This window comes from Impatiens glandulifera, chromosome 7, assembly GCF_907164915.1.
Source record: "Impatiens glandulifera chromosome 7, dImpGla2.1, whole genome shotgun sequence".
NCBI classification, from domain to species: Eukaryota; Viridiplantae; Streptophyta; class Magnoliopsida; order Ericales; family Balsaminaceae; genus Impatiens; species Impatiens glandulifera.
The window spans coordinates 42,371,113-42,492,587 of NC_061868.1; the positions used below are offsets into that span (position 1 = coordinate 42,371,113).

The 121,475-nt window shown below is 30.7% G+C and overlaps 12 protein-coding genes and 2 non-coding genes across 16 annotated transcripts; 9 read left to right on the top strand and 5 right to left on the bottom strand.

Moving 5' to 3' along the window:
* The first annotated feature begins 22,697 nt into the window (after positions 1-22,697).
* Positions 22,698-23,481, top strand: LOC124909951 (aspartic proteinase CDR1-like). Its single transcript, XM_047450577.1, has 2 exons — positions 22,698-23,091; positions 23,159-23,481. The coding sequence occupies exons 1-2, from the start codon at positions 22,698-22,700 to the stop codon at positions 23,479-23,481; spliced, it is 717 nt and encodes a 238-aa protein (XP_047306533.1).
* A 16,314-nt stretch (positions 23,482-39,795) lies between these two features.
* Positions 39,796-40,614, top strand: LOC124909952 (aspartic proteinase CDR1-like). Its single transcript, XM_047450578.1, has one exon. The coding sequence runs from the start codon at positions 39,796-39,798 to the stop codon at positions 40,612-40,614; it is 819 nt and encodes a 272-aa protein (XP_047306534.1).
* Positions 40,615-42,583: 1,969 nt separating this feature from the next.
* On the top strand, positions 42,584-65,429 carry LOC124945126 (sterol 3-beta-glucosyltransferase UGT80B1). Of its 3 annotated transcripts, XM_047485505.1 has the most exons (19): positions 42,584-42,825; positions 45,765-45,990; positions 50,876-51,111; positions 51,932-51,996; positions 53,121-53,240; positions 53,432-53,503; positions 56,072-56,162; positions 56,282-56,424; positions 56,708-56,778; positions 57,410-57,491; positions 58,000-58,101; positions 58,231-58,286; positions 61,888-61,922; positions 62,543-62,756; positions 63,780-63,995; positions 64,187-64,246; positions 64,570-64,609; positions 64,681-64,902; positions 65,015-65,429. In XM_047485505.1, exons 5-19 carry the CDS (start codon positions 53,154-53,156, stop codon positions 65,063-65,065), a joined length of 1,542 nt encoding a protein of 513 aa, XP_047341461.1. In that variant the 5' UTR covers positions 42,584-42,825; positions 45,765-45,990; positions 50,876-51,111; positions 51,932-51,996; positions 53,121-53,153; the 3' UTR covers positions 65,066-65,429. The 3 variants fall into 3 exon arrangements, with proteins under 3 accessions (XP_047341461.1, XP_047341462.1, XP_047341460.1); XM_047485506.1 differs by lacking the exon at positions 51,932-51,996 and having other exon boundaries at positions 53,101-53,240; XM_047485504.1 differs by lacking the exon at positions 51,932-51,996.
* On the bottom strand, positions 45,767-51,899 carry LOC124909953 (GATA transcription factor 27-like). Its single transcript, XM_047450579.1, has 3 exons — positions 51,860-51,899; positions 50,803-51,084; positions 45,767-45,987 (listed from the first exon to the last, which is right to left on the bottom strand). Exons 1-3 carry the CDS (start codon positions 51,897-51,899, stop codon positions 45,767-45,769), a joined length of 543 nt encoding a protein of 180 aa, XP_047306535.1.
* A 1,918-nt stretch (positions 65,430-67,347) lies between the features above and the next one.
* LOC124910310 (basic blue protein-like) lies at positions 67,348-68,495 on the top strand. Its single transcript, XM_047450937.1, has 2 exons — positions 67,348-67,622; positions 68,111-68,495. The coding sequence occupies exons 1-2, from the start codon at positions 67,445-67,447 to the stop codon at positions 68,308-68,310; spliced, it is 378 nt and encodes a 125-aa protein (XP_047306893.1). The 5' UTR covers positions 67,348-67,444; the 3' UTR covers positions 68,311-68,495.
* Positions 68,496-70,284: 1,789 nt separating this feature from the next.
* On the top strand, positions 70,285-72,185 carry LOC124909954 (basic blue protein-like). Its single transcript, XM_047450581.1, has 2 exons — positions 70,285-70,513; positions 71,950-72,185. Exons 1-2 carry the CDS (start codon positions 70,312-70,314, stop codon positions 72,147-72,149), a joined length of 402 nt encoding a protein of 133 aa, XP_047306537.1. The 5' UTR covers positions 70,285-70,311; the 3' UTR covers positions 72,150-72,185.
* Positions 72,186-73,859: 1,674 nt separating this feature from the next.
* LOC124944688 lies at positions 73,860-80,955 on the top strand. Its single transcript, XM_047485015.1, has 11 exons — positions 73,860-74,124; positions 74,320-74,548; positions 74,624-74,771; positions 74,954-75,061; positions 76,827-76,984; positions 77,287-77,449; positions 78,201-78,330; positions 78,687-79,384; positions 79,870-79,982; positions 80,077-80,332; positions 80,426-80,955. Exons 1-11 carry the CDS (start codon positions 73,932-73,934, stop codon positions 80,717-80,719), a joined length of 2,490 nt encoding a protein of 829 aa, XP_047340971.1. The 5' UTR covers positions 73,860-73,931; the 3' UTR covers positions 80,720-80,955.
* Positions 80,956-82,568: 1,613 nt separating this feature from the next.
* On the bottom strand, positions 82,569-83,526 carry LOC124945699 (elongation of fatty acids protein 3-like). The gene has a single exon (XM_047486178.1). The coding sequence runs from the start codon at positions 83,493-83,495 to the stop codon at positions 82,683-82,685; it is 813 nt and encodes a 270-aa protein (XP_047342134.1). The 5' UTR covers positions 83,496-83,526; the 3' UTR covers positions 82,569-82,682.
* A 1,226-nt stretch (positions 83,527-84,752) lies between these two features.
* LOC124945176 lies at positions 84,753-88,276 on the bottom strand. The gene is made up of 5 exons (XM_047485564.1): positions 87,759-88,276; positions 87,061-87,170; positions 86,611-86,979; positions 85,655-86,405; positions 84,753-85,259 (listed from the first exon to the last, which is right to left on the bottom strand). The coding sequence occupies exons 1-5, from the start codon at positions 87,997-87,999 to the stop codon at positions 85,150-85,152; spliced, it is 1,581 nt and encodes a 526-aa protein (XP_047341520.1). The 5' UTR covers positions 88,000-88,276; the 3' UTR covers positions 84,753-85,149.
* A 6,150-nt stretch (positions 88,277-94,426) lies between these two features.
* LOC124944437 (uncharacterized protein At1g10890) lies at positions 94,427-98,004 on the top strand. Its single transcript, XM_047484690.1, has 5 exons — positions 94,427-94,608; positions 94,759-94,935; positions 95,661-95,879; positions 97,290-97,509; positions 97,601-98,004. The coding sequence occupies exons 2-5, from the start codon at positions 94,802-94,804 to the stop codon at positions 97,865-97,867; spliced, it is 840 nt and encodes a 279-aa protein (XP_047340646.1). The 5' UTR covers positions 94,427-94,608; positions 94,759-94,801; the 3' UTR covers positions 97,868-98,004.
* An 853-nt stretch (positions 98,005-98,857) lies between these two features.
* Positions 98,858-98,941, bottom strand: TRNAM-CAU. Its single transcript is given in 2 exon segments — positions 98,858-98,893; positions 98,904-98,941. It is a non-coding gene; the product is annotated as a tRNA-Met (tRNA).
* A 1,632-nt stretch (positions 98,942-100,573) lies between these two features.
* LOC124945847 (transmembrane 9 superfamily member 1-like) lies at positions 100,574-105,466 on the top strand. Its single transcript, XM_047486358.1, has 12 exons — positions 100,574-100,802; positions 101,676-101,868; positions 101,951-102,055; positions 102,409-102,426; positions 102,510-102,607; positions 102,692-102,844; positions 102,968-103,102; positions 103,227-103,393; positions 103,764-103,858; positions 103,964-104,337; positions 104,694-104,967; positions 105,134-105,466. Exons 1-12 carry the CDS (start codon positions 100,713-100,715, stop codon positions 105,199-105,201), a joined length of 1,770 nt encoding a protein of 589 aa, XP_047342314.1. The 5' UTR covers positions 100,574-100,712; the 3' UTR covers positions 105,202-105,466.
* Positions 105,467-106,518: 1,052 nt separating this feature from the next.
* On the bottom strand, positions 106,519-106,602 carry TRNAM-CAU. Its single transcript is given in 2 exon segments — positions 106,519-106,554; positions 106,565-106,602. It is a non-coding gene; the product is annotated as a tRNA-Met (tRNA).
* Positions 106,603-106,728: 126 nt separating this feature from the next.
* Positions 106,729-112,086, top strand: LOC124945846 (transmembrane 9 superfamily member 1). The gene is made up of 12 exons (XM_047486357.1): positions 106,729-106,927; positions 108,393-108,585; positions 108,667-108,771; positions 109,038-109,055; positions 109,140-109,237; positions 109,322-109,474; positions 109,587-109,721; positions 109,851-110,017; positions 110,353-110,447; positions 110,556-110,929; positions 111,248-111,521; positions 111,731-112,086. The coding sequence occupies exons 1-12, from the start codon at positions 106,841-106,843 to the stop codon at positions 111,796-111,798; spliced, it is 1,767 nt and encodes a 588-aa protein (XP_047342313.1). The 5' UTR covers positions 106,729-106,840; the 3' UTR covers positions 111,799-112,086.
* The last annotated feature ends 9,389 nt before the right edge of the window (positions 112,087-121,475 follow it).

Genomic DNA, 121,475 nt, shown 5'->3' on the forward strand with positions numbered 1-121,475 from the left:
GACGGTTTGGTCACGAGGAACAAAGCCAGATTAGTGGCTCAATGTTACAAACAGGAAGAAGGCATTGATTTTGAAGAGTCATTTGCTCCTGTAGCCAGAATTGAAGCCATTAGGATTTTTCTTGCATTTGCTGCTTTCAAAAACTTCAAGGTTTTTCAAATGGATGTTAAAAGTGCATTTCTGAACGGTGACCTACGTGAAGAAGTGTACGTTGAACAGCCACCCGGTTTTAAAAATGCTGCATTTCCAAATCATGTATACCGGCTGAACAAAGCTTTATACGGTCTAAAGCAAGCACCTAGAGCCTGGTATGATACACTAACCGCATTTTTATTAGAGCATGATTTCACCATTGGTTCGGTGGATAAGATACTGTTCAAATTTGAAAAGAAGGAACAAATCATACTCGTTCAGATTTATGTAGATGACATTATTTTCGGTTCTACTGACCCCAAGCTTTGTGACAAATTCTCAAAAATGATGACTGACAAGTTTGAAATGAGTATGATGGGAGAATTAAGTTTCTTCCTAGGTCTTCAGGTTAAACAACTTAAAGAAGGAACATTCATTAGTCAACCTAAATATACCAAGGAGCTGCTAAAGAAATTCGGTATGGACACCTGCTCCTCGGCGGCTACTCCAATGAGCTCATCAGTTAAGCTGGACAGGGATGACGAGGGCCAATCGGTAGACCAGATTGCATACCGGGGCATGATCGGTTCCCTACTGTACTTGACAGCAAGTAGACCAGACATCCTGTTTGCTGTTGGTGTTTGTGGGAGATTTCAAGCAAATCCAAAGCAATCCCATTACACAGCCGCAAAGAGGATACTGAAGTATCTGAAAGGCACTCCCGATGTCGGTCTGTGGTACCCAAAGGACTCATCCTTTAATCTAACAAGCTACTCAGACGCAGATTATGCAGGGTGCAAGATCGACAGGAAAAGCACCAGTGGAACATGTCAGTTCCTAGGTGATCGACTGGTGTCATGGCACAGCAAGAAACAGACATCGGTGGTTACATCAACCGCGGAGGCTGAATACTTGGCGGCCGGAAGTTGCTGTTCTCAACTCCTCTAGATCCAACAGCAGCTGAAGGACTTCGGTATCGTAGCCGAAGAGTCCCCGATTTTCTGTGACAACACGAGTGCCATAGCGATCACCTACAATCCGGTTCTCCACTCCAGAACCAAGCACATCGACATCAGGCATCACTTCATCCGGGAGCATGTCACGCTGAAGCATATACGGCTGGAATACGTATCGACCGATCAACAAGTAGCCGATATCTTCACAAAGCCGCTGCAGGAAGCTAAGTTTTCTCAATTCAGGCTTACTCTCGGCTTAACCGACATTAGCCAAATCCTTCCAAAGGATGCTTAAAGGGAAACCGGTTCAGAAAGACAAACCGGTAACTCTTCCTAAGCTGTCGAACTTCGAATCTTCGGGGTGTCTGTGGAAGAACCGCCCAGCTCATCAGATAGAGTAAACCGACCGGCTACTTGGTGCATGCACCAAATAACCGCATCGGGATGAACATCTGATACCTGACCGGTTCGGAAGCAGGCTACCCTAGATTATTTGAATTTTAAACAGAAGAGGAATAGTTATCAGAGGTTAAGGATATCTGCTCTGCAACATTACCCTTTCCAAGTAAAACAGGTCGCGCCTAAAAAGACGTGAAGATCTTTTGATATCTTTCACAGTTCAGGCCTATGACCGACACCTAGAACTATAAACCTGCCTATTTCATGCAAAATTTCTTATCCTACGGTTAATACATATCATCTCATTTAATGCCCGGATAATAGGATAGCCCCAAAACCAGTATTTAAAGGAAGCACTCACTCACTAAAACACTCACAAAACAAAACACCCTCTCCATCACTAAGGCAAAAATGTCTCAGTTCACAAACATTCTTCAGGTTGATTTTGAATCGTGTTCCAACACCGATCATTACGACATCTATAGAATGATAAAATCCTTGGAGGATACCGGCCTCCAATACTTCCTTGATGATAAACTCACCATTTATCCTGGGTCCGTTCTGGAGTTTTTCCAAAATGCCAGAGTATTCAGAGGTACACCACACTTTGACACCCACATTCAATCTAAAGTGGGGGGTATTCTCTTTGACTTCACCGAGCAAGACTTCGCCCGGTGCTTCAGCTTGCCCAAACAAGGGCTAACAGACCTCGACCCCCCGGCCAACTTAAAGGCCGAGGTCTCACACAACCTAGCCCGGTCGGATGAGTCGGTGGATGACCACGGCAGCAAGGCCAACTTGAGAGCTGAATATCAGCTACTCAACGACGTGTTAGGAAGGGGCATCTTAGGAAAAGATGTCACTAACACTTACTGCGTGGCGGCTTTCAACATGATGGCGGCCATTGTCACCGGTGCGCCGGTGAACTGGTCTAGGGTGCTGTTTGACGTCCTTATTTGGATAATCGGCACCCGGTCAGTGGCCCTCATCCCCCAAGTAAGCCGACTTCTTGAGGAGCTTGGCGTCCCGACCTGTCCCGGCGAAGGTCTAAACCATGCTCAGGTGCTCACAAGGGAAGGAACTGATTCATTCTATGAACAGTTTGAGAGAGAATGGAGGAGGAGGAACTTCAACCTCCCTCAAGAATTCAATCCCCGCGCCCGCTAAGTTACTCCTTCCTGCATTCCGGTCGTTTTGCAGCATGTACCGGATGTATTCCTAATCAACTCAAGTTTGATCATATCGGCTTCATCCACGTCTATTTCGGCTTTATTTGTTTTCTTCATCGTTCATGTATGCCATGTTTCGGCATTGTCTCTACTGTTTTCAGTTTCTATCTAATTAATATCGGTTATGTGTTGGGTGCATTTAATGAGATAATCCCAATCAATAAGATAACTCCCAACCACCTGCACATTTAATATACAACCGAACTGGTTACTTCACAACTAACATTTACCTAGGGCCTTGCAATTTGCCACTTCCCCATGCGCCTTGAAAAGGTAAAGATTCCTTTCCTTAATAAAACAAAACTGACCATCAATGCTTAGATTTTCCCTCCAAAACCGATCCTATATAAGGAGCCTTCCTCTCCTCATTTTATCACATCCGAAAGTACAAAAATCACCTCTCTTCTTCTTGAATCCCGTTTCTCTCTCTCTATACCGAAACCATGCCGAGCAGAACTCTGGGAAACTTTCTATGCATCGATTTCGAATCTTGCACGGACATAAGGGATTGCACTACTAAGGAGAAATTCATGTATGACTCTCTTGCAGAAACCGGTCTTCAACCGTTTCTTGAAGAAGCCGGTCCTATTCTTCTAGACGATGTCAAGGCCTTCTTTCGAAGCGCCTGCATCAGGGAGAAGTATATCGTCTCTACTGTCAGAGACCACACGTTCTGGATCGACGAGGATGAATTTGCCTCACTCTTCGGTCTACCCGCTGAAGGTTTCTCTGACTTTCCGACTATTCAGGACCGTGCGGGATTTGAAACCGCGCAATATCTATCGGCCAACCCCTCTCCGGTAGAAAATTTTGGGCCAAAAACCCGACTTGCTAGTCACGGTCAGCTATTGCTAGAAATCGTGACCCGGTCAATTCTGTGTCAGTCACCTAATCAACGGTATTCCAAGAATACCTACAATCTCATGACCAACATTCTTTGCAAATCGGCCATCAACTGGTCATCGGTCATATGGGAGAACTTAAAGAATATGGTGGTGACCAAGAAAGGTCTCGGGTATGCACCGCATATCAGCAAGTTGATTCTTGGGTACCGACCAGAGTTCGGACCGGGCACACCGGCTTCTTCTTCAAACATCCTCGACAGTGATTCGGCAAGAGAACGACTCTGGCGAATGTCTTTTGAATAGGCTATACTCTACATTGTTTCTGTATGCCTATATCTGTACCGAATCTTATAATCGGTTTCCTTTCTTTGCTATCTTTTGAATTTTAATATCATTTCCGTTTAAATGACCGTGTCTTCTCAATTCTTTGAACGTTTATCTAAGTAACCGGTTCACATCTTCAACCTATAACCGCGTTCCTTTTCCAGTCACATGAAATCTGACTAATTTGCTAAACACTCTAAAGTTGAACTTAGAAATCGCTCATTCAATAGGCTTCTAGAGGAAGAGTGCGTCATCAATGACAAACGCAAGGGATTTTGGAGGGAAATCTCCCGCTCAAACTTGCCGCCCACCTTTTCTTGTTTACCGCCCATAGTTTGGCGACTTTTCACTTTGGAGGGAAAATTCCCGCCCATTAATGATGGGACGGTTGGGCTTCCAAACCGCGTCTATAAAAGGGACCCTCGGTCATTTTCTTTCATTCTCACGCGAATAAACTTTCTCTCTCTAAGCTGTCTAACTCTTTTGAAGCGGTCATCTGAAGCGGCTATCTCTCTCACTTTCTCAAACTCTTTAACATGGGTCGTGATTCGGCATTGTTCAAACTCTACTCTCAAGTGGATTTCGAGGAAATTCGGCTGAATGGGACGACCGAGGCGAAAGTAGTCATTGACCGGCTGATTAAAACCGGTCTGGGATATTTCCTAGGCGGTCCTCACGTCATTTACAAAGATGCGGTCGAAGAATTCTTCAACACCGCAACCGTCGCTTACGACAAGATCATCGCGACGGTTTGTGGTTCCCAAATCGAGATCACCGAAGCATTGGTGGCCGAAAGCTTGCATCTCCCAACAACTGGCCAGGATGCAACGGCAGAAATAGAACAGGACACCTTTGAGGCGGCTTGCCACATTTTATCGGCAACCATTGAGCCGATCACAACATCCGGGAGTAAACAAATGCTGAGGCCGGAGTATATCCCGGCATGTGACATTTTCGCTAGGGCGATACTGGCGAGGGGAGGAAACTTCAGCAACCTCACCAAAGACAAAATCAAGATGTTGATCGGTCTGATGGAAGGAAAAGAGGTTAACTGGGCAAGATCAGTGTTCGGCAACCTCATGGACATGGTGAAACCGGATTCAACCCGGTCGTGGGGATACGCTGTGCCCCTCGGTAAGATCTTCCTCCACTTGAATCTCAACGTCGGTCCCGGTGTTGCGGTAGCAAAACGTTGCCTCATTAGATCGAGGCAATTCCTTACAAGAACGCAGTCGGCCTCCAGTTCCACAGGTGGCCGAAAGAAGAGAGCCGCAAAGAAAGATGCCCCGGCAAAAGCAAAGACCGGAGGAAAGGGGAAAGAAAAGATAACCTTCGTAGACCCACCACAACAAACAGAAGATGAGGAGTGGGCCTCTGGGGAAACCGACACGGAAAGGACCAATGATAGAACGGTCAATGACGATGATCAGTCGGCTCGAAGTCCAAACGATGCTGAACCATACACCAATCCTGAGGCCACCGAGGGTGAAGATGGGGTTGATAAAGTAGCCAATGATGAAGGCTACAACACGGAGAAGGAGGAGGCCGAAGAAGCAGAGGCCGATAGATTAGCCCAGAAAATCTTTCAGGGCATTGACAAGCGAGGCGAAGACGTTGTACAGCTATACTTGGAGTGGCATGAGCACCGGTTCAGTACAACATATAAAGAAATCTTACCGGGCTTCACGCAAAAGGAATGCATCGACAGATTGGAGGTAGTAGAGGACCTGATGTTGCGCCTCACAAAATCCAACACAATTCAAGAGATACAGAGCCGAACCTGTCTCCTGATACCGAGGATCCAACTTCGGAAACTAAGAAAGCGCATCCGGAAAATTAAGGAAGAGTACATCGAGGGGGGATCGGTGGACACCGTAGCGCCGCGGGTGTTAACAAAGCTTGCAAAAGGGAAAATGGAAATACTTCAAGAAATAGAGCGGCTGGAAGCGATATGCAGCCGGATGCAGGTACCGGTATATACTGCTTCTGTAATAGATAAGTTTCCAGTTAACTGTCCAACACCTCCAAGGGAGGTTGAGGCACCGATATTGGAGGAGGTTGAGGTACCGACCTTGGAGGTTGAGGTACCGACCTTAAAGGATGCAGCACAATTAGAACCTCCAAATGAAAATGTTGCACCGATAAACCCCGGTGAAAGTGCCGATCCAGATCCCACCGAGCACTCGCCCCCCCCCCCCCCCCCCCCCACCACCACCGGAAGTCACCGCTTCGGACCCTCCTAAAGAATGGGCTGCTAAAGAATGGGTTGAGGACCGACTTCAGAAGCTTGAAGCATCCATATCGGAACGGATCGATGACCGCGTACAAGAACACGACGTGTCCAAGCTTCAACCGTTCAAGGATAGATGCAACAACATAATTGATTCGGCCATGAAGTTCACCGACGTGACAAAGCAGCTGCTGGATCAACATCAAGCTCGTCTCTCAGAACTCGGCGCCGGACTGTGGGAAGAGGCCGGTGAGCGCGAAAAATGTGTTCAGCGAACCGCAACTCTGGAGGATGTGACCTCCAACTTAAAGAAGGATTTCGAACGGGTCGACACGACAATTAACCGGGTCTCAGTACTCGAAAAGACAAACGAAAGTCTCGTGGCCGAAGTAAAGGCACTTACCGAACAGATGGCCGAAATTCTAAAGGCTAAGGAGAACGCGGACGCCGCGGCTATAGAGGCGGATGCTCAAGTGGCTAAAAGGGTCCAGGATGCGCTGGACGCCGAAACTAGCAAAGATAAAGAGGCGCCGCGATCGTCTCAACTGACCGAAGCGGAAGTAGAAGCCGCACGAATTCAAAGAGGAGAGGCCCTGTTCCCAGGGTTTGCTGAGAAAGTAGCCGCTCGAGCTGCAGAGGATGCTGAACGGTTTGAAAGGGAGGAACGGAGGCTGAAAGCTTTTGCAAAGGAAAATGAGAAGAAGAAGAAGGCGGCCGCCTCTGTTTCAGCACCGAAAAAGAGAAAGAGGGAGGCCCCTAAGAAAGTTTGGATAGCCGAGATGCTCCAAAAGGTCTCTGAACCGGTCATTACGGGTACATCGCAGTAGGCCGACCAAATCGAGGATGAAGTCGAAGAACAACTGCGGTCCCGATCTAACAGGCGACGATCCTCCGAACAGACCGGGCAACAGCAACCAAAGAAAAAGAAGAGCGCCTATGACTTCACGGACTCTGAATAGGGACTATCCTTCTTTTTCTTATTGGCCTTAGTATTTCTATATATCTTGTCTTTTCCGGTCATCTACATATAAATATATAAAGTTATTTTTGAATCCGGCCTTATTTTGCATTTCTACTTAGTTTTGATAATTTTAAATAAAATAATCAAAAAGGGAGAAATTGTTAGATAAAAGATAAAGACTCTTCCAAAACTTTTCTTCCAAAAATTTTCGAAAAATTCTCCCAAGTCAAAAATCCGGCCAAACAAAACAACCGGCCTACGGTTGCAAACTTACATGATTTTGATAATTTTAAATAAAATAATCAAAAAGGGAGAAATTGTTAGATAAAAGATAAAGACTCTTCCAAAACTTTTCTTCCAAAATTTTTCGAAAAATTCTCCCAAGTCAAAAATCCGGCCAAACAAAACAACCGGCCTACGGTTGCAAACTTACATGATTTTGATAATTTTAAATAAAATAATCAAAAAGGGAGAAATTGTTAGATAAATTTAGACCGGTTCAAATAAACCTAACTTAAACAAACTTCCCATGTAGGAACAAGGAAACGGACCGGATGAACAAGAGAACCGACTGAAGAAACCTAACCGGTCAAGCTACCAAACCGATCAAGAGTATTCGGAACGTGACCGCACAAAGGAAGGATCGGCCAAAGCTCAAAACCGGAACCATCAAACAGCCGATCATCCACAAGACAAGAATAACCGGAAGAAGTTCGGTTACATCACTACCAAAGACATTCGGCCAAGTCAAATGACCGACCAGTACAAAAAGACATTTCGGGTATCTGTTGAGAATGATACCAAAGGAACAGACTGAATACTTCCATATCCATGCAAGTCTGAGGAAAGACTGTAGGCTGCAGAAAACAGTACTACCGGATCCTTCCACTTCGGGATAAGCCAGAAAGGAAATCTTCAAAGTACAGACAACTGTCCAAACTGACAGTGCCTATATCAAGTAAAAGACAAACCCGGCAGATCTGTCTTACAAACTGGAAGAACAGACCGGCAGGTCTGAGACGACCGCAGGTCTGAACCTCTGAAACAATGAATCACTGCACTTCTGATCAGCCAATCAAATTCAAGGCAGTGAAATATGACCGTTGGCATATTTCACCTATAAAAGGAGGCAGTTGCAAAAGAGTAAATGCGGGACATACATTGGGATAACGAGCGCTAAGAGCATTTACTGCAAGTGATAAGAGTGTGCTGTTTTAGAAAGCCTAAGTGTTGAAAGTTAAAGTGTGTTTTACAATTTCGGTGTAAATTGTAAGAGTGTTATCGAGCAGGAAATAAGTCTCGATCGGCTTGTACTTGTATTCCTTAGTGAATATCCCTCTCGTGGTTTCGAGAGGAAGGGGTGACGTAGGAGTTTTATCTCCGAACATCCATAAAATCTGTTGTGTTATTTACTTTCTGCCGGCTTCATTATATAACCGACTAACTTAACCATACCGCTCCAAACCGACTTTACACTAACCATACCGAATATCCAGACTACCGAAACCGACTCACCATTTCCAAATCTCCATCATCCGAAACCGACCGTGCCTATCATACAAGCGTGCCGCTTCAACCTGAAAGCAAACCTCTTCCGCGCTTGAACCTAGTTCAAGGGTTTGTGACAGGTTGTGTAGTATTGAAACCCCGGTGTTAATCTCTAACCGGATTAACCACCACCCTACGAGTGAGAACCGCTAACCGGTCCAACCCCCGGTCCACCAGCGACGACCTAGATCCTAACAAGCACCCTTTCTCCCAACATCCAAAAAAATATCAACGCCAACAACCAAGCCAAATCCAACACCCTTCCTCTAAACACCCAAGACAACACACAAACCACCCTCACACCAACGGCCCAATCCCATAAGAACTCCATTCCACTCAAAACAGAAACCAAAACCACAGCCCCAACCCCTCCAATGGCAAAAGCCTTAGCCAACCCAATTCCTCCACTCAAAACCCCAACCCCTCCAATGGCACTAGCCAAAGCCAACCCAATTCCTCCACTCAAAACCCCAACCCCTCCAATGGCAAAAGCCTTAGCCAACCCAATTCCTCCACTCAAAACCCCAACCCCTCCAATGGCACTAGCCAAAGCCAACCCCATTCCTCCACTCAAAACCCCAACCCCTCCAATGGCACTAGCCAAAGCCAACTCAATTCCTCCACTCAAAACCCCAACCCCTCCAATGGCAAAAGCCTTAGCCAACCCAATTCCTCCACTCAAAACCCCAACCCCTCCAATGGCACTAGCCAAAGCCAGCCCAATTCCTCCACTCAAAACCCCAACCCCTCCAATGCCACAAGCCAAAGCCAACCCAATTCCTCCACTCAAAACCCCAACCCCTCCAATGGCACAAGCCAAAGCCAACCCCATTCCTCCACTCAAAACCCCAGCCCCTCCAATGGCACAAGCCAAACCCAAAGCCAACCCCATTACTCCCAAAACAGAAACCAACACGAACACCAGCACTCCAACCACCCCAGCCTTGCCTCCTACCCAAATTATCCCAAAAAAGAGGAAGCATGACCGTCAAAGGCCTTAAATGTCTGCAGAAAAGCCCCCCGAAATTTGAAAACGGATTGGTTAACTGATGTCATCAAAACCGAAACCAACAACAACTCCCCTTCTTTGGCGATAGTAAAAAATGAACCGGAAGAATGCATCTCCAGTCTACCACCGCCACTTCAAATTGCCTCTTCTTTGGAGATAGTAAAGAATGAATCGGAAGAAGGCATCTCCAGTCTACTACCGCCACTTCAAACTGCCTCTTCTCGTCCAAACATGCAAATGAAAGAATGGCTTAAAGCATTGGAATTGCCTCCAGCTTTGAAAACCCCATATTTCAATAAAATGTTTAGGGATGTAAAACAAATGACAAACATTTAGAAGATTTTTGTGGGTTTCATATTTGATACAGGACTTGATCCAAGGTAATGTTTCCTGCAAATGCTTAATTATTCATAAAAAATATGATTTGTACACCATTCTGAAACATGTTTTGCTGTTTTCATGCAGTGAAATGTTATTTATTGCGGATAACCTATGTCTACACGTGACGCGCGGGGACATGCTTACAATGGCTTATCAAACCTGGGTAGACAGTATGATTATTGACGTTTGGTCATACATGTTGCACGACCTTTCTATGAAAAATGTAAAATGTCGTTACAATAAGATTTTCTACACAACCGTGCTCACCGTAAGTTGTACTAGCACTGTTATTTATCAATTATGTTATTCTTGTGAGACTAAAGACTGCTGTAAACAGATTTTTCGTGAAGGTGGGATAACTACCCGAGACAAATTCAATCAAAGGTTCTGTCGAGAAGGTCGGGCTTTCCAAATTTTGAAAAGGGACCTCTTCGAAGTGGACCTCGTAAGTACATCTTTGGCTGTGGTACCTTATAATAGCATGTACAACTCAGTTCAAATCTAATTTTTTTTAATTCTATCCATAGTTGTTTTTCCCAATCATTGATGACAGACATTTCTACTTGGTTTGCTATAACTTCATACAAAGGCAATTTCAAGTAATTGACAACAGGCAGTCACCTATGCAATCGCCCTTCGAAAGAAGATATAAGAATGCACAAATCTTGATATGACACTACAATTAAAATTTCAAATAGTTCAATTTTGGAATTCTAGTAGCACTAAAATACATTACATCATCTTGTTTGTAATGATGTATTAGGATGACTACGTTCAACAATATATGAACGACGTAGACCCCGTTCTTGCTGAAAAGTATGGCGGTTTGGAAAAGATATGTTTGAAATTGTCATGGCAGGATTCCAAGAATTACACTAACTGCGGTATTTTTTGCATGAGACACATGGAGACGTATGAAGGTGAGGTGAAGGGTTGGAAATCTGGCTTTGGCGTTAAAAAAAATGTAAGGAACCAAATAAAGACATTGAGGATGGAATATTGTTGGCGTGTCATTGGCTCGGAGCTCAACAATGCCAGGAGCAAGGTCTACAATTCCTGCCGTAAATGGATAAGTCCATGAATTAGGAAATGTATACATATTTTGTAATTAAATTTTACAAAGAATTTTAGTTGACATGAGTACAATAATGAAGATGCAGACAGATTGGGTAATTAAACTATTCATATAATTTTAATGATTTATTGTTACATTAAAGAATATGTTGTGTAATTTAAATTCTCAAAAAATGTTACTTCACATCTTGACAATAATGAACATGTATACATGCAGATTGTTTTTTATGAAATTTGATTTTCAAATACTTGTTCATTTATGTGTTAAATGAATAAATTAAGTGAAAGAAACATGAGGCGCATAAATATTCGCTTCAAATCCTTTTTCTTCATTTAATAAACTTTTATAAAATTTATATGTGAAGACTCGAATTTCATTAAAGAAATATGAAGAGAATAAATATTCGACTCAAATACTGATTTTCTATGAAGCGAATACATATTCTCCTCAAATAATTGTTCATGTAAAACCCCCACCCCAACCATGAGAAGAAATATGAGGAGAATAAATATTCGCCCCAGATACTTGGTGAGGTTGAAGCGAATACATATTCGCCTCAGTTTTATGTTTCATATTTTCAATTTGTAACTAAAAGGATACTTAATATTAGTTGACTGGGGGCGAATAAATATTCGATTGATTTAGGTGTTTTTAATTTTTTAGAAATGAATTAGTGTGGTCATTCATTTGGTATTGCATAAAACTTCGCATGCATACATTCGACCTTCTTCTTGGTTTCAAATCCAACATACATACAATACTATATACATATCAGATTTCACATGAAACTGGAATTCGATAGTTGAGATGACAAAAGAACAGTGAACGGAGTATTGGCGTCCATGCTGAAACTTTCGTCCCATTGTTGAGGAGTTGAGAACTGTGGAGTGGTCGTTGGCATTGCATTTGATGGCTGGAAAGGTATATGAAATTATTGAAAATTATGTTAATAAATTAATAATAATAACCCAATTATTAGTAAAGAAGTTAAGTCAGCATATTCATACCGGAATCTGTGATTGGCTAGTTATTCTTGTTGATTTTCTTTTTCTAGAGTTCTTCTCTAGTCCACATTTCCTTCTCTTACCAGACCTTGTTGGCTTCTTAGTTTTCATTCCTTTCGCTTGAACAGGGGCACCCTCGGCAGAACGTGATACACCGGTTGGTGGAGTTTGCATATTTATACTCTCCTGTAATTTTTTATCCACAAACGTGCACTAGCTCAGCATGATTTCTTTGACATGCTTGTAAGTGTCATCTCTTTCGGCTGCCTTGGTAAATAAATGCATGGACAAGCCACACAAATCTCTGTATCTTATGTTATGAAGCTCACTCGGATCAACATTAGTACTGTCCACGATTGGATCAGTTCCAAATATTCCATCTTTGGCTGTTCTTGTCCACCTCTTCAATGTCAACGTTGGAGGAATCTTCAACACGTCAATCGTTGTGAAAATCTTTAGGATGTGAGCACACAAAATCCCTCCAAATTCAAATTTACAGCAGCTACACTCGATATTCTTATCATCATTCTTATGAACTGTAACTGTATGAGAGCATCTCCTAGTGTGGGGTGTTACCTTGTATTTTCTGTGTGTGTCGACATCCTCTAACATTTCTACACCACAATCATGCGACATAAACCATTGTTGTTCAAAGCACTTAAAGACCTCTGGGGTGTAAACTTTGCAGGCATCCTTTAAGATCAAAACTGGATAGTTAAGACTTGGTTGGCTGATAATTGATTTGAAATCAGCCTTTAACACATCATATCTTCTTTCATCGATTAGTCTTTCAAAGTGTTTGAAAAATTCTAAAAACTTGTGTTTGTAGGAGCAGTACCTTTTCAACAAACTGTTCATACTCTCACTTCTCTGTGTTGTCGTCATATCAGCACAAAACATTTGTCGTCCATAGACTAATGCCCACTTTCGCCTGATGCTAAACATGCGTTTCAACTAGTCGTTGTTTTCAAGCCCGTAGTTTCTCAACATTTGATTCCAAGCTTCAACAAACTCTATCTCTTCTTCAAAATCATATATACACGAAGAAAAATCCTTAGAAAATTCTCTGAAATTATGGAACACCGAGCTAAGATGTATGGCTGCATTTTGAAATATGTGTCAAATACAGAGACGATGATTTGTTTCGGGCCATGTAGACGCCAAGGCCTTAGCCATGGCCGCGTCTTGATCTGTAAGAATGGTTTTTGGTTTTTTCCCACGCATAGCTTTGGTGAAACTCTCAAACAACCAATCAAAAGTCATTGCAGTTTCATCGTATAATAGAGCTGCTCCAAAAATAATTGATTGTTTGTGATGATTGACACCTACAAAAAGCGCAACTGGACGACCTTCATTATTCTTCTTGTATGTGGTGTCAAAACTGACCACGTCTCCAAAGTATGAATAATCGGACCGCATGTTGGAATCACACCAAAAAATATTCGTTATCAAATCGTCCGCATCAAGTTGAAAAGCATTATAAAAACCAGGATCATTGGATTGTTTTTTCTGCAAATACTCTAATACACCCCCTGTTTCCCCAAAATTACACTCTCTGGTTCTTTTCGTGCGCAGGTAATTTTTGTAATCCTCAGGAAGAAAACCTAGATTCTCCCTTCCACCGATTTGTTTAGACATTAGAGCATGTGATGACTTAGGAGGAATTCCCACGTTAGTGGCCATCTCGATATGTAAGCCTGCAACTGCCGAAATATTCCTATGGCATCTATACAGGTGAGTTTTCTTTGGACTTGCAAGAGGATGATTATGATCACTAATAAAATTTACCACTTGGAACTTTCCATTGTCTGCCCTCTTTATCCTCAATTTCGCTTCACAACAGAACCTCGTCACAGAACGTCTACGTCTCACATAGACATCACGTTTGTCCTTTCCCCGTTCACCCTGTGCACTACAACAAAAAACTCTATCCAGTATTTTACCCTCGTTGTCTACATGTTTTGAACTGCGCCTTATACCAAATCCTATTAGTTTAGCGTATGATAAGTAGAATACGTAGCCTTCTTCTTCACTCTCAAATTCCCTACCTAAAAGTGGAATTAAGTTGGCTTCGATGTCCTCCAAAGGTTGGCCGTTTCCATCGAAATTCAATTGACGACGACAAGTAGCGGATTCGCTGTTCAATTTGAACACGTGGAAAATAAAGGTTCAACTAACCAGAACTTGTAGATTATTGTAAAATGTAAACAATATAAGCGAAGAGAGCTTCACTTAAACATTAATAACATATTATCAAAAAAGCTATTAGTGAAGAGATCTTCGCTTAAATATGAACGGAAAAAATTAGAGAAGTTAAACCATGTTACCTTAAATCATTAATATCATTCTCGTTCATATCATTCTCGCTCATATGTGTTCCTTCCTGATAATCAACCAGAACAGAACATTTCATGTCGAGTATTCAAAAAACATAAAAAAGGTTGGGATGAAAAGTAAGGAAGGTATAGATGACATTCAAAAACATACCATTTTTTAATTTAGGAAGATGGATTGATATTATAATGAAGTCTCCGGCGAAGGAGAGGTCGATGGTAGACAATGGAGTATCACTCCGGCGAAGAAATGGTCGTACAGGTGAGAGAGAGAACAGTACAAACTTTGTCTAGCTTAGCAGCATGGCTTGCTGCATGCAGCATTTAATGAAAAGGTGGCAGGTGTTATGTGGCGGTGAGGTGACTTGTTAAAAAAATTATTTCATTTTAATAATTAAATGACTAAAATTATTATGAATTAATATTAATAAATCAATCAATCAATCACTAAGAGAAGATTTCTTCACATTATTATTTTTACAATTATTTTAGAAAGATTATTTTGACAGTTGTTTTAAAACATATTAATTATTTATCACATTAAGGGCGATAGATTGCTATGTATTAATAAATGAATAAAAATTTATACTTTAAGTTATACATTATTTCTTCATGTTTCAAGATTTAGTTATATATAAGGCTGGTGTTTTAAGAAAACACAATTCGAAGAACAAAAAAGATAAATCTGAAATCAAATATGACATTAACAAATTCAAGAATGCAAAATATTCAAATATTCAGTAACAAATTCAACCAACACATGTCTATTACAACAACAAAGGCTGAAAATCACAAGCAGCAATGGATTTTAGCAAGCTTGTGTGAGGAACACCAAACACATCCAAATATGTCTTCAAAGGATTCTCTGCCTCAAATACCCAAACAAGTTCATTCACATCGTGCCGAGACTTGTCGTATACAACTATAGTTTTGTCGTCCTCGGGCTCGACAAATGGATTCTCCATTTCTTTAGTTGTACCTCCTCCAGCAATTACAAACCCCATAAGATCCAGTTTGTAAGCCGGGATGAATTCCCCTGCAAATATGAAGGTGTAACTGTCGAACAGTTTCGGCAGCTGAAAGAAAATACAAAACATTTTTAGTAATCATGGAGAATTGAATATCATATGGAGGAGGAGTAGGAATAAGACAAAACTTACATTGTTCAAATACCGCATTCTGCCAGCTCTTGGACCGCCCACAGTCCCATGATTATCTCGTTTCACCTCGTATGGTTCCTCGTCCACGTAACAGTTAAATCTGATTGATGATTTTATCCCTGTACAGAAGCAAAAGGTGTTTTTAGTTTCATATATGTGAAAATGAATATTGAGTTAACAGTAAAGGGTTAATAATAACAGAGTCTCACAATCAATGGTAAGGACCCAACTCCCGTTCAATATTCCCTTCAATACTTTGATAGTGCGAACGCATCCACCATTAGAATCAGTGGATGTTATGACGTGGGTCACATCGTCTCGCCACCTCATTGTCACTGTGGCACCACATGTACTAGCATATTGTTGCATCAAGTGCTGTTTAAGAACAATCATAAATATTTCAGATAAACAGGATGAAAACTTAAATAATATGGAAAAAAAAGGGAGAAATGTCAAGAATAATACTATCTCTTCACTTGTTAATTGATTTGAGCATAAAATCCAGTCTTTGCCAAAGTTTTGGACGGATGCTGTGGCGATTGCCTACACGTGCATGAAAAACAAAACGGTCTTTGTTACTATGTACTAGGGTTTCATGGAAATAATATCCCAAAACCTAACACTAGGTAAGTTTTCCTAAATACGATGGATTTACATTGAAGGTGAAATTTTGAGAGTAGGGTTTCCTAAAGATTAACGAGACAACAACATCACATAACAGAATCTAGTTTAGTAGTTCCATAATCCTAAATATGAAAAGTTACTATTCAGGAATACGTACCATTGTGGAGTCGTGAAGATGTTGATTCTGGTTTGGTCGACGGGGAGTCGGTTGCGAATCGCCGTGAAAGGAGGCAGGAAGAGAGAGAGATGAATCGGGCAGAAATGATTATAAAATAATCATATTAGGGGGTATATATATTCAGGTAACCGGGGCGAACATGTCTTCTTTCGAAAAGCGACTATTCAATCCATTTTACATGGAACATGGTCTAGGCAAACAAATATTCTCTACCAGCCAAAAAATTTAAATAAAAAAAATAAAAAATATGAATGAATTAATTCTAGCGAATATTATATCGCTGCATGTCATTTTAAATTAATTGAATTAACATTTATTAATAAACGGAAATAAAAAAAACAAATAATAAAATAGCCAGTAATTGAGGCGAAGATTTGTTCGGTTGCTGCATGTCATCTTCAATTAATTGAATTAATATTTAATAAACGGAAATATAAAATCCATGTCATTTTGGTCTTTACATGCACGGGTAAGTGTATTCACATGGAAGGCAAACGGTCTTCTCATTGGTGTGTTGGGGGGTTTACATGAGGTTTTTATTAAAATTAATTGAAGCAAATATATCTTCGCTTCTAAGGGTCTCCAGGAAAAAAAAATTAAATAACAAAATTAAATAAAATTCCTAAAAAAAATGAATGAATTAATTGAAGCGAATATTATATCGCTGCATGTGATTTTTAATAAATTAAATTAATATTTAATAAACGGAAATATAAAATCCCGGTAATTTTGGTCTTTACATAGCCGTGTAAGTGTATTCTCATGAAAGGCAAACGGTCTTCTCATGGCTGGGTATGGGGGGTTTACATGAGGGTCAGGGCAACGGGCGTGGAAATCTTCGCTCCCATCGCATCTCACCCTTCCCTCTGACACGTTGCCCGGAGCGAAGATATCTTATCTGAGTGCTATATGAATATTATATTATTTCCTGGCGTTAACAGGCGCTGCCGTTAACGACGTCTTGTGTGAACCCGGGATGAAACCCGGATTCCGGATTCTCCCTCCCTCCGTCTCCTACTCAGATTGTTTTATTATTAAAATAATAATGCTGCAATCTGATTGATCCGCCACAGGGGAACACGACAATCGGTAGCAGAAGATCTGGACTGGAACATTATAACCATCCAACTATTTGTGATTATTAAATTTAATTTAAAATTGTATATATATATATATAAATTTTTAATCATTGTTAATTAAACATATATAAAATATATAATGAAAAATATAAAATTAATTAATTATATAAATAATAAATATATTGAAAGTATATAAATATTTTTTTAATAATTTATTTGGAAATTTGAATTAAAGAATAAAGTAAAATTATTTTTAAAATTTAATATATAATTATATTAAATTAATTAAAAAATTAAAATAATGAAATAATAGATAAAAGATATAATGAATAAAAGAAATTAATTAAAGAAAAATTTTTAATTAAGAAAGAGAGTAAGAAATGAGAATTAAAATACTTGTTGACTTGGATAATATGTGTGGATAATATGTGGATGATTCTATTGAGCTCAAAATTTTAAGCATCATTAATTATATATATATATATATATATATATATATATATATATATATATATATAAAAAGATGGATATCAAAAATATAATGAACTGCCCAGGTGAAAATGAATCATGTTCAGAAATTTAGAGTTTAGAAGATATTGTCGGTAAGAACCATGCAGAGGATGACGACGAATATAATACGGTGTCTTTGAAGTAGGGATGGCAATGAGGCGGTTCAGGGCGGGGAATGCATTTACCATCCCCGCACCATTTTTGTTTCGGAGATTTTTTTAATACCATCCCCGCCCCGTTCGGTTTTATTCAATTTCGGGGAATCCCCGCGGAGCACCGTTAATAAAATATTATTTTAAAAAATAATAAAATTGTAAAATAAAATTATATAAACGAATTTTTTTAATATAATATATATTAAAATATATTGAAAGTTTATATTTTTATAAAGAAATTAACTTAAAACTCTTATAAAATATAGTGAATAAATAAATATAATGGTGATTTAATATATTTAATTATATTTATAGTGTTCGGGGTAGAAACGGGGTGAGATCGGGGCGGGGGATACAAATATCATCCCCGCTCCATCCTCGTTCAGTTTTGGGGAAAAACCGTCCCAAACAGGGCAATTCGGTCCGTTTTTCACGAGGCGGTTTCAAATTATCATCCCTACTTTGAAGCATATTACGTGAAAGGAAGCATTTATGGCGTCGAACCCTCTTCACAACTTTATGATACAATACAAAATTACATCACCTGAGTTATTGGATGCAATCAAAGTTAGATATGAGTTCCAAATAGACTTGAACTTTAAAGAAAACTAGACAAGTATTGAATCATATTTCAATAAAATGTATTATATGTTTTCATTTTCTATAATTATTAATTTATAATCTTTTTGGGATCGAAAATTATAAAAGGATCTTTCGAAAAATATTATTTTAATATTTTATCAAGTTTTTCAATTTTTACATTGACCTAAGTCATATCGGACAAATTTATTATTTTAGAGAATTTATTAATTTACCATATATTATTTTAAAGAGTTTCTATACTATGTACTGTATGATAATATATATTTAAAATAATAAAAATAAAAAAAAATAATAAATTAAAAAGTTAAATAAGTCTAAACTAAATTAAGAACGAAGAATAAATGACCCAATTTTTTATACTATATTCATTTTAGATTTTTTTTTTTCATAATTTTACGTCTAAATAAATTAGTTATATTAAGTGTAAATGAGTTTTATTTATTTATTATATGATGCTTGAAATTTAAATTGCATAATTTTTATTTTTAATTCAATAAAATATATGATATTTAATAATTATTTAACAAAAATGTATCATATTTATGTAAAAAAATGTTTATTAGAAAACAAATTCAGATAATTAAAATTATTAAAGTCCTGACTTCAAACTTTTGAAAAAATCAAATTAGAGCACAACAGTTATTTTTAAACTATCTTCTTTTATTGTTAAATATATATATATATATATATATATATATATATATATATATATATAAAAGCTTAAACTGTTCAAATTTGTTAAGAATAAAAAAAATTTAAATATAAAATAATAAAATTAATAATAGTACAAATAAATTAATGTTCCGAATGATCTCATTTTATAAGTAAAATTTAATTTAAAATTAACATAAATATTACTGTAATATTTAGTAAATTAAATTTTACTTTAATCTTAATTCTATAGTTTATAAATTTCAAAGATATTTTTTAATTTAATATATTATCTCTACTTTAAATAATGACCATCATATCTTTATACCATACAATAATCATAATATTTTATTTCATGTTCCAAATTTCAAATTCTCATAATACAACAACTTCAAAATCGATAATATTATATCATATTTTTCAAAAATAATATTGATAATGGTTAAATAAGAATATAGTTTAATTTTTCATTTAAAAACAACTAATATTCTAACAAAATAAAATTTTAATTTATTAATCTCGATTCTCGTGACTAACAATCTCTCTTCGAACCATAAAATTAGGACTCACGCATACTATTATATCTTCTTTCAAAGATAATATTAATAATGGTTAAATAAAAATATAGTGAAATCATTTAAAAACAACTAATATTCTACCAAATTAAATTTCTAATTTACTAATATTGTGACCTCGTTTTGAACATTCTCTAATTAATCTCTTATTAGGCTTTACTTAGAACATTTTATATCGATGTTACCTTTTTGGCATTTCCCAACCGTCCTCTCATATTACTAATTTCGTGACTAACACTAAATAAAATATATTTAAAATCTTAATTTAAAAATAACTAATATTCCACCAAAATAAACTTTTACTTAATAATATTATTACTTGACTTTAAGTATTAGAACCGTTACTGTTGTTCCTTTACTATCAGTAACAGTTTTCGAAAACCGTTACTAATACCTGTGAAGTTTCTGTGACGGTTTTAAGTCGGCTAGAACTGTTACTGTTGTTCCTTTACTATCAATAACGGTTTTCGAAAGCCGTTACTGATACCTGTGAAGTTTCTGTAACGTATTTTTTAGTAACGATTGGTAACGGTTTTATTTGCCGTTACAATTATGTTTCAGTAACGGCATTCGATGCTTTCAGTAACAGTTTTCGCCCTTACTGATACTTCTTTTTCTACTAGTGGCCATCACATCAAGTATCCACATGCACCATTAATTTCGTTTTATTATTTATAACTTGGCATTAAATATGACTCAAACTCTGGTCTCAAATATGATAGGTGAACATTTTATCCATCAAACCACTTATGATTATTAAATTTAATTTATAATTGTATGTATATATATATATAAAAATATTTAAACATATATAAAATATATAATGAAAAAAGAAATTAGTTAATTATATAAATAATAAATATACAGAAGTTATAAAAATAATTTTTTAATAATTTATTTTAGAAATTTAAATTAAATAATAAAGTAAAATTATTTTTAAAATATAATATATATTTATATTAAATTAATAAAACAATAATGAAAAAATAGATAAAAGATATAATGAATAAAAAAATTAATTATATATATGTGTGTATATATATAATAAGGAAAAAAAATTAATTAAGAAAAAAAGAATAGTATTCAGGTGAAAATAAATCATGTTTAAAGATTTAGAGTTTAGAAGATATTGTGGGTACTTTATTGAGAATAATGCAGAGGATGACAACGAATATGATACGGTGTCTTTGAAGTTTATTATGCGAAAGGAAGTACTTATGGCGTCGAATACTCTTCACAACTTTATGATACAATACAAAAATACAACATTTGAGTTATTTGATGCAATAAAAAAGTTAGGTATGAGCTCCAAATAGACTTGAACTTTAAAGGAAACTAGACAATTATTGAATCATATTTCAATAGAGTGTAATATATATTTTTCATTTTCTATGAATTATTAATTTATGATTTTCTTGGAATCGAAAATTATAAAAAGATTTCCCGAAAAAATATTATCTTAATATTTTATCAAGTTTTTCAATTTTTTATATTGGCCTAAGTTGGGACCGTACAAATTTATTATTTTAAAGAGTTTATTAATTTACCGAATATTAATTTACAGAGTTTCTAATATATATATATATATATATATATATATATATATATATATATATATATATGAGGAGTGATAAAGAGAGGGAATTTAGTGAGAAAATGACTTCATTGGTTGGAAAATGTAAAAGTGGGAGGAAAGAGAGAAAAAAGAGAAATTATGTCAAGTCATTCCCTCACTAAATTCTCTCGCCTAATCATTTCTCATATATATATATATATATATATATATTTAAAATAATAATAATAAATATAAAAGTTAAATAAGTCTAAACTAAATTAAGAATGAAGAATAAAAAAGTTAATTTTTAATACTATATTCATTTTAGATTTTTTTTTATTTATAATTTTACGTCTAAATAAATTAGTTATATATATATATATTAAGTCTAAATGAGTATTTTTATTTATTATATGATGGTTGAAATTTAAATTACACAATTTTTATTTTTAATTCAATGAAATAGATGACATTTAATAATTATTTAACAAAAATATATCATATTAAAGTATGTGAAAAAATGTTTATTTGAAAACAAATTCAGATAATTAAAAATTATTAATGTCCTAATTTCAAACTTTTGAAAAATTCAAATTACAGTACAACAATTATTTTTAAATTATCTTCTATTTATTGTTACAAAAATATAAAAACAAAAAATTTATAAACTTAAACGGTTCAAATTTGTTAAGAATAACAAATTTTTAAATATAAAATAATAAAATTAATAATATTACAAATAAATTAATGTTTCAAATGATCTCAAAGTTAAATATAATTTAAAATTAATATAAATATTACTGTAATATTTAGTAAATCAAATTTTATTTTAACCTTAATTCTATCTTCTATAAATTTGAAAGATATTTTCTTAATTCAATATATCATCTCTACCTTAAAAAATGACCATCATATCTTTATACCATACAATAATCCTAATCTTTTATTTCATAATCCAAATTTCAAATTCTCATAGTACAACAACTTCAAAACCGATAGTTTTTACTACTAATCTCATCCATCGAGATTCACTAAAATTGACATCGTACAATGGACATGTCAACGGAACTTACCTTATGGAAAGAACCATTAGTCGTTCTAGTTCTCGCTTGTCTCATTTGAAATCCATCATGAAACTCCACGACAACCATTCGACGAAAACTACTAGCATGGAAACGACAATGGTGGCTTCTCCTGGTTTATCGTACCTCATGGAGGTTTACGTCGGCACACCGCCAGTCAAACAAATGATGTACGCGGACATGGGGTCCAGCGTGTCATGGATTCAGTGCCTTCCATGTGAGAATTGTTTCCATCAAGATCTACCCATATTTAATCCTTATGCGTCAGCATCATCTCAAATATTGCTAGATTCTGAGCATGAGTGTATGTTATTAGAAGACAAACGTGATTTAACTAAATCAAATGGAGTATGTAACTATGCTTTCGGTGGCAATTCATATACCCGTGGGGTACTATTTAAGGAAACTTATACACTTGGGCCCAGTTCCATCACTCACGTTGCTCTAGGGTGCGGGCATAACAATGTAGGACTATTTGAGCAACAGTGCACCGGTATAATTGGGCTTGGAGATAGTCCTCTCTCATTCATTGGTCAGACTGATTATTTTCTTCATGGAAGGTTTACATACTGCCTACTGCCTAGTATCTGATCAATTCGGTTCAAACCCAGATGCAAGGACTAGTAAGATTAGCTTTGGACATAGTCCGGAAGGGACTATTTCCACCAGGTTGTGGAAGATGCAAGACAATCCAAACTATTATATCTTATTGAAATCAATCATCATTGGAGATACAGTAATTCCAATGGGAGGACTATCCGCTAACTTCATGTTGGACACAGGCTCTACTCTAAGCTATTTGCCCACCAAAGCGTATCAAATATTGGTGTATGCATTAAGAAACATGATTGGTAAAAAACCATTAAATGTTCGTAATGAATAAACTTTATGAATGATTGGTAAAAAATCATTAAGCGTATCAAACAGAATATCCAAATTAATATAAATAAAAAAAGGAGACAATTTTTTTAAATGTATGAATTTGGCCTAAACTTTATGAAGGATTATTTAGAATTTGTTTAAAGAATTGAGATTCATCGAAAAATGCAATCGAAAAGAAGTTATATTGTCTTTTCTAATTAATATATTCAATAGGTATATATGTAAACGTAAATATCAAGATAAATAAGAAAATTGATGAGTGTTCAAAAAGATCAATAAGTTCATCGACCGTTTTGATTGGTTTTAGAAGAGATTTTTGTATCGCCGTAATAATAACGTGGTATAGTAAACACATTTGTGGACCGCGATTACTGAACGTTCAACTGTTCATTTCGAATCAAATAGTCCAAAAAAAATCGAAATATAGACCACTACTCGTCTCAACCGAAATCACAGTTTCTATCAAATTTTATATTTAATTATATATAAAAATAATAGTCTAAAATAATAATATATAACTAATATTATTTTAAATTAAACTCTTAAATTTAAAATAAATTCTTAATTTTATAAATTTACAAGGGTCAACAATTTTATAAGAACTTTTAACTTTCAAATAAAAAAAAATGTATAATTAAAAAGTAAATTAATGGTTAAATAAAGAATGTATGATTAAAAAGGGAAGACAAATATTTGTTTACATATATACGAAGTAAACAAAAGTAATTGTTTATAGATAAGATTTAAATTAAATTTAATTTAATTTAGGTTCATATTTTATTTTTATTTTTAATTATTATGAAATAATAATTTAATAATACTAATTATTTTAATAAGTTATTTATTTAATTTTATTTAATATTTATAAATATTGTTTTAAAATTATTTAAATCACTTCTTAATAATGAATAAATCCAAATTGATGAGAGTTAATTAGACCTCTTTTATTATTATTATAGTAATTCATTTTATTACCGTAATTTTTTATTCATGCTTTTCATACCAATATTGATGGTATCTGTAATATATAATAATATATATTAATATAGAATAATATTAAGATTTAATTATATTTTAATTTTTATAATTTTAATTTTTTAATTAAATTAACATCGGGGTTAGAAAATAAAATAAATTTTTATTTAATTTTTAATTCATTACTTATATAATAGAAATAGAAAGAAATATTGTTTTGTTTAATATTTGATCATTACTCATTTTTTGTTTGGTTAATGAGTTTCTATTATTTTCTAATTTCTAATTATTAATTTATTTATTTTTGTGTTGAAAGATTGTTGTTTTTGAAGGAATAAGTCACTTTTATATTCAACCACTGAGACTAAACAATTTTAAAAAAAATTAATAATTAATGTTAATATAAGAAAATATATAGAAGAAGAAATATAAATTTAAAATAATTAATGATAAATGATCATATATATATATATATATATTAAAATAATTAATAAATACTATATATGAATAATAAGAATTTTTATTAAAAAAATAGAAGTATAGAGTGATTAATTAATGAAAAAGAAGGAAATAAAAAATATATTAATAATTAATTAATAAATATATAAATAAAAAATAAATACTTATGTTAGTAAATAGAAGTTAAATAAGTTTATTTTTGATAGAAGATATAAATGATCATTACTACTAGTATATACGTTTAAATGAGTTAATTGTACAAGTATATGCGTCTAAATCTATGTGAATTTTTCCAATTTTAAATGTATGTATTGGGATTAAATTTTATGAATTTTATTTAGAATTTAGTTTAATATTTAGTTTAAAGAATTGAGATGAAAAATTATTTTTAGAACTTAAGTATCAATTTAAGGAAATTAAATATTTATTCATGAAATTCTTAAGCTGTATAACATTATTTCTTCTTATTCTTATACTTACTCATAGTTATCTAAAATAATTTTCGTGAAGAAATTTAAAACAATAAAAACAGATGAAGAACCTTTCACATTTTTGTGATTTTTTTTGTTAATGTTTTAATGGTAATATAATAGATACACGTGATTTTGTTGTAATTCATAACTCATTATTAATATGACTCAAAGCTTTCTTTGTTTCTCTCAAAAAAAATTCTATTTAAAAATATATTAGGCATTAACTTTTATAAGGTATTTAGAAAAATTGATTGACCATTTAAGTAATTCGTGTAAGTAGGCAAAAAGATACACGCGATTTGGTTGTAATTCACAACTCATGATTGATATGATTCAAAGCTTTCTTTGTTCCTCTCAAACAAAGTTCTATTTAAAAAATATATTGGGCATTAACTTTTATAAGGTATTTAAAAAAATTGATTGATCATTTAAGTAATTTATTTAAGTATGCAAAAACATCTTTCCAGCCAATTGGTTACTGTCACATTTTGGTGAACTTTTTTTTTGTTACGGTTTAAATGGTAATAATATAGTCATTCTTAACTCAGGATTGAGTCATATCAAAGTTTTCTCTGTATCTCTCGAAAATGTCTATTTTAAAATATATTGTGTATAAACTTTTTTAGGGTATTTATACAAATTGATTGATCGTTTTGTCTAATTCACGTAAGAAGGCCTAAAACATCTGTTCAACCAAATTCTTTAGTTAATGTCACATTTTTTATGAATTTTTTTTATTATAGTTTAAATGGTAATATAATAATTATTTGTGATTTTGTTGTCATTCTCAATTCGAAACTTTCTCTGTATCTCTCAGAAATATCTATCTAATAATATATATATTAGGCATAATTTTTTATAGGGTATTTAGACAAATTGATTGATCGTTTAAATAATTCATGTGGTTTACCATCACATTTTTTGAAACTTTTTTTGTAATGGTTTAAATGGTAATATAATAAAATAGTTAGTTTAAATAAATTTGTTGTATTTTTGTTCTCTATATTAGTATTCCTAACTTGGTGACTGGCTCAAAAATAATGTCAAAAAATCTGCATACTATAAAACTTTTAGTATAATTGGACGTTTGAATAGAAACATTTTGAAAGTAGCGCGATTTTCAGCATTTCGCTGTTATTATTCCATTGACAAAAACTAAAAAAAAATTCAAAGAGCATTATGGTTATATGAACAATCATGCTATACACTCTTGATCCAAGAGCATCTAAAAAAATGCTGAAAATTGAAACTAAAATTTAAGAGACTACTGTTTGATTGATAACAATTCTAGGAGATTATTCAGATGATGGATATTAGAAAACAAAATATTAACAAATGATTCTTGAAAAAAAATTCAGCAACTGAAAAGATAAAACTTTTAAGACAAAGATGTCAATAGCCATTCAAGTTGCACTTCTTTAAAACGTGATTTAAGAGTATTGAATATGAGAAAATCACTCTTACTTTTGATTTCAAATCGCTCTAAGTTTCGTTGTTTTTGTACTTTAACTTTTATTCTCATTCGGCTTGTTTTTTTTTTCTGAAGTTTGAATCCTACATTTTTAGGATCTTTTTATTTAACGACGTTATGTCATTTTAAAAAAAACAAAGAAAATAAACTTTTAAACCAAGAATCAGGTGATTTTACTCGAACTTATCAAATTACTCAATTTTCAATTGGTATCATAGCCAATCAATTTAGTCTCTCTTGTGAGTTTGTGACATGATTACTTCTTAGCAGTTAGTATATATATTTTTACATTTAACCTAATTAAATGTAATAACAGTCTAACACAAACTAACATACTAATTACTGACATGACATTCTATAGGCTAACAGTTAACCAAATAACTAGTTAAGAAATTCACAAATCAATCCGAGTAATGACCCTCAAAAACTGACTCGTATATCAAAATGATACGTGAGAGGCTGTGTAAAAAATGGTACTGATTTGACTGAAGAGTGAACAACAGAAGAAGACGAATGAACTTCAGACGACAACAATATGAGTGACGACAACAATATGAGTGTTCAAGATCAATAAGTTCATCGACCACTTTCATTGATTTTCTGTAAGAGATTTTTTTGTATCGTCGTAATAATAACGTAGTGGGATTAACTTTCGATTTGGATTAAATTCGGATTAAGTTTAATACGGATTTGATTTGAATAATCTAATTAATTTAAAATTATTGAATAATTTTAAGTTGACATTTACAAATATATAAATATTTTTAGTATGGATTGTTCAAACTATATTCAATCCAATCCATATTCTATCCGTATTATTTAGTAAAATTATTTGGATTACGGATTGAATAAATTTAATTTGAATTTAATACGGATCGGACAAACCAGATTATTTTACCCGTTTTTTCACCTTAAAAGAGACACTTATGAAGCAATGGAAGGAAAATGAACATAATAAAATGTACATGATCTCTATTTTCTGAAATTCAAGAAATGATCAAATCTGAATGAAATTCTAAAAAATGGGCATACATATATTGGATTCAGCTGCATGAAGTTAGAAAGATGGTGTGAAGATTTGAACTTATTAAGAAAACTTAAGGAAACAAGTCAAATATGGTTCAAACTTTAGAATATTCCTACACACATGTATAACTTAAAATCTTTTAGCAGGTTTATTTGGTAGACCATTATATATGGACCCAATTACCAAAGGAGGAGAACATATTTTCTTTGCTAGAATTAACATTGATGTGCATCCTCGAAGCACATTGCCAGATAAAATGACAGTGGTTGACAAGAAAAAAAAATTTACTATCATGGAAATCACTTATGAGTGGAGGCCACACAAGTTTTCATTCTGTAATATTTTCCAACATGCCAACATGAAATGTGTGCTCAAGCTAAGGAAGAAGATAAAAAAAGTAGGTAAATAAAATAGATGAGTCTAACATCATAGAGAAAAATGTGGAGGAAGAGTATGAAGTTGAAGCCAATGAGTACTCTAAAAGGAAGAGAAGAATGTGATTAAAGAAAAGAGGGTAAAGAAACTCTGATTAAGAAGAGGATAAATGTTGTACTAAAAAGAGCTTAAGAAAGGAGGAAGTTGATTCTCAAACAAGTCAAGTTGTAGTAGAAGAAAATACTCAGACTAATCAAGCTGAAACAGAGGATATCAAGACTGATGTAGAGGATACCATAGCTGACCTGAAGAAAACAAATGCAAAAATCCTGAAATTCAAGTAGATGACAACAAATATAAGAACTCCTGAAAAAGAACTATTTCTATTAGATTAGCACGGGTTCGTACAAAGAAAGATTACACAATGGGAATAAACAAGCTTCATCATCTTCTTCAATTCAATCTTCTTGCATCGCAAGAGGAAGGGGAAGGGGGAAAAGACTTTATAACGCAACAAGTTTATATGGAAGTAAACACCCTAATTGGGGTAGTTATGAACTTATGATATATTTTTTATTGTATTTTTTTGTTTGTAATCTCTGTTATTTGTTTTTACCAATGTTACTAATAAGTTTCTTTAGAATCTTTTAATTGTCATCCTTTCATCATAATTAGGTTGGTCTAGATTTGATTTTTAATCCTTCAATTTTTGAGATTTTTAATAAATAGTATTAACTATTCTCTAAAAAAAATCTAAATGTTTTTTTCCATTTATTATATGAAGCTCGAACTTTAAATTGCACCATTTATATTTTTAATTCAATTAAATATATAACATTTAATAATTATTTAACAAAAATATATTATGTTAAAGTATGTAAAAAAAATGTTTATTATAAAAACAAAATTCAGATAATTAAAATTTAATGTCCTGACTTTAAACTGAAAAAATCAAATTAGAGCACAACCATTGTTTATTTAATCCGTCTAAAAAAAGAATAAATTTATAAGATTATTTGTTCATATTTGTTAAGAATAAAAAAAATTAATTTAAAATAATAAAAGTACTAATAGTACAAATAAATTAATACTCCAATTGATCTAATTTATAAGTAAAATCTAATTTAAAATTAACATAAATATTACTCTAATATTTAGTATATCAGATTTTACTTTAATTTTAATTTCAACCTCGGTAAATTTCAAAGATATATTTTCTATTTTTAATTTAATATATCACCTCTACATAAAAAATTATCAATATTTCTTTATACCATATCATTCTAGTCTTTTATTTCAAGTTCTAAATTTCAAAATTTTATTATACAACGACTTCAAAATCGATAGTTTTTTCTACTGATCTCATCCACCGAGATTCATAAAAATTGACATTGTATAACAAATATGTTAACGAAACTGATCTTTTGGCAAGAACCATCATTCGTTCTAGTTTTCGCTTGTCTCGTTTAAAATCCATCATGAAACTCCCCAACAACCATGCGGCGAAAAACTTCTTAAAAATATTATTAAAATGATTTTAACGGTTTTCTAAAAAAAATGATATTGACCATCTAACACACAAATTAAAGTGATTGGAGTTCTTCTCCTAGAAACTCGGTTTTAACCCGCTCCAAACCTGCCAGCTCCACGACCCGCTAGCCAAATCAACTCGTTGAATCCAAAAGGCCTTATGAGCATATTGGCCTTTTGGGTTTTTTAAATAAAGAATGTATAAGTATTTTTTTGTATTAAAAATAAATAAAATTTAAATAAAATTTAAAAAAAGTAAAAATATAAAAAAAATAAAGGAAAAAATAAAAAGAGAACAAATAAAAAATAATGTAAAATCTATAAAATATAATATAATATATATATATATATACATAATTAGTAAAAATAATTAATAATTATATTTTGAAGAAAAAAAGTAAATAATAATGATATAAATAAATTACTTATTTAATAGATAAAATAATAATTATTACGTAAGAAATGATAAGTTATGAATATCAATGTTGTTTTTAAATAAAAATGTTGATTATTTTTAAAAAGTAAAATTAAAAGTTTTAAAAATATAATTAATAATAAGTAATGATAATGGTTAATAAAGATTTACATTTACAAGTAGTAAATTTATTTTACAAGTTTTTCACACATGTCTATGTCAATAATAAGTTTAAATATTTTTAATTAATAATTTCTATTTTATTTATAAACAAAATCATGATAATAAAAATAATCATAATTCATTTTAAGATATGTACAATATATTTGAAACACTTTAAGATCAAGTACAATCTATTAGTTAATTGTCAAAATCTTTACGATGACTTTATCTGGTTGCATTATACAAAATACTTTTAATATAAAAAAAGGTTTACAACACAAAAATATATTCATACACTGCTATTATGATAAGAGTTATTGCAACTACAAAATCCGCGAAAACAGAATATTCATTTTAAATATCGAATATTCTCTCCTCTTATTAATTAATTTTTCTTTCTACTTTTACTGATTAATTTATTCATATTCTCACGATTAATTATTTCACTCATTTCTTTTATATTTATAACTCAACACTTTACCACAAACTCTCACATTAAATATTTTAATAATATGTTTAAATAAAACATAATAGGTTGTATTTATTAATTAATTTTTTTTTCGATAAACCTAAACACTAATTTCTAAATTCTAAACCCTAAACCCTAAATTCTAAACTCTAAACCCTAAATTCTAAATCATAAACCTTAATTAATATCATGTTTAGTTGTATTATGAATTTATCTCTTTTATTTTTTTTATATTTTTATGAATTTTCAATTCCTTTATTTATCAAATATTATTTATTCTTTATGCTCTCTTTTTTCTTTTTCTTATTATTTTTTTCTATTGACTTATTAATATTTTTTAATTTTATTACTTATAAATGTTTATCTAATATTTTTATTCTTACTATTAATTATTTTCTCTCCACCATAGGTAACTAATTATTAATAAATTAATTTTTTTTCACTCATTTCTTTGATAAATGTATAATTCAACTAAACTAACCGTAAATATATTAATTAGGGTTTAGTATTTAGAATTTAGAGTTTAGGGTTTAGATTTTAGGGTTTAAATAAATTAATTAACCAGAGATAAGAGAGATAAATTAATTGATTAGTGAGAGAGAAAGAGAGATAAATTAATTAATTTGTAGAGATAGAGAGAAATTAATTAATAAGAGGAGAGAAAATATTCGGTGTTTAAAGGGAATATTCTATTTTTGCGTTGACGTTCACTATCATTACTCATATATATATATATATATATATATATATATATATTGAATATTCAAATATTTATATTAATGTTGTTTTAAAATATATCATAATTTTAAAATATAAAAAGATTATATTTATTATTTATTACTATATTTATTTACATAAATGTTCTTATTAAAATATATATTTAGTTTATTTTAAATAAATTAAATAATAAAGAATTAAATTTATATATTTTATTTTTTATATTTTTCACATTCCTTTATTACCTTGGTTTTGGCTTACTAAACAAACATTTTTTTTTTAAGTTCACAATCCTACCATCAATTCAATTATTATTATTATTATTATTATTATTATTATTATATTAACCATGAAACACACAAATTAAAACAATCCAAACATAAAGAACTCATATACCAAATATTATTATTATTCTTAAAAAGTTCATATATATTAAAAATAAAAATAAAAAATTATTTAAACACACAACGACAAAAAATATATAAAAAGAAAAAAATACTTAATAAATTATCGAAATCGTAAATCCTCGAAAAGAATTATTAACTCATTGACAAACTTTTCTGGTTTCCTAAACGAATATCAGAAAACGTAATAATAATAGTATTATAAATGATACGCATTGGACGACTACAATCATTAAAAGTTCGACAATTTCTCTACAACCAGATAGTTCACCAAAAAATAATTAGGATGGTAACTCAAATATGTATGACCGATATATCAACTGCATCAATCCAAACATAAAGAACTCATATACCAAATATTATTATTATTCTTAAAAAGTTCATATATATTAAAAATAAAAATAAAAAATTATTTAAACACACAACGACAAAAAATATATAAAAAGAAAAAAATACTTAATAAGTTATCGAACTCGTAAATCCTCGAAAAGAATTATTAACTCATTGACAAACTTTTCTGGTTTCCTAAACGAATATCAGAAAACGTAATAATAATAGTATTATAAATGATACGCATTGGACGACTACAATCATTAAAAGTTCGACAATTTCTCTACAACCAGATAGTTCACCAAAAAATAATTAGGATGGTAACTCAAATATGTATGACCGATATATCAACTGCATCAATCCAAATTTCTCAGTAATTATCCAAAGATTCGGGCATCACCCAATTAATCTCAATAATACTTCACAAAAGACTCCAAATATTAGTCATCCATCGACAATGCAAAAGTAAGTGAGTTACTGATTCAATTTTTTTCGTGTCACATATATACGACTAGCTATAACACAACTTTTTCATACATATCATCCGTAAGAACTACACCGTGAATAACACTAATCCAAAAAATGAGATATTTGATGAAATTTTTTACTCCCAAAGTTTTTCTCAACAAAAATTATATGGAATCATCCTAGCGAACACTTTATAGCAATGTCTCACATGGAAACTATCAATATTTTGTCAACGCATAACGTCTTGTTTAGACGGTGACACTTGCTTGCGTCCTACCCAAAGTAAAACTTTATTATGGGACGAAATCTCCATAATATTTAATCTCATTCTATATATAATTCGACTTCTATATATAATTCGACTAGAAAAACTACTAGACCGGATCAAACTTTTCTTTAACTGTGTTATTTCTACATATATCAATGGAAGCAAGCTCATGATACGTCGTAGCTAGATTTTCGACACTACACAAAATGTCATCCCAAAAACTAATTGAAGAACCACCCCACAATGAATATTGTATCGTAATTTAGCACCAATGATATACTAAAATATGTTGACGAAAGACCACAAATTGTGAACCCAAACACATTTTTCAATTTTATCCTTTTATTCAAAAACAAAATATAAGAAAAAAGTGTCTGAATTATTAATATTATTTTTAAAAAAAGACAAGCCATCTTTAATACTAAAAAAGGCAATTAGAGAGGTCTAATCTTTTCAACTTCTTTAGAGATTATAGAACAATACTAATATTTGTTAAAAACGATTATATATATTAATTATTATTTTTTCTCTTTTAAATAAAAACATTTTTTTTATTATGTTGTCCACGTTTATATCTATATATATATATATATTTAAAATAATTAAAACATTTATTTTTATATATTTACAAAAAAAATGTAACTTTGCATTTGAACTTTTATAATTTGATTTATCTATATTGTATTATAATATATATTTAAAAAATAATAAAAATAAAATAAAGAAATAATAAAAGTTAAATATGTCTAAATTAAAATGAGAATGAAGACTAAACTTAGTCTCAGGTTAAGATAGAAAGTTAGGACAGAAAGGTAAAGCAAAGACTAAAGACTGATTATCCCCCTTCTCATTTTTGACCGTTTGTACTATTCAAATTCTTTAAGAATAAAAATATAGTTGAATAATTTAAAAACAATTAATATTCTACCAAATTAAATTTTTAATTTACTAATATTGTAACCTTGTTTTTGAACATTCTCTAATTGATCTCTTATTAGGGTTTACTTAGAACATTTTATATCGATATTACCCTTTTGACATTTCCTAACCGTCCTTTCATATTACTAATTGCGTGACTAACACTAAATAAAATATATTTAAAATTTTAATTTAAAAACAACTAATATTTCACCAAAATAAACTTTGACTTACTAATATTATTACTTCATTATTTAAAGTATTCTTTAATTGATCTCTCATATTCTTTGAATAATTTGTACAAATACTTTTAACAATATTATCAAAACAATAAATTCACATACGCATTTACATAGGGACTCACATATGTTATCTTACTCTTACTTTTGACATTTCCATCTACCACAAATTTACACGCATTTCAAATATGAAAGGTGAACATTATAACCATCCAACTATTTGTGATTATTAAGTTTAATTTAAAATTGTATATATATATATATATAAATTTTTAATCATTGTTAATTAAACATATATAAAATATATGATGAAAAAAAGAAAATTAATTAATTATATAAATGATAAATATATTGAAAGTATATAAATATTTTTTTTATAATTTATTTGGAAATTTGAATTAAAGAATAAAGTAAAATTATTTTTAAAATTTAATATATAATTATATTAAATTAATTAAAAAATTAAAATAATGAAATAATAGATAAAAGATATAACGAATAAAATAAATTAATTAAAGAAAAATTTTTAATTAAGAAAGAGAGTAAGAAATGAGAATTAAAATACTTGTTGACTTGGATAATATGTGGATGATTCTATTGAGCTCAAAATTTTAAGCATCATTATTTATTTATTTATTTATTTATATATATATATATATATATATAAAAAGATGGATATCGAAAATATAATGAACTACCCAGGTGAAAATGAATCATGTTCAGAAATTTAGAGTTTAGAAGATATTGTCGGTAAGAACCATGCAGAGGATGGCGACGAATATGATACGGTGTCTTTGAAGTAGGGATGGCAATGAGGCGGTTCAAGGCGGGGAATGCATTTACCATCTCCGCACCATTTTTGTTTTGGAGATTTTTTTAATACCATCCCCGCCCCGTTCGGTTTTATTCAATTTCGGGGAATCCCCGCGGAGCACCGTTAATAAAATATTATTTTAAAAAATAATAAAATTGTAAAATAAAATTATATAAACGAATTTTTTTAATATAATATATATTGAAATATATTGAAAGTTTATATTTTTATAAAGAAATTAACTTAAAACTCTTATAAAATATAGTGAATAAATAAATATAATGGTGATTTAATATATTTAATTATATTTATAGTGTTCGGGGTAGAAACGGGGTGAGATCGGGGCGGGTTCGGGGCGGGGATACAAATATCATCCCCGCTCCATCCTCGTTCGGTTTTGGGGAAAAACCGTCCCAAACAGGACAATTCGGTTCGTTTTTCACGGGGCAGTTTCAAATTATCATCCCTACTTTGAAGCATATTACGTGAAAGGAAGCACTTATGGCGTCAAACACTCTTCACAACTTTATGATACAATACAAAATTACATCACCTGAGTTATTGGATGCAATAAAAGTTAGATATGAGTTCCAAATAGACTTGAACTTTAAAGAAAACTAGACAAGTATTGAATCATATTTCAATAAAATGTACTATATGTTTTCATTTTCTATAATTATTAATTTATGATTTTTTGTGATCGAAAATTATAAAAGGATCTCTCGAAAAATATTATTTTAATATTTTATCAAGTTTTTCAATTTTTACATTGACCTAAGTCATATCGGACAAATTTATTATTTTAGAAAATTTATTAATTTACAATATATTATTTTAAAGAGTTTCTACTATGTACTGTATTATAATATATATTTAAAATAATAAAAATAGAAAAAAATAATAAATTAAAAAGTTAAATAAGCCTAAACTAAATTAAGAATGAAGAATAAATGACCCAATTTTTAATGCTATATTCATTTTAGATTTTATTTTTTTTCATAATTTTACGTCTAAATAAATTAGTTATATTAAGTGTAAATGAGTTTTATTTATTTATTATATGATGCTTTAAATTTAAATTGCATAATTTTTATTTTTAATTCAATAAAATATATGACATTTAATAATTATTTAACAAAAATATATCATATGTATGTAAAAAATGTTTATTAGAAAACAAATTCAGATAATTAAAATTATTAAAGTCCTGACTTCAAACTTTTGAAAAAATCAAATTAGAGCACAACAGTTATTTTTAAACTATCTTCTTTTATTGTTAAAAAAATAAAAAATATATATATAAGCTTAAACTGTTCAAATTTGTTAGGAATAAAACAAATTTAAATATAAAATAATAAAATTAATAATAGTACAAATAAATTAATGTTCCGAATGATCTCATTTTATAAGTAAAATTTAATTTAAAATTAACATAAATATTACTGTAATATTTAGTAAATTAAATTTTACTTTAATCTTAATTCTATAGTTTATAAATTTCAAAGATATTTTTTTAATTTAATATATTATCTCTACTTTAAATAATGACCATCATATCTTTATACCATACAATAATTACAATATTTTATTTCATGTTCCAAATTTCAAATTCCCATAATACAACAACTTCAAAATCGATAATATTATATCATATTTTTCAAAAATAATATTGATAATGGTTAAATAAGAATATAGTTTAATTTTTCATTTAAAAACAACTAATATTCTAACAAAATAAAATTTTAATTTATTAATCTCGATTCTCGTGACTAACAATCTCTCTTCGAACCATAAAATTAAGACTCACACATACTATTATATCTTATCTTTCAAAGATAATATTAATAATGGTTAAATAAAAATATAGTTAAATAATTTAAAAATAATGGTTAAATAAAAATATAGTTAAATAATTTAAAAACAACTAATATTCTACCAAATTAAATTTCTAATTTACTAATATTGTGACCTCGTTTTGAACATTCTCTAATTAATCTCTTATTAGGCTTTATTTAGAACATTTTATATCGATGTTACCTTTTTGGCATTTCCCAACCGTCCTCTCATATTACTAATTTCGTGACTAACACTAAATAAAATATATTTAAAATCTTAATTTAAAAATAACTAATATTCCACCAAAATAAACTTTTGCTTAATAATATTATTACTTGACTTTAAGTATTAGAACCGTTACTGTTGTTCCTTTACTATCAGTAATAGTTTTCGAAAATCGTTACTAATACCTGTGAAGTTTCTGTGACAGTTTTAAGTCGGCTAGAACTGTTATTGTTGTTCCTTTATTATCAATAACGGTTTTCGAAAGCCGTTACTGATACCTGTGCAGTTTCTGTAACGTATTTTTTAGTAACGATTGGTAACGGTTTTATTTGTCGTTACAATTATGTTTCAGTAACGGCATTCGATGCTTTCAGTAACGGTTTTCGCTCTTACTAATACTTCTTTTTCTACTAGTGGTCATCACATCAAGTATCCACATGCACCATTAATTTCGTTTTATTATTTATAACTTGGCATTAAATATGACTCAAACTCTAGTCTCAAATATGATAGGTGAACATTTTAACCATCAAACCATTTATGATTATTAAATTTAATTTATAATTGTATGTATATATATATAAATATTTAATCATATATAAAATATATAATGAAAAAAGAAATTAGTTAATTATATAAATAATAAATATACAGAAGTTATAAAAATAATTTTTTAATAATTTATTTTAGAAATTTAAATTAAATAATAAAGTAAAATTATTTTTAAAATTTAATATATATATATATATTAAATTAATAAAAAAAAATAATGAAATAATAGATAAAAGATATAATGAATAAAAAAATTAATTATATATATGTGTGTATATATATAATAAGGAAAAAAAATTAATTAAGAAAAAAAGAATAGTATTCAGGTGAAAATAAATCATGTTTAAAGATTTAGAGTTTAGAAGATATTGTGGGTACTATTATTGAGAACAATGCAGAGGATGACAACGAATATGATACGGTGTCTTTGAAGTCTATTACGCGAAAGGAAGTACTTATGACGTCGAATACTCTTCACAACTTTATGATACAATACAAAAATACAACATTTGAGTTATTGGATGCAATAAAAAAAGTTAGGTATGAGCTCCAAATAGACTTGAACTTTAAAGGAAACTAGACAATTATTAAATCATATTTCAATAGAGTGTAATATATATTTTTCATTTTCTATGAATTATTAATTTATGATTTTCTTGGAACCGAAAATTATAAAAGAATCTCCCGAAAAAATATTATCTTAATATTTTATCAAGTTTTTCAATTTTTTAATATATATATATATATATATGAGGAGTGATAGAGAGAGGAAATTTGGTGAGGAATTGACTTCATTGGTTGGAAAATGTAAAAGTGGGAGGAAAGAGAGAAAAGAGAGAAATTATTTGATTTTTTCAGATAATAAGATTATGCCAAGTCATTCCCTCACCAAATTCCCTCACTAAATTCCCCCGCTTAATCATTTCTCATATATATATATATATTTTTAAAATAATAATAAATATAAAAGTTAAATAAGTCTAAACTAAATTAAGAATGAAGAATAAAAAAGTTAATTTTTAATACTATATTCATTTTAGATTTTTTTTTTTAATTTTACGTCTAAATAAATTAGTTATATATAAATATATATATATATATATATATATATATATATATATATATATATATATATATATATATATATATATATATATATATATATTAAGTCTAAATGAGTATTTTTATTTATTATATGATGGTTGAAATTTAAATTACACAATTTTTATTTTTAATTCAATGAAATAGATGACATTTAATAATTATTTAACAAAAATATATCATATTAAAGTATGTGAAAAAATGTTTATTTGAAAACAAATTCAGATAATTAAAAATTATTAATGTCCTAATTTCAAACTTTTGAAAAATTCAAATTACAGTACAACAATTATTTTTAAACTATCTTCTATTTATTGTTACAAAAATATAAAAACAAAAAAAATTATAAACTTAAACGGTTCAAATTTGTTAAGAATAACAAATTTTTAAATATAAAATAATAAAATTAATAATATTACAAATAAATTAATGTTCCAAATGATCTCATTTATAAGTTAAATATAATTTAAAATTAATATAAATATTACTGTAATATTTAGTAAATCAATTTTATTTTAACCTTAATTCTACCTTCTATAAATTTGAAAGATATTTTCTTAATTCAATATATCATCTCTACCTTAAAAAATGACCATCATATCTTTATACCATACAATAATCCTAATCTTTTATTTCATAATCCAAATTTCAAATTCTCATAGTACAACAACTTCAAAACCGATAGTTTTTACTACTAATCTCATCCATCGAGATTCACTAAAATTGACATCGTACAATGGACATGTCAACGGAACTTACCTTATGGAAAGAACCATTAGTCGTTCTAGTTCTCGCTTGTCTCATTTGAAATCCATCATGAAACTCCACGACAACCATTCGGCGGAAACTACTAGCATGGAAACGACAATGGTGGCTTCTCCTGGTTTATCGTACCTCATGGAGGTTTACGTCGGCACACCGCCAGTCAAACAAATGATGTACGCGGACATGGGGTCCAGTCCAGCCGTCCAGCGTGTCATGGATTCAGTGCCTTCCATGTGAGAATTGTTTCCATCAAGCTCTACCCATATTTAATCCTTATGCGTCAGCATCATCTCAAATATTGCTAGATTCTGAGCATGAGTGTATGTTATTAGAAGACAAACGTGATTTAACTAAATCAAATGGAGTATGTAACTATGCTTTCGGTGGCAATTCATATACCCGTGGGGTACTATTTAAGGAAACTTATACACTTGGGCCCAGTTCCATCACTCACGTTGCTCTAGGGTGCGGGCATAACAATGTAGGACAATATGAGCAACAGTGCACCGGTATAATTGGGCTTGCAGATAGTCCTCTCTCATTCATTGGTCAGACTGATGCTTTTCTTCATGGAAGGTTTACATACTGCCTAGTATCTGATCAATTCGGTTCAAACCCAGATGCAAGGACTAGTAAGATTAGCTTTGGACATAGTCCGGAACGGACTATTTTCACCTTGTTGTGGAAGATGCAAAACAAACCAAACTATTATATCATATTGAAATCAATCATCATTGGAGATACAGTAATTCCAATGGGAGGACTATCCGCTAACTTCATGTTGGACACAGGCTCTGCTCTAAGCTATTTGCCCACCAAAGCGTATCATATATTGGTGTATGCATTAAAAGAAAGGATTGGTAAAAGATCATTATATGTTGGTAATGAACTTTGCTATAAAATTAACACCAGTATCCCTATAATCACCCTCCAATTTGATAATGGCCCTGAATTAGTTTTGTCAAAGAAGAACACTTTTATTAAATACGACGAAAATAAGGTGTGTCTGGCAATAAAACCAGATGATGTTTTATCCATATTGGGGAACCGAGCACAAATAGACTTCTCAATTGGAATTGATATTCACCGTCGGATGGTCTCTTTTGATCCAACTGATTGTTCAACCCATGTAATGCCATAGTCTCATAGAAGAGAGACTCCAATAATAAGATTAATTTTCTTTCTTTTTTTTTATTTGTTTAGGGATCGCTCTACTATTACAATCTATTTTAATAATATATTAAATAAGAGCTTTTATTTTATTTTTATTTTTCAGCACTTTCTATCATCTACACCCACAAATTAACTTAATGTTTTTTTTTATTATTGAGAATAAAGTCGTGTTTTTTAATATGTGATGTGAATTGACTTTGTGATTAGACTTTTATATATTTGTTGGATGGACAACTATTTACTTAGATTATTTTTTAGTTTTATGTTTTCAAACAGAATATCCAAATTAATATAAATAAAAAAGGAGACAATTTTTTTAAATGTATGAATTTGGCCTAAACTTTATGAAGATTTATTTAGAATTTGTTTAAAGAATTGAGATTCATCGAAAAATGCAATCGAAAATAAGTTATATTGTCACTTCTAATTAATATATTCAATAGGTATATATGTAAACGTAAATATCAACATAAATAAGAAAATTGATGAGTGTTCAAAAAGATCAATAAGTTCACCGACCGTTTTGATTGGTTTTAGAAGAGATTTTTTTATCGCCGTAATAATAACGTGGTATAGTAAACACATTTGTGGACCGCGATTACTGAACGTTCAACTGTTCATTTCGAATCAAATAGTCAAAAAAAAAATCAAAATATAGACTACCACTCATTTCAACCGAAATCACAGTTTCTATCAAATTTTATATTTAATTATATATAAAAATAATAGTCTAAAATAATAATATATAACTAATATTATTTTAAATTAAACTCTTAAATTTAAAATAAATTCTTAATTTTATAAATTTACAAGGGTCAACAATTTTACAAGAACTTTTAACTTTCAAATTCTTAAAAAAGTGTATAATTAAAAAGTAAATTAGTGGTTAAATAAAGAATGTATGATTAAAAAAGAAAGACACATATTTGTTTACATATATACAAAGTAAACAAAAGTAATTGTTTATAGAGAGGATTTAAATTTAATTTAATTTAAAGTCTAAATAATTTAATTTAATAGTGGTTTATATTTATTATTTTTTTAATTATTATGAAATAATAATTTAATAATGCTAATTATTTTAATAAGTTATTTGTTTAATTTTATTTAATATTTATAAATATTGTTTTAAAATTATTTAAATCACTTCTCAGTAATGCTAAAATAGTTTAGCTATTGTCAAATCTATAAATCCAACCTCTTTTATTATTATAGTAATTCATTTTATTTTCGTAATTTTTTATTCATACTTTTCATACTAATATTGACGGTATCAATAATATATAATAATATATATTAATATAAAATAATATTAAGATTTAATTATATTTTAATTTTTTAAATTAAATTAACATTATGGTTAGAAAATGAAATAAATTTATCCCGCAACTTTCCCTTGACATGATGGTAAAAATTTTTTATTTCTTTCCCGTGCAGGTATTTTTGAAGAGAAGTTAAAAGAAAAAAAAAATACTTATAGAGTTAATTCTGTTTATAAATATTATTTTGGTATTATACCATATTTTACTTTTTTTTTTTTATATATATATATCAAAAATATCGATAATTTTTTTCCCTTATTTTTAATAGTTACAATTTTTAATTATTCATTTGAATAATGTTTAAAATTATAAATAATAATATTAAAATAAATAAAAATGAAAAAATATTAATTTAAATTGATTTACAACATTTTTTATATTATTATTATTGTTGTTATTTTTGTTATAAATATAATTGTGAATAAATAAAATGAATCTAATCTAATCAATTATTTTATTTTATATCTTAAGAGATTGTAATAGACCAATAAACTGAAATAATAAATTTTGATATATATTTTTTCTTAGTCGTGTTGAAACCGACATAATAAATTGATTACCATCTTAATTCAGACATCTAAATTAGTAAAAAACAAGCTTCATAGTTGGATTGTCCATTGAATCATCTGAACAAGGCTGAGAGCACATTGAACTATCCATTGTGGCTGAGAGCCCTCACAGCCCAAGCACAACGAAACAATTATCAGGGCTGTCCCTCTTCCCCTCACTCTCCTTTCCCTAATGTTCACAAAGAGTCATCCAAGCCTTTCTGACTCGGCCTGGCCCTTTAGCCCTTGAATTCTAAGCTGTTCAAGCCGCCAATCTCACCGCTAGCTCGATCAAACCAGTCTGCAATGGTAATTTCTCTTCGTTTATCTCAACTTTCATGCATCCAGGTTTTGTTATCCTCACCCATGAATCTTTGAGGCTTCACATTCGTACACTTAATGTCAATGAATCACTCAATATGGAAGGTTTATATGCTTTATAGAATCATATATTATAGTTACTGTTTCTTGCAACCATTATAGGTATTGATTCTGTTATCAGTCCAAGTATCTTAGGCACAATCATCTTCTTCATGTTGTTTAACTCATGCAATGAATGAGGTTACATCAAATAACTGAGACTTCTGTGGTGTGGGTGTAAGCTTGTAAGAACTCTCCTTCCGTCCATAAGTTTTATTGACGTGTGCCCTAAAATCTTTACTGTATTTGGTATCGGTGATTGTTTTATTGTTTTGATTAGGGATGCTGGTACATGTAAATGCTTTAAGTTATTTTGTGGAGATATGTTGATGAGAGTGAGGAACTTATGTCAAATCCTGCAGTTATCTTTCAGAATTGCATATGTATTTTTTGGACATGGATTGAAAATATGGTGTTCGTCTTTTGTAGATAGATAATCAAGAAGACAATAAGATTGGGTAGAACACGTGTTCTTGATTTTGTGTGTTAGTTCCAATAATACATTATACAAAAGTAATCTAAATATATACAAATAACGAAATTACAACAAGTTATGTTCAACAATTCCCCTCAAGCTGAGTAGCGCATGTTGTAGACCCATAAATTGCCATATATAGATCATGAAAGTTTGTCTGTGGGAACGATTTCGTGAGGATGTCCGCAATTTGATGCCTCAATGGAATGGAGGAGAGCTTCATATTCCCGTTGACCACATTCTCGGTTTTCAAGTGTGATCATTTTCAATGGGCTTTGTTCGGTTGTGGTAAACAAATTTTTTAGCTATAATGATTACTACTTATTTGTTGCATCGCAGTTTTACAGCCTTTTCAACAGTGATCCCAAGTTCATTGTGTATCCATATGCCCTTTATTCCAAGAGCAAAGCTCAATATTTTGCTTCGATGCTGCTTCTTGGCACCAGTAATCTCCTTGTAACAAGGTTACCCATCACATAAGCGCAATCTCTCGAAGTTGATTGTATGTTACTTGTATCACTTTCCAATCTACATTAGTGTACATGATGCACAAGTCACCATATTTTCTTAATAAGAGTCATTTACATGAAGTTCCTATGGGATATCTTTGGATTAAGTACACAAACATTCATGAGTTACTCATAGATATTGTTCATGAATTGACTTATTACACTCACAAAAAAATATGTTATCGGGTGGTGTATGTGATAGGTAGAGAAGTTTTCCCACTAGTCGTCCGCCTCTCTGTTGGTGCATGATCTTATTCTAATCCAAATTTATTTGATGTATTCATCAGAGTGTCCTGTAGTTTACATCAAAGCATTTCAGTTTCCTTTAGAAGGTACAAAATATCTTTTCGTTGTTAAAGAAATATACATTTTTTAAAATTAATTTAGTCACGTTCTTAGGTAGAACTTTGGATCTCTAATATGTTTGATTTCAAATTCTCTTTCAAGAATCCCTTTCAAAGTATTAATTTTCTTCAACTCATCTCATGTGATAATGATTCATGGGCATAAATAGTGTGAATGATGATCTTGTTGTTAGTCGAGGTTCTTACAAAAAAAGTGTGGTATGCACGACACTGTTTGTAACCATGATTTATTAACTAACAAACTTATTGAACCATTCATAGGGAATTGTTCAAGGTCATACAAAGATTTGTGAAGTTTGCACACTTTGTTTGGGTATGATCCGATTCGAGAAGGAACATGTTTATACACTTCTTCCATGTCTCCATTTAGAAAGACATTTTTTTACGTCCAATTAGTGTAGAGGCAAAGGAAAAAAATAATCATGATTGTGTTGATTTTAAAGACTAGGGAAAAGTTTCTTCATAATCAATTTGCGAGAAGCCCTTTACAACTAGGTGTGATTCACTGCTTCATCCATGTTGGTTGATACTTGTATTTTATCAGATAAGGTTCTGCATGTTTGACACCTAAAAAATAGCCTTTCATAAGAGATGAATCAAAAATTGGGTGAGTGACCCAATTTCTTAATGGAATTGGTATCTCCAAAATATTAGCAATAGGTAAAATTGAATCATGATTTGGAGACCTACATGTAAGAATGTCGAAAGGCTATGGATAAGGTTCGGAGTTTTGGATGAGTGTAGTGTGTGTTTCATCTAGTGCAAACATGGATGATTGATGGATATGAGTAGTAATGTTGGGAACTGGTTAAGTGAGGGATGGATTTGACATAATTGTGTGGAATTGGTTCTTTGAGATGATATTTAGTTAAGTTTTCCTCTAAATATCTGGCATTGTATAGTATAGTTGATTTTTGAAAAAAAGTGACATTCATAAAGTTATAGGTTTCTTGTTAATGACAGAGTATGATTTGATTGAAATGGGTGATCATGGTGGTGAGAAGCTATGCTAGCCTCCTACAAGGAATGAACCCTGGTTTCAAAGATATTGCAAAAAACCCTGGTTTCAAAGATATTGAAAAAAAGAGAGAATTGTATATAGCTTTTTAAAGATACGTGCAAAATAGGCATAGAGAGAAAAAAAAAGCTTGAATTGTGATTGAATTTCTAATCCTTCAAACTTTCATTCATCACATGTTGAGATAATCAAATCAATTAAAGGAAGAAGATGTGCTTTTTCAATGTAGAAAAGTAAATGCTAAACATCCATGAAGTTATTAATACAATAAATACTCAAGTTTGAGCCTGGAGTTTTGAATCTTAAGGAAATAAGTCCTTACAAATTCTGTAAGTTACCCAAATTAAAATATATTGTCTTTGTTCATTTTTTGCTTTGAACAAAAGCATAAGCATCCACAATTTAGAAGCATGAATCCCATTCTTTTAACCATGAATGAGTGTGCCTTTGTTACTTTTCAGCTTCAAGGATTTGATTGAAGTCGCATACATCCAAGACCAATTTCATTGGAAGATAATCCTTTGTCAGGAAAAAAGAGCAATTGATCCTGCTCCTCAGATAGTTTGGAGAATTCAGGGTCCCGAAGCATATCACAGAATTTCCTTTGAAGCCAATCAGCGGACGATATAGTATACTGATCAAGCACTGACCTCTTTTGTCTTGGAATGGATGTATGCCAATTACCTGGTATGGATATAAGTAGTAATCAAATGTTCATAATCAGTTAACAAAATTTGTGCTGTACACAACATTTATCAATACTTTTGTCTAATGTTGAAAAACAAAAATTGATTGACCGAGTAGCTGAGAATTACATAAATCATAATATAGATAACGAATGTTACTTCTAAAATGTTTTGTTGTAAAAAGCCAACACATTTACATGGATGCCCGCTAGAAGCAAAACATATTGTGTGTATTGCAGATAAGTTTTTGGAGTAGTCTTGTTCAATTAGAGTACATATCTATATGTGAAGATCAGTTTCTCTAGATTACAAAACGGATTAGGAAGTAAAATGATTGACTATAATACATGAAGCTCTTCTACTAGCAGCCATATTTATCAAAATAATTGTGAATAAGGCAACAAATTGATTTTTGACCAATTTTAGAGGATAATATGCTTATCTTTTAGTATAAAAAAGTTGACTTGTACATCTTGATTCATAAGATGACGTGAAATGTTATGATCTAACAATTTTCTAATTCATCTTGATATACTAATTGTACCAATTCATAAGACATGTCCATGAAACTACTACAGTGATGCTAATTTAACCTGTAATTTAATGTCTAGTTATAATCTAACAATTTTCTAATTCATCTTGATATACTAATTGGTACCAATTCATAAGACATGTCCATGAAACTACTACAGTGATGCTAATCTAACCTGTAATTTAATGTCTAGTTTGAAGCACAATTGACAATAAGTATAAAGGGTGAACACCATCAAATATAATGGACAATGTCCAATTCAGATTTAGCTAATTAGAAAACCAATAAGGATTGATTACTAGGTTAAGAAGTAGATGAGAAGCCAACAGATTAAGAAGGGAAAAAGACTTATTAACTAATACATGAATTACCTATTCTAGAATCCTTTATATATATGCATCTGCTAATTCTAATTATGATAATTATTGTGGAAATAACAATCTAGGCTAGTTTGTCACGAGTAGATCAAGAGTACGAGAAGACATTTGGGCTAGGAGTAGAAGATAACGCACCCTTGTTAGCATAACAATATCCAGTCCATGTGTCTTTTATACTAAACAACTTAGATTCTTTTTATATTCTGTTAGTAATTTGGAAGTAGGTTGTTACACCAGGTCCTATACAAGAGATTAGCCCTAGGCTATAAGCATGAACTGAATAGTGTGGAATTTGTATCCTCCTCCCTATCAGTTTATGGTCTTACCTCCTTCACTAGTTTTCTCCCTCTCGATTAATATAGATCTTTTCATCTCCATCTCTAATTTCTTACTTGAGTTTGGCATCATATGTGCAAACACTATAGTGTTTTCACTTCTAACAAAAACTCCCACACAAACTAACCCGTCTCCACTCTGCAGACAATCCACGGCGCTGCTCTATGAGAATCTCGACATCAACCATCTATTCAATGATTATTCTCAAAGTCACTCATTTGGAGTTGAATCAAATTCTTTTGGACTTCCTCATTTGGGTTGAAATATACCACCTAAATTGGGAAGGGATTATGGAAAGAAAAATCTAGACTAATCCCACAAGTTAACTCTTCGCAAAACCCACATGTTAAAATCTTGGCATATACCACAAATTAACTTGTTTCACTCATATGAATGTTATTTCTCACTTTTACATATATTTATATGAATATTTACTCCAAATATATGTGACAATTGTCCCTCTCTTAAATTCTTCACTTTTTGTTTTTCGGCAAGGCTCATATCTTCGTAGAAAGAGCTCGGTTCCATCATTTAGACAAGGTTAGCTACTTCGTCTTGTAACGTGCTCAAATAGGTCTTCATAATAAATTCTTTGGGAAGTGGTGGCAATTTAGGGAATTCTATTTTTACCGCTTTAAATGAATTCCTTCTTACATGTTATGTTATGACATGTAACTTTGAGACGATTGTTGTGATGTCCCTCATCGGGAAATTATAGAAGATGTAAACTCCTTATAAATGTGAGGATAATGGGCTACAATTACCTTCATTCATACCTTTTAGGGCTTGGGTTGTGGTGGCCCAGTTGTTTGTCTAAAGTATCTATAGCCTATATTATCCGAAGCGGACCCTGGATCTGTGGTGTTCCACCTGTCTTATTAAGGCCATGGGTGTACAATTTTCTTACTTCTTTTGGGCCACTCATATGTATTTAATGCATATGTTTGAAAAAATCTTAGATTCTTTCTAGAAGGGCGTTTGGCTTTGTGTCCCTTTTTGGTTCTAATATATATTGTTTTGTCATCACAACTGGCTTACAAATAGTCGCCTAATGCTAAGAATTTAAAACATATTTCAAGCAAGATTTAGTCAAGCTTAAGTAAATAAATTAGAATAAAGTTTGAGATAATATAAACATTATAAGAATCGTATGGGAGCAAGCAATAACATTGTTGACTGGAAGCTCATCCCCTCATCATGTGGTGGACAATTTGGAAAGAAAAGAATAAAAGAACATTTCAAGATAAAAGTTTTGGTGCGGGAAGAATTAAATTATTTATTTTTTTGAAAAAGGTAATTTTTGATTGAAATCGAGAGGGGAACGCAAGAAACGTTCCTAAACAGTTTGTAGAAAAAAAGAGGGCGAAGAAAGGGAAAACCAAAAATACAGTAAAGTTATATTCCGATAAGCTCGAGATGCTCTCATATCCGTTGCATATCCCCTTCTTGATTGATGTGAAATTTTGAAGAAGAAAACCTTTAATTCTACCGGTCCAAAACTCTTTTTTTGAAACTTTCTTATTTCGTTTTTTCCATAATGTCCACCACATAATAAGTGGGATGTACTTCTATTCATTGCTAATAACTCCTCGAGCATCTCGAGATCCATTGTTCCCAAAAGTCCCTAATGTTAATATTAGGAGGCATGACCAATGGATGATTGATAACATTCTGAAGAAGGCCCCAAATGGAGGAGGCTACGAGACAATGAAGGAGAATATGATTGTCCGTTTTTCTTCGGCTTGAAGACAGTGATTGCAACGGTTAGTAAGGGAAATTTTTTTTCTTTTAGCCAAAGATAGTGCTCATCAACTCCCTGGTGATAAAAGGCATTATAAATGTAACTCGACTAGAATCTATGGGATTCCTTCCAGGCGAAACTGTTCCTCGACTCCGTAGAGATTGTGGTATCGATAAGGAGCGAAATAAGCATTGATAACTTTGCAGCCTCAATAGTGGAGAGCTTGTGGTTGAAAGTGGGTGCCTAAACGATTTGTCCACCGATGAACCTCATCAATTGTGCCACCTTCTAGTTAGAAGCTTGAGATCGGAAAAACAACATAAAGGATGCCGCCAAAATGCCACGGGTCAGTCAGTCCAGAAGATATTTTTTTTGTCGTTTCCGACAAAGAAGTGAAGGAGGGATCCCCCACAGTTTTGCGATGTGACTCCAAATGCTGCAACCATGGTTAACTCTGTTGGCTAAAGAGATCCATTCGAAGTTCGAAGTCCTTAATACCATATTCGGATGAAATTGCTTTAGTCCATAAACTGTTATCATCGTTATGGTATTTCCACCACCACTTACAAAGGAGTGAGTGGTTAAAGGATCTAGTCCTAGATTCCGTGTCCACCCTCATGCTTACACAACTTAGTATTTTTCCAGTTAACCAAGTGGGAGACGCGTGAAGAGCTAGAATTGCTCCAAGGAAATTACTCATAATTGTCTCCATTCTTTATGCCACGGCCGCCGGGATGGGGAGAATAGACATCACATAGGTTGGGATAGCCGAAAGAGTACTCTTGACAAAGGTGAGCCTCTCTCGCCTTTTGATAAGAGCTTACTCTTCCAAAGGGCTAACCTTTGTTCCATCTTCTCAATAATGGTGTTCCAAGTATCCATACTTCTAATTTTTGGCAAGGCCGAGGTAATTAGACAATTAGACGGCCGGGATCCGTTATCCTATTTTGAAGCTTAGTGGATTATCATCAGATTGTAATGAATAAGCCAATATACTTTTTTAATAGATCACTCTTAGACCCTTGATCTTCTTCCATTTGAGAATTAGATCTCTAATTTGTTGCGTTCAGGCTTTACACATGTTAGGAACTGCCACTAGTGGTTTGAATTCATATGGTCACTAGAAAACCGTAGTTTCCATTGGCTTCTCAATTTGGGATGGCATCTCTTAGAGAAAAGTGAATTGAAGTGAATTCTTAAAGTGGCCGATGGTTAAAGGGCTCAATTGACTTCTTTTAAATATCATTACTAATACGATCGAACTTTTGGTGCATATGAATAATGTAGATACATGTAAAAGGGTTATAGCTTTCACATGATATTTATATATCCTGGGAACAGACTTCAAAGGGTATCACTAAAATTTTGCATTTCCATGCCAGTCACATATTTGCTTTCATTTCAGTTAATAAAATATACAGCAAGAAAATGTGAATGGAGTGGAAAACAGGGCTTTCACTCCACATTTTCCTTAAAGAGGCTGAAGGTATAAAGGGATCAATTCGCATCTTTTAAGTATCTTTACTTATAAAGATCGGACTTTGGTGCATACGAATAACGTAGACATTTTACGTAAAAGGTTTATAGCTTAATATATATATATATATATATATATGTATATATATATATGTATATATATATATCCTAGGAACAAATTTCAATGGGTATCACTTAAAATTTACAGTCCTTCTAGTCACATATTTACTTTTATCTCAGTTAATAAACTATACATAAAGAAAAATGCAAATGGAAAAGAGGACTTTTGCTGCCCCCTTTTCTAAAAATGTACCACAAGATTATTCATAAATAAAAAAATTCCTTTTGTACCTTCATCAATGCAGTTATCAACAATTATTGTGTCCGACCCTGACACAGATCTGTTTCCAATCTCTTCTTCCAGGTTAGCTGAAAAAGGTTCACGCTTTTCAATCTTTGCCTCAGTTTTTAGTTTCTGGGAATTGCGTTGTCTGCTCTTGGGCAGATGCATCGCTGTTGGCATAGCATGCTGGGGAATATAGTCAGTCAGGGTCTTCCATAGCCTCCACCTTGACCCACATGCATTGCACAAAACTGGCTTCTCAGGCGGTCCATTCCTCCACAGCGGTGTTTCTGTTCAATTCATTTGAATTCCATACGGTAAATAGCCACATTCATATTGCCATTATTCATAGTAGTAGGTACAATAAATCTATCTTTTAAGTTAAAGTTGTATAATAATATATTAGGATGTCCTAGTGTTTGCTTACTCTTCACATCATGTTAGGGTGAAAAGAATTGAAATGATCTAACCTCTTCAATGTTCTAGGAGAATTTGTGAAATCATATATATATATATATATATATATATATTGCACTATGCCATAATATTTATTTTTCTAATTTGAACATCATAGAATTCTTTTGTTCTTCCACCTGTTATTATCTTCTTTTCTTATGGTAATGTCTATACTAGTTGCAAGGAATTGGCTGTAAGACATTTACCAACATCAGATAAGGATATCTTTAGAAAATAGAATGTTCACTAACACAAAATGTTACTTTATCAGTTTGTTATTCACACAGATACTTGTGTGTTTGCAAATGTTTAGGAATAATTTTGAGGAACACAAGCAGTAAATTTCTTCACGTTTACTGGAAATAGATGTGGATAAAGTCTGGCAATATGTTGTTGCATTGTTTTATATGTTAGATGTTTATGTCAATTGATTATCAGAATAAGATTGGAAACTCAAGCATGACAGTTCTTATATCACACCATTACATAGATCTATTTTATTGAAAGAAAGGAGACTGTTTTGAACTGATTAACCCTACTAGTTTTATTTCATTGAAATTATGAGACATGTAAAAACATGATAAATTGGAAGGTAAAAGAATTACTCACGTTCTATCCCGCAGTGGAAACATGGCCCTTTTTTGCCCATGGTAAATTAATCTTCTTCTGAAACTTTTTCAGTGAAACCCTAGTATCCCAGTAGCAATCTACTTCAAAGAATCCTTAAGGAGCCTGGATGGAGACAGGTAGAGTAACTAAGGTTATAGCCAAACATTGATGGTGTAAAAGCAAAATAATTCTCGTCTACAAATAAAAAATTCGTAATCTGACCTGTATCGGTCATAAAAATAATAAAATAATAAATACGATTGAAAATACGTAATAAAGTATAGTAAAGGCAATTTCTTTTCCTTTGTTGGATTTGAATTTTTTCTTCTTGCTTTTTAAGATTTACCCTTAATAACTTGTCATTAAAGACAATATATGCTAAGTTAGGAAAAATTAGGAGTACTTAAATTAATTACCCTTTCTTGCTACAAATATAATATTCTCATTCAATTCTAAATGAAGTGGTTGAACAAGGTGTCTAGAAAATATTACAGAGATAGACAAATAATATATCATTGATACTTAAATTGATTTGAAATTTTATGAATTTGGTGGGAAAAAGATTGAAGATGCTTAACTCTGGAAAATTTGATAATGTTCATTTGACTGCAATTTGTTCTATGTTCCAATTAGGCCAAGTTAATTAATTATGGTCACTGAATACTTAACAATTTTAATTTTCTTTTCAAAAAAATAGGAGTAATTTTAAACTATTAAAATTAAATAGTTTCTTTTTCTGAAAGAGGTCAACTTTTTTTAAATAGAAAAAGTTCCTTTTTCTATTTATAAAAAGTTACCTCTTTAAAAAATGAAAACTATTCAATTTGAATAATTTAAAATAATTAATTTTTTCTTTTCATTTTTGAATTGATGTAATGAGAAGGGGAGACAGGTTAGAATTTCTCTTGTTCGTCAGACCTTTAAAGATATTTGTTTTCAAAATATTTATCTTTCTATATCTTCCTAAGTATGAAAGTATTTCTATATTTCTTAGACGATTGTCTCGTTTTTGGTATATTTCTTTTCAGTATTTTAAGGTTATTTGGGTGAAATACGTTAGAGGCGTAAATATATAATGAATATATATTTTTAACAGAAATAGAGAATATTTGAGTCAATGATTTGAATGAAGTGCTTTATAAGGCAATATAGAATGGTAGTCGATTATTATTATTTTAATCGGGCCTGAGTGGACCTTAGATCATCAAGGTGTTTACTACCATGATTACTTATATGGATAGGACTTTATTGCTCGTCGTAGGAAACTTGGGCATGACTCAAGCTGCAGTATCTGATGGAACTGGAGAATGGAATTATCCGATCAAAGCCCCTGGCTGTGTTTATGGCCTTCGGCACCAAAGGGGATGTTTATCCCCTAGCTGTGAGTACTCATTTATTATATGCATACATACATCTCTTCACAACCATTTATGCACCAGTATTTGTATCTCATTCTTCAGACGTAGTACAGTTTTGTGAAAATCATGATTCTTAAGTCTTAACAGACCCTAATGAACTCAGTAGCGAGTGGCATAAATCTTAGTAATCTTGGAAATGTTATTCAACTTTCAGGCTATTGCTGCAGCTTTTGCTTCTGATCAGAAGCAGTATAATGTAATTCTAATTACTCATTCCGAACACAAGGTGCGATCTGAAAATCCCTTTTCATTATAGTTACCTGCAAAAGATGCGACTATTGCTGATTGATTAAGGAGACTATTGCTGATTGATTAAGGAAAACGAATATTGTTCATAGAGGAAAAGAATCTAGGAATATCTATCTGTTGGACTAATTCCTTGATGTATATTTTTTTAAGAGAAGAAAGTTAGAAGGTGATTTTCTTTTCCAAGAATGTGGATGGGAATTTTATGTATTCCCAACAAATGCTCATGTATATTATCTAGGTAGTTGTTTATCATTAGTTGTCTTCTAATTTTGTCTATAAATAATAGTCTCCTTTGTATTAGTTGTATCATTCCAATATATGAAAAACATCTTATCTTCAAATTTCTATCATAGGCAAGCTAAAAAAGCTAGTTAAATGAAAAAATAACTTCCTGAATAAACATAAATGAGTTTTTTGTTAGGAAGACACTCCCAATCACTTTAAGTAAATGACTCTTGGAAAAGGCAAATGTGACTTTGGATTTGGCCCAGGTTGATATTTTCACACTCCCATTCACACAGTAAATTCCTGTGTATACAAGGAGACCTGAAAGATCTTGATTCCACTCAAAATGAATGGCTTTGAGGACACTTATAGATCAAAGGGTCGATGTTGAGAATCCTGCATAGGGTCAGCATATTGATGAACACTAAATTGATATAGTCATTGTTTTGTAGAGGAACGATGTATGAGTTTATACAGAGGTGATGCCAAAAATTTTAAATGTCTGATACTTCGGCTCAAGTCTTAAAGGGCTATGAATTTTTTAGGGTTAGGTCAATTTGAGATACCCTACCTTCAAATGAGATAACTCAGATGATATATGTCTCAAAGGGTCCTTTGTTGGCTGGCTCGCTTTCTTCTTGAAGAATTTGAAATATATATTTTACGGACATATTTTAACTAAAAAGAAAAGATAAACCCTGAAATACAAACAACACCTAAGGCCCAAAATGCAAGCAACAACCTTTGTTGTAGTGCCGCAGGAGAGAAGCAAGCAAATGATGAAGGCGTTACTAGTGGAGGAGACAAACAATGTCCTGTTTGGCTTGATTTTCCTTCTACTGCAGAGGAAAAACGTCTTGTCAAAGGAGATGGAAAGCTTGGGAGCATTCCAAATCCAAAGTCACCTTGCCTTTCTAAGTCATTTACTCCAAGTGATTGGGAGTTGTTTGTCTTCCTAACAAAACATTCATTTATACTTATCTATGAAGTTGTCTTTCATTTAACTAGCTTCTTTTATATTTCCTATAAATTGTAACCTTCTTGTAATAGTTTAACAATCCAAGTATATACAAGGAAATTTCATTCTCTTTAAAATTCTACATGTCTTCCGCTGGCTCTGCCAATGGAGAATATCTTCATTTTTTCTTGTTCAACTGTTTTTATCCCTATTTGATTCCTCCAAAATGAGCCTTAACCCACATCTAGGTCATTATTTTCACACTTAACAATCTAGACACCTCTAATAAAAAGGATGGTAGAGTGACGGATTGTTATAGAACCATCTCAGGCCTCACTGTCTGGAAGATTACTTTCTTTCGCTTCTGCCTCCTTCCATGAGGAGGAGGGTAGACTTGCCAGTCTTGTGGAGACTCTTTCTCAAGTCTCTTACATCCTGATACAAATACATTTTCAATTTTTTGGGTCCCCTAATTTCAAGACTATCATCATTAGAAGGAAGTGTGGAAAGCTGAAATCCCTTCTAGGATCCCCTTCTATAGCCGGGAAGCAATTCATATCGGCGTTTTGACAACCATGAAGCTTAAGAGAAAGAGATTTCACTTGGCTAGTGGGGGTGCAGTCTTTGCATAAAAGGTGAAGAGGTCATCAACTACATCCCACTACATTGTGACCTGGTTTGGGACATGTGGGACCTGGTTAGGGACATGTGGGACCTGGTTAGGGACATGTGGGCTCTCCTGCAGAATATTCTTAATTTCCATTAGGTCATGCTGCACAAAGTTTCAGATTGGGAACAATGGATTGCCTGGGGATCAGGGATAAGTATTATTACTGAAAATCAATTTCCCTCATCATGTGTTAAACGATTTAGAAAGAAATGAACAAAAGAACATCCTAAAGGAAAAGCTACGGCTATGGAAGAATCAAATGCTTCATGTTCCACACGATTACATCAATAAAGAAAATAATGGCTTGCACGATGATAATTTTTTATCTTATTGGCATCTAACTTTTTCTTGCTTTGTTTTTGCTTTTGCATTTGATTCTCCCCACCACACATGTAGCGTTCTTGTTTTTAATGAAAGTTGACCACCTTTAACAAACAAAAAAAATCTTCAGAAAGATCTTCTAATCTCCTTTTACCAGTTTTTCATCTCCATGAATTTGATTGAATTTCTTTCTTTCAGCAGAAATCCTTTATAACCTCCATCATCCGTCTTAACCATTGGGAATCTACATATGGCACACCGCACACTTAATGCACTAAAATTTTCCTCTTTGTTTACAGTTTAATATCTTATAATCTGAGTAAAGATTAAGTGCTGATTGAATTAGTGTCTTGAACTTATTTATATTGCAGAATCTATGTGCTCATTTGGATGCAGAAAAAGTGAAATACATTTCTGTTTCATCGCCTCCTGTTGTTTCTCCTTATGAAGATACTTACCAAGGTCTCATTTTCTGACATCTACCTGCTAATGCTTGCTACCACTAGTTCTATCTAATACTGACATTATCTTTATCTAGGCCAATAAAATGGTTTTAAGATGCATTGCTTTTCTTCTCTCAGGAACTGTGAAACCATTATTTTCTGAAGAGAAGAGGATAATAACGAATGAACACAGGCGACAAATCATAGCTTCTATAGAAATGATATTTGGAGATGGCCCAAGCTTGGAGGGTGATTTCTTGATGATAAATTTGTTTGCACTGGTATAACATCATATTCACAATACATGTCCGATTTTACCACGTTCCATTGTTTTCACTAATTGGCTTCATATATGACATGTAAGGTGATATAATTACTGTTGTATGTAAGTGTCAATAGTCAAAATAGACAGTAACTAGACATGTTTATTTCCCCGAATATTTCAATGACCGTCGATTGTAGACTTTAATGTTGAACTTTTAGTACCGTCTTGTTTCTTTTTAGAAAGCTGTAACTATTGAAACAATACTTCTATCTGACTTCTTGCCAAATCTTCTTTTCCAGGAAGGTTGGAGCATTGCTGAAGTTTATCGCATACCTTGCATCATTTCTTCTCCATATGTTATTCCTTATAGGTACCGATGCCCATATTAACTTCTCATGTTTGATTCTCTCATCCCGCAACCAATATTTTGGTACTTCTTGTGTAATGGGTAGACCAAATTGCAGTTTTGTTTCTGCTGCGAGAAACCCTTCTTCCCCAATTGAGTGTTGACACACATGGATGTGGCCATTAGTGTTCATATTAAATAATCGAGGGCAGGTTTATTGGTAATTCAACTACAGGAGAAATCTTTCATATGGCTGGATTCATGAAGTTATTAGTTATTTTTAATTAAGTATGTTACCACTTACCTGGTACATGTAGATTATTTCTTACATGTTCCTTTTGGTTAGATCTATTGTTGTTCATTGCTGCATCTCCGAAACAAATACATTGCAATTGCTTAAAATTTTGGAACTTTAAACTTGCTTTAAGTGATCTGAGATTTGCATTTCTTCAAATGTGAATCTGGAGAGAATGCAATATCCAAAATAGATATATTGTTAAGAGTGGATAGTTTCAATATATTCTGTCATAATCAAATAAATGTGGAGTTTTCTCTCTGCCTCATGCCTCAAACGATACTTTGGAGAAGATCTCGTGGTCTTCTGCTTCATCAATTCTTCTAATTGTAATGTCAAATTTCCCTGCTATTGTCGCAGTGCCCCTTCTTCATTTGAGCAACGGTTCAGGAAAGAACTTCCTCTTCTATATCAGTTTCTTCAAGAGGCTCCAAGTAACAAGGTGAGTCTTTTACAGTATGGTCAAAGACATAAAATTGGACTTGAACTTCTGCCAGATATCCAATAGATTCCTGATCTTTTTCATTGTATGCTTGGATATTTCAAATTGTGACAATTGAATGGTTTTGGTTATATACACTCCATCACCTGATCCAGATCTAAACCAAAATATAAATTTATATGAGGTAAATTTAGCAGAAAGCCTAGTTCAAAATTTCGAATATGAGGTGTAAGTTTAAGGGCTTCATGAATACACATCCAACTTTAGGAAATTTTGGATGTTCTGGAGTAGTCACCTATTGAATATTTGGCACAAGTTCAGGGCCAATTTTTTTTGGCTGAACCAAACAATTTTCTAATTTGATTTTGTGAGTACAACAAGGTTTCTTAATTTTCTACTTGTATTCCATTCTTCCACATGATTTTCTAGGGTCTATATCTTCCTTTTTACTTTATGTCTTACACTAAAACACCTGTTTACATAGTGCCTTACATTAAATTCAATGTAGGTAGGATGGAAAGATGTCATCCATTGGATGTGGCCTCTCTTTACTGAACATTGGGGCTTATGGAGAAGCACTGAGCTGAATCTGAGTCCTTGGCCGTTCACGGTGTGGTTGTAGTTCTTTACTGGCCATTTCCATCTCATCTACTGGTTTCATATGGTCTATAAATAAAATTATTCATATCATTTCCACATATTTGAACATGGATAGATATATGTCTTTCACTTTTACCAGGACCCAGTTACAGGCCTCCCAACATGGCATGACAGATATCAGTCTCCCCTGTTACTGTAAGTATCTCTTGTACAGACAATATGCTGTCAATATTGAATTTTGGAAGCAAAAAATGATGAGGTTGATTCACAAGAAGTCAAACAATAGCAATATATGCATGTAGAATTAGACGTAACTAACTAAACTGTAATATGGGTTGTTTGGGTTTAGACATGCACTTTCTTTGATAGCTTCATAAATAGGCTAAGGGGTAAAGAAGGCAAAGATGGTGTCTTAGAAGAAGTGAACAATTGTACTATCTTAAGGGATTCATCTCCTAAACGGGTTGAAGTGGATGTAGGACTATTTTGGTATGAACCACTATAACTCTTGGTGTCTTGGGTGTATGTTTGTGGGAATATCTCTTCTTTGATGATTACAATACTGCAAATTGGTATCAGAGCCTAGTTATAAATAACTGAAACATTTGTTCTTGTGCAATCAAGAAAATCACACGGCTTCTACCAAGTTTGATGTGGAAAAATTATCATTAAAGAATGATGTAGAAGATTGAGCTTTTGAGAGTGAAAGTATGATAATATTATTGAATGATATGAACTTTTGATCACATGAGTAATGTGTGGCATATAGAGTATATTGAGTGCACTAAAAGTAAAGCAATGACAACAAACAATACGTTGAGTATAAATCGAGTAATGTGTTGAGTGCAAGTAAGGTGCACCAATTCCAAGGAAGAGAGAGATAATACTACACTACCCCTCAAGTTGGGTAATAGATATTGAGAGGGCCCAACTTGCCACATAGTTTTTCAAAATTTGAATTGGCCTGAACTTTGGGAGTTTGTGAGCCACCTGATTGCGTGACGTGGAGGGTGAAATAAACCCTTTATTGACGTTCTCGGCAATGAATTGACGATCTATTTCAATGTGTTTGGTTCATTTTGTTATTTCAATGTTAACTTTTTATTGAAATCGAGAGTGGTATGCAAGAAACGTTCCTAAACAATTTGCAGAAAAAAAGAGGGAGAAGAAAGAGAAAACCAAAAAAACAATAAAGGTAGATTCCGATAAGGTCAAATAGTCCCATCCAGTGCACATCTCTTTTTTCTTGATTGATGCGAAAGTTTGAAGAATAAAACATTTAATCCTACGGCCCCGTACTCTTTCCTTGAAAAATTCTCCTATTTCGTTCTTTCCATAATATCTGCCATATAATAAGTGGGATGCACTTCTATTCATTGTTAATAACTCCTCTTAAGCATCTCGGGATCCATTGTTTTCAAAAGTCCCTAATGTTAGTATTAGGAGGCCATGCATGATTAATAACCTTCTAAAGAAGGGCCTAAATGGAGGAGGCCATGGGACAATGAAGGAGAATATGATTAGCCGTTTCTTCGGCTTGAAGACAGAGACTTCATCGGTTAGCAAGGGAAATTCATTTTCTTTTAAGCTTGTCGAGAGTAAGTATACCACTGTGAATAACCTCCCATGCAAAAAAAATTAAAATTCCAGTGAATTTTTGGCTTCCAAAGCTCCTTCCAAGGATAGTGCTCATCAACTCCCCGGGGATAGAGGCGTTATAAATGTAACTCGACTGGAATTTAGGGGATTCCTTCAAGGCAAAACTGTCATTGGACTCCGTAGAGATTGTGGTATCGGTAAGGAGCGACATAAGCATTGGCAACTTTGTTGAGCAATGGAGAGTTTGTGGTTGATAATGGGTGACCAAACGATCTTCCCACCGATGAACCTCAAAAATTGTGGCCACCTTCTTGTTAGAAGCTTTATAGAAATCGGGAAAAACAACAGAAAGGGTGTCGTCAGGATGCCACGGGTCAGTCCAGAAGAGAATCATTTTGCCGTTTTCAACATAAAAGTAAATAAGGGGATGGAGGGATCCCCAAAGTTTTGCAGTGTGACCCCTAATGCTACAACCACAGTTAGATGGATCCATTCGAAATCCCTAATACTGTAATTGGATGAAATTGCTTTAGCCCATAAATGTTATCATCGTTATGGTAATTCCACCACCACTTATAAAGGAGTGAGTGGTTAAAGGATCTAAGGTCCTTGATTCTGAGTCTTCCCTCATGCTTACATAACTTAGTATGGTTCCAATTAACCAAGTGGGAGACGCGACACGTGAAGATTTAGAATTACTCTAAAGGAAATTACTCATAATTGTCTTCATTTTATTTGCCGCGGCCGCCGGGATGGGGAGAATAGACATCACATAGGTTGGGATAGCCGAAAGAGTACTCTTGATAAGGGTGAGCCTCTCGCTTTTGATAAGAGCTTACTCTTCCAAAGGGATAACTTTTGTTCCATCTTCTCAATAATGGGGCTCTAAGTTTCCATACTTATAATCTTTGCGCCAAGGGGAAAGCCAAGGTAATTAGATGGCAGGGATCCGATTTGAAGCCCAATGTATCTTTTTGCTAAGAGGAAGCCCGAGGTAATAAGAAGGTTGAGTGTGTTTTGCAAATTGACAAGTGTTACAAAGAATCAGTATTACAAAGAATCTGATTCTTCATCATGATAGAACCAAACACATTTGTTTGAAAAAGGTTGAATAACATGAAACATTCTCTATAGGTGGGCTAGGTTGCAAGACGTAGAGTCCCGAACACAACTTTGCATTTTCAATCGCTCTCCCTGTTCCCGTATCATGAAATTCACAACCATTTGGATAGAATTTGGTAAGATATTTTATATCCCGATAAATATTTCTAATTGACAATAGATTGGAATCAACATTTTGGAACATAGAGACCATTTTTTAAACAAATTTTAGTTACGCAAGCCGATTGTGGTTCCTAGAACTCTGGCAGATGCGCCATTAGCCACGCTAACGGTGGACAAATGATTTTGTATATGCAAAATCATGTAGCAGAGATAGGTTTCCCATCATGTGCTCTGATGCCCCTGAATCGACAATACATTTTTAGAGTTAGATGTACCTAAGTGAGCGTTAAACGCCTTAGGGCATTTGGAGTTGATTGTGCCGCCGAAGGGAGTCGCGGAAGCGGGGCTTTTACCGGTATTTTTAGACGCGCATTGCAGCAGTCTGAGATTAGCGACATAAAGTTGTCGTAGCGCTTCCAACTGGACATTGGACGAGACATGCTGTCAGCCGAAAGTGAAGATGGTTGCAGCGACAGTCGCTGCTCGAGCAGCGACGGAAAAGGAAGGGGAAGAGCATTGGGCAGCTATTAGAGAGAAAACTGTAATATGGTTTTTTGGGTTAGACATGCACTTTCTTTGTTAATAGTATAAATAGGCTATAAGGTATAGGGTAGGCAAAGGTGCTGTCTCAGAAGAAGTGAATACTTGTAACTCATCAAACTATCTTAAGGAATTGATCTCCTAAACGGTCTAACTGAATGTAGGATTATTTTGGTGAACCACTATAACTCTTAGTGTCTTGTTTGAATGTTTGTGGAAATATCTCTTCTTTTGAGAATTACAATACTATACAGCATAGTTTGTATTTTAATAAGCAGCATGGCATAAAAAATGAACTTTTTATCTATTTTGGAGCTATTAGTATCTCCATGCATATCACTTTTTGTCTTTGTGTCAGAACCACGACGTAGAACACCCGAACGGGGAGTACCAAGTTAAAATATTTTCTAATTTTGGTACTTTGTGGTGACAGGTATGGTTTTAGCAAAGAAATTGTTGAATGTCCAGGTATGTTGATATTTAGCTGGTTCCACTTTTCTCATTTTTGGGTCTCCATTGTGAAGTGATCATATTTGGAGGATATCTTGAGTATATGTGAGAGGTTGATGAGAGATGAATCGTAAAATTTTGTCTCATATGAGAGTAAAATTATGTGCTAATCTGTTGTAAGTTACATGAATAAATTATGTGTCAAAAAGACCTGAAATAGTTCCATTTAGAACATGACTCGAAAATTGTAGTGGATTTCTTTTCACTTTGATAATGTTAGTGTCCTCATAAGTTATGAACAAATTAATTGGAGTAGAGACTCATATATATGTTTGGAGTTTAGTGTTTGCACATTATTTGAGGGAGAGTTGATCTATTCTCTACTCATATCAATTAATCCATTAGTGGAATTTTGTATGGGTTTCATACATACCCTTGCAGATCAAGTTTAGGATGAACTCGAGTCCTGATATGAACTGCAATGTGCTTTAATTGACTTCTTGTGCACATTATCTCTTCTTAATTATTAATTTTATTATTATTGAAACTTGTGCTTAATTTACTATGCTGTTATATAGAATGGGTTAAGATTAATTCTTACATGTTGACATGTGATGCATTGAGTTTACTTTAACTAGGTTACTGGCCTTCAAATATCCGAGTTTGCGGTTCTTGGTTTGTTCCGGATGGCTGGCTGTTTTCATGCAGCAAGTGTGCAGAAATTTCAGCTTTGGATACTTTTGGAAATATAAATACTACAGACAAGACGTGTCTTGCTCATGCTGAATTGCTGAACTTTGTAAAGACCCCATTGCATCCGCCAGTGTTTATAGGCCTTAGTTCTGCTGGAAGGCAAGTTTTTCATGTTTGATTTCCTGATATAAATATTTTGTATTCCTGATATATTGGTCCCTGTTTATCACTAAAGTTCTTTCTACACAGGGCAAAAAATTGGGTTTTTTGGGGGGAAAATATCAGGTGTCGGTTGACCAGAACTGGTTCCACCCGAAACAACGTGTCTCTATATTGCCGGAAAACGATTTAACACATTTTTACCCGATTTAACATTTTTGATCCGTTTAACATATTTTCATTGTTTTAACATATTTTTGACCCTTTTAACCATATTTTAACGTTCACCTTATTTTTTACACGTTTAACATGTTTTTGACGTGTTTCATATTTTGATCTATTTCACATATTTTTGACATATTTAATTATTTATTGTATCATAAACTAAATTTAGAGATGCATTATAATCATTTCATAAAAAAATAAGTATTTAATTTAAAAGGGTTAAACTAATGACTTGTTTGGAACCTAAAAATGAGATTCTAACTACTAATCAAAAGATATACTATGTGCATTAACTATTACGTCGGATTACTAATTTATCCGACCTCGATTTGATAAAAAAAAATATTTATAAAACAATATGATGATAATATTTCAAAAAAGTTAATGTCTTATTAAAATATTTATAAGAATTCGACTATATAGTTTGCATCCTTTCAGAAACAAATTGGACATGTACGAGTCTTTTATAAAGAAAATGAAAAGATATTTCTGGGTATCCTACCTGAACCAGACCCGACCTGATCGGTAGAGCATCCCTAGTTTATTTTCAAAAAGACGAGTTTGTTAGAACTAACGGTAGAACTTGGCAATTGAAGAGACTTCCTTTTTTATGTAATTTTCTGGCTCTATGGAACAAATGTTATTTTTCAGTTAATAAATAAAAATTGACAATTATTTTTTTGTCATTCTTTATTTTATCTTTCATTTGTTTCTGGAGGATTACAGCCTTCACTTTTAACATATACTTTGTTTATGTAATTTTCATTTGATGAGCATGTTACTTCACTTATTTTTCAGTATGGGCTTCTTGAAGAATCCTCTAGCATTTCTTCATGTTCTTGAAACTGTTTTGAAGACATCAAGTTACAGATTCATTCTTTCCTTGTCCGGATGTGAACTGTTACAATTTGCTATCCAGAATATTTGTAATGGAACAGTTACAGTTTCTGAATCATTATCTATTATGGAAGATGGGATTTCTCTTTTCGATGGCAGACTCTTTTGTTTTTCCGGGTGAGTAATCTAATTTACCTGGTCCTTAGCATGGAAATAGGAGGAGATGTGATAGTTTTTTTATTTGCAAGGAAGAGATGGGATAGATGTAGACTATATATGTTATCTTTGCCAACACAATTTTATAATACTTGGTCATAAATATGTTCTTTTATTTCTTATTACCAACTCCTATGGTTTCTATGCCTCAGTTCTGTGCCATACAAGTGGCTATTTCAAAGATGTGCTGCTGTAGTTCATCATGGTGGAAGGTGAGACAATGTGCCTATCGGAATCTACATTTGAAACTATGACTTCTGATTCTAGTTTTAATTGTTCGTGTTAGATATGACTCATACACACATAGAATTAGGGTATTTAAATCTTTGTGACTTATGTATTCCTTGGACCATTATGTCATGGAAATCTATAGATTGGAAATCTCCCCGAGAATGTAGGCATTATTAGTCGAACCTGTGTGATTTCTAAGTGAAGCTATCTTGAATGTCACCATGTTGTATTCTTAGTTCTAGTCATGAATTTAAAATATGCTTGTCCACCTATTCCGTTGATTTTTACTTTATTCGAATTGCAGTGGATCTATTGCTGCTGCACTGCAAACTGGGATCCCTCAGGTTCATTTATCTGTTAATTTACCTATATTACACTTGGACTGGGATTCAAGTTTTAGTTGTGTGTGGAATAGGTGATATGTCCATTTATGCTGGATCAGTTTTACTGGGCAGAGAGGATGTGTTGGCTCGGAGTTGGACCCGAACCTCTGAAAAGAAACCATCTTATTCCCGAGGAAGATAATGATCTTTCTGTGGAGAATGCTGCAAATGTTCTTCTTAAGGCTATAAATAAAGCATTGTCTCCTCAAACGAAAAATCGTGCACGGGAGATTGCCCAACAACTGTCTTATGAGGTTTCAGCATTAGAATTTGTCATTTTTGTTAACCTGAGTTAATAAAATGCCTCAAAATTCAGTTTGATTTCCGTGGATATAAATTTATTTATTTATTTATTTTGAATCGTAGAATGGCGTTCTTGAAGCAGTAAGGATCATCAAAGAAGAAATGAGGCTTTAAGATCACTTTTTGAGATCATTAGCTATATAAGGTAAGATCCATATTTGGTTAACTAAGTTTCAATTTTTATTTATATATATATGATTTGGTAAGTTGAGATTAGGAGAGCATTTTGACATAGAAAAGATTTGTTTTTGAGGTTTATTTATGGTTTCATATTTTTGGTCTTCTTGGAAATTTTTTGTTCTTTTTTTTTCTTTTCCCACTAAAAATAAAAATAAAAAAATTGTTCAATGGATTTTGGACCCTATGTTGAAAAGTTATCTAGAGTCATTGAACACCGAAAGTGGGTTGTTGGATAGACTTCAATGTCATTACACCTATATTTTAAAATGTTGTGCCAATAAATGAAACTTATAAAATAAATAAATTAATAAATAAACCCCACTTGTATAAGAATCTTTATGAATGTTACTGTTTTGAATTGACAGGTTTATATATATAAGTAAATAAGGTGAATTGTTTAATATTGAGAAAGAGGTTGGTTATGTTGTTTTGTGTAATATGAAATATCAGGGTTTTTTTATTGTAAAATTGATGATAAATTAAAATGAGATCATTTTATTCAAACAAAGTAAAATAGTTTGGTTACTTAAATGTTAAATTGAGATATCAACAACCACCAGAATTAGCAGCCATCTTTTACTATAATAAACCTACCAATGTTTTATCTCATAAATCTCTTCCTTTGTGTGTGTGTGTGTCAGGCTAAAACATTTATTACTTTCCCACATTTTTGTCACATCATGATCCACCATTTTTAGAGCTTGTTTGATGTTGGTTATTTAAGATTTTTTTATGATAAAAAGGTAAAGAGCTTTTTTATGAAGGTTTTTTTTTTTAGATTTGTTTCTAAAAAAACTTTGATAAAAATTTAGAAAATAAAACTGTTTTTTATTATTATTATTATTGAAATTTGTTAAGTCAGAAGAAAGGTTTATTTAGATTTTTAATTTGTTGAATTATTATAATATTTTTTATATTTAAATTAAATAAAAAAAGAAGTAAGGGTATTTTAATATTTTAATTGATAAGATGAGTGATTTGATATTTAAAATGATAATAATATGATAAAAAAAATTATAAAATTAAATAAAATCATAAAATAATACATGTCAAACAAGCTCTTAGTGCTACTATCATTCAGCTTGTTTGCTCTCGTCAGCCTTGAAATTTTGTTCGGTTTATTTATTTTTATTAAAATATTTTATTTACTTCATCAATCATATTATTTATTTATTAAATAAATTATTAAAATATTTTTTTATTTACTTTTTAAAAAATTATTATTATTATATATTATATCTTTCCAATATCTCTACAAAAAAAATCACAAATTCAACCTAATCAATTTTTTTAAAATCATTTAAAGTTTATTCAACTGTCTGTTTGATAAATTAAACAGTTATATATTTTCCTATTTATAATAATAATTAATATTAATCACAACATTATTTAAATAATTTTAATAAATTATAATAATAAATAACTTACTCTCAACTATTTTATCTATAATATAATTTAAATTACTCATTAATCTCTATTTTGTTTCTTTATGATGCTAAATTATTATTTTATAGTTTTATTTTAGTTTATTATAATAATTATTAAAGAGATATAAGATAAAATAAAAATTATATATATATATATTACATCCTTATTATTTTTTAATTATTTAATATTAATCTCAAATAATTTATTTATATATTTTCTATTACTTGTATTATTTAAAATTTTAATTAGAATGTTAAGATATATATTTATTAAATTATTTAATTTATTAATCAAAATATTTAAATTTTTTATTTTATTTAATAAAATTATAATAATTTAATTAACTAAATATTTAAAAATATATATATTTCATCAAATAAAATTTTAAATAAAAAATCACTAACAACCCCCGTGTCATCAGGGCTGTCAAAATACCTTTTTTTTCTATATCTCATTAATAAAAATATTCTTTATCTAAAAAAATACTTTAATATTATTAAATATTAATATTCTTTATCTAAAAAAATACTTTAATATTATTAAATATTAATATTTTTAACTTTTTTTTCTTATCAACTACTTAAAATAGCACATCCTCAACCTTTTTTTCAAATAAATTAATATTTATTTAAATAACCCAGTAAACATTTAAGTCAGATAGTTTGACTTAGTGGTTCCCACCCACCATTACTAATTTACCACCACCCACTACCCTTAAGCATGAAAAATAAAATATCTCCTTCCTTCCAAGTTTCAACTATAAATAAACTCTGGCTCTTGCCCAGTAAAACTTGTGTCTTTCTTTTCATCACTTTAAAGACTTTTTACCTATACAAACTTCAAAGAAAGGTTAGATAAAAAAAAAAAAAAAAAGGAGAGATAGAAATGTCTGGTGAGGGAAGAGGCAGTGCAATTGTTGTGTTGTTGTGTTTGATGGTGTTCATGATCATGAGCTCAGAGGTGGCTCAGGCAGCCACTTACAAAGTTGGTGATGCCAAAGGCTGGACCTTTAATGTTGAGAGTTGGCCCAGTGGGAAGAGATTTAGGGCTGGAGACACTCTTGGTAAGAAAGTTGTTTGTTTTATTGGTAATTAGTTTGTGGGTTTAGAGTGTAAAAGTTATGGATCATATGTTGCTAAGAGTTTATGTCAAAAAAGGGTCATTGAGAGTGATCTTGATTGACTGTGATACTAGTTTTTGTTAAACTTGGCTATCATACTCACAATTTTTTTATTTTTTTTATTGTAGTAAGTCAACATCAATATCCTTGGATCCTTGAAAGGATAAACTTTAACTTTAAGATTTTGAGTGAAAATTAAATACACCTTGATATCTTAAACAAGATTATTTGTAGTTTTTGTTGGGGTTCATCAATTCTAATTTTGTATTTGTTCTTGTTTTTTCAGAGTGATATTTGCTATAGATAGCATGAATCAATCAAAAATAGTCTAAACTTCTTATAAAAACAAAAGAAAACAAAATGTGTTCAATAGATTGATTATTGAAATTTGAAGGGTTGCACTTAATTTGTTTGTGTTTGTGTTTGAACAGTGTTCAGTTACAACCCTAGCTATCACAATGTGGTGATTGTGAACAATGGTGGATACAAGAATTGTAATGCACCTTCTGGTTCAAAAACTTTTACTTCTGGGAATGATCAAATCAAGCTTGTCAAAGGAACAAATAACTTCATCTGCACTTTTCCTGGTCATTGCACATCCGGCATGAAAATTACTGTCACTGCTACTTGATTTTCAAGCTTATATCAAGAAGAATAATTAAGTAACAAGTTAATGGAGTTTCAGTTTTTTTTTTTTTTTTGTGTCTCAATAAAAGTTGTTATTATCTCTTCAAACTTTGAAAGATCAGTCTTTAATGACTTTAATTAGTTTTGTGTGTTTGTCATGAATTGATCAGTTGTTGTTTTGAATCTTTCTATCTGGTTTGGGATCTATATATATAAATCTATATTTTTATTATGTTTAATTTGCTAGTCATTCAATTAAATCTCTAAACAAGTGAATAAATGGGAAAAAAAAAGGAAAGAGTATTCAATTTTAAAATGATTTTTGTAATGATGATGCAAATCCTATTTTTATAACCCACTTAGCAAAACTGTGAAAAAACACCAAATTAATTTTGTAAAGAAAAAAGTTCAAAATCACATTCTTACAAATGGGATAAATATTTTTTATTTAAAAGTGATAATAATATAAAGTTAGTCCATTAAACAGCTTCAAATAAGTATAGAACTCTTTTTGTAATGAAGAATTCAATTCCTATTAAAAAATATGAAGTCATAGTTGTACCATATTCAGAATTAATAAGGTAATTCAAATGCTTCTTCAGAAGGTAAACTTTGGTTAAAAAAAAAGTCTTATATATTAGTCCTAATTTTGGATAAAACCAAATATGATCTTAAACTAAAATAACAAAATGTTTTTTTTTTACCTTAATTACTATATATATATATCAATTAGATGTTTTCATACAAAATTTCTTTAATATAAAATGAATTAGTAATTTTTCAAGTTAACTTTCTTTAGTAAACTCCAGATTAAATAAGGGTATAAAAATATTATTTTTTATAAATGTTCATTTAAAATTAAAAATTATAAAAATTCTTTATGCCCAACCACCAAACATTACATGAAAAGAAAGATTACAAAATATGAAAATAATAAAATAATACAAATATGTTACCCTAGTGGACCATAAAAAACGAATAATTTAAGGGAAAAAAAACTCAAAATCATCCCTAGTCAATTGTTTTTTAAATAATTTAAAGTTGATTCAACTATCTATCCCTAATAATGTTTGATAGCACCGATTATTTATTTTCATATTTATAATAATAATTAATATTAATCACTACATTATTTAAATTTTTTAATAAATTATAATAATAAATAACTTACTCTATAATTTATATATACTATTTTATCTATAATATATATAATTTTAATTATAAATAAAAATATGAAATTATAATTATATATATATATATATATATATAGTAAACTCATTAATTCATTAATCTCTATTTTTCTCTTTATGATACTAAATTCTTATTTTAGTTTATTTTAATAATTATTTAAGTGATATAAGATAAAATACAAACTATATATATTTATTTTACATCCTTATTAGTTTTTAATTATTTAATATTAATCTCAAATGATTTATTATTTTATTTTTATATTTAAATATTCAATTAAAATGTTACAATATATATTTATTAAATTATTTAATTTATTGACTAAAATATTTTTACTTTATTTAATAATCTTTAAGTTTTAAATAAAAAAACATTATAATAAATTTAATTAATTAAAACTTAAATAACCAAACTTTGTTTCATCAAATAAGATTTTTAATAAAATTCACTAACAACCCAAATAATCAATATATATATAATATAGTTGACTTTGTGGGTTGTTCTTTTTATTAAAACTCAATTATAATCAAACATTTTTTTAATCACTTTTTCATCAAATTGTATTTTTCATTCATTAATTAAAATTTACCAAAAAAACTCTCAACTACTTAAAATTAAATCCACTAGTTTATTTAAATAATCTCATCCCCAAGAAGGTCTATGTCACGTAGTTTGACATAGCTGATCCCACCATCCATTACTAAACATCTTCTTCAAAGTTTCAACTATAAATGAGCTTTGGATCTTGTCTAGTAAAACTTGTGTCTTTCATTTTCATAAGAAAGGATATTAGAAAGAAGAAGGAGATATAGAAATGTCTGGTGAGGGAAGAGGCAGTGCCATTGTTGTGTTGTTGTGTTTGATGTTGTTCATGATCATGAGCTCGGAGGTGGTTCAAGCAGCCACTTACAAAGTTGGTGATGCCAAAGGTTGGACCTTTAATGTCGAGAGCTGGTCCCGTGGGAAGCGATTTCGGGTTGGAGACATTCTTGGTAAGAAAGTTGCTTGTTTTATTGGTAATTATTAGTTTGTGGATTAAGTTAAAGACAAATTTATGGATGATGTTTATGCCAAAATAAAGGTCATTAAGAGTGATCTTCATTGACTCATCTTCATTTTAATGAACATCAACTATAATTTTGCCAAACTTTGGCTAAGATATCACTCACAATTTATTGTTTTACTCAAAGTGATAAACTTCAACTTTAAGTGCAAATTAAATAAATTTTATCTATTTTTTATTTTTTGAATGAAAAAGAACTAGAATGACACCCCATAGTCACGACACCGTTTAAACTCAAAATGCTTCCAAATAAAATTAAACCCGTGACATTTTGATCTTTTAAACAAATAAATTTTATCTATTAAACAAGATTGTTGGTTCTTTTTTTTGTTTCGCAATCATATTATTTTGACGCTTAATTTGTTTAATATATTAGGTATTGACACTAGTTTCAATTTTTTAATTATATATTAATACCTTTCAAATATTTTATTTAAATTTATTCTATATTATTTAGTTAATCAGAATCATTAAAGAGCTTGTTATATGAATAATCAGATATTCAAGTGTAAAAAATAAAAAAATACGAAAAACATGATTTTTAGTAAAAATATAATATTATGAAATATTTAATCTCTTAAACAATTTTATTTTAATTTGAGTTACTATATAATGAGTTTATTTTTTCTTATTTCTTTATTTTTGCGTCACTTTTTAGGTTATTTTAAGTTATGACCACATTTAATTATAGACAAATTATATCCTATATTTATTTGTATTTATTCTTGTTTTTTCCAGCATCAATACTAATGATACTAGCATTTAGTCCGTGCATTTGTACAAGTAATAATATAAAAAACCGTGAAAAAAAATTACGGATAACATTTTTAATTTTATTTTTAACCGTTTTAAGTTTATGGGTGAGTCAACTCACAATCTGACTCAAGTATCCATTTACTCAGCATCATTATATATATATATATATATATATATATATATATATATATATATATATATATATATATATATATATATATATATATATTAGTTAGTTAAAAAATTGAACTTATATTAATGTTAAAACGTGCTGCGTTCATCAAATTTGGTGTTGAATTTAAAATATAAAGTCTTAATAGCCTAGTGGGTTATAGGTTTTTTATTTGTTTTGTTAGGTTGTAAGTTCAAAACATACCTCTAGCATTTTTTATTTTATTTTTAACCGTTTTAAATTTATGGGCGGGTTCAACCTACAATCTGACCCAAGTATCCAAATTAACCACAGCTCTCGACCCGGCAATCCGGACACTTTAAAAATTAAGATTATATATGGAAAAGTGTGAATAATTAAAAAAAAACAGTCTCACTTCTTATAAAAACAAATTATGTTCAACAAATTATTGAGATTTGAAGGGTTGCACTTTGTTTGTGTTTGTGTTTGTGTTTGGACAGTGTTCAATTACAACCCTAGATTACACAATTTGGTGATTGTGAACAGTGTTGGATACAAGAATTGTAATACACCTCCTGGTTCAAGAACTTTTACTTCTGGGAATGATCGGATCAAGCTTGTCAAGGGACCGAATAACTTCATCTGCTCTTTTCCTCGTCATTGTCAATCCGCCATGAAAATTACTGTCATCGCCACTTGATTTTCAAGCTTATCAAGAATAAGTAACAAGCTGTTGATGGAGTTCTTTATGTGTCAATAAAAGTTGTTTATTATCTTTCAAAACCTTAATTAAAACTGTTGTTATTATTGGTTCAAACTTAAATGACTTTACTTATAAGTTTCTGTGTGCATGTTTTTCATGTGTTGTCTTTTTGTATGGATCGATGATGGTGAGTAGTGTTTTGAATATTTTATGTTTGGATCTACATAAATCTATATTTTTATTATGTTTTGCTAGTCATTCAAATAAATCTCTAAACAAATTAATAAAAAGTCACATTCAATTTTAAAATGATTTTGTAATGATGATGCAAATCCTAATTTTTTAACCCACTTAGCAAAACTGTGAAAAAAATAACAAATTAATTTTGTAAAGAAAAAAAAAAATCAAAATCTCATTCTTACAAATAGGATAAATGTTTTTATTTAAAAATGATAATAATAAATATGAATTCAATTCCTATTAAAAAAATAAATAAATTAGAAGTCATAATTGGACCATATATATTCGACTAGTAAAAAAAACTTTTGTAACCAATATCAGTAAGATGGTTACAAATAATAAACTTTCTATAGCTTCATCAATAATGGCCTTCATTAATGACTTTGACCTTTATTGATGCCATTTTTCTATCGTGTTAGAATTAATAAGGTAATTCAAATGCTTATTTGTAAAGTAAACTTTGGTTAAAAATAATCTTATATTAGTCCTAATTTTGGATAGCCAAATATGATCTAAACTAAAATGACAAATGTTTTTATAACCAATTTGATGTGTTTATACTTATACAAAATTTCTTTACTATAGAATGAATTTGCAATTTTTAAGTTAAATTTCTTTAGTAAACTTAGAAATGAGATCAAGTAATAAAACTTTTTCTTAAAATGGTTCATTTATATTAAAAATGATATGAAAAATAATAATAAAATAAATATTATCAAACTCAAGAAAAATGAATAACTTCCCGACCCACTACATTATTATAATTATGAATTATACATATCAAATGATTACGATAAGTTCTCTCAGACTAGATAGCCCACTAAAAAACTATCTACACAAATAAAAAATTGATAAGAATTTATATATGACTTTCTACTGATATATCTTGACTACATCTACGCAAATCAAGAAATTGATTAGAATATTAAAATTAACGATGACTACATGTACACGCAAATCAAGGAAATATAAGACTTTTTATCAAGATATATCAACAGAAACTCAATAATTTTAAAATTCTTATCATTTTCTTGATTTGTGTAGATATAATCAATATACGTTAATAAAAAATAGGTAATTTCAAAATTCTAATCATTTTCTTGATTTGCGTAAGTTAAGATATATATTAAAAAAGTCGATAATTTTAATTTTATTGATTTGCGCTAATATTAATTATTAAGATAGATTAAAGGAATGTCCTTATTCAATATTCTAATCAATTTATTTAAGTAAGTTTAGCAAAAATATATCAATAAAAAAGTATTTGAGATAGATATACAAACTTAAAAAAAAAAATGAAAAATAATAATTTGATATGAACTCATCTTATATTATATATTTGGGGTGGATATTTAATGGATAGAAGCCGCCAAAATCATGTGTGTTCATCCTCACACGCATTGCACGCCTCATTTCTACAGCAATAACGCACACCCAAAATAATCTGAATTCTAAATTTATATTATTTTTCACATACATACAATTGTTCATCGTCAAGTCAAAACCTTTAATGATTCTGGATAATCTTCAAACCTAAACATGCTTTCCAAATTTGCAGTAACCCATCTGGGATCTTTGCCTAACTTCCGTCTAATCCCATCTAATCATCAATCGATTAAGTGCTGTGAGAAAACGAGCTCTGCTCCTTCTCCTCCAGACAACAAGTTTCGATTTAAGTTCAGAGGTCAATCTCTGAAAGACAACAGATGGAATTTTAAGGATATCGACACTAGTAAGTACTCTCCCTAACTTTCTGATTGTTTTTATTTGAAAAGTTGATTAATTCAGTCAAGGGTAAGATACAGAAGAAATATTCATCATCCTTATCTGAATACTTATTTAGTTTAAGGGGCTAATTCTAGCTTCATCTCTACAATTTGGATTTCATTATTACCTTTGTTGGGCTAAACATTTTCCTCCATGACAGATGCTGTGCAAGAAACTGTAAATCAATGGGTGTCAAAGACCCAACACTTCTTAAGTGAAGTAACGTCTCCTTTGACAAAAACTGTACAGGACAGAAAGCCTAAACCTGAAGCAACATTAGATATTCAAGATTTTGAGGATTTCTTCAGATCAGAACAAACTGTAGATGGGAGAATGCCAAATGGGAATCTTTCTTTGTCTGCTATTGTTTCTATAGAGCAATTCAGCAGGTAAATGTCACTTGTAAAGTGTTTACTTATCTGAATGGTAATTGGTGTTGGCTTTTGATGTCGGCCATGAAACAGGTTGAATGGCTTGACCGGGAAGAAGATGCAGAATATATTTAAGGCTCTTGTTCCTAGGTCTGTATATAATGATGCTCGTTATTTGGTGGAGTATTGTTGTTTTAGGTTCCTGTCAAGAGATAATTCTGAAATTCATCCATGTCTCAAGGTATGTGAACTAGATTATTCGTTTTCATTCTAAATGGCCAACATCAATAATATTAGTTTCAGAATCTCATGGTAAATTCTGCTGACAAACCTAGAATCTCTGTAAACATGAATGTCTATGTGTTCAGCTTCTTCTGAGAAAGCTTTGAGATTTTAAAAACTCGTCTTCAATGATGTTTACAGGATCAAGCATTTCGTAGACTGCTTTTCATTACAATGATTGCATGGGAAAACCCTTATATTGAAGGAAAAGAGTATGCAACTTCCTCGTCTGAAAAGGCTAATTTGCAGGTACTTTTTTCCTATTGGTTTCATCATTTGAACTGAGAATTTGAGAATACATTCTCTCTACTACATCTATGTGACATAATTGTGTTTTACTTTGAAGTCTTTTAAAGAAAAACATCAAAAAGTGTAGTAGAGGCAAAGATCGCGTGAAGTGTAGAATGGTTTACCTTGAAATTAAGTGTAGACGAGAACATAATTTTGCCAGCGTAGCCTTTACTCCTTTTATAAAAGTTCGAAGTTGTATTATAGTTGTAGAAAATTAAAGAGAAATTTCTATTATCTAGAACGTGTTAACTTAGATAATAGACATCATCTATTATTTATATCAAAATGTATTAGGTATTATAATCAAATTCAGTAAGATACAATTATCTTAAATTTTATCATATACTATTCCAATCTTATAATTATAAGTGGCTTTCTTCTTTCATCGCCCCTTTCCCTTTCGCCCAAATATAAGTCTCATATTCCAACACTCCCTCTCAAGTCCAAGCTAATTACTTTTTTGATTGACATGGGTTTGCAATATAACATAAATAATTTTAGGCGACATTAGCATTGATTCATCTCCCACTGTTGGCCTTTTCTCATTTTGTATAGGTTTCGTTTATGCATCTTAAGACATTGTCTCTAGTTGTTGCTCTATCTCAAATTACTTTGCCTCTATCATGCCTTGTCTGAGTAGATTTCATTATTTTTTATTTTTGTGAAAAGGGTCAACTTTTTATTAATAAAGAATGCAAGAAGTGCTCAGAGATTACAAAGGGAAAGTGAGGAGAAAAGAGAGAAAACAACACAAAGTTAGATGCCAATAAGATCGGAAAATTCCCATCCCGTACAAACCCCTATTTTCCTTATTGATGCAAACGCATGAAACTACAGTTGAAAAATGCAGATTCTCTTTTGCTGAGCCCACATTTGAAAACATGCTGAATTAGGAGGCATAGGTCAAACAATTATCATCCCGTACAAACCCTTGTTTCTAGCTACTTCTTTCTTTTCCATAAGTGGAGATAGAATTAGGAGTCCTGTTTGTATATTATGAATGTTTCTCTATTTGGTATATGTAAAAATTGTTAATGAATGAATGAAATAAGTTGAGGCAAAAGATTGGAGTAGTGAAAACCTCCACCGATGGTTATGACGATATAGATGTCACCTACTTATAGGAGGTAATAATACCATAATAAAATGTAATCATTTAGATATTATATGACGAGATATTATTCAAATATCAATTCTAAGACTTTACTCAGATATAGTGAAGTTATGGAAAAAGATCAGTGATGGGAGTTGAAAAGTACTTAATTTTTCATGAACTAGTAATCATATCAAAAACTTGAGATGAAGTGTTCAAGACCATTAGTTTTCTACAGAAACTACAGATAACAGTTTGGTGGTTTAACTGCATTCACCATGACCAATATTGAAATATCTAGCTGTGATAAAAGTCTTTCATCAGTCAATACGGAAAAGGCACTAATTATGTTTTTTTCTTCTATTTATTTGGTTAAAATCCGTGCTGAAAAAATGTATGATGCTTGAACCATTTTAGTTGTGCTCTTTTCTTATCACTTAGTTTATAAGTAGTTAGTTCAAGTTCGAATTACCAAAATGATTTCATTTTTTTAATTAAGAAAAGCATGTTATACGTAAAAGTGGTAGAAATGAAATAAAGGGGGTATTAGTAATCTGCTAGTTTTACATTTTCCATAAACTGGTGTTGGGCACAATAAATGCTAAATCATGTGCTTTTGTGACCTTGAAGAGGAGGCTGGTAAGAGAAGAGGCATTTGTTCGCATTGCTCCTTCTATCTCTGGTGTGGCTGATTGGCCCACAGCGCATAATCTTTTCAATGCTTTGGCTGGTGAAGAACGGGGCATCTCTTTTAGTATATGGTCTGCATATATTGATGAACTACTCAAGTGAGTGTCCATTTCTTTTAATTCTCATAAAGTCATCAACCATGAAATTTAATATGAAATTCCCAAATTTTCCATTTGATTTCATCAGGCGAAAATTACAATTTAGGAAAAATATTTATAATGTCTTTTCAGTTAGATCATTCACATTCTGAAATAATTTATCAAACGTGTTTGTTTGGTTTATTCTTCTAAGATCTAGCTTATAGGCACCATTACTGAATTGTTTGAGACATATCTTTATTTTTAAATAAATGGATTCTGATTGTGCTGATCATTTATTCAATTGAGCTTTCTTTATACAGAGTGCATGAAGGACGTAAATCTTACCAATTTGAAGATGCTCAATTCTCCGGTGAGAAAGTCTTGTGCCGTGGTTCTAGCAGAAAACAGCCTGTTCTTAAGTGGGATAAGAACATGGCATGGCCAGGGAAACTTACTTTAACTGACAAGGCCCTCTATTTTGAGGTACTTATTCAGCTTCACATGAGCAGAAGGATAAGTTATTTACTTTCTATATATAAAGATGGATTGATTTTTCAATTTAATTTGGCCTTCTTTACAGCTAATGTGTTACCTAGTAATATGATTATGTATATTTGAAAGCCAGAGTAGTTAAGCGGCGTACTCTACAGATAATACTTAGTTTTCTTAAATGTTAAATTTGGATTAATTATACAACAATGTTTATTGTAAGTCTTAAGCACGTGATGTGAACGTTGCCATCAAACGTTGAATTGGCCTTCATATATGTTGATTATGAGATAACCTTGTTTTGAATTGTTTCGTATGTGACAAATTTGAAATCAAATGTAGAATAAGCATAGTTTCCATGCTAAAGTGGATCCAAACTGGCCATATCTCTAAATCCTCTATCCTTTCTCTTAACTGTCTTTATATAGGTTATACATGGTTTCCTTTCTTCCAGATTATCTGATATTAATGTCTCTTTTGTTTTTTGGGATTTTTAATGAAGCTTTTCTTAGAAAAAAGAGAAGGTTATACACAACATGGTCTTGTTTGAATTTTTTTTCATATGTGAGGCTTGGCACAATCCTCTCTGAATATGGAGGACATGTTGCATCTTCAGTGCCAAAACACCTTATTTAAGAAATTTAATGTACAAATCCTTCTTAAAACTGCAGGTCTTACTTTTTTTTTTGGTTTGTCATACATTTTGCTCTATGAGATAGTTGATTTCAGATTAATCTTATGACAGTGGGCAGGCTTGGTGGGTGATCAAAGTGCTATACGGATGGATCTTTTTAAACATGGTTTAAAGGTGGAGAAAACAAGAGTTGGACCACTAGGATCTGATATTTTTGATTCTGCAGTTTCTGTTTCTTCTGGTGCGGAGTAAGCTTCATTGTACCATTCTCCCTAAACCCTCTCTGACAATAAACATTTTCAAAATAATGAATGCTACCCTTAAGAACTTATTTGATCTTGGTTATTTGAGTTTTTTCAAAAAATCTTTTATCATCACATTTCCTTTCAACCGTCATATCACTTGATTTATTATCTAAAATATCAAAATATTCTTACTCTACCTCTTACAAAATTAATTTTAAATATAAAATGACATTTTAGTAATTTACCCCAAATAACTCACTGTTTCATCAAACGAGATTTTTTCAAATAATCCAAAGATCAAAAAAGCTCTAAATGATTGGCAAGCTTTTAAATGAACGTTACTTCTGAATAGGTCCAATAAAGTGGGTACTTGAATTTGTTGATTTGGGAGGAGAAATGAGACGAGATGTGTGGTACGCAATCATATCTGAAGTTGTCGCGCTCCACAAATTTGTTCATGAATTTGAACCTCAGGATTCTGACGAATCCATAAATCGCGTGTATGGTGCTCATAAAGGGAAAGAAAGAGCCACTGCATATGCTATTAACGGCATTGCAAGACTTCAGGCTCTTCAATCTATGAGAAAGCTTTTGGACGATCCCATTAAGCTAGTTCTCTTCTCGGACCTGCAAAGTGCACCCTATGGCCACGTTGTGTGTCAAGCTCTTGCGGTTAATTGTTGGGGCGGTCAAATGGTGACAAGAGTAGCAGCTATTGGGAACAAGGGTGTAGGCAATTATCATAATAATAATCCCAATGCAGTTTCCGAAAGGAAAGATCATGTTTTTGACATAGACGGGAGCGTTTATCTTAGAAACTGGATGACGTCTCCATCGTGGACATCTAAGGCTTCGGTTGCTTTTTGGAAGAATTCTTCCGAAAGACTTGGAGGAGTCGTGTTGAATAAAAATCTTGTTGTTGCTGACATGAATTTGCTAGAGAAGTCATCTGTTTCTTGGAAAAATAGGTGCCGAGAAGTTGAAAAAACGCAGGCTACAATTGATGCTGCTACTCTTGAAGGAATATCCAGTAATATTGATCTTTTCAAGGTCAGTTTTCTATTTCTGAATTGTTTCATTATTTCGGTCAAGCATCCAGTAAAAGAGAATGGATGTTTCCAAATTACCACTTTTCCAATAGGAAGTTGAGCTCGAATGATGTAGATTTGATGGTTAAAAGTTAAAAGAATATCTTATTAGAGATTTCTTTTTTGAAACCCCAAATAACTCAACATCAGACAAGCTCCTAGGCCTTAAGCAACTTAGAAATAGCAACTCTTTAACACAAACACCTTATGTTTTTGGATCTGAATCCGGATACAGATGAGAAACCGCAAACAAAATCCAAAAATCTGTGTTTGTCTAAGTTTTTGTTTTCAAATGTGATCTCATTGTGCTCCATTCAAAAACATTGGAATGTTCTTGAACTGAAGCTCACATATATGTCATCATTATCTCATATATTTGCTTTTAAATTAACAAGTCTGGTGTTGATTTAGCTGATTTTGCTTCTAATGGAATCCTTTCTTCCTCAGGAGCTTGTTCTTCCCTTGACTATTATAGTCAATAATGTCGAAAAACTTAGACGCTGGGAGGAACCACATGTAACTGCTACATTTTTGGCGTTCACATATATAGTCATTTTCAGGTAAAAGTATATCGCTTTTCCCAGAAACAAGTTACAATCTTTTTAAAAAAATAAAATAATTGCTAATTGCATGATTTGGTATATGTTATGACAGAGACATGTTATCATTTATATTCCCTATAATGTTGATGGGATTCGCATCTGGCATGTTATTACTAAAAGGGCTGAGGGAACAAGGCCGGCTTGGTAGATTTTTCGGAAAAGTTACTATTCGAGATCAGCCACCATCCAATACAATTCAAAAGATCATAGCTGTGAAAGAGGCTATTCGCGAGGTTGAAAGATTCCTTCAGAATGTGAACGTTTCACTCTTGAAATTTCGCTCGATTATTCTTGCAGGCCACTCACAGGTATCAAAATAAAATAGTTCTGTGGGTGTTTCATTAAAGAAAGATGCCAATCTATCCTTTTAGGGTTTTTAATTTTTTTGCTCTTAAAACCAGATAACAACAGAAGCAGCCGCGATCTTGCTGATGGGTTCAGCGATCCTACTGTTCGTCCCATTCAAGTACACATTAGCGTTTGTTGTATTTGATCTATTCACTCGGGAGCTTGAGTTTCGTCAGCAAATGGTGATGCGGTTCATGGCTATTTTAAAGGAGCGATGGGATGCAATCCCGGCTCTGCCAGTTGTTGTGTTACCATACAAAGGAAACGAAGGTAGGGCGGCTAATAACCAATTGAAAGAACCTGATGAAAGCATTAACCCAGAGTCGTCTTGGGGCAGCAACATCTAGTCTGGTCTAAGGTAAGCTTGAAGTTCTAAGATGGTTGGTTGAATAAGATTGTTACTTTATAAACGTGGATAACAACATAGGCTGAATTCTTGATAAAAAATCCTCTCATAGTTTGAAATAGAACTGTTCTATGTATATAATTACATTTTTATGATAAATGCCCAAATTTAGGAACCTTGTGCATGTTTGTACAACACTCTTTTGGTTCAGATTTTACCCGATTTGTATATCTGAAAGAAAATAAAAATCTATGTTGTATCCTTTCAATACCAATATCCATCACTATACAAACTAATTGTGCTAATCGAATTTTCCACCCTACATTATTTACATAGTAAGAAGGCTGTGGAAGCTACTCGTAGGCAAATATAAATTCATCCGTCTCTTACCCTCGGTTCTAGACCAACAGAGGTTCAATGCTCTTTACAGGCCGACCGATCCTAGAGTGAGTCGAGTTAGGCATCCGCAATCTCTTTGGACCCCTTAAGAAAACACAGCTCTATATTAGAGTTAAACTTAGAATCTTAATAACACTAAGTTTTATATAAATATTGATGGGACATATAAAAATAATTCTCAGAAAATAAAATTATAATTGCATTTTGCTTCAAATTTTGGAAAAGGAGTACATTAGTTTATATATATCCTTATTATTGATGTTTTTGAAATAATTAGTAAATAAATCTAATGTAATATATTTGAGTAAATAAACAATACATTTTAGCTAGGGTTGCAAATTTGTCAATCCGAACCTAAGCTAAGTTACAAATGTGTATTAAGTCAGCTTAATCTCGATTAATTATTTATTAATTTAATTGAGTTCGAGCTCGAATGTTTACATAAAAGTTCGGTTCAAAAATTTGAAAAAAAATGAAATTTCAAATATAAGTAAAAGAAAAAATATTTATTTTAAATTTTAATATTAAAAAATAATAATTTATAATTGCTAGAAAAACTCCTACCTATTTTCCATTCGGAAATCCATTTTTCTGTCCAGAGATAAACCACTTCCCCGGCCTCCTGGTCTCGACTATTCTTCTGTCTATTTCACCGATACGAAATGATTCTAACAAGATAGCAAACAAAGGTTAGTTTATCTAGAAAAATAGAAGAAGATAAGACTGCCCTATGGTTTGGGTAAATAGCGCGCCGATTCTCGTTCTTTGGACCAACCTATGACTAAACAAAAAGGAGTCCGTCACTCTTTTTCACATACACCGGGAGAAAAGGTGACCAGTCACACAAGTCTTCTACAGTCATTGAAGAGATTGTCGATCACCAGACTGACTATTTAAATGTAAACATGGTTACGATCATCCTCATTCCGCCCGCTGGCCTATTGGGATAGCATCGTTGCCTGCTCTTTCTAATAAAGAATTCCGGCTCGGCCTGGGAAAGCGCTGGCAAAGAAAGGAAGGGGTCCATGTAGCTGCTGCGTCCGCCCCTTCTTAGTCAATGGGGCAGCAGGGATTAACTTAACAGAAGTATTATATGGGTGAGGATCTATTGTCTCAAATGAAGCTATCCCTTACTGTCTTATTTATCAAAAATAACATAATTTTAATAAATTAGACAAATAAAAAATTATATATATGAAATAAATTCTAAATCAAACATTAAACTCTAAATTGTAAACCTTACCTAATTATATATATGACATTTTATTTTAATATTCCTCTTTTACTCTTTTTCTTACGAGACAGCAAATGAGACGTTATTTTGGGACAGCAGATCCGAATTCGTATTATATAAGCTCGAACTCATGTATAAGCTCGACTTAAATATTAGGTCAAAGTGCTTCCACCTAGCTGCTCGACTAATTTGATGCCTTAATTTGAGCAAATAAAAATTACAAATAAGTTGAAATTAAAATAACAGGTAAATTAGTTGAATGTTATATGAAACAAACAGGCTGAATCAAACTACAGACAGTCTATTAGAGAAAGAAACAATACTGTCAAAATCAAGACAGTTTATCCATAATCATCATCTTCTTCTTCCTAGCATAGTTCTTAGAATGAAAATCCATAAAAAGAGCAAGAAGAGAAGCATTAAAAACAGCATTAAAACACCATCCCCATATCCCCGAACATCCATCGCCACTCAAATGATAATAAACCATAACAATCGAAATCGCAAAACTCAACCCAAATTGAACAATCTGACAATCAGTCACCGCCCGTTTCCACCTCGGCCGCCGCCCAATCGCACAACAAAAGTAATAACCATACATTATAACATGAACACACGCATTCGTCGCCAATGCTATCGGCATAAGAGACTGAACCGTCGACAACCATACATAACACATCACGATAACCACCGCGTGATGATATACATGAAGGAAAGAGAGGCGTCGATCGCTTCCGGCGAGGATTATGAGCAGGGTATCGATGAATTCGAGGATTTTTGAGAGGTAGAAGATGTATGCCCAGAAGAAGACGGGACCTGTTGGGGTTTGAGATTTGGGGAAACAGAGAAGCCATTTAGGGTTTTGCATTTGAGAGAGGGAGGAGAGAGAGATGCCGATTGCCATGGAGGAGGAGAGGAGGAGGAGGATGAGGTTGTGGACGGCGGAGATGGGGCGGAGGATGGAGGGGGAGAGGGGAGGGAAGGAGAGACGGCGGAGGAGGAAAGTGAGAGAGAGGTATGTGAAGACGGTGAGGGTGAGGAAGAGGAAGGAGGAAGCGAAGGTTTCTCCTTGACGCCATTGGAAGTGTTTTACTGTTGGATTTGAGACGAACCAGTAATGGGGAAGATGAATCAGACCTTCCATTTCTCTTTCTTTGGGGAAGATGAAGATGAAGATGAAGAATATATATTTAAAATGAATCAAACTGTGACTTGGATTGGGACAGGTCCTCAATATAGGTTATCTTTTTATTATTATTATTATATTTCCTTCATAAGAACAATACATTTTAGGAAACAAATCAGACAATACAAACATAAACCTAATTATCTATTTTTAATTCAAGAAAATTAGTCTTATAACTCATTGTCACTGTCAACAACTTAAGCTTTAAGTCAAAACGCTTAAATTTGAAATTAAACACATGCTGACATTTGGGACCTGCTTTAAATTGTTCGCTTGGGACAGTTGTATGACCACTATAGGTTCTTTAATTGACTTCAGAAGTTCATTCCCGACGTTTTAAACTCAACTCACGTACCACTTAAATCGGCGAACAATCAAACTTGGTAGCCGGGTTGACACACGAACAATTCGAGGATATAGTCAAAGGGGGTTGACGTTCAGATGGGAATGCGGTTAACAATTCTCTTTCTCCTAAGCGACCTTGCATAGAAGACCGGGCCGGGCGCAAGTGCCAGATTCGAAAAGTCGAGTCTTGATCAGCCTTGTGCACCAACATGACATTTTGGTCGGTTAACCCGACCCGAGCTATCTAAATTAGGCCAAATTATCTAATTATGTCCTTACAAAAAAAAAATTATTATATTGTCCAAATTATGACTATAAGTTAGTCCAAATTATCTAATTATGTACTTAAAAAAAATATATTATATTGTAAAGTTAGTCCAAATTATGACTATCTAAATAATAATTTAAATTATAATCAATTAACCTAGAACATTCACATACTAGTAAGAACCCCTTTAGAAGGAGAAGACTTTGAAACTATATACTGTATATATATAATAATTAATAAATAATTTTTTTTTTGAGAAACTAGCAAAATCTATACCTTGATACCTACTCACAAATAATTTGAGTCCTTTATTAGATAAATGTCCAATTTGAGAACATTTGGATTTGACCTTAACAGTTATTTAAAAATTATATATTTTTAAATATTTATTAAAATATTAATTGAAATAAAATATATTTTAATTCAAATTCAATTCCAGATATTTCTAAACATGTCCAAAATAAAATAATATATTTTTTATAAATGAATTTTACCCTACAATCATATGCTCAAAAAACACATTTCTTCTTCATTTTTTTTTTTTGTGTAAAGTAAGAAGAGATCACTATGAATCATATTATCCCCTAAAGAATAAACCTGAGTCATAAAAAAATAGAGAGACTGCTTCTTCTTTTTCTTCTTCTACTTGAAATAATGCAAAGTTTCATTTTTACACTTTTGGGAAATTCACCCAGCTTCACATGACAAGTTATAGAGAGAACATGTAGAAGAAAAAAAAAAGAAAAAAAAAAGGAAAAAAAGTGGCCTGCCAATCTCTTTCATTTTCTTTTTGGCTTTGACCTCTACATTCCACTCTTGGAGTTAACTTATATCGGTCTTACCCTCTTCTTCTTCTACACTGACCAGATTGAATTCCAACACCTCTGGCCAGACCATACCAGACCAGAGAAAAGGGGCAACCCATCAGAGTAAAACCAACTTCTCCTTTTCGTGTTTTTTTTCTGTACAAAAGCATACATAGGAGGAGGAGTTTTGGTTTTATCGATGTGACCAACATAGGAGATGGAACATTAAGAACCCACAAATACTAAGACATCGCCAAATTTCCATGTAGTAGTAACAAGGACTTCCACCTGCTATAGGAAAGGCTGATACAATAACACCCACAATATTAATTAATTCCAAACCAAAATATTTAATGAATTAAATCAATTTAACCTTCAAATCATCAACTAACCTACCATCTTTTTTTAAAAAAAATCATTATATATCTATACTCTTTTTAACCAGATTACTCAATTTTGAGTTAACCAGTTGGGTTATTTTAAAAAAACAACATTTGTCACGTCAAATCCCTTCATTCATCAACCAAAATATGTTTACTTTAACTTTTATAAAACTTACATTTAAATACAAAATGATATTTTAGTAATTAACTCAAATCATCCCAAAATGACTCACTTCTCACCAAAATAAGATTTTGATTTCATAACAGATTTTTTCCAAATAACCCCGCATTGAACAAGCTCAAGTAGTAACTTACATGATGGAAAAGGCGAGTATGAAGGAGAGAAAACTGGTGCAGTTTCAGGATACTCTCCCTGTTTTGGACTCATGCTAGAGGAGGATACTACAGAAGGTAAAGGAGATAGATTTGGCGAGAAACGAGATGTAGGGACAGCAGGAGCAGGAGCTGGAGCTTGTACATGCGTCTGAGAAACTGAAGGAGCAGGTGAAACAGCGTGGAAAACTTTTGCAGGCTTTGGTGGTGGAGTTGTAAATTGGCAATGTGGGCCCGGTTGATAATCATGAATCGGGGAAGGGGAAGGAGAAGGTGTAGGTGAAGGTGAAGGTGAAGACAGAGATGGAGGAGAAGAAGGTGAAGGCAAATGAGGAACATGCATAGGAGAAGGAGCACAGTTTTTCAAACAAGATGGAAAATGAGGCTTGAATTGAGGCGAGTGAGCTGGCGAATGAGATTTAGCGAAAGGGGACCGATTTGGAGCAGTTTGGCCATAACCAATCTGGCCTGGAGATGGAGCGGGTGAAGGACTAGGTGAAGTAGCATTGATTGAGTGGTTCAGATAAGACGAGAGACTGATTTCCTTAACTTTTCCAAAAACAGTGTTGTTCAGGCCGAGATTCTTTGCAGGAGAGGAACCCATGATTGTTTGAGCCAATTGCTTTAATCTCTGTGGAGGAAGACCCCCCAAATCAGATTTTACAGCAGCTTGAACTATAATTGGGGGACTGATGGTCGACCCATTTATATTTGTAATCTTCGCATCCACATTCTGCAAGCAAAATAGAATTGGCTATTAGAGATACCAGAATAATGGAAGTTTTCAGTTAATCTTTAGAAATGAGATACAAATCAGGAGAGAAAGCCTGCGTCATTTTGTTGCATTGGAGATTTCACATTTATTAAGGATAAATATTATTCAATTCAAGAAACCGTGTAAAACAAATTGAACTTTTATCAAAGGACAGAATGAGCACCTCATAAGGCCTAAGACGAAGCCCAAACTTCAACTGCTTCTTTAGATCATCCAGATGTTGCATAATCTCATCAACTGAATTATTCAATGTAAAATTGAAAAGGATTTGAGGGTGAACCATAAAGGGGACATAAGTCTCAGGAATAACAGTAATCTCCCATGGAAATTTCAAGATTTGAAAGAATGATGTCTTCCCAAACATTGTTGTTAAGGTTAAATTGGATTCTAGAAGAAACAGCTGTACTAAAGACGATCTCAGAACACTTAAATACACTGAACTTATTGGAAAACCAGGAGGATCTGATATAAATCCGAACACAACAGTTGTCATGTTAGATGAAACTCTTTGATTCATGGAAAGAACAATAACCTGTCAATAGAATTCACATCAGACATGTCTTTTGTTTTAGCTGCTTTTAGTATAAGAAACCATAATAATTAGAAGACAAACCTTTGTGCCAATAATACCAATTTCGTTATTGATATCATACTCTAGTATATCAATATGTGGAATTAATGTAGAAACCGGCTTTTCCAGCACAAAACGCGCTTGAACAGTTGCTGCAAACAAACGTAAGAGAAATCAATCTTCATTCTTCAATTACTTAATACTGATAATGATAATGAGTATCCATTCAATTCTGTATATACAACTAATAGCTACCTTTATTACTTACTAAGCATTCATGCAATGAAGAATTTGAACATTGTGCCAATGCATATAGACAAATTAAGAAGGTAGTCATTTGAAATCCCAAGCATCGTTTCTACCCTAATTCTCTATAAGGTTTTGATAATGAATGACATTGGTATTGACAGGAACAAGTACTAGAGCCAAATGCAGCCTCATTTTTTATTGAGCATATAACCCGCAAACACACTTAACTATTTAACTAATAGGCTCGAAGAACCAAGAGATTGAGAATATCCAACTTTTGTTGCCACTAAAAGAGGGGATCAAAGATTGAACAGATCTTAAACAAGATAATGGCCATAGATCATCAGAAAACTTTAATCAGATAAAGGAAAAAGTAAAAGGCATTCAAATGGACATACAAAATCAAACAAAACCCTAATAAGGAACATACATTACACTTCAATAGAATCAGAAATCAAAAGAAAAAGTAAAAAAAAAAAAAAAAAACTTACCACTAAGATTGATAGCATCAATACCGGAATGATTCGAGTGAAGAGGAACGACCCAGAAGATGGTTGATACTAAAACAGCTAAAGCAAAAATCAAAATGAACAGACATTTGAAATTGAACTCCCTTCGAATTATCGATAACACCGACAAACAACTATCTCTGAAGAATGTGAAAGTAACAGATCTCGTCCCGTGATGAACTAGCTGCGGAGGCAGCTGCTGCTGTTGTTCGGATTTTCCCATTCCTGGAGCATGTGATTCGCTTCCCAGACTGTTGTTGATTATTCTATCATTTTTCTATATATCATTCTTTCTTGTCTAGGCGCAAGAATGGAAAACCCATTTCTCTCTCTTGAAAAAAATCGAATGAGAAAACCAGGAGGAAGGTGATGACGGTAGACAAGTGTTCATGGTGGTGGGCTTTCGTTCCCTCTCTAGGAGATTCAAGTCTCTTCCCTCTTCTCTCCCCTCCCCCTGCTCTCTCTCTCACACACACAACACACACACTTCAAGTCTCGACTGTTTCTGCAGATAATAAATAAATTCACTGTAGTTAGGTAAATAAAACACAATTTAAAATTATTATTTTTATTTTCTGAAAATTTATAATTTGTTTATTTTAAGAAGTGGAGTGGTGAAATGGGTCCATGTAAAATATCTATTTGATCATTGATGTAAAAATATTTATTTAAATTATTCAGATATAATATTTTATATTTTTTTTAAATTTAGACAATAAAGAAAATTGTAGTTTAATATTTTCACTAATCAGTTAATATAATAAAAAAAATTATACAATATTTGGTCAAATTTAAAATTAAGATAACTTAAATATATATATATATATAAATAAAAGTTAAATTAATAAAATAAAAATAATTAAACTTTGATTTAATATTTGAATTAATTTAATAATATTAAAAAAATATATTAAAATTAATATTTAAAAAAATATATTAAAACTACTATATTATATACACTCAATATATTTAACTAAATAATTTGATATATTAAATATTACATACAAATTAATTAAAATAAATATTAAAAAAATTAACATCATATCTACATAAATAAGAGAGAATTATATATATTTGGAATTTCTCTTTTTCTATTTTATAATAAATTATTTGTGATCATAACTTTTATTTTTTAGATAATTTTTAAAATTAACCTTGTAATATTGAAAATTTGATTAGTTATGATTAAAGAGATGAAAAAAAAAATACTTATAATGAAAATAATAATAATTAAACTTTATATATAATAATAATTTTAACATAAATATATCTATAATAAATGTGAGAGATTTACAAAAGAAATATATATATTTTTCATCTCTACTCTCTTTTCTATTTTATAAAAGTTTAGATGCAATAAATTTTTTATTTTGTTTGAAAATAATCAAGTAACATTAAATTTTTGATTAATAGTGATTAATAAAAATTGGTCTACTTGTAATAAGAAAAACCTATACAATTTTATTTAGGAAAAAAGCTCACTTAGACGTATGTACTTGTACAACTAGCTCATTTAAACGTATGCACTAATAAAAGGTCATTTAAACGTACGTACTATCAAAAATTGGCTCATTTAGCCTCTTTTAATAACCATGGTTAACTTTTATTTTTAAATTTATATATTTATTAATTAAATATTAATATATTTTCTCTCTCTTTCCTTTTCATTTATTATTTCATTTATTACTAATAAATGAACCCTCTATTTTTATTTTTTTTATAATTTTTTATTATCTCTATATGAGTATTTTATAATTAATTATTTTAATTTTATTTTATATATATATATATGAGCATTTATCATTAATTATTTTAACTCTATATTTCTTATTCTTTTATATATATATATATTTTATATTCACATTAATTATTAATTATTTTAAAATTATTTGATCCTATAACAATGAAAATTCTTTCAACAATAAAAATCTTTTAACACAAAAATAAAGTAATTAATAATTAAGAATTGAATAATAATAAAAACTCATTCATCAAACACTAAAAGAGTAATAATCAAATATTAGACAAAACAATTCCTTTACTACTAATATAAGTCGTGAATAAAAATTAAATAAAAAATTATTAATTTCATTTTTATTTATATTAAACTAAATAACAAAAAATCCTTTTCCATTTTTATTATATTAAATTAAATAAGAAAAAACTCTTCAAAAAAAATATTATAATAAAACATAAAATTCATAAATAAGTTGTTAAATTTAAAAAAAATGAGAATTTAAGAAATATGAAAAATAAAAACTAATAAAAAAAAGACGAAATATAAAAGAGAAATTAATATTAAAATAATAAAATATTTAAGAATAAAATAAATTACTCAGTTTAATTAATGAAAAAAAAAGAGAGAAAATATATTAATATTTAATTAATAAATATATAAATTTAAAAATAAAAGTTAACTATGGTTATTAAAAGAGGCTAAATGAGCCAATTTTTTATAGTACATAGGTTTAAATGACCTTTTATTAGTACATACGTCTAAGTGAGCTAGTTGTACAAGTACATACGTCTAAGTGAGCTTTTTTCCTAAATAAAATTGTATAGGTTTTTCTTATTTTTAAATTTATATATTTATTAATTAAATATTAATATATTTTCTCTCTTTTTTTCATTAATTAAACTGAGTAATTTATTTTATTCTTAAATTTTTTATTATTTTAATATTAATTTCTCTTTTATATTTCGTCTTTTTTTTATTAGTTTTTATTTTTCATATTTCTTAAATTCTCATTTTTTTTAAATTTAACAACTTATTTATGAATTTTATGTTTTATTATAATATTTTTTTTGAAGAGTTTTTTCTTATTTAATTTAATATAATAAAAATGGAAAAGGATTTTTTGTTATTTAGTTTAATATAAATAAAAATGAAATTAATAATTTTTTATTTAATTTTTATTCACGACTTATATTAGTAGTAAAGGAATTGTTTTGTCTAATATTTGATTATTACTCTTTTAGTGTTTGATGAATGAGTTTTTATTATTATTCAATTCTTAATTATTAATTACTTTATTTTTGTGTTAAAAGATTTTTATTGTTGAAAGAATTTTCATTGTTATAGGATCAAATAATTTTAAAATAATTAATAATTAATGTGAATATAAAATATATATATATATAAAAGAATAAGAAATATAGAGTTAAAATAATTAATGATAAATGCTCATATATATATATAAAATAAAATTAAAATAATTAATTATAAAATACTCATATAGAGATAATAAAAAATTATAAAAAAAATAAAAATAGAGGGTTCATTTATTAGTAATAAATGAAATAATAAATGAAAAGGAAAGAGAGAGAAAATATATTAATATTTAATTAATAAATATATAAATTTAAAAATAAAAGTTAACCATGGTTATTAAAAGAGGCTAAATGAGCCAATTTTTGATAGTACGTACGTTTAAATGACCTTTTATTAGTACATACGTTTAAATGAGCTAGTTGTACAAGTACATACGTCTAAGTGAGCTTTTTTCCTATTTATTAATATAATTTAATTAAATGATGTTTTATATATAAATTTGTCGTAAAATATTTGAGCAAGAAGGGGTGGAAAGTGTTAAAGATGATCATATCTATTAATTAAATTATGTTTGTTAAAAGTCATTTAATTTAAGAGGTGACAAATGTGTTTTTGTCAAGTTCGACATCAATAAATCTTATGATTACGTCAATTGAGAGTTTTCATTATTGCAATGGACAGAATGAGAACGAGAATGAGTGCGAAATAGATTGGTTGGATTAAATTTGGTCTCTCGCCTATTAAGTTTATGTCATTTTTAATGGAAGTTCTCACAGATTTTTCGAGAGCTCCCGAGGTATCAAAGAGGGTGATCCACTCTCACATTTCTTTTTCGTCATTGTTATGAAACTCTCTAAAAAACGATAATTTTCCCAAAATAAAATAAAATGTGACTCATCCATGAAGTGATCTATGGGGTCAAGAAGATATCGTTTTGTCATATCACATTTGTTTTTCGCTAATGGTATGCTTTACATGGTTCATGCTATTTACATTAACTTTAAACATCTTCGAGATATTTTATGGTTATTCGGTGCATTTTTTGGTCTTCGAGTTAATCTTAATAAGTTAGACATCTTTTTTCTCGGATTCTGTTTCGAATAGAAGAAGGATGAGGTTGACAAATATTTTAAGGTTCAGAATCAGTGGTCTTCTATCAACATATCTTGGTATGACACTTGATGCTAAATTACGATCTAATGTCTTTTGAGACTCGATTATCACAAAAATGAAATGTAAACTATTTAGGTGGAAAAGTAAAATAATTTCAAAAATGGATCGACTAATCTTCATTAAGAGTGTGTTATCATATATGACAACATATATAATTTATTTATTCGGTCTCTCATTAACGTGACAGTAAAAATGGAGATAATAATGTATAAAAAAAAATTGGAGATTTTTTTAACTAATCGTTATGTTATTTAGTTAGTTAAGATAATATTAAATATTTTAAAGATTTTAATAAAATTCTTCTATCAAAATGATGTAATAAATTTGTAAGAGAGTCAAATAGTATTTCAATAACCTTTTCTCTTTTGGGGTTTAACAAGTTGTTAAAAATAGGTTGTAATAATAATTTTAATTTATTGAATGAATTATTATTATTTTATTAAGTTAATTAGAATAATAGAATTTATTACAACAAAATATTATTGAGTCATTATTTATTTTAACTTTAGAATCATATTTTTTTTAAATATATTATAAAGAATCATTATTAATTTTAAAACTTTAAGTTGACTGTTAAAATTTTATAATTTTAAATGAAGCAATGTGTTTGGTTAAAATAAATACTGAAAATTTATAATTTTAAGATATTACAATTATATTTTTTAATTTAAAATTTATAAGATTTTACATAAACAAAGGATATTTATATATTAAAACTTTTTAAAAACAAATATTTATTCAAATAAATGATTTATTTTTTATTATTATTTATATTAATTTTATTTTTAATGATAGATATAAATAATAATAATATTTAACTAATATTTTTTTTGTGAGATAAATAATTATTTGGAGGAAATTTTAGAGAGGTAGGGTAAAAAAGAACCGACGCAATCTTATTGCCTCAAAACAAAACAAAAAAAAATTGTCTTCAGTGTAGCCTCACCTTTTTTTTCACTCAATATGTCAATTTCTTTTTAATTTCCCTTTTATTGTTACTTTTATAAACTTTTATTCTTAAAAGTAGATTCTCAATTCTCAATTAATAAATTATCAACAATTTAAAAATAAAATAAAAATTAACAATTTAAATGCCATACTTAAATTTGTGATCATAATAGAAATCCTAATAATTATAGGGACATCTATCCGATTTTATTAACCAGAACAATATTTTTATACATATTACAACATAGTCTTAAACTATTGATATAATAATATAAATAAAACTAATTTTATGAATAAAATTAATTTAACCTATTAAATAATTTATCTAATATAACTTGATACAATTATAACTTGTTACAATTCTTATATAGACATACTCATATTACATATTCAATCAAAACATAGACATGTAAATATAATTTATATTTATTTTAATAATTATTATATATTTATATATTATATAACAATTACAAAATTACAAAATATATATACTTATAATTTATATAATTGATTATTCAACAAATTATATTTTATCGCAGTTATATTATAAATATTTTTAAGATTAAAAGTGTTATGTTTCATTTAGGTGCAAAAAAAACACTTATTAAAACATAAAAGTTATCCAATGAATTATAACGGAATATTCACGTATATTACTTAACTAAATTTTGTTCGTTCATATTACTATATTTTGTTAATCTATATATCTTAGTTAACAAAAACATTCAATTCCGTTAAGTTTTCCGTTAAATGAAGACATTTGTAATTGACATATTATTTTTTATTTTTTAATTAAATATATATTATATTTTTATTTTTGTTCATAATTTCTAAATAATAAAATTTTTATATTTTCACATTAACCAAACAATTTAGACATTTTGAGAGACACTAGCAATAATTCATTTTTTTTTAATTAATATATTTTCAATATTTATTTTTATTAACGAAATTTTTTTATTTAAAAATATTAATAAAAATAAATGTTGAAAATATATTAATTAAAAAAAGTAAATTATTGTTAATTCTCCTCAAAATGTATAATTTGTTTGATTATTGTCTTTAAAAATGTAAATTAAATTTTATTATTTATAAATAATGAATAAAAATAAATATATAATATATATTAATTTTAAAAAATGGCATGTCTATCACATATGTCATCATTTAAAGGAAACTTAATAGGTTAACGGATTTGAATGTTTTTGTCCAATACTAAAATAGATGAATATTAAACTAACTTTAATGGTATGAACGAATAAAAATTAGTTCAGTAATATATATAAATATTCTGTTATAATTCGATGATAAAATTAATAGTCTTCCCGGTTTTATAATGATTAAGAACCCTTACATTCTATTATTTTTTAAAAAAATCACATATTAATTTTTTTTAATAAAAATAAAATATTTAAAGTTGTATTTGTTAATTTTAGTATATATATATATTTTCTCTATTTTCTTCGTCTTCAATCTACCGTCATCCTCATTCTCTCTCATCCTGTTCAAACCCTAACTTCAAGTCGTCCTTTCTGCGTCTATCGTATCTCCGGTCGAGTATTTTCGGTGACTAAATCATTCGAAGGAATCAGGATCTTTTACTTGATATAATAAGATTTCCTCCTGCAGATCTGAATCATCTCAACGACTATTGTCGAGGTATGCTTCGTTTTGTTGATTTTCATTATATGTTCGTTATATTTTGATTTCAATTTTTTTTAAATTCTGTTTCGATCGTTTATATTTTGATTCTCGTGCATATTTTGCAGAAATATTTTGAATTAACTCAAGATAAATTTGACCTTGCAGGCGATATAAATAGGTTATCTGTTGAATACTGGTGCTAAAAGTAATGCCTCGGGACAGGGATTTGTCGAGGTCTCCATCTTACAGACGAAGGTATTCACCTTCGCCGTCTCCTTTACGGAATCGGCATGATAGGAGAAGTCGAAGAGATAGAAGCCGATCTCCACTTTCTTACAGCAGGTGATACACGATTGCTTTGGATCTCCATGTCTGTCATTCTAGATTTGGTTACGGCATATCATTCGATCTGGTGGAATATACAAAGTTTAGCTGATAAACTTGTGGCTCTGTTGATTATGATAAACATAATTTGATAACTAGAATAGATGGACAAAGTTCTTTTCTTTCTGTGCTGTTTTTGTTACTGATGTGCTTTCTTCCATCTTCAGATTTCAACTCTTGCACTTATCTCTTTAAGATTGTCGGGAGATTTAGTTGACTGTAATTGTATAACGATACTCTTCACAATTCATCTGATTGGTTGCCAGATTTTACTGGTTGTGCAGCTCAATTTTAAGTGTAGTTGCTGATATTTGCTTTTAAGGATACTTTTCCATAAGTGTTGTGTTGAACATGTGTGAAAAAAGAAAATATGTAGAATAACCTAGGAAAAGGATGAAAAAAATAGAATCCAGTTGTTTTCTAGAATTAAGAAATTGAAGTCTGCTTCCCAGCGAAGGGGAAGTGAAACAGGTGATTCCTCGCTGATTCATGTCCTTCCAATTGATCAAATGTTAAGCAGTTTCCTGTGATTAAAAGAGGGAGCACCCATTATATCCTTAGCAATAACTGAGGTAACAGTAAATGTTTTATATTCTGCTAGATGGAGTCTGGTTCTGCGCTGTATTTTTTCTATTGTATTATGAACATTTTAGCAGTCCTCAGTCTCTCCATTTACCCCACAGAAGAAAGAGTCCCTCAGCTTCTCCTCATCGCAACAAAAACCGCTCCCCTTCAACAAGACGGCGTAAAAGCCGTTCTCCTACACCTAGGCGCTATAAACGACAACGAAGTATCAGTTCATCAGTGTCTCCTATACGCAAATCTCATAAGCAAATCAAAGGCTCAGTTGAATGCAAGAATTCCACAGAGAAAATGAAAAAGGAAGAAGAAGAGAAGAGAAGGTATACTTTTCACTTTATGTCTTTCATATGCTTTTTTGTTTTCCTTCAATTAATTTCTATTTTATTCTCATAATTTTATTGTGAATCTTCTATCCATAGTGTTATAAGCATTAGGTGTTAGGTTTGCAGTCTTTGTCATTAGACCTTGAATTACTTTATGTTCTTTTTCTCATTTTGATGCTAAGCGTCTCTTTTCCCATTGAAACTCTATGGTTGTTCATTTATTGTTCTCCGGGTACATAACTTGTAGTATTTTTGGTTTTCTATTGGCCCCAATTTGGTAACACGTTTGGGTGATTCCCTTTCGAAAAAAATTCAGTTATGGCTCTCAAATATGTTAAGAACATGCAAAGTAAATATTTCTCATTTTCAAATTGTAACACACTCACGTGGAAGTGTGCATGAAAAGGAAAATGTCACTAATCTCATCATTTTTATTGTGTGAAATAACCAATGAATCCTGTAACTTAATAAGCTCTTTCTAATGTCTTGTTGTTTTCTCTAGGCTGTCATATATTTTATTCTAGAAGCTTGTATGGCCATTATTCTCATAGTTTTCTTGTGTATACTAGAGAAACTAGGCGCCCTTTTGATGTTTCAATTATTATTTTCCGATATTAATTGATCTCTCTTGTTTACGGAGAAGTGTCTAATTGACAAAGTATTTTGTTGTTCCCCTTTAACTTTTGTTCTGGTCCCCTTGAGACTTGACTCTTGAACTATAAAAATGTAAATTAATGCCTCCAATAAAAAAATTGAGGAAAATTCAACTATTAATCTGTATAGGTATTTTTTTTATCTGTAGCTACGGTTTTAAAAAAGTTTTAGTGGTCCTATCAAGAGGCTGTTTCTAACCGTGTTCAAAATGATAGAGATTGAGTAGATTGAAATGGGATGAATGAACTTCAGAAAATTACTGCCTTCTGATGCTGTGGATCTATCTCAGAATCACAATTCTTCTCTAATAAGAGTCAATGCAAGGATGGGATAGTTATGTTAATTAGCTTAAACCTGCCTCAGGTTACTTGATATTCTTCTCTACAGGCTTTTTTTGAAGGAAGATACTGCTATAATTCAACTTGTTATGTTTGATGCTCAATTGGATGCCTCCTTTATCTACTACTATTCACCAGTTTTGTAATCCATTTGTTTGGATCAGGAATCAGTTAGAGGTATGCCTTAAAAAAGCATGCACGTATATTTTGTGCGTCTGTCGTCATGAAGGTTAGTGTATTGTTCATTATGACGAGAGAGGAAAAATACCGGGAAGTTGTGTTGCTAATTGAGTTGGTTTTAAATTTAAATTTTTTGAAAGTACCCTGGAAATTGTCCACGGAATTTTGGATATGCAGTTCCCCATTTCAGTATAATGTCCAATTTTCTACTTAAACTTCCCTATCCTTTTACCAGGCGACAACAGGAAGCGGAACTGAAACTGATAGAGGAGGAAACAACAAGGAGAGTGGAAGAAGCGTTAATGAAGATGGTTGAAGAGAGTTTGAACTCTCCTTCGATAAAGCTAGAAATGCAGAGGCGGTTGGATGAAGGGCGGAGAAAACTTAAGGATGAAGTTGCAGATCAACTTGAAATTGAAAAGGAAAGTGCAGTTATTGAAGCTAGAAGAAAAGAGGCAAGCATTCTGATTCTGTTTGATGTTTACTTTTTTGAAAAAATATTGTTCATGAAGAAGTTTAACATGGATGAATGACTTGTGTTTTCAGGAACAAGTTCGAAGGGAGAAAGAAGAATTGGAAAAGGTTCTGGAAGAAAATCGAAGGAAAGTTGAAGAGGCTCAAAGGAGGGAAGCCATAGAGCAAGAAAGGAAAGAGGAGGAACGGTATAAAGAACTTGAACAAGCGCAAAGACAGAAGGAAGAGACAATGAGGAGGAAGAAGCAACAAGAGGAGGAAGAGCGGTTAAACCAGATGAAATTGTTGGGCAAGAACAAATCCCGACCCAAGTTGTCATTTGCTATTGGTTTGAAATAAATAAAAATGGCGTGTTGTTCATTCTCGGTTATTTTCTTTCGAAGATTTTTGTGTTTTACTTAACTCTCATGGTGCCTCACCATCCCAATTTGTAGACATTTCCTTGGTGATTATAGTTTGGTCCAAATTTATCCCAATTATTTATTACCATTTACACAAATTAATTGTATCCTAAATTATGTTTTAACATCTGTCAAGCCCTTAACAAAAATGAAATCAACTATTCTTTTACAAAGTAAAGTTTTTGTGTGTCAGAATATTTGTATATCATTAGAGAAGGAAATGAAATAAATATGATCATCCATTGGACAACAATAATAAGAAAAACATAATTGAACAAATATGAGATCCATTGGAAAAATAATTCTTAATTACTTAATGTAAACCTTTATAAAAATAATTCCGTACAAATAATAATATATACCAAATATTATTTATCTATAAATATTTTAAATAAAATTAATATTATTCAAATTTAATTAATTTAAAATTAATTTTAATTTATAAAATTTAAATTTAATCTAAAGCATATATTTTTTTTTTTCACTTAACTCTCAATTCACTCTCTTCGTGTCACTTACACTTAGTTAAAAAGTTGTACTTATTATTTTAGGTTACAAGTTTGAAATATACTTATAACATTTTTTATTTTATTTTTAACCGTTTAAAATTATGGACGAGTCAACCCACAATCCGTCAACCCACAATCCGACCGAAGTATCAATTTACTCTCACATATATATATATCTAATTAACTATAACTTTCGACCTGACAATCCATAAATTTTGAAAATTAAGCATCATTATATATATATATTAATTAGTTAAAAAATTGAACTTATTTTGTTAAAATATATCACGTTCATCAAATTTGATGTTGAATTTAAAATATAATGTCTTATTAGCCTAGTTATTTAAAGGGTTGTACTTGTTTTTATTAGGTTGCAAGTTCGAAACATAAATATAAACAATAACGCAATTTGAAAAAGATGGGGTGAGAGAGGCTCGAACTCTCGACCTCAGGATTACTCTTAGCTATGAGACCTACGCGCTAGCCAACTGCGCCACCACCCCATTTGTTAACTTAAAAAATTTATTTAATTTATCACCGAATTTGGAAAATAAATAAATCATTGTTTTTTTAATTTTGGCTAATTTATTAAGTTATTATGAATTGGTATTTCATATTTAAAAATAAATTATTAAATTGTGAAAATACCAACATAATTGTATCACATGTTTTTATAAATTGATTTTTTGTTATAAATATAGACACAAAAATTGAAAAGATATTTTTAAATAATAGAACACACTCAATTTTTTTTTTTATAGGAGAACCATTTCATCTATTTTTTTTATTTATTAAAATTGGTTTTAGATGGTTGAATTATTCAATAATAAGTGTGTTAAAACCTGAATTTCTTATTTTATTTGGTGCAAATCTAGATCTGGAAGTTAAATATAATTATATTATCATACTGTTAGGTCAAACATGTCTTTATTTATGTTTGGCCAAACTATAATACTCGTTTCTAGCCTTGTTTGGGAGTTTGAAAATACAATTTCTCTATATAATTTTTTTTTAAATAAAATTATTTATTAAATATATTTCACCATCAAATTAATGGTTAATAATAGAGTTATTTAATATTATAATATACAAGTATCTCATACATTTACACAAGTAATAATATAAAATTTGAGAAAAATTACGGTAAAAACGTAATAGCATTTTAAAATTTATTTTTAACCGTTTTAAGTTTATGGACGAGTCAACCCAGAATCCGACTCAAATATCCATTACTCTCACATATATATCCAAATTAATCACAGATCTCGACCCGACAATCCAGATACTTTGAAATTAATCATCATCATTATATATATATATAAATTAGTTAGTTAAAAAGTTGAAATTTATATTGTTAAAATGTCCCGCTCCTTCATGCATGCTCACTTGGTTCGGGGGAATACAAACGTGGTGATCAATTGGACATTTGATTAATTAACATTTTTTTTTTATCAAATAACGTGTTGAATTTAAAATATAAAGTCTTATTAACCTATTTGGTTAATTGGTTGTACTTGTTTTGTTATGTTGTATGTTCCAAACATACGTATAACAATTTTTATTTTATTTTTAACCGTTTTAAGTTTATGGGCGAGTCAACCCACAATCCGACTCAAGTATCCATTACTCTCACATATATATCCAAATTAATCACAGCTCTCGACCCGGCAATTCATACACTTAAAAATTAAGCATTATTATATATATATATATATATATTTTAAGAGAATTAATTTAGACAAAAATAAATAAACAAAACTAAGATCACACCTTCGAAATGATATTTCACATTTGAATGAAAGAGAAATAAAAAAAATTATATCTAAAAAAGTAATAATAAATTTAAAATAAATGACTATGTTCGGAAATAACCATGTTCGAGTTTTGTCTTGAACATGTCATTTCAAGACATTTTTATCTCGTCATTTTTTTAAATATGGCCATTTTTTTTGAATATACCCATTTTTTAAATTTATTATTAGTTTTTTTTTTTTAATTTATCTTTTCTACACACGAGATTAGTGATATTACTTTTGTTCCAACTTTGTTGCCATATCAAAAAAATTTTCTTTTTAATTTGATAAAAATCGAATTATTCCAAACATTTTGAAACAAACGAGGCTTTTGGTGTTTTGACTTTAGGCCAAGATTTCTCTTTTTCTCTTTCGCACCATCTCTTGGCCAGGCCGAAGCTGAAACAAATACCTATGCCCTGAATCGTCTTTCCGGCCACTCAGAATCAGATCTATTCCTACTGCTTCGCCGGCGGTCCAGATGTGGCCCATCTACCGAGCCTTCTCGCTGTTTTCTCTCTTCTCTTTCCTTATTCTATCGCCGGCGATCGCTTCGGAGTCTGATCACAGAGTACGCACAGCTTTTTTTAACTAGTTAGCATTTTGATTGTGCTTTTGTGCATAATTCTCACACAGAATCTTGGATCACGTCATTTTCAATTCGATTGTTGTCTTTTGAATTAGATCTATATATGTACTAGTATTAAATTTTGTAAATTTATGTTTAGATTAGTTAAATTGGATATATTAGCAAGTTAGTTGTGTTTCTTTTCATTCTCTTGGAGAATCTATTATGTTTTCATTTTGTTATCGGCTGAAGTTTTTTCTTTAGGTTTTAGAACTGTATCACTACTGGCAATGCCCAGGTTTACTAAGCTACACATCGTGAAATTCACACAAGATCTGGTAAAGTTTAATTAATGGTGATAGTTTTGGAGTATTTTGTTTTATGGAACTAGTCTTATTATATGCAACACTTTGAGAAATTCTGGGTTGCTTTTGTTTTGTGGAACTGGGATTATTATTAATGGGGATAGTAGTTTTGTTTTGGATGTGGATTCAGAAGAGATTACGTTTGGAAATAGAACTTAGTTAGGCTTAAATTTGAAATTTATTGTAGGGTTTTTCATCTAGATTCGAATCCATACCTAGATCCAGAAAGTGTTTCTATGTCTAGTTGTTTTTTACAAGGCCTGTTAATTTGCATTGTTTGTCTGTCTCCTTTTAGCTCTCAGTATTCTATCAACAAGTTTATAGAACTCTACTCATTTGCAGCAACCCTCTTAGATAAATCTTAGAGGCTTCCTGTTTCTCCCAAGCTGGAAACATTATTTGTAGATCCTTTTCCAAAGTGCTATTATGGATTACATTGTCATGTTTGTTGAAAAGTAGCTCAAGCTGTTCTATAATGTTGTTTCTGACAGCAATTTTTTCAAAATTGTAGTATCAAGAGGGTGAACATATAACTTTGTGGGTAAATAAGGTTGGGCCTTACAATAACCCACAAGAAACGTACAATTATTACAGCCTTCCGTTCTGTCATCCTTCTGGCAATACTGCTCACAAATGGGGTGGTCTCGGGGAGGTAATCGGTGGAAATGAGCTTATTGACAGTTTGCTTGACATAAAGTTTCCAAGTATGTGTATCTTTCAACACTTTGTGTGTTATTCTGTCGCAGTTAAAAGTTAAATGCATAATACATTTACATTATCTTACAGAAAACCAGGACAAGACTGTCATATGTGAACTTGAACTTGATGAGTCAAAGGTGAAACAATTCAAGGATGCGATTGAAAATAGTTATTGGTTTGAATTCTTCATAGGTATGTATTCACTACAATCTTCACAAGCGTCTCTTAATAAGTCATATTTGTACTTGTAATATTGAATGTAAGCCTTGCATGTTAAGTATTTTTCCTTTCCCTTATCGTAAATTTCTTTGTTTCGTTATTAAATATAAGGCAATGCCTTTTCACAAAATAAAATTAAAATTTATGTTAACATCTTGTTCCAAGCTACCCTGGTGTATCTAATTACTCTTGAATGCAGTTCTTCATATTAACTTCTGTATTTTAGTTTGATGTCTGGCTCAATACCTTATTTGGAAATGAATAACTCACTTTCCTATGTTTTACGCTCACTTTCCCTGCTCTCTGGTTGGTTGATTACATGACAGACGACCTGCCTCTATGGGGTAAGCACACTAAATATGAAATTTCAAGGTTATAGGCTATTAGTTAGTAATCTAGGCTAATAAATATTTTATGGACATCATAGGTTTTGTTGGTGAGCTGCATCCTGACAAGAACAGTGACAATAGTAAGCATGTGATTTACACTCACAAAACTATAAACCTGCAATACAATAAGGATCAGGTTGGTTTCTGAGCTTCGAGGCTCAAAATTTCCTATGAACCTTACATCTGTCTCTCATCAAATATTCAAATTCCTTTTGACCAGATCATTCATGTTAATCTTACACAAGACAACCCAAAGCCTTTGGAAGTTGGGAGAAAATTGGACATGACATACTCGGTGAAATGGACATCAACAAATGTCACTTTTGGACGTCGTTTTGACGTTTATTTGGATTATCCTTTCTTTGAGCATCAGGTGAATTGTAGTGGATTATGATTTTTTTATTCTTAATGTTTTTATTTGATGATAAATTTCTAATTCTTTTTGGTTGCCTTGACGTTTCCTGTGATTATCATGAATTTATCTTTTATTATGCAGATCCATTGGTTCTCTATTTTCAATTCATTCATGATGGTTATCTTCCTCACTGGATTGGTATCAATGATCCTTATGCGGACTCTTCGAAATGATTATGCAAAATACGCTCGTGAAGATGATGACTTAGAAACACTGGTAACAAGATCTAAGATCCCTTCTTTTTTGTCAACTTGAATATCCTGCATGTCTCTCCTCTGTTATCCTCACAAAATGTGATCTATAACCTTTTCTAATTTATTTAATTATTATTCGCATTTAGGAAAGAGATGTTAGCGAAGAGTCGGGCTGGAAGCTTGTGCATGGTGATGTTTTCAGGCCTCCTCGCAGCTTAGCTCTTCTTTCAGCTGTTGTTGGCACTGGAGCACAACTATCTTTGCTCGTTCTTCTCGTCATATTGTTCGCAATTATTGGAATGCTATATATTGGGTATGTCAAGCTTTTGAACATTGCTAACTTAAGTCCTTGCTTGCTTGTGGACGAAATATTATAATAATTCTTTTCATTGAAGCTGTTAGCTGGCAGAGTGGCAGTTAATTTGTTTTAATTTATCCTTAATTGGTTCCGTGAGATTTGTTTTTACTTTGAGTTTTTATTTTTTTCGAGAAAAGGAAATTCCTTTTTATCTCATTTTGTTTTCACTTAGATTTGGCAATCTTTATCATTGCATATTGATTATTATATGCTAGTTTTTTTCCTATTTTTCTTCCGTGGATCATTTCTATCTGATTCTTCATTTGCTTACCTCATCTAATTGCTTACTGTGGATATATTTCTCTACACTGCTTATGTGTTTCAGGAGGGGATCCATTGTCACAACTTTCATTATATGTTATGCCTTCACATCAATCATTTCAGGCTATGTTAGTGGTGGGATGTACTCACGACATGGGGGTATGCACCTTTTAACACTTGTTTTCTAATAATTTCAGACAATATGAAGTAATTAATTTCAGGGTAAGTTCTCTCAGTAATATTTGTCCGCTGTCATTTTGACAGGTAAAAATTGGATAAAGGGAATGATACTCACCGCATCACTTTTTCCCTTTATGTGCTTCGGGATTGGATTTATCTTGAACACAATTGCCATATTCTATGGATCTTTGGCCGCTATTCCCTTTGGCACTATGATGGTTGTTTTCGTCATTTGGGCTTTCATCTCTTTCCCTTTGGCTCTACTTGGCACTGTTGTAGGAAGAAACTGGAGTGGTGCTCCAAACAATCCATGCCGTGTGAAAACCATTCCTCGTCCAATCCCAGAGAAGAAATGGTACCTCACTCCATCAGTAGTTTCATTGATGGGAGGACTACTTCCTTTTGGCAGCATATTCATTGAGATGTATTTCGTGTTCACATCCTTTTGGAACTACAAGGTAACTAATAATGTTTCCCAAGTCATTTGAAGAACTTTTTATATTAGTTCAGTTAATAAATATTAAATGTACTAGTTTATGAGTACTATTAACTTGTCCCCACCTAGATTTAATACACAATTCCATAATTCTTAAGAGCAGAAACTCTGATTTATAAAATTTGCATCTGTCCCCTACTATTGAAATGAATTATAGGAAGGATAGAAGTTTCTCGAGTTTTGAATCTGTCATATTTTCTTATACCCGTTTCTGAGGTTCTCATTGCAGGCTTACCGATTTTGTAAACTCTACTGGGAGTATAAACTACAATCTCTTATTTTTATTTTTTGTAATGTGTTGTCTTTTGGCTTTTGCAGGTTTACTATGTATACGGGTTCATGCTTCTGGTTTTTCTGATCCTCACCATTGTTACTGTTTGTGTGACGATAGTGGGGACATATTTCTTACTCAATGCAGAAAACTATCATTGGCAGTGGACTTCATTCTTCTCTGCCGCATCGACAGCTGTCTATGTATACTTATACTCGATATATTACTTCTCCGTGAAGACTAAGATGTCGGGCTTCTTTCAGACCAGTTTCTATTTTGGATACACACTTATGTTCTGCATTGGTCTTGGAATCCTTTGCGGTTAGTATGCAATTCGTTTTTCCCACCATTAATGGTAGAAATTCCAAAGAGTTGTATGTCTTTGTTAGGTTTGAGAAATCTGGTAGATTGATACTTAGGGCTTGTTTGATGTATTTTCTTTTTGTTTTTATGACACAACCCTTACTTTTGGTTATAAAATCTGCAGGGGCAGTTGGATACTTGGGTTCAAATTTGTTTGTTAGGAGGATCTACAGGAACATCAAGTGTGATTAGAGATGATGGAGTGAAGGCACTTTAATTAGAGCCTGATCTTATATTTGAAACCAAAGTGGAGGATATGTAATTCTTGCAGATAAGAGGGATTCAGCTTCAAAATTCTCTCTAATTTTCTTAAGAGGCTGTTAGTCAAAACACTTATTTTTGCTACTCAAGTTAAATTTAGAATGCAAGAAGAGATTGTGTTTATAAAGTTGAAAACATTACATGTAATTGGATCTCTTTTTCGATGTATTAATATTTCATTATCATTTTTCCCTAACCCACAACCACAATTTCTTAGTTTCTACTATCCATGTCTAGCTAAATGGAAAAGATTCAACGATGTTCCCATTTGTTGAGGGTCATTTTACAAATTCATTTAAGTTCTTAAATGATAAATCTTGAAATAAAACAAATCGAAAAATTATTCTGAGTGACAATATGTAAGATAGTCTCCATATGAAAGATATTTTCAATAAATCTTTATTGGAAAAATGTCTCATTTGTTATTAAAAGGGGATGGCTCGATAAATTATCACAAAAGCAATCGAATTGTATGAGCTATTAATGATCCATTATCAACTGGGAGTATTATTCGGATTACAAAAATACGAAATAAAAATTATGAGGGAGTATTATTCGGATTACAAAAATACGAAACGAAAATTATGATCGACTAAACCGAATATTGAATCAAACAAAACACAACACCACTCAAATTTCGGTACTTTGAGAAAAAAGAAAATAAAAAAATTATATAATTATTAAGAGTGCTTATTAGATTTCTATTGATTAAAGCAAAAGATATATAATTTACTTTTTTTCACTCAAAACACAAAGGGATGGTGGCGCTTGCCACGCATTAGCTAAACCAACAATTGAGATAAGAACGAAAATGAAAGCTTGTATAAATACGATAGACCAATATGTTGAAACTCAAGTAATTGGTTGCAATAAAAAAAAGTGGCCCTTAAAAGTGAAGAATGCCTTTTAACAACATAAAGAAAAGAGATCCTCCTCAAACTCCTGAACTTTTCTCTCCATTGAATCCTAACTTGGTTTGTATACTAAAGTTTCTTCCACTTTCCTATCAAAACTCTGGCATATAAACGAAAAGATCGAAGAGATTAAGGTCTTCTTAGGATGAGGTTGATAGACGGTTGAATTTCGATGTTGAAAAATTCTAATTATAAAATACCCAGTTTTGAGTGAATCCATAATGTGGTCTTATCAATTTATCATTCTTTTTTTTTTCTCTCCATAAAAAGAAATAAATAAAAGTTGAAATTCATATTTTTTTATCACGGATCAGATTTTTACATAAAAAATATATGGGGTGAGAGAGGCTCGAACTCTCGACCTCAGGATCACTCTCAGCTATGAGACCTACGCGCTAGCCAACTGCGCCACCACCCCTTGTTGTCTCTGTTAAAATTCTAAAAGAATAATTTATTAATGAAAAATCACCACTTTAAAAAACACTCTAAAACAAAACAAGGAAATAAGTGTGTTTTGACTTTAAACCAACATTTATTTACTCTCTCTCTCTCTCTTTCTCTCTCGCCAGTCCGAAGCTTAAACAACAAAGTTGAGGCTCTTCCCGGAAACTCAAAAAATCAGATCTATTCTCACTTCTTCTTCGCCGGCGCTCCAGATGTGGCCCATCTTCCGATCCTTCTCCTTCCTTTTCTTCTTCCTCCTCCTCCTCTCGCCGGCGCTCGCTTCCGACTCCGATCACAGAGTACGCACAACTCTTTTTACTACTTCAATTACCTTATTACTCTGTTTTCCACTGCAATTCTCGATCACCTCATTCTGCATTTCCACTATCTCCTTTTCAATTAGATCTACATGTACTCATATCTAATATCTGTTGAAGATGTTTGATTAGGTTTTAGAACTCGACTCTTCACTTAGTTATGCTTCAAACGTAGGATTATAAGCTCAAATAGTTAATGACATCCATGGCAATATAACCTTACTTCTTCAATGTTGTATACACTGTGAATTGATCTCTGCTGTGACCAACTGAAAAACAATAAGTTTATTAGATCTACCAATTACGTGCTTATGGTTGTTAAGGAGATTCTTTCTGCAAATCCTTAGTTTATAGCTGGTGGTGAAGTGGCATACACACTTTGTCTCATTTCATTACCATTTCTAGTTAATTTTCACTGATTTTAAGGTCAGGAGTTTTGACCTGTTATTACACTACCATACTATTTGTAATTTTCTCCAAAGTAAGTTGGTTAAGGGATTGCTTGGTTTAGGTTACTTGGGATTATGCAAATAATCCCAAACTCTTAAAGCATCTAAATAATCTTAAAACAAACAACAACCTCCAAAACATAAACTGGCAAATATTCTCAAATAAACCCAAAATAAACAACCTATAAGTATGTGAAAGTCAACAGTGAGAAAAATGTTGAACATATGGACAATAAATTTCAAGGTTGTAGTAGACATAGAGATACAAATTGGACGAGTGAATAATTATAAAATTGAATAGTGGGAGTTTATTTTTTCCATTTCTGTACTTGGAAAGTTTGATTGTTTGTCAAAAGTCTTTCATTTCCCCTATTGTGAAGAGCTTAAAAGGAAGGATTTAAGTTGGCTAGGCGTGTCTTCAATTTTTGGAGTGTTTATGGCATCACTGTGTTGAGTACTCATTCTTAAAGACAGTGTGGAAGGATGGAACCTCTCACTGTAAATGAGTTCTATAAGTCTTGGATGTCTTTGGCTGTAACTAAAAATGAATAATAGTAGGAGTAGAAATAGGAACACATGGTTTTAATTAATTACTAAAAGTCACGTGTCTTCTTTAACATTGGCTAATAATAGAATTTTGAGAAAGATAAGAAGTGCCATTTTTGCTTGTGTGCTTTAGAGCATTTGGTTAGAAGGGAATAATCGAATCTTTAACGAAGTGTCCATTAATCCACAATGTTTGGATGAGTGCTAAAACAAAGGTTTGACATCACTTGGGATGCAACTTAGATAGTTTTTCTTCATTTTTTTTTTGTTATATCTATTCAGCTCATTTGGGGATTTTGGAGCTATTGTGATAATTTGTTTCATGATTCTTTTGTTATTTCCTACTCATTTGTTTTTTCAATGCTTCCATCTCTTGCTTTTAGCAATTTACTTATACAAGCTTTAATTATAAAAAACCTGATATTCTGACATCAATCTTTTCAATATTGTAGTATCAAGAGGGTGATCATATAACATTGTGGGTAAATAAGGTTGGGCCTTACAATAACCCACAAGAAACATACAACTATTACAGCCTTCCTTTCTGTCATCCTTCTGGCAATGCTGCTCACAAATGGGGTGGTCTGGGGGAGGTCATTGGTGGAAATGAGCTTATTGACAGTTTGCTTGACATTAAATTTCCAAGTATGTGTATCTTTCCACACTTTGTGTGTTATTCTGTGGTAGTTAAGAATTAATTCATTATACATTTATGTCATCTTACAGAAAACCTGGACAAGACTGTTATATGTGAGCTTGAACTTGATGAGTCAAAGGTGAAGCAATTTAAGGATGCAGTTGAAAATAGTTATTGGTTTGAATTTTTCATTGGTATGTATCTCTACAACCTTCACAAGTGTATATTAATGTCATATCCGTACATGTAATATTGAAAGACCTGCAATTTTATATGTAGTTTCTCAACTTTTTTCTTTGAAGATACTCTGTAATGAAGTTCTTTATATTAGCTTCTGTATTTTAGTTTTCTTTGTGCCTGGCTCAATACTCTATTAGGAAATGAATTACTTACTTTTCCTATGTTTTATGCTCACTTTCCCTGCCTTTCCATGCTTTCTGGTTGGTTGATTGCTTGAAAGACGATCTGCCTCTATGGGGTAAGCACACTGAATGTGAAATTTCAAATTTATAGGCTATTAGTTATAAACCTAGTCCAATAAATATTTGTATGGACATCATAGGTTTTGTTGGTGAGCTGCATCCTGACAAGAACAGTGACAATAGCAAGCATGTGATTTACACTCACAAAACTATTAACCTGCAATACAACAAGGATCAGGTTGGTTTCTGAGCTTCGAGGCTCAAAATTTCCTATGAACCTTACTTCTGTCTCTCATCAAATATTCAAATTCCTTTTGACCAGATCATTCATGTTAATCTTACACAAGACAACCCGAAACCTCTGGAAGTTGGGAGAAAACTGGACATGACATACTCAGTCAAATGGACACCAACAAATGTCACTTTCGGACGTCGTTTTGACGTTTATTTGGATTATCCTTTCTTTGAGCATCAGGTGAATTGTAGTTGATTATGAATTTTTAAGTTTTTGATGATGAATTTCTAAGTGCTTTTTATTTGCCTTGAAGTTTCCTTTGCTTTTCCTGAATATATCTTTTAATATGTAGATCCATTGGTTCTCTATTTTCAATTCATTTATGATGGTTATCTTCCTCACCGGACTGGTATCAATGATTCTTATGCGAACTCTTCGAAATGATTATGCAAAATATGCTCGAGAAGATGATGATTTGGAGACACTGGTAAGAAGATCTTAATCCCTTTCCTTTCTCAAATTGAATGTCCTGTGCCGTTATATTGTGTCTCTCCTCAGTTGTCCTCACATATGTCTCTTAACTTTTCTAATTTGTTCAATTATTATTCACATTCAGGAAAGAGATGTTAGCGAAGAGTCAGGCTGGAAACTTGTTCATGGTGATGTTTTTAGGCCTCCTCGCAACTTGGCTCTTCTTTCAGCGGTTGTTGGCACCGGAGCACAGTTGTCTTTGCTTGTTCTTCTCGTCATCTTGTTTGCAATTATTGGAATGCTATATATTGGGTATGTCACGCTTTTGAACATTGCTAACTTTGGTCCTTTTTTTTCCATGTGGGTAAATGCCTATGGCATCATGTCCACATTGATTACTTTTCAATGAAGCTCTTAGCTTGCAGTTAAGTTGTTTATTTCATTTATCCTTAATTTGGATGTTTCATCCCATGGGATTTGTTTTGAATCATATTTCCTTTCTCTAGCATCTCATATTGATTATCATACGCTAGTCTTTTATTTATTTATTTATGTGGATGGTGTCCTTATGATTCTTCAAATGCTTATCTCATCAAACTGCTTACTTTTGTTCTCAGTATAATCTGTACTCTACTTTTGTGTTTCAGGAGGGGATCCATTGTCACAACTTTCATAATATGTTATGCCTTCACGTCAATCATTTCAGGCTATGTTAGTGGTGGGATGTACTCGCGTAATGGGGGTATGCACCTTTTTAACACACTTGTTTCCTAGTCATTTCAGGCTATATAAAGGAATTAATTTCAAGGTAAGTTCTCTCAGTAATCTTTTTCCGCTGTCATTTTGACAGGTAAAAATTGGATAAAAGGAATGATACTCACCGCATCACTTTTTCCCTTTATGTGCTTCGGGATTGGATTTATCTTGAACACAATTGCCATATTCTATGGGTCTTTGGCCGCTATCCCCTTTGGCACAATGATTGTTGTTTTCGTCATTTGGGCTTTCATCTCTTTCCCTTTGGCTCTACTTGGCACTGTTGTAGGAAGAAACTGGAGTGGTGCTCCAAACAATCCATGTCGTGTCAAAACCATTCCTCGTCCAATCCCAGAGAAGAAATGGTACCTCACTCCATCAGTAGTTTCATTGATGGGAGGACTGCTTCCTTTCGGCAGCATATTCATCGAGATGTATTTTGTGTTCACATCCTTTTGGAACTACAAGGTAAGTTCATGTTCCCTGAATATGGCTTCATCAAGTCATTTGGAGATACTTTAAATATTATCTAATTGAAAAGTATTCAAAATGTTAGTTTATGAATACCATTAAATGTATGGATTATAACTTGTAGTTCTTCTCCACCCTTAAAAGCAGAAGCTCTTATTTTTTAATTCTTCATCTGTACCCTAATATTGAAATGACTTGAAGTTTCTTGAGCTTTGAATATGATATATTCTCAGGACTGGCTTACCGATTCTGTTATCTTTAATGAAGTGCAAGATTTTTATTTTTGTTGTAATTATTTGTCTTTGGCTTTGACAGGTTTACTACGTATACGGGTTCATGCTTCTGGTTTTTCTGATCCTCACGATTGTTACTATTTGCGTTACGATCGTTGGGACTTATTTCTTACTTAATGCAGAAAACTATCATTGGCAGTGGACCTCGTTCTTCTCTGCCGCATCGACAGCTGTCTATGTATACTTATATTCGATATATTACTTCTCTGTGAAGACTAAGATGTCGGGCTTCTTTCAGACCAGTTTCTATTTTGGATACACCCTCATGTTTTGCATTGGTCTTGGAATCCTTTGCGGTTAGTATATATATATGAATTTCCTTTTCCAAAGAATTGGAAGTTTTTGCTAGGTTTGAGAAATCTGGTTAGATTCTGTGCCTTTTTTGTTTGGGGAAAGATTTGGCTTGATAGCAAATATGAAGTCAAGCTCATATTTTCTTGTTTCTAAAAAAATATTTGCTTGGGTTTTATTGCACAAGCCTTAATATTGCTTCTAAAATGTGCAGGGGCTGTTGGATACTTGGGTTCAAACTTGTTTGTTCGGAGAATCTACCGTAACATAAAATGTGATTAGGACTCCCCCGGGATAGAGAAGGAGTCAAGGCAACTTGATTTCTTTAGAGTGAGGATAAACCGATGGGAATCATATTATTCAAAGAGGACATGTAATTCTTGCCGATAAGAGCGGGGAGGACTCGTCAGTAAATTCTCTCAACTTTTCATCTTCAGAGACTGTAAGTGAACACACCGCTTATTTTTACTACTACAGTTAAAAATTAGAATGCAAGAGATTGTGTTTATAAAGTTGACATGTAATCGGATTTGATTTTCATGATGTATTTAGAGTAATATTTCATTATCATGTTTAGAGTTTCCTTATTATTCCTTGTGTGTTTTATTGGCAAAAGTTTTGGTTGATTTATTAGAAAGTGGGAAAGAAAGATAATAGTATTTGGGTTCTTACACAAACTTGTTTATTAGTATATTTTTATGCACTGTTTTCAACTGCATTTGGTATGGCCAATATATATGACGGTTCTTAGTGAGAATTGATCGTGAGATACTTAGTTTCTTAGGTAAGTCTCTTGCCATTTGAACTACCATATGGGTTGAGATTATTTGATTTTTGGTAAAATTTAGTTGAATCTAACATTTCCTATTTTTGGTAGTCATTGAAATATTTGCATTTGGTATGGCCAAAAAGTGTAGTATTTGCAAGAGACATTGGAAGATGATTCACATTAATCTCCTCCATTACAACTTGTAGACAAATTGTTTGTGCAAGATTATTGATGAGAGATTTTTGAAGACAACAAAACCACAGTATGATAATGTGATGGGTATCCTGGTAGATGTAAATTTAATATTGGTGATTGTTGATGAGAAAGATATTGAAACATTTGCAATCAAGCTGTGTTTGCCAAAGAGGGCGATTCATTGCCACAATTAAGAGACTACATGGATAAAGACTCTTCAGATTTTGTTGCTTTGCAGGATAAGATCTTGTAACATAGTTCAACCAATTGGAAAGAACTTTTGAGCAAAGTGAATTAGCTAACTATAATTAAGAGTTTTTTTCTCACTATTTGGGTATGATATTATTATTATTTCTTAAAAAGATGGATTTTTTTTTATTAAACTCTCATCCTTTAAGATCTCAACTTCCACAGGATTCACCTCCCTGGGGAGACTCTCTTCCCAATTTGATTTCCCATTCTAAATCTCATCTTCTTTCGAACAAGGTATTGTCTTTATATGGAGTCAGGACAGTTCAAATAGGTAGGGCTTGTGTCACCTTCAAGATGGATTTTTGTTTACCTCATGCTAACAATCTCACTATCATTAACAAAAACATGACTCGATAACCTTTTATGAAAAAATGCACAGTTTTAAAATATGTGGTTCAACTGTCTCTTCAACCGGTCCGACTGTCAAACGGTTGATGGGAAGTGTAACTTTTGACTTCAATACGGGTTACCTTTCAAATTGGCCAAAAATCTGGTTCGACTGGACGAACCGTCCGGAAAACTGAGCCCGAAATTTCTGCTAAATTTCAATTTGATTCTTCTTAAGAGTGTCTATCGATTCTTAAAAGACGTTTGTTATCTTGGTTCCTTGGACCATGTCGAAACCTGAGGTTCGAGGAACACACTTTAGAGGAAACATGACACGACGAATCCACCATCGCAATAGAAAAAAAAAATAGCGGTGTCGGACGAAATCCTAACAAATCTAGTGCCCCTACAACACCAGGACGCCATGGAAGAGTTGGGTCTCCACATATCTAATAAGTGAAACAGCAATCACGGTCTCCACATATCTAAGAAGTGAAACATGTTAGAAAGCAATCGCCAATCGATACCGACTTGAAATGAGGCATGGAAGAGAGACACTACGAGTCGTTTCAGGAGTTACGAAGGAAGCTTCGAGTCATATTGGTCATGGGTTGAGAACGGGAATTGAACTCTATGAAATCAAATCTCCCGTTGTTTCTCAGTAGCTCAGTGGTAGAGCGGTCGACTGTTAAATAACGAGAGTTGTTGAAACTATGATATAAAAACATAGCCATGAGAGAGAGACCGATAACAGTGGGTAGGGTTTGTGGTGAATGAGAGAGAAGTCCGACCGATGGTTCAACCGGTTGAACCTGTCAAACTAGAATCGTCAAAAACAAGTCAAAACAACCGGGGTTTGATGATCGGAACCGTTTTCAAAAACCTTAAAAAAATGACTTCTTTATTTGATTCACAATAAACAAATCAAACGGAAACATCACACTTATCGTAGGATAAAAATAATAAGAAATAATTACAATTTAAGTAAATTGACATTATTTGTTACAAGGGTATGAGAATTAAACAACCAAAATGAAAGCCACTAAACAGCAAAAATAAATCAAAGGAACGACGGCTACTCTATCCTAAAAGAGTTGCGATCTAGAAATAAGGCCTATAGTGATTTCCAATGGTCACAAAGATCTTCAATGGATGATTACCCAATACTCGTTCAAGGAACTCCTGGAGGAGGCCTTTCTGAATTGCTTGGTTCCTTCGAAATTCAGACTAAATAAAAAAAAATTGAAGAAAGAACAACAAAAATAAATCAAAGGAATAACGGCTACTCTATCCTAAAAGAGTTGCGATCTAGAAATCAGGCCTACAGTGATTTCCAATCGTCACAAAGATCTTCAATGGGTGATTACCCAATACTCGGTTCATTTCTGAATTGCGTGGTTCCTTCGTAATTCGGACTAAATAAAAAAATGTGAAGAAAGAGTGCTCTTACACGGAAAAAAAACTGAATTGAGCACTTTTTCATATTCACGCAATCTAAAAAAATGAGAAGAAATAAATATAGTAAATATTCATAATTAATTATAAGCACCTTTTAAGTTTTAAAATCATTATGCCTTTGGATTGGATGAGATTACTATCTCTAATACATATCACTTCACCCACCCCTATACTCATATAAATAAGACTTCCATCTCCCCCTTACCCTCCAAAAATATCACTCTTACTCCTTTTATAGACACCAAATATGGCTACAAACCTACCTAAGAAAAACCCTAGATTAGACAATGATAAAGACAATCCTCTCATCATCAAAAGTGTCTATTGCGAATGCCTAAACGGGGATAAATGCGGTTCCACCAACGGATGTCGAGTGTATCGCCATCCCAATATTACCATAGGAAAACGCACGGCCATCATGTATACATGTGACACGTGCGGTTGCAAGCTTATCAAGCACCAACGAGAGTTGCCCAATCGAAAGGTAAACGCGAGTCTCGCCTCCGGTTCTATCGTATACGAGGCGAGACTCCCCGTTGTCAATCCACTAAAATCGGAGAGGATTATTAAATGCTTGATGGAGAAATCGCCACAAAATCGTCGTAGTCCACGCCGTCGTGCATCTATTGGCTTGTCTAATTGGAATACTATTCGGCCACCCGAAAAGTCATACTCATCGGGCCGATCAATGAAGTATATTCCAAATTATTTACTACCTGCCAAGAAAAGGAGAATATCGATAGTAAATACTTCTAAGAAGAGTGCGATTTCCACCGAAAGGAGAATAGTAGGTACCGTTAAAAAGAGTATGATTTCCACCAAGAATCGTGATGTAGAAATATATTTCAAACAAACCAAGATGGTACGTGAGAGGAAACGTCTTAAAAGACAATAAGAATAAGTCAGATGTCGTGGTCGTGATTCAAAGAGTTTAAAGTTTTGTTTTTTCAAGGAAAAAAACACAATAATGTTTCTACTTCTAAATCCAATTCTCCTGGAAATAAATAATAAATATTAAGAGCTACATATGATATTTTAGTTTGTTATTGTATGTTTATTTTTTGTTTTATTCTATAATGTTTTCGTAGGAAACAATTTTATTAGTTACTTAATCGTAATTAGAATTAAGTCATAATCGTAATAAAATGTGAACACTAACCGACAACTCTTCTTTTATAGACATGTTTTAAGTAAAATTTGTAAAGAATTAAAAAAACTTTAAATTATACCGCCGCTTTATTATTCGATACAATAGCGTCAGTATATAGTTTTAATGCCAAAAGAAGCAACATAATATTCACAAAACTCATTTGTGTCGGTATAAATAACGTCGGTAAATAGATTTATGCGTCGATTAAATTCATTTGTTGTCAGATGCACCGAAATATTACCTTATTTTTGTTATTTGACCAAGTTCTCATTTTCTTCTTTTTAGTGATATTAATTCAATAAATATATATCCACCTTTAGCAATAATTAAATTTAAGACTTAAATATTTATATTAAATATTAATATAAATACATAACACATTAATAAAATCAAAATGCAATTTTATGTAAAGTTCAATTATCAATAATCAAAATTGTAGCTACTCGAAAATTTAATACTCTCTTATTAATTTAATTCAAGCTTGTTTTTTAAAACTGTATTAAGTTAAAGTGAAGATAATGACGATATTATCGTTTTAGCTTATTCAATTCTAAAAAGAAAAAAAAAATATGAATATCTATAGGTTTTAGATATAGTAGTAATTAACAACAAATCTATAACTTATTGAAAGTTAATCTATTACTTATTAGCAATTAATGCTAATTTTTTTCTTTAATATTCATGTCATTTATCTGTTTTTAATAAAAAAAAATATATAATATTTGTCAAATTTTATTTTTTAAGGTTATATTAACATAGTTATGGTCTAGTAATATCTATAAATTTAGCATTATCATTTATTCTAAACTTGTTAAGAACAACTTTTATTCGCAACTAAACATATTATAATTATTTGTATAATTAAAAGAAAATTGTATGAATTAATCATGGTTATATATATATATATATATATATATATATATATATATATATATATATATATATATATATATATATATATATATATATATAATAATGCTTAATTTTTAAAGTGTCCGGATTGTCGGGTCGAGAGCTGTAGTTAATTTGGATATATGTAAGAGTAAATGAATATTTGGGTCAGATTTTGGGTTGATCCGCCCATAAAAATTTTACCGTAATATTTTTTCACAGTTTTTTATATTATTATTACTCGTGCAAATGCACGGGATAAATGTTAATTTAATAAACAATGTTGGTGTTCAAACTTAGTTGACATTTAATATATTTCAAATTGGTGTGAAGGTGGTTAGAATTTACTTGTATTTAATTAATATAAAAGTGTTCCACTTTTTATAAAGAAATTAAAAATTAATGGTTGATTCAATCCATTCCTTTCTTTTTTGAATTAATGGATTATTTTATCTTCAATATGGTTGAGAATTGTTACAAATTTATTGACCTTCATTAATCAGGCTAAATTTAATTTGAAAAGATTTATTATTATGTCTTTATTTATAAAAGATGCAAATAAAAATAACTGAAAGGTGAAATTGATAAATATAATAATATGTCCATATAATAAAAAAACTTTAAAATTTCAAACTTAATGCATTACCAAATAATATTAATTGTTTACAATTTATATATTAATAAACAAATATAATAAATAATATATACTATAAATTGCAATATTCTGCTAAATTCTTTATTAAATAATATATAGTATAATAACTAAATTATTAACATCAATTATTAGATAAAAATAATAATTTTATTTTGTAATAAAATAAAAAATTATAAAAATTTATCATTAAATAAATAATTTTATAAAATAAGTAAGTTTACATTTATTTATAGTTACTTTTTCTATTTACATATAAAATAAATAACTTAATAATTGTTTATAATTTATTAATAATAATAATGTTTTTTAATCCACTTTATTATATTAAAAGATGTATAAATTTAATTCTTACTTATATAAATAAAAATATATTATATAATTAAAATAAAAATACAATAAATATATATATATATATATAATTTTACATTTCTATTAAATATTAAAGTTTATATATATTGTAAAAGTATGTATAATTTATATTTAAATTTTTATAATTATTGTTTATTATGTATTATTATAATTAAAATTAAATTCATTTGATATTTTAAAAACAATTATATATACATGTTTATAAAAATATTTTTATATAAATAAATAAATAGATATAAATATAGAGAATATATATATATATTTATATAAATATATAATTAATAAGTGGAATATATATATATATATATAAAATAATAAACAAAAAAATATCTAAAACATTATTATTATATTATAGGTATAATATAGTTTATTTTCTATTTTATGTAATATAAAAAAATATAAGTGAAAAAAATAAAAATAAAAATATATATATATATTAGATATAAAATTTAATACGAAAAAAAACATTTAAAAACAATATATTAAATATATTTTTTAATATATATATATACATAAATAAAAGCAAAGAGAATATATAATATATAAAATTAGAACGAAGATTAAATATATAATTTAATTTAAAAATAATGTTATGTTACATATATAAATAAAAAAAATTCTTAATTTTTTTATAAATAATTAAAAAATATTATTAATATATATATATATATATATATATTAATTAGGTGAGAAAAATTACTAATAAATATATTTATATATATATAAGTATAAAATAAAATAAATATGTAAGAGAATATATATAATTATACTAAATAATATAGAAAATTATATTATATATATATTAAAAATTTAGAAATTATTGTAAATAGATATATTTTTATGTATAAATAGGTGAAAAAATAAACTAATATATATAATTTTGTTTTATATTTTTTTTATAATTAAATGAGAAAAATATATTTCATCATATATAAAATATATATTATATTGTAATAAATTTTCAAATAAATGATTATTTTTATAATAAATATTATTTTAAAATTTATTTTTTATGTGATATATTTTATTTGATTTATATATTATATTTATAAAATTAATATTTTGTCATTTAAAATATATATATATATATAATTAATTTAAGATAAGCTATACTAAACAACTAAACAGTGAAATTGTTTTATTTTATCATGAAATTGTTTTATTTTATCAGTGATTTTCACATTTTTATTATTATTTATATTCTTAATTAATAATATATATTTTAAAATTAATATAAATTATATAAAAAATTGATAAAATTTATTTATAAACCTAATTTAAATATATATGTTGTTTTAAATAAATAAATAAAATATTAATAAATATATATATTTAAATTATAAAAAAGATACAAATATATATTTATAAAATTAATTTAAGATAGAAATAAAGATTAGATAGGAACTAGTCCAGTCTATTTGTGGTGAGGAATGAGAATCTCTTTGCAATTTTCTTTTTTTATTTGAAAAATAATAAAATATGAATGTATAAAAGTATATTACAAATAAACAAAATTAAACACATTTTTTATTTTATCAGTAATTTTCACTTATATTTAAAAATAAATAACTAAATTAAACACATTTTTTTATTATTATTTATATTGTTAATTAATAATATATATTTTAAAATTAATATAAATTATATAAAAAATTGATAAAATTTATTTATAAACCTAATTTAAATATATGTTGTTTTAAATAAATAAATAAAATATTAATATATATATTTAAATTATAAGGAAGATACAAATATATAAATATATATATATATTCATAAATATAATAATTAATATATAATATATATAAATATTAAAGTTTTGAAATTATATATATATATATATATATATATATATATATATATATATATATATATATATATATATATATATATATATATATTCTTATGTGTAAATAGAAATAATTGAAAACAAATCAATATATATATATTATTATATATATATATATATATATATTAAAAAGATGAAGAAAAAATTTTTATTTTTCATAAAATTTGTAGTGATTATAACTATATATTTATTATATGAAATTTAATATTTATTTTATTTTAATAAAATTTTACTATTATCTAATACATTTTATTTTAGATTTATATTTGATTTTAATTATATATTATATTTATAAAAGATTTTTTTGAAAATTTTTAATAATTTGAAAAAATAATTAAAAAAACATCTTAAACTGAGTTTTTATTGGATTTTATTTTTATTAATATATAACAACAATAATTATAATAAATTTATAATAACATATATAATATCAATAATTATAAGAAATTAAATTAAACACATTTTTTATTATTATTTATATATATTATTATAATATATATTTTTAAAATAATATAAATTATATAAAAAATAGATAAATTTATTTATATATATTTTTATATAAGTAAAAATTATTAAAATAAATATATATATATTATATGGTGGGAGAAGATAAAATTATATATATTAATGTAGAAAAAAAAATATAATTTATAAAAATATTATAAAATTATATATATATATATATATATATTTATAAAAAAAAATTCTCTCTCTATTTTTTTTTTTGATTAATATGATGTTATATTTTCTCTACCATGACAACGGAAAAAAGTAGTGAATTATTTATTTCGAACCCGATTTTCATTTCATATACGACGATACCTTTACTTCTATTCTATTTGCCGGATACTTATCACCCGATTAAAAAACTTATAAGATTATAAAGATTGAAAAAAAAAATACAATTTTAATAAATAATTTTAAAATTAGTAATATCTAAATGTTAAAAATAAAAATAAAAACATTATTTATCTACTTTTATGTATAGATATTAAAAAATTGTTATGTATAGATAAAAATAAGTTAAATGAAAAATAATAATTAAAAAACTGAAAAAAATTCTATTTTTTATGACAATTAGTTATATATATATATATATATATAGATATAGATATAGATATAAATATAGATATAGATATAGATATAGATATAGATCACATCATTATAATTATAATTTTTTTTTATAAATTATCAAAATAAAAAATTTATTTATATTTGATATAATAAGTTTAATTAAATTAAGTTAAAAAAAAGTTAAAAGTTAATAAAAATAGATTTCTTAGGTAATATTAAAAAAACAAAATTAATAAGATTTTGTAACATGAAATTTTGGTAGAGTGAAAATATTAATATTCCAAAAAGTAATCTATTTTTCTTTATAAAGTTTAGGAGTGATAATGAATTATTTAATATTATTATTATAAAATATAATTATTTTCAATAATTTTATTTGATGAAAGGGATGTATTTGGTGAAAATTATCAAAAACACCATTCTATTCATTTATTTATTTTTAAAGGTTTAAAGTATCAAAAGAATAGTATTATTTTGTTATTTGAACGAATGATTCGATCTATTTAATAAGATACACTTGAAATTGGGTTTGAGCTCATTTTGAACTAAACAAATACTATTAATATATATAAAATTAAAGAATATTTTAAAAATTAATGTTCAAATCCAGCTCCAATCCCGGAGCAGTCATTTCCAAACAACAGAGTCTCATTTCAAATTTTCACCCAAATTGTCCAAAAAGCTCTGTACTTATATATATATATATATATAGGAGTGGATAAGGTAAACAAATTATCTTTATTATGTACAAAAATTCCTCTTTATGATAGAGAGGCAAGTATATAACATAAACTCTGTAATTCTTTCGGTGTCGTTCCATTGGAGAGTCCAGGAAGAGTTTCATGATCTTTTTTCCTTCTTAGGTGCAGACTTATTTGAAAAAAATTAATGATTTTCTTTTAGCAGATGAACAACATCCACACTTAAACACTCAAACATCTTGAGATCTCAAAAGTCAAATAAACATGAA

Excerpts from the sequence above, each read along its gene's own strand:
- LOC124909951 (XM_047450577.1), top strand. The coding sequence starts at position 22,698 with ATGGTGGCTTCTCCTGGTTTATCGTACCTCATGGAGGTTTACGTCGGC. Across the intron at positions 23,092-23,158 it reads ATTTGAGCAACAGTGCACCG|GTTTACATACTGCCTACTGC; the intron begins GTATAATTGGGC and ends TCTTCATGGAAG.
- LOC124909952 (XM_047450578.1), top strand. The coding sequence starts at position 39,796 with ATGTTATTAGAAGACAAACGTGATTTAACTAAATCAAATGGAGTATGT.
- LOC124909953 (XM_047450579.1), bottom strand. The coding sequence starts at position 51,899 with ATGGGCAAAAAAGGGCCATGTTTCCACTGCGGGATAGAAC. Across the intron at positions 51,085-51,859 it reads TTTCCACTGCGGGATAGAAC|AAACACCGCTGTGGAGGAAT; the intron begins GTGAGTAATTCT and ends TGAATTGAACAG. Across the intron at positions 45,988-50,802 it reads TGATAACTGCATTGATGAAG|GTAATTGGCATACATCCATT; the intron begins GTACAAAAGGAA and ends TATCCATACCAG.
- LOC124945126 (XM_047485505.1), top strand. The coding sequence starts at position 53,154 with ATGGAACTGGAGAATGGAATTATCCGATCAAAGCCCCTGGCTGTGTTT. Across the intron at positions 56,779-57,409 it reads CCATATGTTATTCCTTATAG|TGCCCCTTCTTCATTTGAGC; the intron begins GTACCGATGCCC and ends CTATTGTCGCAG. Across the intron at positions 64,610-64,680 it reads TGCAAACTGGGATCCCTCAG|GTGATATGTCCATTTATGCT; the intron begins GTTCATTTATCT and ends TGTGTGGAATAG.
- LOC124910310 (XM_047450937.1), top strand. The coding sequence starts at position 67,445 with ATGTCTGGTGAGGGAAGAGGCAGTGCAATTGTTGTGTTGTTGTGTTTG. Across the intron at positions 67,623-68,110 it reads TAGGGCTGGAGACACTCTTG|TGTTCAGTTACAACCCTAGC; the intron begins GTAAGAAAGTTG and ends GTGTTTGAACAG.
- LOC124909954 (XM_047450581.1), top strand. The coding sequence starts at position 70,312 with ATGTCTGGTGAGGGAAGAGGCAGTGCCATTGTTGTGTTGTTGTGTTTG. Across the intron at positions 70,514-71,949 it reads GAAAGTTGCTTGTTTTATTG|TGTTCAATTACAACCCTAGA; the intron begins GTAATTATTAGT and ends GTGTTTGGACAG.
- LOC124944688 (XM_047485015.1), top strand. The coding sequence starts at position 73,932 with ATGCTTTCCAAATTTGCAGTAACCCATCTGGGATCTTTGCCTAACTTC. Across the intron at positions 75,062-76,826 it reads CTGAAAAGGCTAATTTGCAG|AGGAGGCTGGTAAGAGAAGA; the intron begins GTACTTTTTTCC and ends GTGACCTTGAAG. Across the intron at positions 76,985-77,286 it reads TATATTGATGAACTACTCAA|AGTGCATGAAGGACGTAAAT; the intron begins GTGAGTGTCCAT and ends TTCTTTATACAG.
- LOC124945699 (XM_047486178.1), bottom strand. The coding sequence starts at position 83,495 with ATGGAAGGTCTGATTCATCTTCCCCATTACTGGTTCGTCTCAAATCCA.
- LOC124945176 (XM_047485564.1), bottom strand. The coding sequence starts at position 87,999 with ATGGGAAAATCCGAACAACAGCAGCAGCTGCCTCCGCAGCTAGTTCAT. Across the intron at positions 86,980-87,060 it reads TTGGTATTATTGGCACAAAG|GTTATTGTTCTTTCCATGAA; the intron begins GTTTGTCTTCTA and ends TTCTATTGACAG. Across the intron at positions 86,406-86,610 it reads TTCGTCTTAGGCCTTATGAG|AATGTGGATGCGAAGATTAC; the intron begins GTGCTCATTCTG and ends TTTTGCTTGCAG.
- LOC124944437 (XM_047484690.1), top strand. The coding sequence starts at position 94,802 with ATGCCTCGGGACAGGGATTTGTCGAGGTCTCCATCTTACAGACGAAGG. Across the intron at positions 94,936-95,660 it reads TCTCCACTTTCTTACAGCAG|AAGAAAGAGTCCCTCAGCTT; the intron begins GTGATACACGAT and ends TTTACCCCACAG. Across the intron at positions 97,510-97,600 it reads TTGAAGCTAGAAGAAAAGAG|GAACAAGTTCGAAGGGAGAA; the intron begins GCAAGCATTCTG and ends TTGTGTTTTCAG.
- LOC124945847 (XM_047486358.1), top strand. The coding sequence starts at position 100,713 with ATGTGGCCCATCTACCGAGCCTTCTCGCTGTTTTCTCTCTTCTCTTTC. Across the intron at positions 100,803-101,675 it reads CTTCGGAGTCTGATCACAGA|TATCAAGAGGGTGAACATAT; the intron begins GTACGCACAGCT and ends TCAAAATTGTAG. Across the intron at positions 104,968-105,133 it reads TGGTCTTGGAATCCTTTGCG|GGGCAGTTGGATACTTGGGT; the intron begins GTTAGTATGCAA and ends TAAAATCTGCAG.
- LOC124945846 (XM_047486357.1), top strand. The coding sequence starts at position 106,841 with ATGTGGCCCATCTTCCGATCCTTCTCCTTCCTTTTCTTCTTCCTCCTC. Across the intron at positions 109,238-109,321 it reads TGCAATACAACAAGGATCAG|ATCATTCATGTTAATCTTAC; the intron begins GTTGGTTTCTGA and ends CCTTTTGACCAG. Across the intron at positions 111,522-111,730 it reads TGGTCTTGGAATCCTTTGCG|GGGCTGTTGGATACTTGGGT; the intron begins GTTAGTATATAT and ends TAAAATGTGCAG.